This window comes from Cydia fagiglandana, chromosome 19, assembly GCF_963556715.1.
Source record: "Cydia fagiglandana chromosome 19, ilCydFagi1.1, whole genome shotgun sequence".
NCBI classification, from domain to species: domain Eukaryota; kingdom Metazoa; phylum Arthropoda; class Insecta; order Lepidoptera; family Tortricidae; genus Cydia; species Cydia fagiglandana.
This window is the reverse complement of record NC_085950.1, coordinates 11,559,766-11,694,848: the sequence shown is the minus strand read 5'-3', so window position 1 is coordinate 11,694,848 and position 135,083 is coordinate 11,559,766. Positions and strand designations below refer to the sequence as shown.

Here is a 135,083-nt window from a genome sequence, read left to right as displayed (position 1 = left end):
CTGCACCCCAGATGAACTGGGTTGCGGACAGGCTGGGTTTCCGGTCTGACGCACTGTCACAGGAACAGCTTGTCTCGCCTGTGTGGCTTCACCATTAGCGATGGACGCTGCTGGATCAGCTTGGGGGTTTTCGTTCGACCTGGTATCCATAGTGCGTAACGATTTGCTTCATCCTCATCGGCTCCCACCCTACAAGGGCCCACACCTTTGGGAACGCCTACTCACACATATAAAAGGTGCTTTCAGTCGTTAGGACACCGACTCGGGTATAGAAGTGAGAAGTTGGCTAGTTGCGCGACATCGGAAATGTGTGAAGGTGGGGCGTCGGGTCGTCCAGGTCAGACGCCCTCCGCCCGATTCACCTAAACGCACTTCGTCAGCATGGCCTTTCACCACCGCATCAGCAGCCGAAACTGCCTCTGCGGCCCTCTCACTTCTCGCCGTGAGCCCACCTACGGTTCCTCACTAGACCATTTCCCGGACTGTGGCTAGTAGCCCGGGCCACCGTTTTGCCCGAAATTAGGGCCGAAGCAGACGTGTTGCCACGCGGGTTGGCAATGGCTCAATCCCCAGGATCCCGTCATCCTTGCGTACGGCGCTCAACTGTGCAGGTCCTAGCACAGGCAGGTTATGTATAGGTCGTCAGTAGTAACCTACACCTACTGACAACACCAGTGTGGATGTTAGCCGCCACTAGAAAGAGGCACGAATGCCAGTCGCTAGTGACGTTGCCCAGGGTGGACCGGGGGTGACAGACGGACCTTTGGGCGGGCCGAAGCCCACCCAAACTTCCCCCTGTCTCCCGCTCGGGGAGGTCATCACACCACTCCACCCCACGGGGGGGATACTGGAAGACATGATAGAGGAACCGGCTTTATGGTATCGAGACAAATGGTGGGAAATGTTATTCGGTTCCAGGCAATCTCTGATAGGCTGTGTCTCCTGCGTATTAAAAGTACCTTTTACAATATCACAATCATCAATGCATATGCACCAACCGAACTCGCCGATGATGGTACCAAAGATAGCTTTTACGAAGAACTTGAGACAGCTTATGACCTGATCCCGGATTACGATGCCAGGGTTGTTTTAGGAGACCTTAATGCTCAAATAGGACGGGAGGACATATTTGTCCCCACTATCGGTAAGCACAGCAAACACGAGAAGTCCAATGATAATGGTATACGGTTAATAAGTTTTGCTGCTGCTAAAGCGATGGTTGTTACGAGCACCATGTTTCCACGTAAAGATATCCATAAGGGAACATGGAAACACCCTAATGGGATAACGGTCAACCAAATTGATCACGTCTTAATTGACAGTCGTCACAAAAGCATTATAGAAGACGTGAAAAGTTATCGGGGTGCTGATTGTGACAGTGACCACTACTTGCTGGGTGTGAAACTCAAAGCAAGAATAAAAATAATACGCAGAGAACGTCAAATGGAAAGTCAGGGCATCAATTTGGAGAGTCTTAAGGATAAGGACATGGTTCGACAGTTTCAACTCGAAATAAGTAATAGATTTAGAAATCTGGAATCACAAGAGGATGTTAATACAATGTGGGAAGAGACAAGAGAAATAGTAACAAAAGCAGGGTTAGAAATATTAGGCAAAAAGAAGCGAAAGAAAAGGAGGAAGTGGTGGAATGAGGAGTGTGATCTAGCTATGGCGGAAAGACGGAAATTTAAGGCTCTCGCGGAACAGGACAACAAATGGAACGACAATTATCGGGAAGCACGCTGTAGGTTTAGGAACTTGATTAGAAATCTGAAGAGGCGGCATCTGGAAAATCACCTAAGTGATATCGAAACTTTGATAAGAGCTAATAAGAGCAGAAAGTTCTATCAAGAGCTGGGCATGATTAAGAAAGGATACCAACCTGGCGCGCAGTTTCTGGAAGACGATAATGGAGACCTTGTGGTAGAGACGGAAGCAATAAAGTGTGAATGGCGTCAATATTTTATGAACTTGCTCAACTGTCAACCGGTGAACAGTCGTATTGAGGTGCAGGCAACGGAGGAGTGTGTGGATACTGTAGAAGAACCAACATTCGATGAAGTGAGGAAGGCTATCATGAGGCTGAAAAACAATAAATCCCCAGGGATGGACGGAATATATGCAGAGGTATGGAAGTATGGTGGGGGAGCAGTGCAATCTAGATTATATGAGATAATCATGAAGATCTGGAAAGAAGAACAACAACCCGAAGAGTGGAACACTGGAGTGATATGCCCCATCCACAAAAAAGGTTCCAGGAAAAAGTGTAACAACTACAGGGGTATCGCACTGCTGCCAACGGCATATAAAGTCCTCTTATATGTCCTATTGGGTCGACTTCAGCCTTATGCCGAAAACATACTCGGTGACTACCAGTGTGGCTTCCGCCAGAACCGCAGTACTGTGGATCAGATATTCCTGTTGAAACAGCTGATGGAGAAGAAATGGGAGTACGCACAAAATATCCATATGCTTTTTGTTGATTTTGCCAAAGCATACGACAGTGTCGACAGAGATACACTGTACAAGATTTTGCAGTACTTCAAAGTGCCAGAAAAATTGGTAATAATGATTGCTGTAGCTACCAAAGTGAGCAAGATGAGGGTAAGAGCTTGCGGAGAACTGACGGCCGAATTTGCAGTTGTCACTGGCCTGAAGCAGGGAGACGCCCTTTCGCCAATGCTGTTCAACTTGGCACTCGAATACGTCGTCCGAAAATTGCTTATGTATGATGGGGGTGTAGAGTTGAACGGCAGACATAAGATCATTGGCTATGCTGATGACCTGGGGCTATTGGCTCAAAACAAAAGGGACCTGGAGGCCATGGCTAGAATTGTGGAGCAGGAAGGGGAGAAGATATGTCTCAGAATCAACCACCAGAAAACCGAATATCTCCAAATGAAAAGGTACAAGAACACCAGAGTGAAAAGAGAAGACCTAGTAGTCGGAGCAACCACCTACAAAGGTGTAGATCATTTTAGGTATCTTGGTTGCACAGTAACTGATACCAACCGAAGGGAGGAAGAGATAGATATTCGAGTCCAAAACGCCCTAAGATGCTCGGCAGCGCTCCATCGAGTCTTAGTGTCCAAGCTGATCAGTAGACCAACCAAGATTCGAGTCTACAAGACCGTGATTAGACCAATTTTGATGTATGGGTGTGAAGCTTGGACGCTGACTCAGAAAGAAGAGAGCAAGCTCTTAGTGGCGGAGAGGAAAATCTGGCGGAAGATTCTGGGACCTATCAGAGAGGAGGATGGAACTTGGAGGCGAAGAAAAAATAGGGAGCTAGAGGAGCTGGTTGCGATGCCTAATATAATTGGCGAGATCAAAGCAACACGACTCCGCTGGCTTGGTCACCTGGAGAGAATGGGGGAGGATCGTGCGGTATCGTCTAGGGTCGTCTCATTCGTTTTTTGCCAAGTTCTTAAGTTAGTCCTATTCTGCTTTCGTCACCCATTCTACATTCGCCAAGTTCATCGGTGGTTGTTTTCATATTTGGTTTTATTTGGTTGTTTGCCTTTTTCTTATTTCGGCTTATTCCGGTATTCGTCATCATCTTCCTTGGGCATGTACGATGTTAGTCAATTTCTTTATTTTGTCTCATTCGTTTTTCGTCCTATCGTCTTTGGACTTATTCTAATTTCGTATTTTTCTTATTTAGGCTCTTTTGAAATTTGGACACATTCTCTATTTGTCCCGTTAAATATTCGTCCCGTTCGATATTCGTTCTATTCGATATTCGTCCCATTCACTATTTGTCTCGTTTTTTGTTTTGATTCCATAAACAATAATCCTTATACTTAAATATTAATTAAATGTTTCCTAAACAATACACATGTAGGGGAGATTAGTCCAAAACGGGGACACGGGGCTTACTCCGTCGTGCCGTGCCTGGTCTTAAACCAGGGCACAGTAGTATGGCTACTTAGATAGTTTCAGACTGATTAAAGCTTTGGTAACTGCTGTCAACCTTCTTCAGGGCGACTTCTATGACACTCACGGGAGGGAAGGGATGATGAAATTGATAACCACACTGGGAAAAAAACAGTTAACAAATATGGCCAAAGATAACAAAGACTACCAGTGAAAGTGACGAATGAAGAATATGACAGAATACAGAATAAGACAAATTAAGAACTTGTCAATAACCGAATGGGACCAACAACGAACGTGTCGATGAAAAAATGATGAATAATGAATGAGACTGAAAACGAGATAGACTAACATCGAACATGCCCAAATAAGATAATGACGAATACCGGAATGGGTCGGAATAAGAAAAAGGCAAACAACAAATATGACCAAAGATGATAAAGCCCACCGACGAACGTGACGAATGTAGAATGGGTGACGAAAGCAGAATAGGACTAATTTAAGAACTTGGCAAAAAACGAATGGGACGACCCTAGACGATACCGATCGTGCTGTGAGAAGAGCGTATGTGGGGCGCCCGGGCGGAAAACGTCCGTCTGGGCGTCCCAGATACCGCTGGAGTGACGAAGCCCAAAAAGACCTCTCTGCCCTCGGAATACCCAACTGGCGTGAAGTGGCGCAAAATAGGGCAGAATGGCGCTCTCTTGTGTCAGAGGCCAAGATCCTCTTTGGGTCACTGAGCCAGTGATGTATGTATGTGTAACTAACAGAACCTACAAATAAAGAAATATTTTATTAGAAAAAGTTTTATTCTTTGTAATCGAAGTCTGAATTAAAATATTCAATGTCACTTATGTTTGAGCTAGCTTCAAAACAACCAGGGACACTCATAGAACTATTTTCATCTGAACTGGATGTGCTTGAATCCGGCACGTAGATTACGAATTCTTGCATATCACCTACTTAGCGGTCTTTTATTCGAGATACCGTAGGTACTTTTACACAATCCTGAAAAAGAAATTACATATAAATATGCATAAAATGGCAAGTGTCAAGACTATTTGTCAGTTATTTTAAAGATCATGAATGACCTGCATATTTATGAAAATTAATATATTTTGAATGAATATACTTACCGATTATGTACCGGAGACAAGTTACTTAGGGGGCTTATTAAATAGGTAATTATTTAATATTAAATACAACATCAATACCCGCGAATAGCGGAAACACGTTCCGCGACTTTTTGTAAGTCGATAGTCGGCTTTTAGCCGTTTTCTTCCCGCTGACAAAACCGAACAATGTTAAATATAATTTTCCTTGTGGTTTTATGTACGGTTTTATCGTGTTTTGAAAATTTTTTATACATAAAACTTGCGGTTTTTGTTAATAAAAATATACATTGACAGAAGTTTGTTTACTTTTTACAAGACAGGTGTCAAAGGTTTGATTGCCATATAAAATTTAAAATGTTAGTTCCCGTTTCTGCCACGACTCTTCTCTTTCCGCACAGACTCTAGTAGTAGCAGTTGCACCGCTCACAATCTCTCTGCTTTGCCTTAAGGTTGACTGGTAGAGAATGCTTTTGGCATTAAGTCCGCCTTTTGTACGATAAGTTTTCTTTTGTGCAATAAAGTTTAAATAAATAAATAAATAAATTATGAAATTATCTGTGTCGGACCGTTTTGCTTTTTTGGCTAATTGATATCAGTTTTGAATACTACGCCTCTCATTGCCGCATAGTCAATGAGGCCATTTTGGCCATTTTTGAAGGGCTCTAGCGCCTTAAGAAACAAAAATATCAAAAAAAGCGAAACGGTCCGACACAGATATTGACAATATTAATCTGTGTTGAAAAAATCATTGCTCTAGCATCAAAACCCACGGAGGAAACAGTCGATTACGTTTGTATGGAGAAATTACCACTCCTGTTGGCTCTTTTTGACAACGAACGCTATAGCACTTATAAGCCTCCTTGGCGCCACGCGCCACGAGCACAATTTCCTACGATGCCTTTAAGGGTTCTTGGCGTTCACAGGGTTAAAGCTGATAATGACAGAAAAAAAGGTAGCCTTTAATATAGTAGCTTTTTAATGAACAACGTATCTTTGAGTTTTGATTTATTAAAATTCCGAAAATGAAAAGGATCCCGAAAAAAAGAAAGAATTTAGTTGTAAATGTTGAAATCCCTATTAGTTGAGACGTTTTTAACCTCTAGCCGCCCATACGTCAAACTTTGCCAAGCAAAATGAAATTTTATTTTGTCAACACAAAGTTCAAATTAGAATGGAACAAGAGACCTTTTTATAGGTCTCTGGGCGGCTAGAGGTTAAGTTTAAAACAAACTCGATATTAAACTTTCGTGAGACATATTTTAAATTGTTTATACGACAACGGTTTCACTCACTTGAATTTTTAGTCGCTATTGGCGACATGTTTCAAGTGAGTGAAACCGTTGTCGTATAAACAATTTAAAACAAACTCATTAACTGTTGAGCAGTACTAGGCATTCTATTTAAGTTGCAATGGGTTCTCGAAAGTCCATTAATAACGTCTGGAAACATTTACAAATTGCCCTTCGAACGTGGCCGTTTCTCGTAATGACTTCATGGAATAAAGGTTATAGGTAGAAAGTTAGCTGAAAACACGTTAAATGTATGACTAGACATTGATAACCTATTACTGGTTAATCTTTGAAAAAATTACTGGATTAATCAATTATACTCTTAAGGGGCCCACTGATTAACAGTCCGCCGGACGGTATCGGCCTGTCAGTTGTTCGGAACTGACAAAATTTTCTTCTAACTGACAGGCCGATACCGTCGGGCGGACTGTTAATGAGTCCTTAGCAAAGTTAACAATGTGATTGCATTTACATCAATTATTCTGGAGTGAAAACTTCTTTAGCGGCGCTGAGCACTTTTTGAGGTGGGGAAAAAATGATAAACTCGATACGGCGTAACGCGTAACGTAACGCTGACGTCATGTGTCACGGACAATGTTATTCAGCAAAGAACTTTAGTTATAACGTATCATAATCAGGTCAATTATTTAAGACTGGACTTTTATATGAAGCAATAAAGCTCAATGTTCTAATCTTGTATAGGCTGAAATACGAGGATCTCACAGTTACATTCTAACTTTATATCACTCAAATAAAATTCAATAAAGCTACATCTTGATGAAATCGCTAATAAAAGTGAACTCTAGTACTGGTGAATAAAACTCAATATATCATGACCAAAAATATATTTAGATGAGAGGTCTGCAAGGTAACTTTACAATTTCTATTCGAATTTTAAACAATTAACGCTACGAATTTAAGCTCACTGGCCAGCAATTTCGGAACTAAAGTTTTTCAATAGAAAGGAGGATGCAGGATGGGTCAATTATATATAGTGCTGCAGACATTTTGGACTAGTCATTGAGTTTTCACTTCTGTCGGCACTCCCGGAGTGCAACCCGTTGTTTTTTTTTATAAGGACACACTTCACACACACAAACAAACACACAGGCAAGTGGCTTTAGTCAAGTTTTTACCTTTAATGTTATTAAATTTTGTGACCGTAAGGAGTCCCTTGTGGTCGGGTAAGTAATATAAGACATAAGAACTTATACTATAATATTCATATTATATACGCTCATATTGTATAAGTTTGTTTTGTATACCATTCAAGGGGTATAACGAACGTTAGATATAACATCAAAATATCTATTTTTGTTAAGTATAACGTTATTTAAGTATAACATCATTGTATATAACGATCATTATGTATAACGTTCATAATATCTCAGATTTATAATGTATATTACTCAAAACATCTAACACCAAAATGCATAATGCTCATATTGTATAACCTAACCTACTTTTCTGGCAGCAGTTTGTTTTCTGTTGGAGTCGCAGTTCTAACCTAACCTAACCTACATTTCTGCCAGCAGTTTGGTTTCTGTAGAGGTCGCATTTCTAACCTAACCTAACCTACATTTCTGCCAGCAGTTTGGTTTCTGTAGAGGTCGCATTTCTAACCTAACCTAACCTAACCTACTTTTCTGGTAGCAGTTTGTTTTCGTTAGGGGTCGCAGTTCTAACCTAACCTACTTTTCTGGCAGCAGTTTGTTTTCTGTAGGGGTCGCAGTTCTAACCTAACCTAACCTACTTTTCTGGCAGCAGTTTGTTTTCTGTAGGGGTCGCAGTTCTAACCTAACCTACTTTTCTGGCAGCAGCTTGTTTTCTGTAGGGGTCACAGTTCTAACCTAACCTAACCTACCTTTCAGGCAGCAGTTTGTTTTCTGTAGAGGTTGCAGTTCGAACCTAACCTAACCAACATTTCTGGCAGCAGTTTGATTTCTGTAGAGGTCGCAGTTCTACCCTAACCTAACCTACTTTTCTGGTAGCAGTTTGTTTTCTGTAGGGGTCGCAGTTCTAACCTAACCTAACCTACTTTTCTGGCAGCAGTTTGTTTTCTGTAGGGGTCGCAGTTCTAACCTAACCTAACCTACTTTTCTGGCAACAGCTTGTTACAAATAGGGGTAGGAGTTATAACGTATTTAGTATATCATACGCTATTATATTTTATAATCATTATACTAAAAGATAGTATATACTATGATCGATATACGTTATGTATGTTATATAAACTGAATTTAGAGTATTTGAGTGTTATATAAAAAGTCATTATACAAAATGAGTATTATGTTAATTGACCGTTATTCCTGATAAAAATATTGATTTTGATGTTATAGCAAACGTTCATTATGTCTTGTGAATGTTATTAATATGAAATTATATATTATGTAATTATATCTCGTGGGACGCACCCCTTGTGGTCAGTCGGCCGACGTGTTTAATTGACGCTTTTAACTTTATGATGCCGTGGTATGTACCGCCAATCCATTTCTGTAAATGGATTTATGACAAATTCACACAGATGAAGATGCAAGTAAAAGATCTTGATGTACTTATATGAAATAGGGATTTAATCCGAAACTGATACAATGGTTTGAATGGTTGATTTAAATAGTATGTAAGACGCGTGCGGCGTTGTGGCTGCCGCTGGAGCTAATGCCGTGTGGTGGGGTCCGTACCCCGCGCGCCCGCGCCCCGCGCGGTCACTTGTTGTCGTAGACATGCTGGGGGGCCGTTGGAGGAAGCTGAGGGGTCGGTAGTACTGGCTGGCGCTGAAGCTTCTTCCAACATCTCATCATTGTCATCAGGGAGAGGGCACACCTTATTCAGTGCCCGTCGTTCGATCCCTCTGATGGTTCTAAAATCGCCTACCCTGGCGATTCCGTCCTTGCCATAGTATAGGCGATGGACACTTGCAAGTTTCCATCTCATAGGAGGTAGGTTATCCTCTTTGAACACTACCATAGCGCATTCAGTGTGAGAACTACCAAAATATCAGAACTGTTTATTTACATTGTGTTAAAATCGCAATAAAAAATTATATTCAAGTTAAACGTGATTAAGTCATTTTCACGCAAATATGAAATCAGCCCATCGACACCCCATACTTTGATAAATTATGAAAGCCCTTGTTACCAACATTGAGGCATAGAAATAATCTTATCGAATTAAAATGACTGCTGTTGCATTTTGGTGGCACATACCATACTTGCTTTTAACATAGACGTATTATACTTACTTTTCTTTAGGTTGGTATGATTGGTAGTAAAACGTCAAACGTCATTTGAATTGTCGTGAACGTGAAAATACGTGGTTATTTTTTATTGTAATTGGTAAAATAACTGTAGCTGTTATTTAAATGGGGGCCAAATCTTTAAGGAAATGTGAAGTTTGTAGTGGGTGTGTAAGAAGACTAACTACTGACGCATTTTTGGCCAAATTTCCAACTTGATCCGAACAGGTCGGTAAACTGATGTTTGTATGCAATATTTTCATTTTTTACTTTGAGTCGTTAACAGTTACTAATTTAATTAGTTTTAGTCGTGTACAATCCATGATTAAAACGAAAATATTTTGTGAATAAAGTATTTTTAAGTAAAAAACTAAGTAACCTATGACACGAATAGTGTACGACCAATTTTATCGATAATCTCTTTATTTCAGATGTCGATTATGGGCAAAGCTGAGGAAAAGGAAATGAGGATTTGGCGTATTTATTTACCTATTCAAAAGCTGAATGGAAACAAGTTCATTTGTGGAAATCATTCTCCATCCAGTGCCTTCAATAAAAAGGGACCAGATTAAAAAAGAATGCGCGCGAATTCAGCATATTGTAATATGCCTACTTGAATAATAAACTATGTTATTTTTATCATGTAAAATAAAATTGTTTATATATATATAATGTTCTTTTATTTTATTAATAGGTAGTACAGTAGGTAAATACAGCAGCACGTATCGCACATTTATCGATATCGATAAACAGTAGGTACTGAAAGTGTCGAGCCCTAGCGTTGTTTTTTTTGTGTTGGTAGTATTGTGTGGTTTTTCTTTTTTTAACAATTATGGCCTGGATGCGAGATCTTTAAGCCTGTATTTGGTGTGTTGGGATATGTACGTTCATAATTCGGTTCGAGGATTGTTCGAGAGTGCCGACTCTTAAAACGTAGTGATTATATGCTCTTTGTATGAAATTGTCTATAAGGCGATCTTCCTCGCAGAGACTGTGTCAGAATTTCATAAAATTTGACGTTTAAAATCACACTTGCACTGCGTGTGCTATCAAAATCATTGCAGACTTTTCGTGGTCTAACTCTAATAATAATGGTCCTCAGACTTTGTTGTTGATTTTTGACCGACTACCTTGGTTCTTGCCTTTCTCGAAGCTCTGGTGATAGAGTCTGGCTACTGAAATTTTACCTAAATTATTGGCGGGAAATTCAAAAAATCTTGGGCTGGTCACACTTTGTGTAGTAGGAATTATAGTTTTGATACTAGACAATATCTTTGATATTCTGTGCACAAATAAGGTACCTAAGGAAATAAGCTAAATAAACGTTTAAGTGCACTCAAAGTCAGCTCACATAATTTCTACCACTATTTAAAGTACAGTCAACGACAAACACACATGTTTACGTTCCAATATTTAGATTTTATAGATATTTTTCAGAACTTTTAATTTATCCGTTTCTTTATACAATTGTCCTATTTATGAGATTCAGGCATTAATAAATTCACGTACTTAATCAAAGTAATCGGCAAATGTTAGAACTAGTACTTAAAGTATCAAAATATTTATAGAGCACCAACCTCGTATTTTGTTTACATTTGGTTAGAAGTTATAAACATTGCACTTTTTCATTATACAACGCTACACGTCGACTTCGCACATTGTCGTAATTATTTACGAGCTTAAATAATAGTTTGTGAACCTCACTCAGCATAGAAATTATTAATATTATTTAAAATAAACCCCATAAAAACCGCAAACAATTTGAATGAATGACATAAATCGACAACTGACTTTTAGCTTTTTTTCAAATCATAGACAATTGGTGATACAACAACGAAATATCTGTCAACAATTTTTGGCTAGCCAGACTCTAGTGACGCCCACGATAAACCATGACTGTCGTCAATAACATATTTGGGGTCATCCATTAATTACATCACACGTTTAGGGGGAGGGAGGGGTCAAGAAAATGTGACATATTGTGACATGGGGGAGGGGGGAGACACAAACTTTGTGACGTCACTTTAACTTCATCAGTAACCGAAAATTTATTTGAATTATTTTATTCGCTGTACATTTAAATAACAAGTTTTTAAAACGATAATAGTTTTTATAAGTTTAATTTTCTTTCCTAAGCAGTTTTGGGTTATAAAATTACTAATATTTATATCGTCAAAAATATTTTGATAAAATATTAATAATACTTAGGTACTTACTTAATTCGATTTGGCGATTTCGTAAAAAAAATGTGACGTCACACTAGGGGGGAGGGGTTTGCCAAATGTGACCAAGTGTGACAAGGAGGGGGGAGGGGTCAAAAAACCTAGATATTCGTGTGACGTAATTAATGGATGACCCCTTTTTAGAAGTAATTTATTTACTCAAGTTACTCTATTACATACATATAAATAAATTGCTATTATATTCCACACTACTGTACATATTCACCTTAGAGTATGGCTATACTTTTAAAAGACACGCCCGCAGCCGTACAACTTGGCTATAACTCTACGATGCCATCTGTGACGTCAATCAAAGTGATAGAAACGCATTCAATATCATGTAGGTCAATCAAACACAGTTAAGTATACCACCTCTATCATCCTTATTACCCGCACTCTAAGGTCGAAATTCTTGTAAGCTAATCTAAATGGTAAGTCTGTAATTCAGCAGCATCCTAATGTAATGCTACCAAATATGAAGGGTGGTGCGGATTTGGAATATTTTTGACGCGCCGATCTTTTTTATTTGGTCGGATAGTAATCGTGTCTGGAAAATGTGTTGCTACATTTAAATTATTTGCTATATTTTAGAAGTTTTTAGTGTTATTTAACGGACTAAGAGAAAACTAAAAGGAAGATTCAAAATTATAGCACTCTATTTTTATGTTATATATTTTCCATCTTCTGATCGTGCGTCTCTGCGTCGGATGATGATGATTGTTAAAAATTATAATATCCTTTCTCGGGCTTTAAAATATCTCCATACTAATTTTCATCTAAATCGGTTCAGCGGTTTAAGCGTGAAGGGCTAATATGCAGACAGATAGAGTTATTCGCATTTATATTAGTAGAGATTGTAAGATTATTGGAGGAGGTTTTATACGAATACAATAAATACATAAATAGTTGTTAGGTTATGGGCCGATCTATGTTGTTGTATATTTTTTACGTCTGATTTCTATAAAATTTGGCGGATAGATAGAGTTATCTGATCTGTACAAATTGTACAATATAAGCGTATTTTCACCGTATGTACTAAAATTGTATAATCCACTGAGTTTCAAAAAAATGTGGTATTATTGTAATTCAACGAAAAATTCTATACTTTTTTTAGAATAAGTTGTGATATCGTATTTATCCCGCCCAGAATGAGGAGCACTTCAAACCAGCCAAATATTACCAAAAATAACGAAAAAAATCCAAAAACAAAACAAAATCGGCTCTTATAGCGGAATCATTCAATCAGAATTAATTTATTGATCGTAGAAAAGGGGTAATATATAACTGGAATAAATAACTAAACTGGCCAGCAACTATTAATTTCCCTAACCCACTTCAGGAGTAATTAGTACTTTTCCTCTGGCAACACAGTTAGCAACTGTTGCTGGGTTGCCGCTGAGCTGTCATTAATATAGAGCTGGTAACACCACCTTTGTACACCCCGGGCCAGGGCTATAACCGCGAAAATCTTTGTTCACAAATGGCGGGCATTTTTCTCTGTTACTCTAATTACGCCTTCATTGGAGTAAAAGAGAAAGATCCGAATATGCGAATTTCTGTTTTCGCGGTAGGCCCTCTGAGGGGCCTCCCTGTTGCCTCCCTGTCACACGTGTGAATTTACAAATGCGACAGAGAGGCAACGTGTCGAACGTGGTTCACGGTTGGCCCTCAGGTACGGTTAAGGAGTTTGAATTCTATGCCACTTCGTACGGTCAGCATCACAAGTATTAAAACTAGAGCGATTATTTCCGAATATATATATACTTTCAAAAAATGTTTTGTTGAAGACCCCGATTCGTTTTGAAATACCTATTCTACGATACCCCACGCTATAGGGTTGAAGCGAAAAAGATTTCATTCAGGTTTTACCTACGTGTAAGGGTAACATTCCATTTCCAACGACAGCAGCTGCACTACTTTCAATTTTACTATGGAAATTGACAATGACAGGGACGCGTTCAGTACCGGTAGTGCAGTTGCGGTTAGAAATGGAATGTTACCTTAAGGAAGGTACCTGCAGTCGATGCCAATAAAGATACCTATGTTCACATACTCGTATTTTACCTTATTACAAAGAAGTAAGATGCCAAAGAGTAAATACGAGTATATCTTTAACGACGCCTGTACCCTAAAATAGTACATTTCGATGCTAGTGCGGAAGGTATGTCATTACTTCACGAGTACCGAGATATCTTGCCACGAGCCGCAGGCGAGTGGCAAGACTCGGGACGAGTGAAGAATGACATTTCCGCACGTGTATCGAACGACGTTTTTTAATACAGTTGCGAAAAAATAAGAAAAACATTGTTAATCGTACACTAAACAAAAGTGGTAACAGTGACAGCTCGGTTAGACGTCGTCTTTAAGTATATTACATCTATGGGCGTTTGGCAGCTATTCCGTTCCATTCAGTCAACTTATTAAGAACGGAGTTTTCAATATTGAATATTAAAAAATAAACGTGTTATAATGATGAAGAGGTAAGTAATTAAATATGAAATATGTAATATTTTTCGTATTCTTACATTAACGATAGGTTTTTATGCTGATTACGACGTTTAAAGGAAACTAATATTAACACTCATCAATAAGTAGTCGTGAATTGGAACAAGTATAAATTTAAAAAAATTGGAAAAGTAAAAAGCACTAGTTCGAGATAACCAACTTTCCGCACGCTAAACAGCTACGTAAAGTAGCACTTTTTGAGCAACTGTATTAAAAAATATTTTTTTCACCACACCAGCTCGGAAAGGTTTACTTTGCACTTCGAAAACTGATAGCAAAGTTGCATTTTATTCACATGTGAGACAAAGTAATCAAATGCAAATTTTGAGTTAGTTTCTTATGTTTGCTGGTAGAATTGACTTTTAAATGATGATTTTGGATGACAAATATTTAAAACATTGATTTGGATTTGATTTGGTTTGATTTTGTTGGACGGACAGACGAACATGGCAAAACTTAAGGGTTCTTAGTAGACAATGGAGCCCTGAAAACAATAGCTAGTTAAATAGGCAATAAATATGATAATGGTAGAATGTGCATCATGCATCAACCATATTTATGTACGCCTGATGGTTTTTTTGCCGCAATGTTTAAACATTGTAAGCAAAAGTTACATTCAATGCAGGCTAAGTTCTGTTTTGCTGGGATAGCGGTGGCGTCAAGCGGCCGTATCCATACAAAATTATACGGCTAAATATGAATGGGTAGTACTATGATATTTATATGTGACGTTCCACGGCAAAAGGTACCTTATGGCGGCTGGCGCTTACGTCGCATAGCGCCGCAATAATATTGGAGCGGCGTTACCTAACAATAGCGTAAGCGCCAACCGACATAAGGTACCTTTACCCGTGGGACGTCACATATTTTATCATTTTACGCTAAACGTTAAAACAGGCGATTTGCTGTATCATAAACCTTAAACATAGATAAATATTAAATTGCAAATCTGATTCCTTAGGAACGTGAAAAATGTCGATCTACTTGACTCCCCATTTAAACCAACCCAATCTCAAGGTTACGTTGTTTTATTACAGTCCCAATTTGAGTCCATCTTGTTTTACAACTCTATGTACATCCAAAAACCGCCCCAAGACCAACAGGCTTCAGTTTTCCCCCGACCGGCCCGGCGACGTGACGCGTCGCCCTCGCACGCACGCGCCGATGCAAAGGTAGGATAAAGACAAAAAATACAATTATAACATACAAAAACATCCATTTTCATTGTGCAGCGCACCTAAAGTGGGATCGAGTACTAGGGTCCCAGGACGTTTAAGGAGGTTTTTAATTGACGGCTGAAAGTATTGACTTGTGTTAAATGCTTCATCTCGTTTAGCTTGTCTGTGTCCTTTGGCACAATTTTAGTGTCCTGTTACTCCTGTTCATGAAATCTTGGTATGTAGATATTTAAATTTTCACAATTTTTACACATTATGATTTAATTGATCGACTCAATCGCATGAAAATATGTAACTGTATATGTATTTGCAAACTTATTTATTTAAGTTAAATAACGTAATACCCGAGCAAGCGAAAGATTCCCTAACTTTTTCAAAAAAATTCAAAAAATGGAATCTTGTGCATTGCGAGGTTAAACAAAAATTGCCCCCGAGTGAAACACAAATTATTTTACCACACCAACCCGAAGCAAATATTAAATGTAAAATATCAAACAAAACCAAACCTAATCAAAGCCAAATTAAATATTTATCATCCAAAATCATAATTTAAAAGTCAATTCTACCAGCAAACATAAGTAAACAACTCAAAATTGGCATCTGATTACTTTGCCTCACATGTGAATAAAATGCAACTTTGCTATCAATTTTTGAAGTGCAAAGTAAGCTTTTCCAAGCTGGTGTGGTGAAAAGTGTTTTTTTATATAAAAAGTTACACTAAGTTACATAGGGTAAGTGGTTTAATAAGTGTTAAGTATAATTTTGCAGTTAAACTAAATCATAGTATAATTCAAATTTGCGCGATTTACATTTTTGTAGCAGCTATTTGATATGGTAATTTGATTGCAGCTATTTATTAGCTGCATAATTCGCAGTTTAATATATGGGCCCGATTCGGATTTTGAAATAGACATGTGTTGGACATCTTTTAGACAACATCAAGATACGATAACGATATGTTTAAGATCTAACCTGTCAAATTTGACATTTGCGCGATTCTGGGGAGACTCTTGAACGATTTCCACAGGATATGACTTAGAGATCCAATTCACATCTAATCTAATATAGATATCTTACTCTAAGTATCTAGCGTAAAAGTGACATTGGTTGCCCGAATTGCGCTGCAAAAGAGAACTAGTTTATATCTAAACTAACGAATCTAGAATGGATCTAGTACGTGTCGTCTCTTGCGAATATCTTGAAGTTCGAATACGGCAGTAGGTTTTTTCTTTTATAAAGTCAAGATCTGGATAAAAATAATTCACAATATGTTGTTTACTCGTATCATATCCTGTCCATAAATCCCTAAAATCCTATCCTGTGCCATAAATTTGTGTTTTGTACAATAAAGAGTTTATACATACATACATACATACATATAATTAAGTCTCAAAAAGATAGACTGTGAAGCCCGTTTTACTATTTTTGTATAACAATCATTATTTAGGTATAAACGTTAAATAATTAACAGTTCAATCTGACACAATCTTTCTTAGGGTTCCGCACCCAAAGGGTAAAACGGGACCCTATTACTAAGACTCTGCTGTCCGTTCGTCCGTCCGTCCGTCCGTCTGTCACCAGGCTGTATCTCACGAACCGTGATAGCTAGACAGTTGAAATTTTCACAGATGATGTATTTCTGTTGCCGCTATAACAACAAATACTAAAAATAGAATAAAATAAAGATTTAAGTGGGGCTCCCATACAACAAACGTGATTTTTGACCGAAGTTAAGCAACGTCGGGCGGGGTCAGTACTTGGATGGATGACCGTTTTTTTGCCGTTTTTGCATTATGGTACGGAACCCTTCGTGCGCGAGTCCGAGTCGCACTTGCCCGGTTTTTCTCTACTTGAATTCCTTAAGAGGGGGCTTAAAACTTTAGTTTGTATATTTAATTACACGTTTTAAAAAAGGCAATCGCCATTAAGACTACAAGAGCAGACTCCAACTAAATCTAGATTAAAGCTGGCTTGATAGACAAAAACTTAGAAACTCGTCTCAGTTTTATTTATTTTCAGCTGTATATCGTTCGTTACCTTGCATACCATAGTAGTATAAATTTAGTATAATTACAACAATAGGCATAAAATATAGGTCTGTTCAAAAATAGAAAATATAAAGTCAGATCTAATAAATTATTGCATGGTCTCTATTGTTTCCCATAAAGTTTTAAGTCATATAATGTATTGTTTTTCCGCATTTTCGTTAGTAATTTTTTGGTTGTTCAGGATTGAACAAACCTAACCTAACCTATTTATATTTAGGATAATTTTACGAAAATCCTGAAAGTTAACGGTTTCAGAATTATGACTAATGATAATCTGACAATAATTACATTATGACTTTCAATAAGTAATTTTGTCTAAGAAAGGGATTCGATTATGCTTTAATATTGTCTTTCTATAAAGCTAATTTTATAGGTATGGGGACCTACCCTATACGTATAAAATTAAAACCGCTTGTCTGTGGCCATGAGTAACCCCATTCATAATAAAAATAAATAAATTAAACCGTTTTATAAAATATTAAGACATTATTCAACTTCGGCCTTATACTAGTCAAACATAAGAGTAATAGTCGTCGGCCATCAGACCCTAAAAAGCAAACGATAAAATTGGGGTTTGACCGGAAAGTTTATACATTATGTAAAGTTCACGAAGCCCGGCTTCGGACACAAGGTGAGATACAATTTAAAATTTAAATACTCTCGATAAAACTTAGCACCAATTTTTTTTTTATCTTGTCACTAATTAGTTTTTTTTTATGATCACCAACAGACAATACATCAAGAAAAAAGAATCAGTAGCTTACATAACATTAAAAGTAGACGTTGGTCCAATTATAGGTAACCACAGCTTGCTCCAGTATCTTAGGACATACAATATAGGTACATAGGACATTTAGACTTAAGCTATTAATAAATAAAATTTAACAAATATATATATTTTTTTTAAATAGAAGAGAATTATGTATAAATAAATGAATTAATTAATTGAAATACATTCGCACTTTGCGACAGAAAAGCGACGAAATAAAACGAAATAGTTACGGTACAGAATGAGCTACATTGCCATAGATACATTAAATATTATTATATTATATGTACTCTTATTTTCTTATAAGGCCTGATTCGAAACAAATTTGACAAATTCAGAGTGATTTTTCTTGAATATTTTCTAGCTTACTTTATATATACACTACGACATTATAATTATCAGAATCACAAAATTATTATACCAAAAAATTTTTTTTTTATCAATTCTAAGATGATCAAAAAAATCAAATAAACGCCGCCGTCTTTTTAATTAGGCGCCAAATTGCTGTCAAAAACTTGATAAGTATGGAAGAAACTTGCACATAACTAATTTCCAACATAACCTGTTACCTAATATTATACCAATACTGAAAGGTAATTTCATTGCAATATCCATGAAACAATGAGGATCTAGACATATCTTCAAATATCTGGCGTATCAGGAATTTCGTCGATGTGGTGTCAGTTACCGGGCATTGGTTACTTTTCGACAGAGAAATCGACACCAACATCACTAAAAGAAACGGTTCGCAGCTTTAGTTTAATAATGCGGATTTCCAATATTACTTTGGTAATATTTGGAGATGATCCACGATGTTTATGAGGCAATCAGCATGCTTAAGCCAGTACCCTCGAAATCGGACCAAAAAACTTGATTCAACAAAGTCCCACAGTATTGACCTATTGAACGGTATGGAGTGGAGTGTCCAAGGAATTAGTTCGTTAAAACAACAAAAACTATATGCAATATAATATTTCAAAATAAACATTGTTCTTGATAGGACTCAAACTAAGAAACTGTCAAAAAACACTGTCGGATGTATGATGGAGGGCATACAACAAAACTAACGACAGGAGCGGGAAGAAATGGAAAATGATGAATTTACTTATAAATAACAATTTTTAAACAAATATTCAATAAATTATGGAAAAACAAATCTTGATTCAGCTAGCTTCAGTACCATTAATAGGGTTTTCAATTTGGCAGATTGAATTCGAATCAGGCCTTGAGACGAAATATCATTTGATATTTGTCAGTCGCTTTTCGGTGAAGGAAAACATCGTGAGGAAACCGGACTAATCCCAATGAGGCCTAGTTTCCCCTCTGGGTTGGAAGGTCAGATGGCAGTCGCTTTCGTAAAAACTAGTGCCTACGCCAAATCATGGGATTAGTTGTCAAGCGGACCCCAGGCTCCCATGAGCCGTGGCAAAAATGCCGGGATAACGCGAGGAAGAAGGATGTACTCTTATTTTCTTCCTTCAACCAACACCTCTACCTTCATTAATATTTTCAAACTGCTCTCAATTTAAATAGTATTACGGATTAGACTCACTTCCTTTTGTTAACTCGCGCGACATGTTTCGGAGAGCCTAGGTCTAGGAGGTAGGTCTAGGAGGTAGGTCTAGGAGCAGCGTTCACGACGGCCTAGCACTGTTGGTGCTTGAGAAACGAGACCTACACGCGTATTCGGGAAACGAGATAATCACAAGACCTAGAAACGATATAGAGATCAACTAGATTTACATAAGATATCGACTAGATGTGACTTGGATATCTAAGTCATAACTTGTCGAAATCGTTCAAGAGGACCTCCAGAATCGCGGAAACGTCAAATTTGACATATCTATCTTGTCGAAATCGTTGAAGAGGACCTCCGGAATCGCGGAAACGTCAAATTTGACATATCTTTCTTACAAATATCTTTAAATTATCCATATCGTAACTTGTTGAGGTTTAGTAGAGATCTAATTCATTTTCAGAATCGAGCCGATAGGCTCTCCGAAACATGTCGCACGAGTGACTAAAAACAAGTGAGTCTAAACCGTAAAATTATTTAATGCTATTAGTATGAGTTATGTCTCACAACAGTTTAAATTGCTATTTCTTCTCCTGCACACCACTATGCCCAATGCACACATATGCGCTGATATATGCTTCAGAGCCTCCAAATTTGATTTGTCTGCCCGTATGGCACAACGGAAATTGGAATGCAAATCGACTTTCATTGCAATCTGTACAGTAACGAGTAAGTACCAATTGATAGCTGCTGTGATGTGATCAAAATTCTTGGCGGAATTTGAGTTCTAATGCCATTTTATTGTTGCCTGAATATGGAATTGATATTTGTTCCAAGTGTTTAAAAAAAGTAAGTGTTTAAGAAAAGAATTGTAAAAAAAATTTAGGTGTATTCAGTAAAGATTCTCTACATGAAAATGTCTGCCGGAAAATTTAAAACTACCTATATGTTCTAATGGGTACACGATCTTAATTCATGATCAACCGAAAAACGTTTACAATCGGCCTAGCCAAGGTTACAATCGCTCTCGCTTCGACAACATAAAGCATTATGTCTCTCTATCAATCTTCAATATTAGTGCGACAGTGACAGATGCGTTTCGATCGCTACGGAGCGTAAGCGATCGGCATCTTGGCTACGCGGCCTGCTTCCGCTACCCAAAGGTTGTACGGAAGAGATCACTCTTTAGAGATAAGACCACCTGTTGTCTGCTTCTATCTTTATATATATTTTTACTGAGTTGTGCCAATAAAGATTATTCTATTTTTCTAAGTTACAAGTTACTTAAACACAACACGTAACAAAAAGGTACCTTTATATTTTTTTCCTAAAACAGTACAAAACGAGTTAGCCCCATCCCTAATTGATGTATGAACAAGCTCAATTAAGAAGAGTTGTTTACAGAGCTATTTTATTACGAGAATTACGGTTAATGGAGTTTTCAGGGGAAAAATACACACCGGCTGTCAAGGACTAATGGCGGGAAAATAGATGGAAACAAACTTCGTTTTCATTTGAATTATGTATTACTTTTAAATGCGTAAATACTCTAGTATTTTTGCCCGGTGATTCAACTTACTTTTGTTTACTGCATGGGGCCTTTTTTTGTAATTTTATTTAATATTTAATGTAAAAAAGTAAAAGTCACGATCATGTAGCATACGTATTTGAATTCCAGCAATTATTTGCACTTTTGAGGATAAGGGTAACATTCCAATTCCAACGACAGCTGCACTACTGGCCATTTTACTATGGAAATTGACAATGACAGAGACGCGTTCAGTATACCGGTAGTGCAGCTGCGGTTAGAAATGGAATGTTACCATAAGGGTAACATTCCATTTCCAACGACAGCTGCACTACTGTCAATTTTACTATGGAAATTGACAATGACAGCGGCGCGTTTAGTACCGGTAGTACAGCTGCAGTTAGAAATGGAATGTTACCATAAAACGTAATTTGGCTGACTGCAGTGGAGGATTTGCAGTCTTTGCCGCCCTAGGCCCCAGGCCTTGTAGTAATTAAGTAACTAGCCGCCCCTTTCTCAGGACCCACCATATAGACTGCCGCCCCAAATATCTGGCCGCCCTAGGCCCGGGCCTACTGGGGCTTAATGGAAATCCGCCACTGGCTGACTGTTTTTAAATAAAGGAACCTTTAATTTTTTTTGGTGAAAACTCATTGATAGGTATTAATCCTACAATTAATATAAAATATTTTGTACAAAAATTGCTGAATCAACACAATTGTTGTTGGCTAGTGTGAGTAGTGTGGACCACATTAGTCAACAACAGTTGTGTTGCAGTTTAAAAACTCACATAGAATACAATACATGGTGTAACATGAGTAAACCGAATAATTTTAACAGCGTATTCCTGATCATATTTAGACACAAAAATGTCCTATAAACTTTTTTGAAATTTGCCTAGTTTCAGAGATATTATTAATTAAAAAGAAAAAAATTGTTACATAGTGTAAAAGGCCTTTTTGATGGTGATGTTGCTGCTATGGGTCGTAGTCTAAATATCCTTATTGATAGATGTCAAAAATGATAAGTAACACTTTGCAAAAAGTAGGTTTTACGAAAAAAAAATGTAAAATTCGAGTTTAAGTGACCAGTTTACCAATAACATTTATTTTTTGTGTACAAAATACATTCAAAAAATTTAAAAAACAAAACAACAAAAAAATTTTTTTTTTGGCGAAGTTGACCTAAACTCATATTAATTGTTTTACTTCTTTTTATTCGGTTTCCTCATGTTACACCGTGTATAATATAAAATACTCTTTATTGCACACCTCATTACAGAAAACAATACAAATAATACAGGAAGAAGAGATACTGATTACCCTAGAAAAAACTTCCTGAAGGGTTCCTTCATGAACTATAATTAACCGAGCGTTACCAAAGGTTTCCGTTTTGAATCGGTAAAACGCTTTCGTAAGTCCGAATTTTCTCTGCATTTCTCAACCGATTCTAGAGAAATTTTGTGAACAGGAGGTCTAACAGCTCACAGACCCACTAGTTAGTTTTACTATTTGTTATTATTTACAATACGATAAGAAACGACCTTCACTTCGCCCCACATTACCTTTGCGTAAGAGCACCATTACACTGACACGTGACTCCCTAAGGACGTGTCGACACGGTCTACACTTACATGAGCTATTAATGCGATGTGACAACCCTACCTTTTTACTGAAACAAGTTTTTTCTTTTACTAAAGAGAAAGTAACGTTTTTGCGTCACTTTATAAAATCTGTGCCTACAGTTAAATTTAAAAAATTGAAAAAATAGTTATTGATAATAAGAGTGACATTCCATTTCCAACTGCAGCTGCAATTGTTCATTTTACTATGGAAACGCGTCGCTGTCAGTGTCAATTTCCATAGTAATATGAACAGTATTGCAGCTGCAGTTGGAAATGGAATGTCACTTTAACGGTATACCACTTGTTAAAATTGTAAGAAGGTACGTATAAATAAGTTTTTGGCAAACATTTTATTTTTGGTACAAGCTTTTATCGCTGACTGTACTTTTCTTTCCACAGGCAACTAATACTCATCGAGACAATTCTAAAAAACCCAAACACAATTAGGTTCTTTGTTTTATCACAAAGTTCCTATGTTCCTCTGGTCTCCATCATCAGATAAGCTCGATGACACCATAATATTGCATTGTCACCCGATTTAGTTACGTATTATGCAAAATTTCACCTCAATCTGAAACCAGGAAGTGGATCAAATTTAACTTGCAAGATTTGATTACAGTACAGACAACGGTCAGATGAAACTAAATAAAAGCTTGTAAAAATGTTTAGTTAATCGAAAACCAAAAATAAAATTACTTGAGATACTTTTAAATGCTCTGTTGACGATCTTGTTTCAAGACAACTTGTTACAAAATATCTAATTTCAGTGCTGAAGATGTTAAGAGCCAATTAATAGTTATTTTTCCCGACCTAAATTTCATTCCCTATTAATGCTGTTGATTCCATAAATGTACTTGTATTCAACCGTTTATATATAAGGTATACCGTATATACAGGGAGGTTGTTTCGGGGTTGGTCCCATATTAAAAGTTGCTCAGTAGAATCCCAAAACCTCCGTGGCAACAGGAATGAACTTATTTTTTGGCCACCCTGTGTATCAGGCCTGGTTCTAAACTATACACGTTATACATTTTCAGTTCTGTTTTCATCTTGTAATGGAATCAAGCGAATACGAAATGAAAAATGTATGGCGAAGTAAATTCTCGATCCAGACTAAAATATCAGACTGCCCGTATTATATACTGGGCGTCTATCGGCCTTGCATTTTATTACTTTATTTTATATATTTTCACATATCCGTTGTTGTATGTTATATATCTATCTATCTAATAACTTTAAACAAGCAATTCTTGTATATTCATTTATATACCTACATATATGTATATCAGGGATCTCGAAAACGTCTGTAACGATTTCGATGAAATTTGCTATATTTATGGGGGTTTTCGGTGGCGATAAATCGATCTAAGTAGCTAGGTCTTATCTCTGAGAAAACGCGCATTTTTAGTTTTTATAGCTGTATGTTTTTCGAGCAAAGCTCGTTCTCCCAGATATTTTGTAATCAAGTCACAAGGAAAATCGGACCTATTTTACAAGCTTTTATTTACTTTCTCCTGACCCGTTGTCCCTCGGTATGTCTGTATCTGTAATTAAATCTTGCAAGTTAAATTTGACCCACTTTCCAGTTGCCAATGAAGATGAAAATTTTCATAGAATTATGGTTAAGCTCTGCTGCACTACCGGTACTGAACGCGTCGCTGTTATTGTGAATTTCCGTATTAAAATGAGCAGTAGAGTAGTGCAGTTGTCGTTGGAAATGGACTGTCACGTTTAGACCAAGAAAATTCTGCAACGATTTTAGTAGAATACGCAGTGCAAGTGGTATTTATACGTCATAATTTTATAGAAGTTTGACGTCTAAAATGACACTTGCACTGCGTGTGCTATCGAAATTGTTGCAGACTTTTCGTGGTCTACCTCTACATATGTAAATTAGGTGACAATGCAATATTTATGGTAAGTACCTACTGTCGAACTGATCTGATGATGGAGACAGAACTCTGAGATATAATAATGTTACTTCGAAATAAATTATTTTTCACCACACCAGTTCTGAAAGGCTTACTTTGCACTTCAAAAACTGATAGCAAAGTTACATTTTATTCACATGTGAGGCAAAGTAATCAAATGCAAATTTTGAGTTGTTTTCTTATGTTTGCTGGTAGAATTGACTTTTAAATGATGATTTGGGATGATAAACATTTAATAACATTAATTTGGATTTTGTTTGATTTTGTTTGACATTTTATATTTAATATTTGCTTCAGGTTGGTGTTGTGAAAATTCTTTTTAAGCCCTTTGACTCAACAAATGTTATGTAAAATATACTTGCAATTTCTGAAAATGTAACCAGAGAGACGGAAACGGAATAAGTATTATAAAGTTAGATGTGTACTTACAAAATACGGCCAAGGAAAATGAGCGGACTAATGAACAGCCCACACTATCGTGTCTCCGTTCCATTGCAACTCTCGGCTTTTGTTCAAATCGTTGAATAGCTTGCTCGCAGATAACTCACTAGCCAGATGGGGTACATACCGGGTGTGGCCTGTAATATGAGCAAAAAATTTTACTGTAGGCTGTACTCCTCATAATGATCAGTATTTGTTCAGCGGCTTTTAAAAATAACTTGTGGTTTGATTTTTAATACACTTTAAAGTTTATTCTAAGACGCAATGTATTGCGAATTTTGTTATGTTTAAGGCGTGACAAGCAACGTCAATCACAATGATATGGCGTGGCGATGGCGTCCATTGAAGATAATATTTCTTTTGTATGAAAAATAGGAAGTCTAAATACTTCACAATTTTTAAAAGTTGTTGAACAAAAGTGTCACCTTTTGAGGAGTACAATCTATGTTTAAATTATTTGCTCGTGTTACAGGCCACACCCGGTATATAAATACTATATCATTCGCGAATGGCAGTCCCTTCACGCCTAGTTTGATTGGGCTTATTTAAAAAAAAAACAAATATGTTAGTGAAAATATTACTGTTACAGATGTGCAAGTGGTGGAAAGTATTAGAAAAGTTGGAAAAGCTGTTGAAAATTTCAAAGGAAAATAAGGCAACTTTCATTTTATAAACGAGAAATTTCGCCTCCATGCAAATATACCAATGAGAAATTTCCGTAAGTTTTCAATGTGGATATTTCGAAATTTTAGTAACTTTCCGACGTCACATCAGTAGTTAGGGGAAGTCGTGGTAATTACGAACACCTAAGAGTATTTTGAAATAGATCAAAAGATAGTATTTGTTGGTTTCTGATAAAATATAACGAAAGGAATCGTATATTTTCCAGCATATTCGAGATAGAAAATAGTACCTTCATTACGGCACGGGCCAAGGGAAGGCAAATTGGCACAAATTGACATTTCCGATGCGAGGAACTGAAGGAACAATTTTATTTCAATATCCATTTAGTACAAAATGTTCGTGTGAACAATATTATATTACTTTATTTAATTTGTCATCAGAAATTTAAAATGAAATCCGTGTAAAAGATATACACTTGAAGAATTTTTGAAGTAAAAACTTCTTTAGCGGCGCTGAGCACTTTTTGAGGTGGGGAAAAAATTATAAACTCGATTCAGCGTAACGCGTAACGTAACGCTGACGTCATGTGTGACGGACAATGTTATTCACCAAAGAACTTTGGTCATAACGTATCATAATCAGGTCAATTATTTTAAACTGGACTTTTATATTAAGCAATAAAGCTCAATGTTCTAATCTTATACGGGCTGAAATACGAGGATCTGACAGTTACATTCTAACTTTATATCACTCAAATATAATTCAATAAAGCTACTTCTTGATGAAATCGCTAATAAAAGTGAACTCTAGTGCTGGTGAATAAAACTCAAAATATCATGACCAAATATATTTAGATGCGAGGTCTATAAGGTAACTTTACAATTTCTATTCGAATTTTAAACAATTAACGTAACGCTAGAAATTTAAGCTTACTGGCCAGCAATTTCGGAACTAAAGTTTTTCAATAGAAAGGAGGATGGGTTAATTATAGGTACATAGTGCTGCATACATTTTGGACTAGTCATTGAGTTTTCACTTCTGTCGGCACTCCCGGAGTGCAACCCGTTGTTTTTTTTTTATAGATAAATATCTTTAAAAGAATAATCCCTGCTTCTTAATATTAAAAATATGAAAGTTACTGTGTGTCTGTCTGACAGATATATTAGACTGATTTTCACGGGACAGGCTTATGCCTAGTGTGACCACAAACTGTAGAGGCTCTTATGTTTTTTTTTGGAAATAAACTATTTAGTATTAAGTATTTGATAGACGGACTCGTATCTTCGAGGGCCTCCCTTCGTCACCCTCCAAACCTCCTCCATGTCACTTTCTAGCTTCTTCAACGTGTACCTCCTAAATACAGCCAACATCCCTATTGTCTCTTAAACAGGCAATAATACCAGGAGTACTAGGAGTACATAAAAGCGGGAGGCAATATCGCGTGCTACCTGCCTCGCTCAAGAGATTCGCTTCGCTAAGAGGTTTTATTGGGTCACTTTAGAACTTTAGGTTATTGGGCTCATTTATATAAGCTTGGAAACTAAACATCGGCGGGGGAAACTTACGGAGAAGAACCCGAAAGATTTCCTCGCATTTCTGAGGCCAAAAGAAGGAAGAAATGTTGTAAGTTTCAGAAAATAAAAAGAAGTTTTTTTTTGTGTTTGTATACATCTAAATTTTATGGGTTAATCTGGTACCTGCTTCTTTTCGTAATGATGGTAGCTTGAAGAGGATGAAACGGGGTCGTTCGAACGACCCCGTTTCATGATTTTTGGAGGATTTTAGGGAGGGGGGGAGGGGTCAAATATCGTTAAAAATCGATGACGTAATTTATGGACAGCCCCCTTTTGCAAAATGTTATTCGTCTCTTTTTCATATTTGTCAAGAAAAATATTTAAACATAGTCAGGTATACACTGTTAAAATCTTACGGGAAACTCGCGAGCTCATTGTATAACTTCAGATGGGATGGAAAAGCGGATAAAGAGAAAATTGTATGAAAATGCCATGTATTGAATTTTATCTTAATAGAGGTTTAATGGGTTTAAGCCTCAACGTTTCTTCTTTGAAGCGAAACGTTTGAAAAACTTTAATCGACTACGGTTTTTCTTGTAAATTCCTCTTTCTGATTAAAAGTAAGCGCTGCAATTTTAATTCAGTAACTTTTTTATCGTCACTCGCTTTATATATAAGAGTTCCGTAACAGCAAGTAACATAATAAAATTGCGGTTTAAGATTTATGACGTACTAGCTGTTGCCCGCGACTTCGTCCGCGTGGAATCTTATCTTCAACATTTTACATCTTTAGTACCTATAATTTTAATATCCAAGCAATGTTGAAATTAAGTACTTACTTTTCTTTTGTAGCAAGTTGTATGAAGTTTTAAGTCAAGTGGATTTTGATGTTGGTTGCTGAAATTACTTTTCTTGTATTCTCATAATAGGTACCTATGCCCTTATACAAAGATTCAAGTTCCGCGCTCGAAAAAATGTTTGATATCCATACAAACTTTCAACCCCTTTCTCACCACCTTAGGGGATGAATTTTCAAAAACGCTGAAATTAGTTTTCTTGATTTTAATTTAAAACGTTTTTACAAAGTTTGAAGTTCCTTGCTTAAAATAAAATTTGCACCAGCAGATGAACTTTCATCCCCTTTTTAACCCCCTTAGGGGTTGAAATTCCAAAAACGTTGCAATTACTTTTTTTGTAATCGACTATTCTGCCTTTCTAAGAAGTTTCAAAACCATTTGTAATGGATTCAAACTTTCAACCCCTTTTTAACCCTGTTAGGGGATGGATTTTATAAAACGCTGAAATTACTTTTCCCATCTTCTAATAATATCCCTAAATAGAAAGATTCAAGTCTCACACTCGAAAAAATGTTTGATATCCATACAAACTTTCAACCCTTTTTTCACCACCTTAGGGATGAATTTTCAAAAACGCTGAAATTAGTTTTCTTGTATTTTAATAATATATCTTTTAACGAAGTTTCAAATTCCTAGCTCAAAAGAAAACTTTAACCCCATACAAACTTTCATCCCCTTTTTAACCCTGTTAGGGGATGAATTTTACAAAACACTGAAATTACTTTTATTGTCTTCTAATAATATCCCCAAATACAAAGATTCAAGTCCTGTGCTCGAAAACATTTTTGATATCCATACAAAATTTCAACCCCTTTTTCACCACCTTGGGGGATAATTTTTCTAATACGCTGAAATTAGTTTTCTTGTATTTGAATTTGATACTTTTTTACAAAGTTTCAAGTTCCTAGCTTAAAATAAAATTTGCACCGGAAGACGAACTTTCATCCCCTTTTCAACCCCCTTAGGGGTGGAATTTCCAAAAACGTTGCAATCACTTTTTTTTTGTAATTGGCTATTATGCCTTTCCAAGATGTTTCAAAGCATTTGTAATGGATTAAAATTTTCAACCCCTTTTTAACCCTGTTAAGGGATGAATTTTACAAAACGCTGAAATTACTTTTCCTGTCTTCTAATAATATCCCTAAATACAAAGATTCAAGTCTACCACTCGAAAAAATTTTTGATATCCATACAAACTTTCAACCCCTTTTTCACCACTTTAGGGGATGAATTTTCAAAAATGCTGAAATTAGTTTTCTTGTATTTTAATAATATATCTTTTTACGAATTTTCAAATTCCTAGCTTAAAAGAAAACTTTAACCCCATACAAATTTTCATCCCCTTTTTAACCCCCTTAGGGGTTGAATTTCTCAAAATCGCTTCTTATCTCTTGTACACTTTATAAATGCAATCTGGTGTGCAAATTTCAACTTTCTGGCTTTTGTAGTTTCGGCTCTGCGTTGATGAATCAGTCAGTCAGTCAGTCAGTCAGTCAGTCAGTCAGGACACTTGCATTTATATATATAGATAGATAGATAGATAAAGGCGAAAGTGTGTCTGTCTGTCGGTCTGTCTGTCTGTTACCTCTTCACGCTTAAGCCGCTGAAGAGTTAATGAGTTGCCTGATCACTGATTGAAGCTTATGCTCAAATTGAATGATTGCTATTACACTTTATTCAGGTGCTTAGCTTACACTAGCTGCTGTTACTGATTCCACGCAGACGAAGTCGCGGGCAAAAGCTAGTAATATCATAAAAACCGGGCAAGTGCGAGTCGGACTCGCGCACGAAGGGTTCCGTACCATAATGCAAAACTCGCAAAAAAAAAACGGTCACCCATCCAAGTACTGACCCGGCCCGACGTTGCTTAACTTCGGTCAAAAATCACGTTGTATGGGAGCCCCACTTTAATCTTTATTTTATTCTGTTTTTAGTATTTGTTGTTATAGCGGCAACAGAAATACATCATCTGTGAAAATTTCAATTGTCTAGCTATTACGGTTCGTGAGATACAGCCTGGTGACAGACGGACGGACGGACGGACGGACAGCAGCAGAGTCTTAGTAATAGGGTCCCGTTTTACCCCTTGGGTACGGAACCCTAAAAAGTTAAAAAGCAAAAACCTTCCGTCCAATCAAAGACGCACCTACCTAATTTTCTCCCCAGTCAACCCCGATCCACATTTAATTTTAAGTCGTCTTCATGAGGTATTAAATTGGATAGCAAGGATATCATTCGGAAATCTCATTAACGTACGCCTCTTGCCATTTGTAAAGAAAACGTATTATTTTTAAAAGGGCACAGTCACCTGGCCCCTATTTCACCAACGTGACAGGCGCGACAATTCGACAAGTTTCATTGTTGCTGACGTCACAGGCATCCATGGGCTACGGTTATCGCTTACCATCGGGCGGGCCGTGTTCCTGTTTGTTACCATCATTGTATTATTTAAAAAAACTTTATTATATCGGCAAAAAACAGGTATTTCCCTTGTGGTGTTTATGATGATAATGATGACAAGTGTCACAAGATTTCAAAGAACTTTCGGTAATTCTTGACAGCAAATGAGTTCTGTGTCGGAATTTCGTGACAATTGTCGTATTTCTTGTGACAATTGTCATTAGCTTCGCAAAATAAGTACTTATTAACTGGCGATATAGTGGAGTTTTTTTTAAATTAACATGTTGGTGGCAAACAACCACACCGCCCGTCTGATGGTAAGCGGTTACCGTAGCCTATGGAGGCCTGTGACGTCAGTAACAGTGATGTCGACAAATGTCGCACCTGTCACGTTGGTGAAATAGGGCCCAGCAAGAGCCGAGGCCAGTGAAAACGGGTATCTTTGTTCATCAAAATGACATTAGAATTTTCATTTGATTAGGTCAATTTCTTGGTTGAATGAAAACAAGTTTCCAGAGTCAGAACGTGCTGAATTTTGGTGGAGATACAATGTTAAATGTTATGTTATATAATTCGTATAGATTAGTGTAAAATAATTTATATTGTAATTTAATATTATGAAATAAATAAATCTAAATCTAAATCTAAATCTAAATCTATGATACCATTTTTAAGCTGGTTTAATACTTAGGGCATAGGTACTGAAAATTCCTGGAACTGATTACTTAATTAGGTATACTTACAGTCTGGACTCGTTGAAATCGTCTTCATGATAGACTGTCTAAGAACATATAATTTTCAAAAATAAATAGAGTAATATTTCTATTTCCATTTTGTATGTCAATAACGAAATTAACTTTTAGTTGATAACGTTTTATAAACAATAAATTGGTGGTAGATTGAATATGATGGAACCGCTTATTAATATGTTTTTTGCAATTATTTCATTTGTGGTACAATCTTTTATCGCTGACTGTACTTTCTTACTTTCTTACTAATACTCATCGAGACAATTCTAAAAACCCCTAACACAATTAGGTTGCGTTGTTTCATCACAGAGTTCCTAAGGCCACCTCCTGTCTCCATCAGATTAGCTCGATGGTACTATAATATTGCATTGTCATCCGATTTATACATGCATGCAAAATTTGGAAGCGGAAACTGGGAAGTGGATCAAATTTAACTTGCTAGATTTGATTACAGACAGACAGACAACGGTCAGGTGAAACTAAATAAAAGCTTGTAAAATACCGTTATTCTAAAATAGCCAGATAGCCAGAGGTACACATACATTACAATATTTATAATATATATATGTATAAGGAAGGTTATAAACATTTCGTTGAAATTCGCTCAGGTCCACCCACCATTAGGGTTGCCAACTTTTTTTTTGGTGGAATATAGTATTTTCCAGAGTATGGCATCAAAAATATAGTACATTCCAAAAACCGGGCAAGTGCGAGTCGGACTCACGCACGAAGGGTTCCGTACCATAATGCAAAAAAAAAACAAAAAAAAGCAAAAAAAAAACGGTCACCCATCCAAGTACTGAAGTTTACTAACTTTAACAACGTACTTATTTAATTTATTTGATAGCGAAATAAGAAAAAATAATTGTGAGTTAACTTACACTTGGAAAAAAAAACCGGGCAAGTGCGAGTCGGACTCGCGCACGAAGGGTTCCGTACCATAAAGCAAAAAAAACCGGAAAATTGCAAAAAGAAAACGGTCACCCATCCAAGTACTGACCACGCCCGACGTTGCTTAACTTTGGTCAAAAATCACGTTTGCTGTATGGGAGCCCCACTTAAATCTTTATTTTATTCTGTTTTTAGTATTTGTTGTTATAGCGGCAACAGAAATACATCATCTGTGAAAATTTCAACTGTCTAGCTATCACGGTTCATGAGATACAGCCTGGTGACAGACAGACGGACGGACGGACGGACGGACAGCGAAGTGTTAGTAATAGGGTCCCGTTTTACCCTTTGGGTACGGAACCCTAAAAATAGTACTTTTAGATAAAATACTAACCATGAGTGACATACGTTTAATCGGAAATATAGTATTTTGGCGTACTATATATTTTTCCAAAAGTATATAGTACAGAGAGCCAAAATATAATACAATACTATATAATATAGTACGGTTGGCAACCCTAACCCACCATCATGAAGCACCGCCTTGGGCGCTCCTTTTAGACTTAGGTCCTTATTCCATTTGCGAAAACGTTCTCAATTTAAAATTTAACCGGAAGGAAACGGATTAAAGCTTATTCTTTGAAAGTGAATGCAAATAATCCTCGACTTTATTAATGAGCGAATTGAGTCTAAGTTTCATCAAATCGGAGAAGTGAAGATTACTGGTGACACGAAATACTCGAAATAGAACTGTTTTGTTAGAACTGTACTTAGCTTTTTAGGTCAGCTGTGATTTTCCGGATTAAGTAAGTTTTGTAGTGCAAAAGCAAGCGAAACTGATTATTACACTTAGAGAATATAACCAAACGGAGTGGTCATTAACAGACGTTCCCCTCTGTCGAAAATAGGCGGCCAATGGTCAACCACATGTCAACCACATGTATGGACTGGCGTTTATCTGACATGACGTTCCTATACATTTGATGTGCCCCTCCCCCGCAAAAAACGGCAGACTATTTTGTACCGAAAATTATAGCACACCCCGGACACTGGCGATCAAATGTATGAAACAAACGCGTTCCTACGCGTACAGCTAAGCTCGTGTAGGTGAACGCGTACTATGCTTGTGTGAGTGAGATAAGACGTGCGATGGTTCTCGCCATTTTGTTGTCAAGTTCGATGACCTCAGTGACTCAAAACTTATTGCACGAACTAGGAATAAATAAGAATCGTATTATGCTGTAAGGTGGGTATCTAAGCTCGATTTATACAATAGTTTCCTATTTTGAATCGGTATAAACGAAGTAACAAAATTTTTGTAAGGAAATCAGGTCACCAACATATTACGCAAGTTGAAAACATGATTTTTTGTTCATATAGATATTGTGTTGTTTTCAGTGTGATCTGATAGGTTTTGTAAATATTTGTTTAATATTTGAATACTTTACGTGGCCTCCGCTCTGCGCACCGCGTCGTCGCGTCCTTGCCAGCCGGTAACTGTGAGGTAACCGAAAGCGGGTGGGCGGCACTTTCAACGGGAGGCAGGGAGTGTCCATACTGTACGTTAGTACTCTTTATTATACTGTGATTATAGACATGGCGTCTCCGTTGGTTATATCCTCTAAGTTATTACACGTAGGTATTCGAGCATTTTTTAAGCAGCAGTAGTAAGAACGAGGTCCCAGGTTCGAATCCTGGTAAGTGCATTTATTTGTGTGTTAATCACATTTATTTGTGTTGTTTCCGAGTTGTCTAGTACGTACGAATAACACAGGACGTATTGAGCTTTCTGTGGGACTGAGTCGTTCTGTGTGAGATTGTCCTATAAAGTGAGGTGCATTGGTGCTAACGCCAGAGTTAAACCTTTTATTTAGTGTTCCGTACAAAACTTTGTTCTCGGAACACTTATTTAGTGTTCCGTACAAAACTTTGTTCTCGGATCACTTATGGGATCACTTCGGTCTTGCAAATCAGTTATTTACATTCAAACGATGATGTTTATTAAAATAAATTAAAAGATCTAAAATTTCTTTGCCAATGTGATAAAATTTGTGATATTACAAGCAGTAAAAAAATGCAAAATCGCGCCCCTGAAAATAAGCATACAATGTCACATGAGCCATTTCAAAGATGCCTTTGTGGCGCCAGTCTTTTGTTTCTCACATTCGAGTGGCGAACGAAAATGTACTGTGTTTTTAGGGCCCAGATAAGCTGGGTACACGATTATCAACTTTTTTCCATTGATATAAGGTTTTAATTAAATTGTACGCTCTCTACGCGTATTTGTAAGTTGGTCGGAAAGTAAATCTCAATGAGAAAAAGTGGATTTCAGTTTTGTCAGAGTCCAATCTAGCGACATTTCAATTAAACCCTCGGTAGCCTACAAATTATTTGTCCCTATCCGTAAAGTAGACATTTATGTTTGTATGAAAGAGAGAGAGGTTTAACAGTTTTATGAATAAGGGAGTTAATTGCGATCGATCGAATAGTTTGCTTGTTGGTTGGTAGGTACCTATCTACCTATACTAGTATGATGTATACCTATTGTATGCTGTACCTATTCCATAATTCAGGTTGACTGGTAGAGAATGTCGCGTGGCATTAAGTCCGCCTTTTGTATATATTTATATATTTTTACCGTGCATAAAAGTTTAAATATATAAACATTATGACTTGTAGTTGTTTTGAATTCATACAACAAATGTACCTTCAAGAAAAGTCTCCAATAATTACTAGGTTATTAATACTTACGCTATTTAAGGCTTCTAACACGTAGATGTTTACAAACTTGGCCCTCGATCTACCGTGCACCGAAGCCCCATGTGGCCAAAATATCGAGTTACTTAAGAGTCTTAAGAGACTTAAGACTCTTAGTAGAGCTTGTTAAATTTAAGTGGATTCTGTTGTATAATTAAGAAATGTAATCTGCGGTATATTTAAGATGTTTTCCAAACATTTTGTGACAATGCCTTAGGGGCCTATTTTATTTAGATTTAGGTTAGTTATAAATTTCGTTTAGTCGTACCACTGTGTATCTCTTGTATGAAAATATTTTCTTCTTTTGTGGCTTGAGTATCTAGTTGCTGTTATTTTTGTGTAAAAGATCAGAGGAATAATTGACAAAATTACCTACAATAATTTTTAAGAAAAAAAAACCGACTTCTATTTGGCCCGGTGAAAGATTATGGTAGATGGTGCACTATGTAGAAAAGGAGGTAAAACCAGTACCTACTTTCTAGTAGCATTTCGTTTCCGTAAGGGTCGTAGTTATCTAGCCTAACCTAACCCACTTCTCTGATAGCAGTTCGGTTCTGTGAGGATCGCAGTTCGAACCTAATCAAACCCACTTTTCTAGTAGCATTTCGTTTCTGTAAGACTCGCAGTTCTAACCAAACCTAACCCACTTTTGTTCGGTTCTGTGAGGATCGCAGTTCAAACCTAACCTAACCCACTTAACGGCGCATGCGGTGCGGTGTACGGGAGTTTGAGCGGGAGGGGTTTGGCATCATCATACCCACATTTTATGGTAGGTAATCATAGTGGTTTATTTAGTTTAGGTATCATAGTGGTTTTCCGGGTCAAGGTCCGGGTCTCTGAGTCAGAGTCCGGGTCCGAGTCCCGGTCCAAGTCCGGGTCCGGGTCCGGGTCCGAGTCCGGGTCCGAGTCCGGGTCCGAGTCCGGGTCCGAGTCCGGGTCCGAGTCCGGGTCCGAGTCCGAGTCCGAGTTCGGGTCCGAACCGGATCCGGGTATGAGTCCGGGTCCCAGTCCAAGTCAAAATCGAAATTCGAAATCACCAAACATGTACTATGCGTCGTTGAAGAGTTCTGTTCTGATCATCATCAGCAGTTCCACTTCATCAAATGCGACAGTTTTTAATGTAAATGCTTGGTTTTATGATGAAAATACAAAAAATTCTATACGTATGCCTTTAAGATTTGAGGAGTTCCCTCGATTCCTTATGGATCCCATCATCAGAACTCGAGCTTGACAGAAATGTGGCTTAAAAACAAAACTTGCTTAACAAACATAACGAAGAGGACAAATCGCCAAATGTGAACTATGCGTCGTTGAAGAGTTCCGTTCTGATCATCATCAGCAGTTCCACTTCATCAAATGCGACAGTTTTTAATGAAAATGCTTGATTTACTGATGAAAATACAAAAATCTCTATACGCATGCCTTTAAAATTTGAGGAGTTCCCTCGATTTCTCATGGATCCCTTCATCAGAACTCAAGCTTGATAAAATTGTGGCTTAAAAACTTAACTTGCTTAACAAACATAACCAAGAGGACAAATCGCCAAAGGTGAACTTTGCGTCGTTGAAGAGTTCCGTTCTGATCATCATCAGCAGTTCCACTTCATCAAATGTCACGTTTTTGAATGTATATGCTTGATTTGTTGATAAAAACACAAAAATCACCATATGTATGCCTTTAAGATTTGAGGAGTTCCGTCGATTCCTCATGGATCCCATCATCAGAACTGGATTTTGACAAAAACGGGACCAATCTGTATGCATATACATACAATCAAAAAAATATTTTTCAAAATCGGTCCAGTAATGACGGAGATATGGAGTAACAAACATAAAAAATAAAAAAAATAATAAAAAAAATAAAAAAAATAAAAATAAAAAACATACAACCGAATTGATAACCTCCTCCTTTGGGATTTGGAAGTCGGTTAAAAATAAAATAAATGTACTTAATAATAATCTTGCTTTTAGAGTAAACTGTCTTAAAGGGCCTCTGCGCTGTTGGCTTCGGCCCCACGCACGCCTCCCAAAGGTCCGGGACCCCATGGTCCCGATATATGGAAAGGACAAACAAATAATAATATTTATATTTACGACATACACAACATTTATTCAAACATGACACGTCCTTTAATTGCCTACATCAGTGCTGGCGTGCAAATAGACAATAAAACAAATGTTGAAATGTATGTAAGTAGTGTGTTTGTACCGGTTTTGGACCAGAACTTTTCCGCCAGAGGGCGCCAGTATGTATGCGTAAGGTAGTGACAATTTAGTTCACCCTACTCCCCGCTAGATGGCGCCACTGTCTATGCGCAACGTTAGTTCCAAAGGTCTCCGCTAGATGGCGCCACTGGTTAGTTCACTCTACTCCCCGCTAGAGGCGCCACTGTCTATGCGCAACGTTAGTTCCGAAAATATCCGCCAGCCCCGCCGGAGGGCGACAGTATGTATGCGCCGCTGGTTAGTTCACTCTACTCCCCGCTAGAGGCGCCACTGTGTATGCGCAACGTTAGTTCCAAAAATCCCCACCAGCCCTGCCTGGGGGCGACAGTATGTATGCGCAACGTTAGTTCTAAAAATCTCCACCAGCCCTGCCTGGGGGCGACAGTATGTATGCGCAACGTTAGTTCCTAAAATCCCCACCAGCCCTGCCTGGGGGCGACAGTATGTATGCGTAACGTTAGTTCCAAAATTATCCACCAGCCCTGCCTGGGGGCGACAGTATGTATGCGCAACGTTAGTTCTAAAAATCCCCACCAGCTCTGCGTGGGGGCGACAGTATGTATGCGCAACGTTAGTTCTAAAATTCTCCCGCCAGAGGGCGACAGTATGTATGCGCAACGTTAGTTCCGAAAATCCTCACCAGCCCTGCCTGGGGGCGACAGTATGTATGCACAACGTTAGTTCCAAAAATCCCCGCCAGCCCTGCCTGAGGACGACAGTATGTATGCGTAACGTTAGTTCCAAAATTATCCGCCAGCCCTGCCTGGGGGCGACAGTATGTATGCGCAACGTTAGTTCCAAAACCATCCGCTATGAAATGTTTAGATGTCTCCACTTTGTATGTGAGTTGTTGAATCGCTTAAATGAATAGATATCGCTAGTGGCGCCTTCGTCGGTGGACACCACTAGTTAATTCCAAAAATCCCCGCCAGCCCCGCCAGAGGGCGACAGTATGTATGCGCAATGTTAATTCCAAAAATCCCCGCCAGCCCCGCCCAAGGGCGACAGTATGTATGCGCGACGTTAGTTCCAAAAATCCCCGGCTGAGGGCGACAGTATGTATGCGCAACGTTAGTTCCAAAAATTTCCGCCAGCCCGGCCAGAGGGCGACAGTATGTATGCACAACGTTAGTTCCAAAAATTCCCGCTAGCCCCGCCTGAGGGCGACAGTATGAATGCGCAACGTTAGTTCACTCTACTCCCCGCTAGAGGCGCCACTGTGTATGCGCAACGTCAGTTCCAAAAATATCCGCCAGCCCCGCCGGAGGGCGACAGTATGTATGCGCAACGTTAGTTTCAAAACCATCCGCTATGAAATGAATAGATGTCTCCACTTTGTATGTGAGTTGTTGAATCGCTTAAATGAATAGATATCCCTAGTGGCGCCTTCGTCGGTGGACACCGCTAGTTAGTTCCAAAAATCCCCGCCAGGCCCGCCAGAGGGCGACAGTATGTATGCGCAACGTTAGTTCCAAAAATCCCCGCTAGCCCCGCCTGAGGGCGACAGTATGTATGCGCAACGTTAGTTCTAAACTTTCCCCGCCAGAGGGCGACTGTATGTATGCGCAACGTTAGTTCTAAAACCATCCGCTATGATATGTATAGATGAGCAGCCGTCTGAGTATTTCTAAAAAAGTCCGCAGAGTCAGAGGGGGTTCATGGTAAGTTAATTAATCTTGGTCAAGCAAATCTAGTCAGTAGAAAAAGGCGGCAATTTTTTTTTTTTATTATGAATGGGCTTACTCATGGCCACAGACTAATTTGAAAAATCGTGGGCTACCAACACTACGTTTGAATAGTTCGAAAATCGTGTGTCATTTATATCTTATCTGTGGAACTGTTTTGTTTACATTTCATCGCTGTTCGATGTACATTCCTGCCTTTTGTTCGTTTCCTAGGGTTACCATACTTTAGTTTGCTTTACATTGCTTCTGACATATCCGGCTTGACAGACTATCGATTCGCTTAACAATATAGATGTCGCTAGTGGCGCCTCGTCAGTGGACACCGCTAGTTAGTTCCAAAAACATCCGCTATGAAATTGCAAAAAGGCCCATCATGTTTGTTTTAAAATATGAGACATATATCGGCGTTTTTTGTTAATACCACGTCAGTGGCAAACAAGCAGACGACCCCGCCTGGCAGTAAGCAGTCACCGTAGCCTATGAACGCCTGCGAATTCTATAGTTTACACGGATGCACTTTTATTTGCGGTTGGTTTTGTCGCTTGTGCTTATCAAATGTATGGAGTTTGTAGTTTACCAACCGTAAAGGGGTTTTTCTTTTATTATACCACATTGGTGGCAAATAAGCATACAGTCCGTCTGATGGTAAGTTGTTACCTTAGCCTTTGGACGCCTGCAACTCCAGGGTGGATACAAGCGCGCTGCCGACTGCCCAAAGATTCAATAACTTTGTTTTAAAATATGAGGCTTATATCGGCGTTTTTTTTAATACCACGTCAGTGGCAAACAAGCAGACGACCCCACCTGACAGTAAGCAGTCACCGTAGCCCATGGACGCCTGCGAATTCAATAGTTTACACGGACGCACTTTTATTTGCGGTTGGTTTTGCCGCTTGTGCTTATCAAATGTATGGAGTTTGTAGTTTACCAACCGTAAAGGGGTTTTTCTTTTATTATACCACATTGGTGGCAAATAAGCATACAGTCCGTCTGATGGTAAGTTGTTACCGTAGCCTTTGGACGCCTGCAACTCCAGGGTGGATACAAGCGCGCTGCCGACTGCCCAAAGATTCAATAACTTTGTTTTAAAATATGAGGCTTATATCGGCGTTTTTTTTAATACCACGTCGGTGGCAAATAAGCAGACGACCTCGCCTGACAGTAAGCAGTCACCGTAGCCCATGGACGCCTGCGAATTCTATTGTTACCACGGATGCATTTTTATTTGCGGTTGGTTTTGTCGCTTGTGCTTATCAAATGTATGGAGTTTGTAGTTTACCGACCGCAAAAAGATCCAGATTTTTTTTTATATACTACGTCGGTGGCAAACAAGCATCCGGCTCACCTGATGGTAAGCAGCCACCGTAGCCTTTGGACGCTTGCAAGTTCAGACTTTTGAAACCTATACATCATCATCATCATCATTATTATCATTAGACCCTCAGGAAAACCTCGACAGGGGACACCTCCGGCCCCCCTGCTCATGTAGTATTTAGGGTTTCTAGCACACTTATTTACGGTTGATTTTGTCTCTTTTGGTTATCAAATGTAGTTTGTAGTTTGCAGACTGCAAAAAGGCCCGGACTTTTTTTTTTTTTAATAATACGTCGGTGGCAAACAAGCATCCGGCTCACATGATGGTAAGCAGTCAACGTAGCCTATGGATGCCTGCAACTTTAGAGTTGTTACATGCGCGTTGCCGACTGCAAAAAGGTTCAATAAGTTTTTTCTTTTTTATATACCACGTCGGTGGCAAACAAGCACACGGCCCGTCTGGTAGTGAGCAGTCACCGTAGCCTATGGACGCCTGCAATTTCGAGATGTTACATGCGCGTTGCCGATCGTTGAGATGTAGACCGTGACGTTCGAAAACAAAAAGTCGTATGTGACTGTAAACTTCCATTCACCGTAGAATTTGACAGATAGAGAGAGTTTGAATTAAGTATTGTAACCTTAGTCAGATAATGAAGCTTATTTGAAAGATTATTAACTCTAAGTACTAGAAATAAAGTAGATTTTACTAATGCTGTAATTCTGTAATGCGACATGGTCATGAAACTCATGCGATGTTGGGGGTATACTCTTCAATCTTTTCAATCGGAATGGTCAGAGGTCAGAGTTCAGAGGTCAGAAAGTCCGTGAGGGACAGAACATACGCAAAGTGAAGAAATTGAAAACACGTTTTAATATACCTGACAACATATCAAGCATAACCTACGTAACTTGGTCGGGTTATTTGTTACCTAACATAAACCATACTAAATTCACTGTGGGGAATTAAAAAAAAATGTGAGTGTGTGACAAGGACAAACAATAATAACGCTTTCTCTGCTACTCCTACTGAAAGATTACATAAGACTATCTCGTTTGGTCATTTCCCCCTCCCAGTCCCTCCCCCCACCAGTTCCAATTATAATATCATAAATGAGATCACAATACCTGCAACCTGTAACTGACGCATACGCTTTCTAAAATTAATTAAAAAATCAGAAAATAACAATGGAGTACGTCATTGAACTCGTTGCGAGGCTGTGGTTTAGTAACAAGGGGTTAGGGTACAATTATAAATGTGGAGATAGCGACGAAACAAATATTGCATTCATCTCATCAATCGAGGCGCTGGCACCTGACGTGGACATTTACAAGTGGGAGGCGGCCCGGATCGATCTCAAGAAGCTGATCAAAGAACTTCTGGAGGAGAGGAGCATCCTTCAGTTACACTCGGGATACCATGCGGAGGGGCTTTTGCTGGAGGTGCTAAGAAAACACAACATTAGATCATTCCTCTCCGTGCCTCTTAAACAGAAAACTTTAATCTGGAAAGACGCGGGGGTGTGGTTCGTAGAGGTGACCAACCCGAAAATCATCAAGAGAACTTATGTGTTTTTTGACTTCGAATAAGTGTACGTCTGTGTATGTCTGAAATAAAAAAATGTTTAAAAGTGAATGACTATTTATTTATTTACCAATCATTTAGGTATTTTATAATGTTCCCAATGCGAGTACAAAAAAAATGCAAAAGCTGGTTTTTCAAAATTCGTTGTTAAGGGGCTCCTTGGCGCTAATGACATTCGATCTGAATCCTTTAGTTTTCTAATGTTTTTAAAGTGAGAACTTCTTTAGCGGCGTTGGGCACTTTCTGAGACAGCGATCACGTGATCGTAACGTTTAGATGGCCACTCAAATCGATGGCAATTAAATCAATAAAGAAAAACTCAATGACATTACATGAAAAAGGTTCTAATCTTGTACGGGTTGAAATACGAGGATCTCACAGTTACATTCAAACTTTATATCACTCAAATATAATTCAATAAAGCTACATCTTGATGAAATCGCTAATAAAAGTGAACTCTAGTAATGGTGAATAAAACTCAAAATATCATGATCAAATATATTTAGATGCGAGATCTGCAAGGTAACTTTACAATTTCTATTCGAATTTTAAAGAATTAACTGTACAAATTTGAATTTTAAACAAGCTCACTGACCAGCAATTTCGGACTAAAGTTTTTCAATAGAAAGGAGGATACATAGTGCTGCAGACATTTTGGCCTAGTCATTGAGTTTTCACTTCTGTCGGCACTCCCGGAGTGCAATCCGTTGTTTTTTTGTAGCTATAATAGCAACGACTTTTAGCAATATAGTATGCCATATTTACTTCAAAGTTCATTGTCTTCGAGATATTCGACATCAAGTTGAACAATTTTAGGCCAACAACCTGGTTTTCAGGCCATAGCTTTTGTGTTAATTATTTTAAAATTTACATCTCTGACCAGTTTTTAGAGACGTCAAAGACAAACCCAAATATGCAGATTTCGTACATGTAAGATCCTTCACAGCAATCCAGCTACGAAAAAAGTGTTATTTTTAGACAATGTTTAAAAAAATCATAAAAAAATAAGTATTCATTAGTTTCAAAATCCGGTAGACAAGAATGGAGATTAAAGATTGAAGAATCGGTAGCCATTTGTCTTATAATTCTATCTGAAGTGTAAATGTAGAAGTAACGGCTCAAACCTTGTCAAATATCGATGAAAACCGCGGGGAGCCCCTTAAGGTGAGGTTGTGTAGAGCAATGTTTCAGAGTTACTAAGCGTGTGTCATCATCGTCGTTAAAAATATATCAAGTTCGATTTCAAACAAAAACAAGACCTAACCTAATCAAAGCAAGTGCTATACCATCTACATATTATGCATAGTAGGTTCTGCCATCTTGTGGGTCCCATTGGAGGTATAAACGTCACATTTACGTCTCGCGCCAAAAATCAGATGGCTCCTATGCTGTATAGTTCATGCATGCTCCCTATTGTCAGTTCAGTACGGTGGCGCTTAAGCAATGTCAATGTGAAAACAAATCCGTTTAAAATTACAAGGAGGGATTTCATATCATCGCTAAGTAGGCGAAAGTGTGTCTGTCTGTCTGTTTGTCTGTTACCTCTTCACGCTTAAGCCGCTGAACCGATTTAGTTGAAATTTGGTATAGAGATAGTTCGAGTCCTGGGGAAAATCAGGGATATCATTCCTGAAGAGAGTGCAAAGGCGGGTGGAATTGAAAGGGTTAATGGCATTGCCTAATAATTGAAGTAAGCAATGAGCATATTGAATGATTGCTATTAGCATTATCCAGGCGCTATACCTACTTTAGCTGCTGTCACTAATTCCACGCAGACGAAGTCGCGGGCAAAAGCTAGTATTTCAATATTTTCGCTAGGATTTTTTGATTGTTTAGTACAAAAATCAACTTTACTTAAATGTAATAAGGTTGACATCTGTTGCGGGGTAGCAGAACTTCTGTGATTGTAGCTCAACTATGCGACGCTAGATGGGCTACTCGTATCTTCAAAAATAAAAATCGTAGATGCAATTTCGACATAATTTCCTTTACTGTAAAGTTCAAATTATTGTAATGGGCTAGGGCTCATAGGATAATCTCTTTCGAAATAAGAAAATATGGTCAATCATCCTTTAGATAGCGTTGCGTTTGTAGTAGTGTGCATGTTGACGACATAGGTTTCCAGACCGCAGGGAAGCATCATATATTTGTTAATGCCTGGAAGATTGAGGCCTGTCTGCCCATGCTGATGCTAGCTCTGAGCTGATTGAATTGCCTTTCTTGGAACTCTTTAACGTACTTTCGGTCATTGGTTCATTTGTCTTAGAGTTTGGTAAAATGACATTCGGTGTATATGTTCAGTGGGCATGCTAAGGGTTATATTTGCAAAAACCCAGGTGTTGAGTTTGGTTAATGCTTGAGAGCTCCATGTGCATTTGGCCTGTTTAGTGTCCATATTATACAGACGCACTGCTTGCCACCATTTGAATATTGTCTTTAGAGCTCTTTGCATTAGGTTGGATATCGTGTGGAAGAAGAAGTTTTGGGTAGAAACGATGTTAGACTAATAATGGACTGACGGATATAGGCTGTCAGTAGTCCTTTTTCCCTGCTTTTGCTATGAAGTTTACCTTGACCCGAGTCCAATTATCTGGTACGATTCACCACGCGAAACTTGCTCTGAATATTATGGCCAGATGCAGATTGCTGTAAAAGCGCCGCTGATTTAAATCAAAAAGTTTGGTCTAAAGATGTTTCTTGCTATATTCCAGTCGATATTGCGTGCCACTGTGGATTCGAGGATTCCTATGGGCGCAAAGCTGTGTTTATTACTGGTTGAGTATGAACCGGGGAAGTGGGTGTCTCTGAGCAAGTTCCTCTTCCGTGTTCATAAATGTGCCATCTAGTGTTTAAGGAGACCGAGATAGTTGGTTGGTGTCTTGGAGAGTATTATGTAAGTTCATGCTCCTTTATGAGTTTGGGCAATATCAGGAGGCACCCCGTACGATTGCCCTGTCTAGACGGAACCACAGTATAAAAAGTAACAGTGAACCGACGCCTTTGATATATGCGTTAATGCAGACACCGCATAAGAACACAGTAGGGTTGTGACAGACTTTAACACAACTGCCCATAAGACAAAGAACATTTCAAATAAGACCCGCTAGCCCTGTAAGTGGTACCGAGCTACTAACAATGGCAATGTATGCAACTCGGGTGCGCGCGGCAACAGAACAAGTCACAACAGAACAGGTCACAACAGAACAGATCAGGTTAGAACAGAACAGATCACAACAGAACAGCTCTCAACAGAACAGGTTAGAACAGAAAAAGATAGAACAGAACAGAACAAGATAGAACAGAACAGAACACAACAGAACAGGTTTTGGAATTGATCTGTTTTAATTGTTAACAGAATGGGTATGGTACTACGCGTATCATAGAGCATTGACTGAATATAATAAACAAATATGGGAGGCAAAAATAAGATAATGGAGAAGGTTCCGTCTAGACAGGGCAATCGTACGGGGTGCCTCCTGATATTGCCCAAACTCATAAAGGAGCATGAACTTACATAATACTCTCCAAGACACCAACCAACTATCTCGGTCTCCTTAAACACTAGATGGCACATTTATGAACACGGAAGAGGAACTTGCTCAGAGACACCCACTTCCCCGGTTCATACTCAACCAGTAATAAACACAGCTTTGCGCCCATAGGAATCCTCGAATCCACAGTGGCACGCAATATCGACTGGAATATAGCAAGAAACATCTTTAGACCAAACTTTTTGATTTAAATCAGCGGCGCTTTTACAGCAATCTGCATCTGGCCATAATATTCAGAGCAAGTTTCGCGTGGTGAATCGTACCAGATAATTGGACTCGGGTCAAGGTAAACTTCATAGCAAAAGCAGGGAAAAAGGACTACTGACAGCCTATATCCGTCAGTCCATTATTAGTCTATCATCGTTTCTACCCAAAACTTCTTCTTCCACACGATATCCAACCTAATGCAAAGAGCTCTAAAGACAATATTCAAATGGTGGCAAGCAGTGCGTCTGCATAATATGGACACTAAACAGGCCAAATGCACATGGAGCTCTCAAGCATTAACCAAACTCAACGCCTGGGTTTTTGCAAATATAACCCTTAGCATGCCCACTGAACATATACACCGAATGTCATTTTACCAAACTCTAAGACAAATGAACCAATGACCGAAAGTACGTTGAAGAGTTCCAAGAAAGGCAATTCAATAAGCTCAGAGCTAGCATCAGCATGGGCAGACAGGCCTCAATCTTCCAGGCATTAACAAATATATGATGCTTCCCTGCGGTCTGGAAACCTATGTCGTCAACATGCACACTACTACAAACGCAACGCTATCTAAAGGATGATTGACCATATTTTCTTATTTCGAAAGAGATTATCCTATGAGCCCTAGCCCATTACAATAATTTGAACTTTACAGTAACGGAAATTATGTCGAAATTGCATCTACGATTTTTATTTTTGAAGATACGAGTAGCCCATCTAGCGTCGCATAGTTGAGCTACAATCACAGAAGTTCTGCTACCCCGCAACAGATGTCAACCTTATTACATTTAAGTAAAGTTGATTTTTGTACTAAACAATAAAAAAAATCCTAGCGAAAACATTGAAATACTAGCTTTTGTCCGCGACTTCGTCTGCGTGGAATTAGTGACAGCAGCTAAAGTAGGTATAGCGCCTGGATAATGCTAATAGCAATCATTCAATATGCTCATTGCTTACTTCAATCATTAGGCAATTCATTAACTCTTTCAATTCCACCCGCCTTTGCACTCTCTTCAGGAATGATTTCCCTGATTTTCTCCAGGACTCAAACTATCTCTATACCAAATTTCAACTAAATCGGTTCAGCGGCTTAAGCGTGAAGAGGTAACAGACAGACAGACAGACAGACAGACACACTTTCGCCTACTTAGCGATGATATGAAATCCCTCCTTGTAATTTTAAACGGATTTGTTTTCACATTGACATTGCTTAAGCGCCACCGTACTGAACTGACAATAGGGAGCATGCATGAACTATACAGCATAGGAGCCATCTGATTTTTGGCGTGAGACGTAAATGTGACGTTTATGCTTCCAATGGGACCCACAAGATGGCAGAACCTACTATGCATAATATGTAGATGGTATAGCACTTGCTTTGATTAGGTTAGGTCTTGTTTTTGTTTGAAATCGAGACTTGATATATTTTTAACGACGATGATGACACACGCTTAGTAACTCTGAGACATTGCTCTACATACTATTATCCACAGTAATCAGCTTTTACCAGTACACAACCTCACCTTAAGGGGCTCCCCGCGGTTTTCATCGATATTTGACAAGTTTTAAGCCTTTACTTCTACATTTACACTACAGATAGAATTATAAGACAAATGGCTATCTGTTCTTCAATCTTTAATCTCCATTCTTGTCTACCGGATTTTGAAACTAATGAATACTAATTTTTTATGATTTTTTTAAACATTGTCTAAAAATAACACTTTTTTCGTAACTGGATTGCTGTGAAGGATCTTACATGAACGAAATCTGCATATTTGGGTTCGTCTTTGACGTCTCTAAAAACTGGTCAGAAATGTCAATTTTAAAATAATTAACACAAAAGCTATGGCCAGAAAACCAGGTTATTGGCCTAAAATTGTTCAACTTGATGTCGAATATCTCGAAGACAATGAACTTTGAAGTAAATATGGCATACTATATTGCTAAAAGTCGTTGCTATTATAGCTACAAAAAAACAACGGATTGCACTCCGGGAGTGCCGACAGAAGTGAAAACTCAATGACTAGTCCAAAATGTCTGCAGCACTATGTATAATTGACCCATCCTCCTTTCTATTGAAACACTTTAGTCCGAAATTGCTGATCAGTGAGCTTGTTTAAAATTAGAAATTCAAATTTGTAGAGTTAATTGTTTAAAATTCGAATAGAAATTGTAAAGTTACCAGATCCTTGATACCTTGCAGATCTCGCATCTAAATATATTTGATCATGATATTTTGAGTTTTATTCACCATTACTAGAGTTCACTTTTATTAGCGATTTCATCAAGATGTAGCTTTATTGAATTATATTTGAGTGATATAAAGTTTGAATGTAGCTGTGAGATCCTCGTATTTCAACCCGTACAAGATTAGAACCTTTTTCATGTAATGTCATTGAGTTTTTCTTTATTGATTTAATTGCCATCTAATTGAGTGGTCATCTAAACGTTACGATCACGTGATCGCTGTCTCGAGTTTATATTTTTTTCCCCCCCTCAGAAAGTGCCCAGCGCCGCTAAAGAAGTTCTCACTTCAAAAACATTAGAAAACTAAGGGATTCAGATCGAATGTCATTAGCGCCAAGGAGCCCCTTAACAACGAATTTTGAAAAACCAGCTTTTGCATTTCTTTTTTGTACTCGCATTGGGAACATTATAAAATATCTAAATGATTGGTAAATAAATAAATAGTCATTCACTTTTAAACATTTTTTTTATTTCAGACTTACACAGACGTACACTTATTCGAAGTCAAAAAACACATAAGTTCTCTTGATGATTTTCGGGTTGGTCACCTCTACGAACCACACCCCCGCGTCTTTCCAGATTAAAGTTTTCTGTTTAAGAGGCACGGAGAGGAATGATCTAATGTTGTGTTTTCTTAGCACCTCCAGCAAAAGCCCCTCCGCATGGTATCCCGAGTGTAACTGAAGGATGCTCCTCTCCTCCAGAAGTTCTTTGATCAGCTTCTTGAGATCGATCCGGGCCGCCTCCCACTTGTAAATGTCCACGTCAGGTGCCAGCGCCTCGATTGATGAGATGAATGCAATATTTGTTTCGTCGCTATCTCCACATTTATAATTGTACCCTAACCCCTTGTTACTAAACCACAGCCTCGCAACGAGTTCAATGACGTACTCCATTGTTATTTTCTGATTTTTTAATTAATTTTAGAAAGCGTATGCGTCAGTTACAGGTTGCAGGTATTGTGATCTCATTTATGATATTATAATTGGAACTGGTGGGGGGAGGGACTGGGAGGGGGAAATGACCAAACGAGATAGTCTTATGTAATCTTTCAGTAGGAGTAGCAGAGAAAGCGTTATTATTGTTTGTCCTTGTCACACACTCACATTTTTTTTTAATTCCCCACAGTGAATTTAGTATGGTTTATGTTAGGTAACAAATAACCCGACCAAGTTACGTAGGTTATGCTTGATATGTTGTCAGGTATATTAAAACGTGTTTTCAATTTCTTCACTTTGCGTATGTTCTGTCCCTCACGGACTTTCTGACCTCTGAACTCTGACCTCTGACCATTCCGATTGAAAAGATTGAAGAGTATACCCCCAACATCGCACGAGTTTCATTACCATGTCGCATTACAGAATTACAGCATTAGTAAAATCTACTTTATTTCAAGTACTTACAGTTAATAATCTTTCAAATAAGCTTCATTATCTGACTAAGGTTACAATACTTAATTCAAACTCTCTCTATCTGTCAAATTCTACGGTGAATGGAAGTTTACAGTCACATACGACTTTTTGTTTTCGAACGTCACGGTCTACATCTCAACGATCGGCAACGCGCATGTAACATCTCGAAATTGCAGGCGTCCATAGGCTACGGTGACTGCTCACTACCAGACGGGCCGTGTGCTTGTTTGCCACCGACGTGGTATATAAAAAAAGAAAAAAACTTATTGAACCTTTTTGCAGTCGGCAACGCGCATGTAACAACTCTAAAGTTGCAGGCATCCATAGGCTACGTTGACTGCTTACCATCATGTGAGCCGGATGCTTGTTTGCCACCGACGTATTATTAAAAAAAAAAAAAAAAAATCTGGGCCTTTTTGCAGTCTGCAAACTACAAACTACATTTGATAACCAAAAGAGACAAAATCAACCGTAAATAAGTGTGCTAGAAACCCTAAATACTACATGAGCAGGGGGAGGTCGAGGTTTTCCTGAGGGTCTAATGATAATAATGATGATGATGATGATGATGATGATGTATAGGTTTCAAAAGTCTGAACTTGCAAGCGTCCAAAGGCTACGGTGGCTGCTTACCATCAGGTGAGCCGGATGCTTGTTTGCCACCGACGTAGTATATTAAAAAAAAATCTGGATCTTTTTGCGGTCGGTAAACTACAAACTCCATACATTTGATAAGCACAAGCGACAAAACCAACCGCAAATAAAAATGCATCCGTGGTAACAATAGAATTCGCAGGCGTCCATGGGCTACGGTGACTGCTTACTGTCAGGCGAGGTCGTCTGCTTATTTGCCACCGACGTGGTATTAAAAAAACGCCGATATAAGCCTCATATTTTAAAACAAAGTTATTGAATCTTTGGGCAGTCGGCAGCGCGCTTGTATCCACCCTGGAGTTGCAGGCGTCCAAAGGCTACGGTAACAACTTACCATCAGACGGACTGTATGCTTATTTGCCACCAATGTGGTATAATAAAAGAAAAACCCCTTTACGGTTGGTAAACTACAAACTCCATACATTTGATAAGCACAAGCGACAAAACCAACCGCAAATAAAAGTGCATCCGTGTAAACTATAGAATTCGCAGGCGTTCATAGGCTACGGTGACTGCTTACTGCCAGGCGGGGTCGTCTGCTTGTTTGCCACTGACGTGGTATTAACAAAAAACGCCGATATATGTCTCATATTTTAAAACAAACATGATGGGCCTTTTCGCAATTTCATAGCGGATGTTTTTGGAACTAACTAGCGGTGTCCACTGACGAGGCGCCACTAGCGACATCTATATTGTTAAGCGAATCGATAGTCTGTCAAGCCGGATATGTCAGAAGCAATGTAAAGCAAACTAAAGTATGGTAACCCTAGGAAACGAACAAAAGGCAGGAATGTACATCGAACAGCGATGAAATGTAAACAAAACAGTTCCACAGATAAGATATAAATGACACACGATTTTCGAACTATTCAAACGTAGTGTTGGTAGCCCACGATTTTTCAAATTTGCCGCCTTTTTCTACTGACTAGATTTGCTTGACCAAGATTAATTAACTTACCATGAACCCCCTCTGACTCTGCGGACTTTTTTAGAAATACTCAGACGGCTGCTCATCTATACATATCATAGCGGATGGTTTTAGAACTAACGTTGCGCATACATACAGTCGCCCTCTGGCGGGGAAAGTTTAGAACTAACGTTGCGCATACATACTGTCGCCCTCAGGCGGGGCTAGCGGGGATTTTTGGAACTAACGTTGCGCATACATACTGTCGCCCTCTGGCGGGCCTGGCGGGGATTTTTGGAACTAACTAGCGGTGTCCACCGACGAAGGCGCCACTAGGGATATCTATTCATTTAAGCGATTCAACAACTCACATACAAAGCGGAGACATCTATTCATTTCATAGCGGATGGTTTTGAAACTAACGTAGCGCATACATACTGTCGCCCTCCGGCGGGGCTGGCGGATATTTTTGGAACTAACGTTGCGCATACACAGTGGCGCCTCTAGCGGGGAGTAGAGTGAACTAACGTTGCGCATACATACTGTCGCCCTCAGGCGGGGCTAGCGGGAATTTTTGGAACTAACGTTGTGCATACATACTGTCGCCCTCTGGCCGGGCTGGCGGAAATTTTTGGAACTAACGTTGCGCATACATACTGTCGCCCTCAGGCAGGGCTGGCGGATAATTTTGGAACTAACGTCGCGCATACATACTGTCGCCCTTGGGCGGGGCTGGCGGGGATTTTTGGAACTAACGTTGCGCATACATACTGTCGCCCTCTGGCGGGGCTAGCGGGGATTTTTGGAATTAACTAGCGGTGTCCACCGACGAAGGCGCCACTAGGGATATCTATTCATTTAAGCGATTCAACAACTCACATACAAAGTGGAGACATCTATTCATTTCATAGCGGATGGTTTTGAAACTAACGTTGCGCATACATACTGTCGCCCTCTGGCAGGAGAATTTTAGAACTAACGTTGCGCATACATACTGTCGCCCTCAGGCAGGGCTGGTGGGGATTTTTGGAACTAACGTTGCGCATACATACTGTCGCCCTCTGGCGAGGGCTTTTTAGAACTAACCTTGCGCATACATACTGTCGCCCTCCAGCGGGGCTGGCGGAAATTTTAGGAACTAACGTTGCGCATACATACTGTCGCCCCCAGGCAGGGCTGGTGGGGATTTTAGGAACTAACGTTGCGCATACATACTGTCGCCCCCAGGCGGGGCTGGTGGGGATTTTTAGAATTAACGTTGCGCATACATACTGTCGCCCCCAGGCAGGGCTGGCGGGGATTTTTGGAACTAACGTTGCGCATACATACTGTCGCCCCCAGGCAGGGCTGGCGGATATTTTTGGAACTAACGTTGCGCATACATACTGTCGCCCCCAGGCAGGGCTGGTGGGGATTTTTAGAACTAACGTTGCGCATACATACTGTCGCCCCCAGGCAGGGCTGGTGGGGATTTTTAGAACTAACCTTGCGCATACATACTGTCGCCCCCAGGCAGGGCTGGTGGAGATTTTTAGAACTAACGTTGCGCATACATACTGTCGCCCTCTGGCGGGGGATTTTTAGAACTAACCTTGCGCATACATACTGTCGCCCCCAGGCAGGGCTGGCGGAAATTTTAGGAACTAACGTTGCGCATACATACTGTCGCCCCCACGCAGGGCTGGTGGTGATTTTTGGAACTAACGTTGCGCATACATACTGTCGCCTCCAGGCAGGGCTGGCGGGGATTTTTGGAACTAACGTTGCGCATACACAGTGGCGCCTCTAGCGGGGAGTAGAGTGAACTAACCAGCGGCGCATACATACTGTCGCCCTCCGGCGGGGCTGGCGGATATTTTCGGAACTAACGTTGCGCATACACAGTGGCGCCTCTAGCGGGGAGTAGAGTGAACTAACCAGTGGCGCCATCTAGCGGAGACCTTTGGAACTAACGTTGCGCATAGACAGTGGCGCCATCTAGCGGGGAGTAGGGTGAACTAAATTGTCACTACCTTACGCATACATACTGGCGCCCTCTGGCGGAAAAGTTCTGGTCCAAAACCGGTACAAACACACTACTTATGTACCTGCTGTTTTAAAGCAATAAAAACCAATGAAGCCTGATTCGGTTGCAAGAAATAAAAGTAAAAAGCTCTAAAAACACTCTGAAAAAAAAAACACGTAAGACACGTTCGTACGTTTCCGTGAAAATATAATGGAAAATTATTATGCACTACATCTGCACTCCAAATTTAAGGTAATAACTAACCCTCGTTACACGAGACCTAAATTATGATTAATAATTATGATTATTAATTTGTGTTTTGTGTTTTGTACAATAAAGAGTTTATACATACATACATGATTTGAGAGGCTTCCATAGCAAACAATGCAGCAATGATTTCAATGACTTTCAATAATTTTAATGTAGCTTTTAATCGAGAAAACATTCATGCCAACCGCGTTTCCCGCTAACATAGACTAGGAATCCTCTAGACCGAGTTTAGAGCAATTATTTCATGCAACCGATGATGCCAAAAATACGGGGGTGCGCGGGGCGAGGTGAGCGAAATCCCGTGCCGTGGTTGGTCCGTTCAAAGACACGGGACGTCACACAAAGACACTTTCGACTCGAACTTGGAGTAAAATTACCGTATGCGTGGCAGCTTAGAGGTGGCAGCCCGACTATGCTAAGTCTGGTGGATGTTTTGCCTGTGCACGAGACCTAAATTATGGTTTGAGAGGCTTCCATAGCAAGCAATGCAGCAATGATTTTAATGACTTTCAGTAATTTTAATGTAGCTTTTAATCGAGAAAAGATTCAGTGCCAATCGCGTTTCCCGCTAAGTATAAACCGTAGAAACACATGCGATAAACAAACTTTACTCCCATAATAACGTTACTCTCCGTAACGCGAACTAAAAGTAATAAACGTAGTCGTAAAACGGAATTTTCTGCTCGTCTTATTCCACACTAGCGACGGAATAATATTCATTTAAATGTACTAAGAGCATAATCTATAATATAGTATGATATAGATTCTATATCATATTATATTATAACAATCGCTTACTCGCTCGCTTAATCGTTTACTTCGAACAAGTGCGAGTAGGACTCGCGCACGAAGGGTTCCGTACCATAATGCAAAAAAAAACAAAAAAAAGCAAAAACAAAAACGGTCACCCATCCAAGTACTGACCACTCCCGACGTTGCTTAACTTTGGTCAAAAATCACGTCTGTTGTATGGGAGCCCCATTTAAATCTTTATTTTATTCTGTTTTTAGTATTTGTTGTTATAGCGGCAACAGAAATACATCATCTGTGAAAATTTCAACTGTCTAGCTATCACGGTTCGTGAGATACAGCCTGGTGACAGACGGAAGGACGGACAGCGAAGTCTTAGTAATAGGGTCCCGTTTTACCCTTTGGGTACGGAACCCTAAAAACGATTTACAGGACGTACATTTAGACAGTACACACTCGTATGATGACATAGGCTTGTGTCAGTCACGTTACCACGAAAAGACGGGAAGAGAGTACCAGGCGGAGTATATTATTATACCATGTACATACTTACGTCTGGTATCATCGATATGTTACTGAAATGCCCATGCCAAACGGACCTCAAGGCTATGTTATATCAGTTTTTCTTAGTGTTCGACTTCGTTTAGCAATGGTAACATATGAGTAAGGACTAACGTAACGACATCTTTTATAGGGGCCATTCAGGAGACATCACATAAGTATGCAATCCTTGTAGATTTTTAATTCGTCAATGGTTAGAGCGATTGTATCAACAACAAGTAGGTACTCGTAACGTAGTAGGTGTGTTGGTTGTTATCTCTACTTTAACTAATTATTATTATACTTTATTATCTCCTTTTGGATTTCACGGGCCTATAAATCCCGGTCTTTTGATAGGCTTGCGTGGGGATATAGATCCAACACGTAGAGGCCCCTTGGAGAGCTTTAATGTCATGTAGAACGCCTGCTGGAACCTGTTCACAGGCGCAACAATAGACACCCATGAACCGGTCGCAGCAGGCATTGGGACTATTGTAGAAAAAGTGAACAGTATTCCGGTCTATGGATTGATGTTTGGGTGGACAATGAGACTGGGATATTGTAAAAGAGGTCCGGACACCTGCCATAACAATGTTAACACCGTCATCGAGGCAGGCGGTGACTCGCCGCTGACTAGATGGGCCCCTGAAACTGCCGTCGCGAAGACGACCAGGAGCAACATCGGTGTGAGCGGCTCAGAGGTGTCGAGAGGTGTGCGCCGCTTTCTACCCAGTGACTGTTACCAGCCACTGTGCCAACTTGCGTCTTATGCATCTTTCACTTCCACCCCTGGAGCATATAGCTCTAGCGACTCCTCTCTGGACGGCCAATGAAGGCAAGCCAGAGCTGAGAGTCCTGCGGGTCCCCTTGGGGTCCACTCCGACCGACGAAGACACGCCGGAGACGGAGACCCTGACCGACTCTCGGGAGCACTCGGGTCCGTGGGGTCGTTACTCCCCAACAGCTCGCCAGAAGCTGCCCTGCGGGCTTATCTCCTTTATTATTTATTACTATATCTCGGCAGGCGTGACTCACTCCGCGATTCTGTCGCTTTGCTACAGGTAGCTAAAAGTACATCCGTTCGGCCCCAATTTTGGGGTTTGCCATAAGCCGCGCGTGGCGCTGCCGCCACCTAGCGGCCATATCTGTGCTGATCGTAACAGACGCGTTTTGTTAGAGAGTGAGTCTTCTGTACCTAGTACTATTATTTATTCTGTGGTCTCGGGACCATGAGGTCTCGGGCCCTTCAGTCTCAGAATCCTTATCCTTATCTCGCATTATGATATTGGGTCCAATTCGGATTGTGAAAAAGATATCTATTAGATATCTTTTAGACATCACCAAGATAACGATATGTTTAAGATCTAACCTGTCAAATTTGACATTTGCGCGATTCTGGAGATACTCTTGAACGATTTCCATAGGATATGACTTAGAGATACAATTCACATCTAATAAATATCTTACTCTATCTAACGTAAAAGTGACATTGGTTGCCCGAATTGCGCTGCAAAAGAGAACTAGTTGATATCTAAACTATAATGTATCTAGAATGGATCTAGTACGGGTCGTCTCTTATGAATATCTTGAAGTTCCAATACGGTAGATTGTTATATATTGGAGTCTCATTAAGATTTCCGGTTAAATCCCTGTAATATTAAAGTATAGTGGAATGTTGCCTCTCTTGTTATTACCGCTTTAGATTTGGCAGCAGCCCAGTTTGGAGGTGTAACTTACATAATATCACAGCCATAATAGCACTACTATATTTCAAAAAACTTTTCACGCGGGAATGTAAAAATTGACAGTAATTAAACTTTTATTTTGAAGTTGATTCAATATCAGTTCTTCGACTAACAATAGGTTTAAATATAATTATGAACCAGACTTCAATTTACCAACAGGCAAATTTAATCTTATATTTTGACATCAAATCATTAATATATCTACAGACAAGTACAGTCATCAGCAATAGTATCTTACACAAGGGTCAATTTCTGAACACGATTTTTTTTCTGTCCGTGATGAAAATCGCGGGTTGGCATCAAATAATACTTACCATTTTTTTTTTACATAAAGAAGCCACACTTTCACACCGGGTTCCGTATGAATTCACTGATTAATTGGTTTTTAGAGTACACTTAAAAATACCTAAAGGCTCAAATTACTACTCCCGTGCCCTGTCCGGAATCTACTTTTGAGCATAATGAAAAATCCTACGAAAAATTCTACATTAGTATCACTAATTTAGTGTCAAATACTTAAACTAGATGATATTTACTATCACTGAGCACATACACTATTAACTTCATTGTGGTAAATAACTCGTGATCGAAGTTTAAATTTTGTCCGAGCGCGCGAGTAAAATTTCGTCGGCAAAACTCAAAGGGCTCTCACAGCCGACGTCTGTATCTGAACCGCCTCGTGTCCCGCCTCACCTGTACTGGCAGTATTCGGCTGATTCTCAAAGCAAGCGGATGTACGTCAAGCCACGGCGTGTTCGAGCAAATCGCATAAGTATTTCGGAATCCGGGTGGGCGACAATTTTTTTCTAATTTCGATGCCCCTTATAAATTTTATTTCCCACACAGCTTTTCAAAATCAATTGTCATATTTAGGAGCCCTTTATGTATCTTTATGTAAGCGATAACATAACAGTTTGGTTAAACACGATTTAAATTTTTGGCGAATTTTTTTATTACGAATTCTAATTTCCGTGCCCTAATTCCCATAGAATATTTACCTAAAACTGCTGATTAAGTGGCACGGGAATTAGAAAGTATTACATTTATTGTCAATAAAATTTTAATTGGGGGCACTGTAAGTTAATTGGCAATGTTTACGTCATATTATTATTACATATATATATATTGGCATTGAATATATATTATATGTAATAATAATATGACGTATATCTTTCTATTTTACATTTAAGGAAATCTCAGAGAATGCAAAAAAATCTATGAACGGTTTTTTAGTATAAGTATAGTACAAACATACTTACAGGGTGGACCCGAATAACCCGGGCAATTTTAATACGTAAGGTAAGGTGGGGTAAGACGACACTGGGGTAAGACTATCACTTGTATGGAATCCTCGTACTGTTAGTCTTGCGCCACCTTACCTTATTCATTTATCATATTATAATATTAAAATATTATATAAACATAAAACTATTTTTGGAATTATTACATATTATAATACCTGTACCTAAGGTTACATGAAACAAAATGAATCAAATTTACAATGGTTTTATTTTGTAAATTTGACAGCTGACAGCGTAAGCCGTATAAAGTTTAAATATCTGGGAGACCGAGCTTTGCTCGGAAAACATATACCTGCCTAAAAACTCAAAAATGCGCGTTTTCCCAGAGACACCTAGCTAGATCGATTTTTCATCCCAGAAAACGCCCATATATGATCAAATTTCATCGAAATCGTTAGAGCTGTTTCCGAGATCCCCGAAATATATACAAGAATTGCTCGTTTAATAGATTAGTTGTTATAAATTAGCTTTTCAAATAGGTACAAGAAAAATTAAATATATCCTATTCTTACTATATTATAAATGCGACAGTATCTCTGTCTGTCTGCCTGTTATCTCGTCACGCTTAAGCCGCTGAAACAATATCATCTTGATAATACGTATTTGGCATGGAGATAGTTTGAGGCCTGAAGAAGGACAAAGGATCTGGGGGCACGGCAGTGCCGCCGCCAAGTCGAGCAAAACAAAGTGGCACGGCCGTACCATCAAATCTCAATAACATTCTATCTAAATAACATTTAATTTGAGCATGTAGTCTAAGAATTAATACACTTTAAAATCCCTTAGTTTTGTCACTGGCACAATCACTCTCAATCAATATTATTTTAAGTTACTTCTAGTATACCCACAAGTTCCAAATTTGAAACGTAATTAGGTTTTAGTTTTTTAAGCCAATAAAAATCTAATAATACTGCAATATTAGTCACGTTCTAAAGATAACTGCATAATTAAGTTTGTAATCCTATAGAAATATATGCGATAACAACGTTACCTTTTAGTTCTTACAATTAGTAGGGAAAGTAAAGGTACACTACGATGGACGATGTGAGTATGAATAAAGATGTATTATGATATGTATATACATAGTATCAGTATGGTATGGGTATGTTTACCCGAAAAGAAGGACAGCCTACAAAAAGAGATGGGATCATGTCAATTCATGTAAAAAGATGCAAATCTCGCAACGCAGTTCTTCTACACTACTACAAAAAAGTTTTGGGATGTAATGTGAAACCAAGTCGGTTATTTTAGTCAGTGCCAGGGGGTATTTTGTAAGCAAGTTTTGTTTAGGAAGATTATGATATTTTTGAGAAATTACTTAACCAACCTACACTTTGAAGATTTTCCCGCAGGGCAGGGACACCCCGTATACCTGTGTGTGTAAAGTAAGGCGGGGTAAGACTAACTTAGTTTATTTTGATCGGTGCAAGACTAACAGTATGAGGATTCCATCCAAGTGATAGTCTTACCCCGGTGATAGTCTTACCCCACCTTACCTCATATGTGTCCAAACAATTTTTTGGGTTATTAATTTATGAAGGCAGCATATTCGATTTCTTCAGATTAACTTACACAATAACTTTTTCTCACTGTGCCCCTATTTATTTCTTAGTATCATTTCCTATAAGGCCATATACCAGATCATACACCTTGTACCTATCTACATGCAGATACATAATGACACTTTTTAATGAATAGTTTTGTATGTAAAGGCGGACAAGTTTACGAAACTACTCAAAGTATTGTTTTGAAATATGTACATTTTACTAAGAAAGAGAGATTAGTTGCCATTAAAATAAAGGAAAGGATTAGTCAAATACGTAGTTTTTAGTGTAACATACTTTCGTAGATTTGTCGTTCGAAACTAAAATTAAAGAACGTAAATATGTCCGATGCCACTTCAGTATGGTTGCAGTATATTATTGTAGATTAAAATATACATAAATAATAGTTTTAAGTACCAAAATAAGTTAAGAAAACAATTCCCGTGCCGTGTTCTAATTTCCGTCCTAGTAAAATCTAATTTCCATGGACACACTAATTCCCGTGCCCTGACCAAAATTTTAAATTTAAATAACTTTTATAGTTTTATGAATATTTTTATCCCATAAGAAAATTAATATTTATTATATTTTTTATCAAATTCTCAGCATATTTTTTTTTGTGTAATGTTGGTATTTCAAAATTCCATGGAAATTAGACAAAAATGCTCGTTTGGTGAAATTGACCCACAACTAGGGCCGCAAAAATATGTGACACGTTCTTATTTGGAGCGCAATAAGAGCGCGTCATATATTTTTGCGGCCCTAGTTGTGTAAGATACTATTGCTGATGACTATACGAGCGAAATGCGCGCGCGACTGACATCATTTAAACATGATTTTGATGAATTGAACTCCAAGTTTCAGAGAATAATAACCTTATTAAAATTATATAAGTACCCCTAAACTGCTAACTGCAAGGACCAGAGACGCAAAAGTTAAGCTTTATAACTTTCTACTGTAAAGCCCCAGCATAGCCGTATTAAGAAACTTTACTTTTCCTCCAACCAGCTTGAAAAGATTTTCTTTAACCTCTAGCCGCCCATACGTCAAACCTTGCCAAGCAAAATTAAATTTTATTTTGTCAACACAAAGTTCAAATTAGAATGGAACAGGAGACCTTTTTATAGGTGTCTGGGCGGCTAGAGGTTAAATGTGATGTGACGGTCGGATGAAAACTGCAGCCTCCATTACAGATGTAGTGAGAAATTGTTTTCCATCGTATTTTCTCGGAAACGTTCGTACTTATCATGCTACTTCAGTCAACCTCAGTACTTTTTGTACTGAGACTGACTGAAATAGCAAGACACGTTCGTACGTTTATCTGAAAATACGATAGAAAATAATTATTTTGACACACGGCTCGATTCGGAAAATTAATTTGATTTCTACTAGACTTCAACAAGTTACGATATGGATAATTTAAAGATATTTGTAAGATAGATATGTAAAATTTGACGTTTCCGCGATTCTGGACGTCCTCTTGAACGATTTCGACAAGTTATGACTTAGGTATCCAAGTCACATTTAGTCGATATCTAATGTAGATCTAGTCGATCTCTAAATCGTCTCTAGATCTTGTGATTATCTCGAAATCCGAATAGGCCTGATAGGTCTTGTATCATTGGTGCTGTATCTGTTAAATTTCTTTATAAAAATAAAAATGTGTGACTGATTGAACGTCATGTCATAATCGTGGCGGTAATGTGGCGGCGAACGATATCGGATCGATCAAATGACTCGAAAGTTCAAATATGCATTCTAAATATTGATGGAAAGGAATTCAAACACTACAAAAAAGCTATAAACTTCCTTTAAAAAATAATTCGACTTCATAAAACAATATGACATAGTTTAATGGTTTTCATCAGCAGTTCCACGTCACCAAATATCGGTTTCCGAGTGCACGATTGTCGTATTATTATACTTACTTGTCTTATATTAGTACAATTGAAGAGTTCATTTGATTTCATCAGGATCCCATTGTCTGATCCTGACATAATTGAAATGGGTCCAACTGAGGAACCTTTAAAACAAATAATTTTTAAGAAAAAAAAACCGACTTCTATGGGGGCCGGTGAAAGATTATTGTAGATGGTACACTATGTAGAAAAGGAGGTAAAACCACCCACTTTTCTACTAGCATTTCGCTTCTGTAAGGGTCGTAGTTCTAGCCTAACCTAACCCACTTCTCTGATAGCAGTTCAGTTCTGTGAGGATCGCAGTTCAAACCTAACCTAACCCACTTAACGGCCCATGCGGTGCGGTGTACGGGGGTTTAAGCGGGAGGGGCTAGTAAGATTGGCATCATCATACTTATATACATACACATTTTATGGTAGGTAATCATAGTGGTTTATTTAGTTAAGGTATCCTAGTGGTTTTCCGGGTCAAGGTCCGGGCCTGAGTCCGGGTCCGAGTCCGGGTCCGAGCCCGGGTTCGAGTCCAGGTCCGGGTCCGGGTCCGAACCGGATCCGGGTATGAGTCCGGTTCTGGGTCCGAAGTCCGGGACCTAGTCCAAGTCAAAATCGAAATTCGTAATCACCAAATGTGTACTATGCGTTGTTGAAGAGTTCTATTCTGGTCATCATCAGCAGTTCCATTTCATCAAATGCGACAGTTTTTAATGTAAATGCTTGATTTTATGATGAAAATACAAAAAAATCTATGCGTATGCCTTTAATATTTGAGGAGTTCCCTCGATTCCTTATGGATCCCATCATCAGAACTCGAGCTTGACAAAAATGTGGCTTAAAAACTTAACTTGCTTAACAAACATAACGAAGAGGAAAAATCGCCAAACGTGAACTATGCGTCGTTGAAGAGTTCTGTTCTGATCATCATCAGCAGTTCCACTTTATCAAATGCGACAGTTTTTAATGAAAATGCTTAATTTTCTGATGTAAATACAAAAATCTCTATACGCATGCCTTTAATATTTGAGGAGTTCCATCGATTCCTTATGGATCCCATCATCAGAACTCGAGCTTGACAAAAATGTGCATTAAAAACTTAACTTGCTTAACAAACATAACGAAGAGGAAAAATCTCGAAACGTGAACTATGCGTCGTTGAAGAGTTCTGTTCTGATCATCATCAGCAGTTCCAATTCATCAAATGCGACAGTTTTTAATGAAAATGCTTAATTTTCTGATGTAAATACAAAAATCTCTATACGCATGCCTTTAAGATTTGAGTTCTCTCGATTCCTCATGGATCCCATCATCAGAACTCGAGCTTGACAAAATTATCAATTTATCAAAAACGAAGTGTATGCATATATATTCCCCATACAATCGTAAGGCGAAAACTGTTAATTACAATGAGTATGGAATTATAGGTCACGGGTACGAATGTCTGCACAACCGAATAAATAATATCTATAGCTGTAGCTGTGAACCTTTAGAATATGTTAGTACATACAAGTATTTAGGTATGCATGTAGATAACAATTTTAACTGGAAAACACATGTTACTGCAGTTTGTTCTAAACTCCGTTCAGTCCTAAGCAAGTTATATCACTTAAATAGATTAATTAATAAAAAAACAATGCTCGTTGTTTATTACGCGTTAGTGGACTCAATCATTAATTATGGTCTAAGTGTTTATGGTCGAACTTTCCATACTTATTTAGACGAAATTAAAAAAATACAGTTAAGATCTATGAAATACCTAGTTAATAAAAAAATTAAAAATAGGCTTAAAGGGAATTACGACAAATTGTACAAGATATGTAAAATACTTCCTATACATCAAAAGGTGCAATACTTGATAGCAGTAGAAAATTGTTTTGATGATAAATTTAAGGTGTTGAAACTAAGTAGATATAGAACAAAGAGCATAAGGCTTAAAAAAATTGTACAAAATACTGCTAAAAACTATTATGGCAAAATAACTGATTTGTTTTTGATACCAAAATTGTATAACGAAATTAACTACCTAAGGGAAGAAAATAAATGTAGTAGGGCTAAATTTAAAACTGAGTTAAAAAATACGTTATTGGATAATATACCCTAACATTTAAACTGTACTTAAAATATACCTGAATTTAGTTGTTAAGTTAAGTTTAGTATTTAGTGCATAGCATAATATGTATGTCTGTGAAGATGAGCGCGATCTCGCCAACATACTGCAATTGCAGTTTGGCGAGGAATATAATGTTTATAAAAGTGTTGTGTACTTTATGATAAATAAATTAAAAAAAAAAAAAATGTGCATTAAAAACTGAACTTGCTTAACAAACATAACGAAGAGGACAAATCGCCAACCGTGAACTATGCGTCGTTGAGGAGTTCCGTTCTGATCATCATCAGCAGTTCCACTTCATCAAATGTCACTCTTTTGGATGTATATGCTTGATTTGATGATAAAAACCCAAAAATCACTATATGTATGCCTTTAAGATTTGAGGAGTTCCCTCGATTCCTCATGGAACCCATCATCAGAACTGGGTTTTGACAGAAACGGGACCAATCTGTATGCATATACTATCAATCAAAAAAATAATTTTCAAAATCGGTCCAGTAATGACGGAGATATGAAGTAACAAACATAAAAAATAAAAAAAATAAAAAAAATAAAAATAAAAAACATACAACCGAATTGATAACCTCCTCCTTTGGGATTTGGAAGTCGGTTAAAAAGAAATTCCGAATCGGCCCAGTTGTCTTCCAATCGGAGAACATACCATATAAAACATAAATAGCCACGTCAAATTAAGCCGAATTTGGGCAAGCTGCGGAAATAATTCGTGTAGTTTTGAAAATTGGTACAGGCATACCTTGTGGCGTCTAGATAAACATACTAAAAGTTCTCGAGGGTAGGGGGTGTGCTGGGGGTGTAGAGGGGGGTTGAAGGTACCTTTTTTCATAATTTTGCTCATATCTCGAATATATGTACGAATAGCATTATACTTACTTCGAACAAAAATTTTAACATAAAATTTACTACAAATTTGGTTATATTTATTTTTACTCTGCGATCAATACTTTAGGAGCTACAGGTTGTTAAAGTTAAATAAGAGATAAAAAATAGACGGTTTAAGATAACGTCGTATTTTCATAATTGTTCATCATAAATAAAAAATTTAGTTGAGAATGAGCAAGCTAAGTGACCTGCTGATAAAATATAAGAAAACCGGCCGAGAGCCTGTCGGGCCATGCTCAGTGTAGAGTTCCGTAGTTACTCGTCCGTCAAAATAGACTATTTGCAAAAACTCAAAAACCGCTTAACCGATTAGGTTCGCTATATTCTTGTCTGAAAGTCTTTACTAAGCTTTACTTTCACGATTTTTTTCATATTTTTTGGACCCATAGTTCAAATGTTAGGGCAACTAAAGTGGAAAACATAACTTTTTTCTTTCAGATCGATTATTTCCGAAAATATTAAGTAGATCATAAAATGGTTCTCGAAGACCTGCATTCGTTTTAAAAGACCTATCCAACAACACCCCACACTAAAGGGTGGAAGCGAAAAAAAATTTCATCCCCTTTTTAATGTAGGGCAGCCACCCTAAAAAAATATTTTTTCTAATTTATATTTTACAACTTTGTCAGCGTAACTGATTTATATATTCGTGTCAAACTTAAACATGAAAACTAGAAAAAAAATTTTTTTATGGTGGTTGCCCTGCATTAAAGTGGGGATGATTTTTTTTTTGCTTCCACCCCATAGTGTGGGGTGTCGTTGGATAGGTCTTTTAAAACGAATAAAGGTCTTCAAGAACCAGTTTTTGATCAACTTAATATTTGCGGAAATAATCGATCTGAAAGAAAAAAAGTTGTGATTTACCCCTTAGTTCCCCTAACTTTTGAACCATGGGTCCAAAAACTATGAAAAAAATCGTGAAAACATAGCTTGGTAAATACTTTCAAGAGAAAATGTAGCGAACCTAATCTGTATAGCTGTTTTTGAGTTATGGCAAATAGTCTATCTTGACCGACGGGCAACTACGGAACCCAACACTGAGCATGGCCCGACATGCATATGGCCTATTTTTTTATATTTTATCAGCAGGTTGCTTAGCTTGCTTACTCTAAGCTAATTTTTTTATTTGTGATAAACAATTACAAAAAAACGACGTTTTCTTAAACCATCTATTTTTTATCACTTATTTAACTTTAACAGCCTGTAGCTCCTAAAGTATTGCTCGCAGAGTAAAAATAAATATAACCAAATTTGTAGTAAATTTTATGTTAAAACTTTTGTCCTAAGTAATTATAATGCTATTTGTACAGATATTCGAGATATGAGCAAAAATATGAAAAAAAGTACCTTCAACCCCCCTCTACACCCCCAGCACACCCCCTACCCTCGAGGACTTTTAGTATGTTTATCTGGACACCACAAGATATACCTGGACCAATTTTCAAAACTACACGAATTATTTCCGCAGATTTTTCTAATTTGCTTAGGCTAAAAGAAAACGACGATTCGAGAACCTCATCCTTCGAGACCTTACAAACCTTGAGGTCAATTAAAAATAGAAAACGTAAACATACGTACATTACGTATCAATGCGAGCGTTATGACTAGAGGCTTTGTATCGACTTGTACAAATATAGTGCGGGCGGCGTTACCTCAATAATTCAAGTACGGTTCGGTCGATATCGTATTCAATAGTATTCATACCATCCTAGTTACTTATCTCCCTTAAAAAAATTAGAGGTTCTGTGAGCTGTATATTTCAAAATTTCTAAAAGACTGAATCCACTTATTGAGCATTTGTATTATTTTATTATCAATTGGCTCACGAAATTTCACGAGATTCTGTTGGAAATAGCGACCTGTAAAGGGAAAACAGCGGGACTGAAATACAACAAGCGTAGATTTTCACTTGCTCTTCGGACAATTGTAGCTCTACTATGAGTTCCGTGAATGACAGTGAGAAGTGAAGATAGTGAGAAAGTTAAGGAAAATGTATGGAGTAATTGTACAGTGCCTCTACCGGTCACGTAAAGAACTAAAAATTTCAATTTGTACCATGAGTTACAAACGTTTTTACGCGAGTTTTCCATACTTGCCTAACTTCACACCTAAAACGCTCTCTTTCTAATTATATAATGAAATCTGAGCCAGAATTATTCTGCGTAAATACTTTACGCGAGTTAACGTGACAGATGTTATGGAAAAATACGTGCGTTTCCAACGTGACATTTCTGTCAACTTGTAAACACAACAAATACGCAGATTTTTCACGAATATCAATGCAATTTTCAACGTAATATGTATAAATTTATAACAGTATGTGAACTTCAAGCAAAACTTTAAGGGATAAATCAATTAATATTTCGATAAAAGGCTGATTTAGTACAAAGGTAATGAGTTATACTTGACATCATATTTTCCTATTTCTACTGCTACATTTGCGAAAATCACATTGCTTACGAGCAGTTTTTGGTTTTAGGCAAGAAGCTGATTGAAAACAACATTTCCATGAAAACCCGGATTGCATCATGTATGCATGTAGAAGTTACATATGTATTAAGAATTAAGGCTCAATACAAGGAGCGGTACATAGACATGTTGCCGTTTTTGTTGCTGGGTGCACATAACACATAGTAAGAATAAGACATACCGCAAGACCTATTATAATATTTACACAAGAATTGCTACGTATTTTATTAAGCATTATTATCTTAAATAAAATAAAACATACAAATGTTCTGTGGGTTTATTTATTTTTCTTTACTAAGTATTATTTTATTTTCCGTTGTTCGAATTATTGTGTTTGGTACCTAGGTAATCGTTTTTCATGTCAACTTGGTAACAGGAAATATAAAACTTTCTTCAAAAACTTTTGCTGGTGGTTCTGAATCTGAAAATTTAAATAAGATTTAAACACATTTATTGCCAAAAACCCGCTGCGTGGGTTCATTTTGTATTGGAAATGGGGCGCTTGGCACTGAAATATACTCGAGATCATATAGGTACTATAAAATTAAAATCGCTATTAAGGTCATACGTAGGGTCTGTGCGGAAAGAGAAGAGTCGTAGGTATAATGTATGGGCTCCCCTAAATTTCACGACTTTTCTCTTTCCGGACACTCTATTAGATAATGTTACTTAGCAGTAGGAGACGGCCGCTGTCATGATGCGGACTGAAGCGGACCATTATAATACATACCTATTTTAATATTTTAAGATTTCTTCTCATGTGTGTATTATTTTCATCATAGGTAATAAATATGTAGCCAAAAGTAGCCTGTATAATCGCGCCGTATACTTTGCTTCCTATTTTTAACACGCAATGTCATAATTTTAACTCGATTATTAATGATGTTTACGTAATTATCATATTTTGCAATTTTTGTCTTGAATACAATTATATTTTAATTTATACATTGTTTACTAACTTTGTTTACTAACATTGATGTGTTTATTATTTTCGTAACTATGGCAACGTCAAATCTTTAAAAAATTGTAGAATGAAGGTTGAGTCAGGAACAAAGTGACAAAACTGGTCTTAGAGCATTTAATAACTGGAGTGGCCATTGAGTGCTTACTGTTAGGATTTAGGATTAGGGTTCCAAGCAGGAAAGAAAAGCTTGTTTTAACACCATATTGGTAATGTTTATTAATCTCAAGCAAGACTACATAGTAATGGCGTCTCATACGAGAAGAAAGAACACCTACATTTGTTTTATATTGACAACCGAATAAATCAAATATCATAGTCGTAGTAGTCTCGTAGGTATACTCTTTATTTTTTTCCTGACATTATTACTTACCCCTCTGCTGAAAAACTTGCACAATTGTGCAAACTTTTGTATGGACTGACATGGCTATTTGTACGTTACGTACAAATCATGTAGAAATAGCAATACATTTGACGTCCCCTCCCCCGCAAAAATCGGCAGACTGTTTTGTAAACAAAATGACAGCGATGACATCTCCCTTCTAAATGCTCTTAGTGGATGGTAGAGGTAAGGAATACAATCTCCATGTAATTAATAATGAAAAAGTGTCCGTCAAAAACCTTAAGAGGGAAGTATACTACGTAATCGCCCATACAAAAAGAGAAAACGTTTTTCCACTTGTAAATACGAGTATCTTCCATTCCCCATGATTTTTAGTACGGTATTGATACAACGAAAAACTAGGTTTATGGGTTTTCTTTTTTTCGCTACTCTGGAGAGATTTAGAAAAATTATAATAGCTGACAGCGTGCCCAGTTTTTGCAAATATTCTGCCATAAAGGAGTTTTCTCATAAAGTCATAAAGGATTCTCCTTACCTCTACCCTCCATATTCACGGCTACCATCAGTATATGTTACTTTCTGTGCATCTCACTTGCACTAATATGCGAGAGCGAGATGCATAGATAGTAAATTACGTAGACGTGAGAAAATGTGTCAATTTTGTTATTTAGTTCTTTAGGTGAATCCTAGAGGCGCTGTATAAAACTCCGATAACTCTTGCTCTGTTTTTTAGTATACTTAGAAAGGGACAGCATCGTTTGGAGTGGAGTGAAGTTAGGTACATAAGACCGTAAAGAAACGTAAAACGTGACTCACGGCACGTTTATTCACTGAAAGTAAGTGAAAAATACTCTGCCAACTGATAGTAGAGCTATTGGACTGTTATTTTTCTGTAATTTTACTAAACTTCTAAAAAATCTCAACCAAAAGAAGAGATCCGTTTAAAAGCTCTAAAATGTATTTAACAAATTTTGTTGAATAATTTGAATAATGTTATATTCCTTAGAGGATATAACCAACGGAGACGCCATCTAAAATTTTCGGTACAAAATAGTCTGCCGTTTTTTGCGGGGGAGGGGCACATCAAATGTATAGGTACGTCATGTCAGATAAACGTCAGTCATACATATGGTTGACATGTGGTTGACCATTGGCCGCCTATTTTCGACAGAGGGGAACGCCTGTTAATGGCGGCTCCATTATTAATTACTCCGAGTTATATTCGGTCCGGGTAGCTACGAATTTAAAACAAAACTTGGTTAAAATAATAAAAAGTTTACATTTTGCAATTATTAGGGAGTTTTGTATACTTACTTAGCTTTTATTAACATACTACCTCGTCTTTGTTCTTAAACCTTTTTGCTTTTAAAAATTTACCGACGGCAAATAAAATAAAGTGATTTTTACCAGCAACGGACGAATTTTCATGCTCATATGCATAAAGTTATCTCTAGCTTTTTAGCATACGACTGTCCACATATGTCGTTTTGACTTTTAAGTGGGGTAGTATTTAACGATATTCGGTATGCCGTTCTGTTGATCAGCCGGCGTATTATGGATAGTTTTATCCATCTTTATCCACGTGATAAAATAACTGTCTCTTTTTAACACCGTAGGATAGAAAGTGTTGGGCACCGTTTTATCACGCTGTCACGTAGACAAGAACGACCATCATATCCGTACTGGTTAGTACAAAAATATTTTAGTTCAAGCAGGATTTTTATTACTAGCTTTTGCCCGCGACTTCGTAGGACTAGAGTTAGTACCTAAATAGATTCATAGTAGATTGCATCCCAAGAGGTATGCGTAAGTACCAAACTTTCGCGCGCATTCCTTGTCCAGTTTAATAACCTGTCGTAACTTAAGCTTGGCCCTACTATAAACCACACTGTGACCCAGACTCCTAAATCACGGCCAAACCATTAGAGGGGGTGAATCGGGGATGCCATTCATCTGAACAACTCTGTTACCAAGTCACGTAGCCGTAGCGGGGTTAGTAAAAGCACTAGATGTTCATAGTTCACAAGTTTCTAGCACTTATTATGACTAAAGCCGACCACTGACTAACAGTCCGCCGGACGATATCGGCCGGTCAGTTGTTAGGAACTGTCAAATTTTTGTTCTAACTGACAGGCCGATATCGTCCGGCGACCTATTAGTCAGTGGTCGGCTTTAGGTACTTTAGTTGAATTAGAAGTTTTGTTCTTCACAAGGCTGTCATAAAAATTAATGAGTAGGTATAATACAAAGAAATACTTATGTAACACTCTAACTCTAATACAATAAGTTAGTATAATATGATATGAATGTATACAGGGTGGAAAGATAAGTCGGGCCCTGTAGGGAAACTACCTTAAATCGTTAAGCTGGCTCATTTTACTTAAAGGAGACATTCCTTTATTTTTTAAAAGAAACAAAACAGCATTCAAAGTATTTTTCTTATTTTCTTCAATTTGGCTTGTCTAAAAAAATCTTAAGTACTAAATATTAAATTTTATGGACATATTGTACGACAGACGAGTTTAAGACCTAATGTTTCTTGGAGAAATGTTATCATTAACATTAACTGTATCGACTAGTAGTATAAAATTGCGAGTTACTATTTTTTGGAATTTTTAGTCGGTTCGAGTCCCGGGCGAGGCAAGCGAGTTTTAGAAAATCTTTTAATGCAGTTTTGTTTCCTTTTAAAAATAAAGGAATGTCTCCTTTAAGTAAAATGAGCCAGCTTAAGGATTTAAGGTAGTTTTCCCCCAGGTCCCGACTCTTTCCACCCTGTATATCGTTTGTTACCGAAAGTTAAAGATGTATGAGCTTAATAACTGTAACTTACTTTCTTATGTATCTATCGCCTTAAAACCTGTCTTGATTAATTTTGGGCTTTGGGTAAGTATAGTGGAAAAACCTAGTTTAATTATATACCAAATTTTTACTTACTTAACCTAATAATGGTTAACCGTCACATGTTGCCTTCAACTTTTCCGTTACTGACCATAATAATGTCTTACCAACCTAAGTTAAACAGTAGATTTATAGTAAAATTGGAATCATATTCTGTGTTAGACCATGTACACGTAACGCAAGTACTAAATCATAGACGTGACTACACAGCGATGACGTCATCACGTAAGTAGAGAGCAACACGCCGCCTCTGTAATTTGTGGTCTTGATAACATCGTACTCGTACAAAGCTGAATTACGGCTGAAATCATGACAGGAATAGAATGACTAACTGCCCTATTAGAACTTTAAGACACGTCAGCTAATAGATCTAGAAAGTAATGGATTAGATATGTCAGTGTCAAAAGTGACATTTTTGTTTGAAGAAACGTCACATTTGACACTGACATATCTAATCCATATCGTTTCTAGATCTATTAGCTGACGTATCTTAAAGTTCGAATAGGGCCGTGAGTGTTAGTTAATGTAGGCTGCACACTACCACCTCAAAATACCTATTTAGTCGCTGCAACTGTCATCAGCAAAGCTGCTGTAGCCGATGATGATGATGAGTATCAAACCTCGTTATCGATGTTGCAGTTCATTAAAAATACAGGACTAATCTAACCACTTTTACACAAATACCGTTTATAAAATGATAGCATGCATGGAGTCTCAAGAACTGATCTCGATGACGGAGTCGAACTAAGAAAGAAATACAAATAAGAGCTCCGTTTACAGTTTGGTGCGGAGCTCTAACAAACTAATTAATGCTTTCTCAATAAGTACTAAGGGATCCCACATGATTGTATAAATAAAAATAATAAGTAATTCTATAAATATTATTCAAATCGCATGATAGAGCCGTGGCAGCTAATAACTTTCGGACAGCCCTCTTATATATTTGAAGATAAAAGTACATAGTATTTGAGTACTTACGTAATACTTATACCTCTAGAACCTTTTAACCGCCAGCAATTTTTGATCGAGCGTGCTCGTGTCGCCACCGACAGTAATTGTACCACCCAGAGTAAGGTTGGCATAGTTACGGGAGTTATAAATGTGCTGTAAAAACCAAATCAGATCTTTGTCTTATTTATCAGACTGTGGCGGTTAAAGGGTTAATGCGTGTTATAAGTACTCTTACTACAAGTAGGTACAGGGTACAGGACCCCTATTCGACAAGCGACGTTTGACGTATCGTGTTGATCTCCCGTTGATGTGGGAAAAATCATAAGTTCTCGAATACGTACAATGTCAAAATTTGACATTAACAATCCACAGTTAGGGTGACAAGCAAACCAAACCGAACCACCCTTAGTTTAGAGTTGAGTTTTGGTTGTACCAAATGATATTATCCACTGTTGATGGAATCAACACTCAGTATGCAATAAAATCAACTGTTGATTTGACGTGGATGCGAAATCTGACAGTTGTACGTGTCGAATTTGGCCCCTTGGCAATGCGAGCTCAGAAAAAGGTCAGTAGGATTAGGATGATGACAATTTATTACACTTTCCTACGGCGGTGCCCGATATAGCTTTCGATGTGTGGTTCCTTTCGAAAGGATACATTAGGAACCTATTAGTAACCAATGTTGTCCATTTGTAGGTTTCTAATATGTTTTTATTTTCTATTATCATTGTCCTTGTGATAGCGTGATTTTTTATGCCAATTACCATCGCCCATCGCCAATTACAACACCAAGTGCGCTACCAGCGTTCAAAATTTACATTTTAAGCGGTATCATTTAAGAAACAAATTACCTAAAGAATTTAACCTTCGATGAAATTTTAACCGTGTATTCAAAATTTAATTAATCATCTATTTTAAATAGTTATAAGCATCAGGAATATCGCATATGTTTCATTAGAGCAAATAAATAGAATTTCAAAAATTCATTTAGACGGTTCAAATACTTGCATACAATTGAGGTATTTGACTCACTGACTTCATTCTACTCTGTAGTTAGTGAACTTGAACCGTCGTGGGCTTTTTAGTTCACCTTTCTCAACTGAACAAGTCTACCTGACTCCTTGTATCGTAGAGACAACAATAGATTGACAGACAAGAGATACCTTATCGATTGTATCTAACTCGCGTCTAACTTAGCAGATGCACTTCTAACTTGCACCAATAGATAGTAGCCTGAGCAAATTAGAAAAATCTGCGGAAATAATTCGTGTAGTTTTGAAAATTGGTACAGGTATACCTTGTGGTGTCCAGATAAAGATACTAAAAGTCCTCGAGGGTAGGGGGTGTGCTGGGGGTGTAGAGGGGGGTTGAAGGTACTTTTTTTCATATTTTTGCTCATATCTCGAATATCTGTACGAATAGCATTATAATTACTTAAGACAAAAGTTTTAACATAAAATTTACTACAAATTTGGTTATGTTTATTTTTACTCTGCGATCAATACTTTAGGGGCTACAGGCTGTTAAAGTTAAATAAGTAATAAAAAATAGACGGTTTAAGAAAACGTCGTTTTTTTGGAATTGTTCATCACAAATAAAAAAATTAGCTTAGAGTAAGCAAGCTAAGCAACCTGCTGATAAAATATAAAAAAATAGGCCATATGCATGTCGGGCCATGCTCAGTGTAGGGTTCCGTAGTTACCCGTCTGTCAAAATAGACTATTTGCCATAACGCAAAAACAGCTGTACCGATTAGGTTCGCTATATTTTTCCTTGAAAGTATTTACTAAGTTATGTTTTCACGATTTTTTTCATATTTTTTGGACCCATGGTTCAAAAGTTAGGGGAACTAAGGGGTAAATCACAACTTTTTTTCTTTCAGATCGATTATTTCCGAAACTATTAAGTTGTTCAAAAAATGGTTCTTGAAGACCCTTATTCGTTTTAAATGACCTATCCAACAACACCCCACACTATAGGGTGGAAGCGAAAAAAAAATTCATCCCCACTTTAATGTAGGGCAACCACCATAAATATTTTTTTTCTAGTTTTCATGTTTAAGTTTGACACGAATATATAAATCAGTTACGCTGACAAAGTTGTAAAATATAAATTAGAAAAAATATTTTTTTAGGGTGGCTGCCGTACATTAAAAAGGGGATGAAATTTTTTTTCGCTTCCACCCTATAGTGTGGGGTGTCGTTGGATAGGTCTTTTAAAACGAATACGGGTCTTTCAGAACCATTTTTTGATCTGCTTAATATTTTCGGAAATAATCGATCTGAAAGAAAAAAAGTTGTGTTTTCCACTTTAGTTCCCCTAACATTTGAACCATGGGTCCAAAAAATATGAAAAAAATCGTGAAAGTAAAACTTAGTAAAGACTTTCAGAGAAAAATATAGCGAACCTAATCGATTAACACGTTCGCGGACGCGGATTGCATAGCATCCGTTTTTGCACTACTCCTGGTGACGCGTATGCTATAGCATCCGTTATTCGTTTTAAATTTCTGCGTTGAAATGCTTATCAATCCGCTTTACCACAGTATAATATTATTCACCAACTTTTCCTCTACCAGTCACCAGAATCAAAGTTTGCATACTGCCATATTACATAGTTTTATCGAAGTTAAAAATTATCCTGTGACGTCTCCAATTGGGCCCCCCTTTCTGTGACGCACCTGCTATTGCATTCGTCTTTGTATGGGAGCTCCCTTAGTAGCCCGGCAGGTGCGTCTGGGAGTGGACACATGAAATTTGGGTGATTTTCGTGCGCGATAGCGATTTTGACGGATTTTTATAAAATCGTAACTAATGTTTTTCTTGCAATTTCTTTAAGTTTTTCAATGTGTTTTAATAAACGAACATGTTTACTAGTGGTTTATTGTGCTACAATCAAATTTTGATAACGGTGAATGTGAAAAAGTGAGGCATGAATGTGTATACCTATCATTCAAGTAATTACGTTACTAGTCATAGTTTTGATGGTATAATTGTGAATTATAAGCCTGCTGGCGCTCGATGATCACCTCTTACAAGGTAAGGACCTTTATGACAAGTATTGCATGTGGCATAATTCTTGTATATTTCACGCCTTATGTTTGGTGCAGATGCATTCGAAAAATAATATAAAGTTGGGTGAATCATCGCCTGACAGGAAAAGTGGTGGACGCTTTACGTCCAGAACAGAACTTAACGCGGCGGTGTGTTACAGGGAACTCTAAAAGTGTAATGCGGACGAGATTGACGCTTTTGAGAAGTGGTGTTGGCGTAAAATGCTGCGTATACCTTGAACAGCTAGAAAAACAAACCACTCTATTTTAGAGAGCTCAACATTGCCCTTTCGGCTCTCTGCAATATGCCATGAGTGGGCCTTAAGATTCTTCAGACATATGATGTGGTCTCCAACGCAGGATGTATCACATAATTTTAGGTCGAATGAATGGCGAACGTGCTTGGGATGGGGCATGTATGAGATGGACACAATATGACAATGATAAGCAATGAGGGAACAAAACAGAAGTAGAAAAATGTTTGAAGACGCCAGCAATGAGTCTTTAGAGCAAAGATCTTGACTCTAGGCAGTCAGAATTCTCAGCCATCATGTTCATCGACCACGATGAATGAATGCTATAACATGCGATGTCATATAAGATCACATCTTGACTACGTCATGTGACAGAGATGCTTATGCATCCGAATTGTAGAGCATTTGTTGTCATATAGCGTATACAAAATATACTTCATATTGACGCGGATTGCATAGCATTCGCCTTGCATAGCATTACGCGTCATATAAAAACCTAAAATATATATTTGCAGTGACAGGAATGCTATAACAGTCCCAAAATCTCCATACAAAATTTAGGTGTCCAAACGGTGTGACTGAGCGTCCGCGAACGTGTTAAGCAGTTTTTGAGTTTTTGCAAATAGTCTATTTTGACGGACGGGTAACTACGGAACCCTACACTGAGCATGACCCGACATGCTCTTGGCCGGCTTTTTTATATTTTATCAGCAGGTCATTTAGCTTGCTTATTCTCAATTAAAATTTTTATTTATAATGAACAATTATGAAAATACGACGTTTTTTTAAACCGTCTATTTTTTATCTCTTATTTAACTTTAACAGCCTGTAGCTCCTAAAGTATTGATCGCAGAGTAAAAATAAACATAACCAAATTTGTAGTAAATTTTATGTTAAAACTTTTGTTCGAAGTAATTATAATGCAATTCGTACACATTTTCGAGATATGAGCAAAAATATGAAAAAAGGTACCTTCAACCCCCCTCTACACCCCCAGCACACCCCCTACCCTCGAGGACTTTTAGTATGTTTATCTAGACACCACAAGGTATGCCTGTACCAATTTTCAAAACTACACGAATTATTTCCGCAGCTTGCCCAAATTCGGCTTAATTTGACGTGGCTATAGGTATATTAACACAAAGGCTACATAGGAGTTCTATTCTCACTTCATATGAAACCTAACCTAACCATAGAGAAAAAAATACATAGAGTGCTCACTAGTTTTAGTACCAAAACGACTATTCTTTTCGTAGTCGACATCTAGCATCGAGTAGCGGAATTATCAGTACTCATACTCATACTCATACTCATATATTTTATTGCGTTTCATGTGTACAGAGGATCTTATAATATAAATACAGTCTCAACATGAACCCTGCAAGGGTATAGCAACATAAAATAAAAAAAAACAAATTAAATATTAATAGCAGTAGGTATTTAGTATTTTTTCTAAATAACTAATACATCTAATTCTCACTTAAACAATCCTGTATACAATAATATGCTTTATTAATTAAAAAACGCTTTAATTGCAATTTAAATTTATGTATATTTGTTTCCACCTGAATTGTCTTAGGAATTTTGTTAAATATATTGACACACATGGCAAACGGACCAGAGTGGATCATTTTCATGTTGGAGTTAGGGCGGGCTAATCTAGTATTGGGTCGTAAGTTAGATGGACGAGAGTACTGTGGGAAAAGCGAAATGTTGTTTTTAACGAAAGTGCTACTTGACAATAGATGTTTCGACGACCGAAATCTCTAATGCTCAACAATTTTCAGCTATAACCGGATTAACCGGAACTCTATTTTCAACTCCTCCTGCTTTTAATATTAGTTGTAAATTGTTGTTCAATACAATTTTCATGAGTCACAACACTAGAAAATTCTAGTAGTTATTGGCAGTACTGATAATTCCGCTACACGATGCTAGATGTCGACTGCGAAAATAATACCTAGGTTTTGGTACCTAAACTGGTGTGTGGAATGAGCACTCCATTCTTACTATATTTCTCTACGACCTAACGTAACTCATAATTAATGAGTACATTCCAGAGATTTTGAGCGATTTTGAGTCTCGCCCAAAACAATGAATTTTTCCACCATTCATTTATTTCTAAGAATTGTTTAATGGGTACAGTTAGTTATGCATACGTTGTTTGAACATCATTTTTAAAATGATGTTACTAAGCAATTAAATTTATAGGAGATACAATTGAAACTTGAGTTTGCAGAATACGAAATTATCTCCATAGTATGAATACGAAATTTGCGACCAGAACCCACTCGGAATTGATTTCAAACAATTTCCACTGGAATCGTTGCTAGATTCCTATTGTTTGGCTATTGAGTGAAGTTCGGATAAGTGACTACCGTGAAGCGGAATTTAAAGGAATATTTTGTAAAGCCCAGTAGTATTACCTACGATGACTCGCTTTCGTAGCGTTTTCCTCAGTTTATACGCACTATGTAACTAGATAAATATCTAGCTAGATAAATAGCTAAATAACAGCAAAATGCTTATCGGGCCACGTATATAATGGAGGGTTCCGTACATCCAGCCAATATAAAAAGGTATACAAGCAAAAGGGCGTATCTTTCCGGTATTTACGTTCTTTATACAAGAGCATTGGTCATTGATGGGCCAAATGATAATGTTGAAAAAAAAAATCGTGGAAAGTATTTACGAGTATTAAGATTTCTTTTATTTTAATTTTTTTGTAGAGGGGGATTGGAAAGTCAAAAACAATGTGACCTTCCCCATGCGTCTTCTGTCTTGGATTGAATGGGGGGCTTTTTGGCGGCGGGTTATTAGTGTAACTCTTAATTTGCTAAATTTTGAATCACAAACTTTACATCTTTAAGAAAGCAAATCAAATACCAAAAAGATTAGCAATGTCACAATGTGTGCCTGAAAATACCGAACAAAGCTTCCTTTCATTCTTTTGATGACCACAAAATCCCATTGACGAGATATCCAGCCTCGTGCCTTGGAAAGCTACCAAGCACTCATAACGGCTATAGAGCTCAGTGGCTTCGCATTGCTTGACGACCTTTGGTTAATCTAACTGGCTATATAACCAGTGAACCTCTAATACAAATATTGCAGAAAGTGGCCGACGAAATGTATTACAGTGGAACCTGGATAATTGCAATCTCAAGGGACCGGCCAGTTTTTGTAAATTAACCAGGTTTTTCATTTAAGCAGGTCGTGTCAATTAACGAGGTTCAAAAAATCGTTGTGTCAATTATAGAGGTTTTCATTAATAGAGGTTGCGTTCTGACAAATTTCTTTTATGGAGGTGCAAATAACCCTTTAAAGTAGATTTACACGCTTACGTTCTGGGTTTCTGGTCTATATATTGCTTCTGTACTTCCACTTCTACTACTCTACTTGCACTTTTACACTACATTAATTACCACTTTATTTTCTCATCATTTGGGTTTAAAAAATTCCCTTGAATTGTAGAAGAAAGTTTTATTAGAATGTAAAAAGCCTACTTTGTTTTTTATTGATCAAAACTATTTCACCTACTACAGGCTGTGATAGATACCCAATAAATAAATTGAATTCTGGGTGGAGATATAAATAAAATGATCATTGCTATTAAAATATTGTTTCTGCTGTTTACAACTACATTATTTCAATTACAGAGGTAATAAGTAAGACTCGTTTCAATAATAGAGGTAAAAACAAGAGCAAAAATAACGGATTTTTTAGCACAGTGTCAATTATAGAGGTTTTAAGTTGCGATGTGGTCCATTACAGGCAAAATTACGAAAAGCACTAAAATCTAAATTGCAAATATATAGGTTCCAAAATTTCAATTATAGAGGCCTTTTGGTCTCAAGGGACCGGGACCGGACTTTTGGTTGCAATTATTAAGGTTTTCCATTTATCCAGGTGCCAATTAACCAGGTTTCACTGTAACTAGCAATACTCAAAATTTAGTAAATGTTTGGGAAGTTCCTGTTCAAATTAGGAATCATTATTTACTCAATGTTCTTAACTGTTGACGATTGTTCCATTAATTTAACATTTGCGTCACTCATTGTCATCTATTACACAATTATCACGAAACCTTAAAAGTATAAACACTAAAACATTACTCCCCCGCCGCGTCTGTCTGTGTGTGTGTTGTGTTCGCGATAAACTCAAAAGGAACATCAGTAGGATCAGATTTTCATGGGGTTTTTACCTATCAATAGAGTGATTCTTAAGAAAGGATTAGTTGTATTTAAGTTTTCTTGAAGAAGTCTGGGTGGGTCGCTAGTTTCATATAAATCGGTGTAACTGTATTGGAAAGTTTGGCAATAAACGAGCAGAAGAATATACTGAAAACATTTCTACCTTCATTCATACCGGGAACTGGGCATTTTTTTTTAAATTTTAGCACATTGCTAGTAATATACCCATTACTTTTAACTGGTTATTCTCAATTTTCGAGTCGCTCTCACTCGGCTAGACTTCTAGAATCATCTAGATGCCGTCAAAGGGTGCCTATTCAGTTCGATCTTGACTTACGAGGGTTGCTTGTATAGCATCGGCTCAGAGTTATGATGTTCTGGCGGGATTTAGTAGACCTTACGTATAATTGGTTCGATTGAAAACGACCATTGATAGGTAGACCTTTAAGAAATATAAGTACATACCTACGTTTCAATTAACAGTGTAATATTGGAATGACATGAAATAATATGATAAGTAATTGAAAATAAATAAAGGAATAGACATAATGAATTGTAATTAGGCTAATTAACATATTTATCAAAAAAACAAATGAACAATATTTACAACACAGGCCTTTTTGAGCTTAGGTACTGTAGGATTTAGGAGAGGTTCGTATCCTACTGACTGCGCCATGTAATATTGGAATTAAATATAAACAGCAACCATCATAGTAACTAGTTTGGACTCGGAATAATTTCGTTTATTCATCTGTTCAAACATGGCCTGTAACATCAAGATGATGGTTTAAATAGCGTCCATTAGAGTGCGGCACTCCCGCAAATGACTATTAAGTCCAATGCGAGAGCGGCAGCCGCGCGCATAGCTGGCAGGAGATTGCCGTGCCCGGTGACGAAGGAGAGAGAATAGCGCGCTTGTGTCTCAGTTCTCGCCTAGTGTGTGTGTGTGTGTGTGTGTTCAATCATGGACAGCCAACATAAAAGTCTAAGGCAAATTAAACATACCCTACAAACTTGACACAAGCTGCTAGCTAAACTGCTAGAAGGAGCTATTGGCTGTAAGCACCCAAAGCCACATTCGGGCTAGATTGTAAACTTATTTACATTTAAATGGAAATTGATGGCGCCGACGCTTGATCGGCGGCAGAGTAGAACAGCGGGTTCTATTCATTAACCGAGCGTTAGCGAAGGTCTTTGTTTAAGCTTGGACAAAAATACTTTCATATACCCGGATATTCTTCTTTGCAGGTCGCAATTCTCAACCGATTTTCTTTGAAATTTTCACTCGTATAATGATTGAAACAAATACGTGGGTTATACTGAAAGTTACCGGATTCTGATATATGAGACGACTTTTTTAGGGTTCCGTACCCAAAGGGTAAAACGGGACCCTATTACTAAGACTTCGCTGTCCGTCCGTCCGTCCGTCCGTCCGTCTGTCACCAGGCTGTATCTCACGAACCGTGATAGCTAGACAGTTTAAATTTTCACAGATGATGTATTTCTGTTGCCGCTATAACAACAAATACTAAAAACAGAATAAAATAAAGATTTAAATGGGGCTCCCATACAACAAACGTGATTTTTGACCAAAGTTAAGCAACGTCGGGAGGGGTCAGTACTTGGATGGGTGACCGTTTTCTTTTTGCTTTTATTGTTTTGTTTTTTTTTGCATTATGGTACGGAACCCTTCGTGCGCGAGTCTGACTCGCACTTGCCCGGTTTTTTTTAAGTGGCCAGTCCAAAATTTTCAGTATGTCCTAATTATACGCGATATTATTTCATTTATTTACTTTATCCGGCGTTTCAGCTTAAGTTGCGCCAGCTGTGCTCACGGATGACTGGTGTCCCAGCAAAATGTCAACTGTGATATGGGTAAACAACACTAAACTACCCGAAAAAGCCAAAAATAGTTTGTATACCTATGTATCACTAAAATTATGTACGTAACGCGAGAATTTCAAGTGTTTTAGCGGGAATCACTCCATGATTTATTTACTATTTGATTATGAAATAAAAATAATTGAGTTTAAAAACCGGGCAAGTGCGAGTCGGACTCGCGCACGAAGGGTTCCGTACCATAATGCAAAAAAAGAAACAAAAAAAAGCAAAAAGAAAACGGTCACCTATCCAAGTACTGACCCCTCCCGACGTTGCTTAACTTTGGTCAAAAATCACGTTTGTTGTATGGGAGCCCCATTTAAATCTTTATTTTATTCTGTTTTTAGTATTTGTTGTTATAGCGGCAACAGAAATACATCATCTGTGAAAATTTCAACTGTCTAGCTATCACGGTTCGTGAGATACAGCCTGGTGACAGACGGACGGACGGACGGACGGACGGACGGACGGACGGACGGACGGACAGCGAAGTCTTAGTAATAGGGTCCCGTTTTACCCTTTGGGTACGGAACCCTAAAAATTACTACAACCCTCTGTACCTATTTCCTCTAAGTCTGTATAGTCTGCGGCACCGGCTTCCTTTCCAAACTTTGCAATTGAAACTTTGAGCATCGTGTACCGGTTGTTCCTACATCGATTTAACTTTAAGTCCTTTAGATTGGTCCACTAACATTTTGTAATTAATCATTTGGTCATGCGCTGCCCTTGTCCAACAATTTTGCACAAGCTAAGCCTAATTTGGATATTTTCAAGGACCTTCTCTTGTCTTATATTCTGTTATGTAGTCGCTATTCGAAAACATTCTAGCTCCGGTTTCTTCTTCTTCCTGGCGTTATCCCGGCATTTTGCCACGGCTCATGGGAGCCTGGGGTCTGCTTGATAACTAGTCCCATGATTTGACCTAGGCACTAGTTTTTACGAAAGCGACTGCCATCTGACCTTCCAACCCAGAGGGGAAACTAGGCCTTATTGGGATTAGTCCGGTTTTCTCACGATGTTTTCCTTCACCGAAAAACGACTGGCAAATATCAAATGATATTTCGTAACTACTTACATTATTATTATTAATATTTATGTATCTCCTTTTGGATATCACGGGCCTATAATCCCGGTTTTTTGATAGGCTTGCGTGGGGACACAGATCCAACACGTAGAGGCCCCTTGGAGAGCTTTAATGTCATGTAGAACGCCTGCTGGAACCCGTTCACAGGTGCAACAATAGGCACCCATGAACCGGTCTCAGCAGGCATTGGGACTATTGTAGCAAAAGTGAATAGTATACCGGTCTATGGATTGAAGTTTGGGTGGACAATGAGACTGGGCTATTGTAAAGAGTTCGGACACCTGCCATAACAATGCTAACACACGTTATCGAGGCAGGTGGTGACTTGCCGCCGACTAGATGGGCCCCTGAAACTGCCGTCGCGAAGACGACCAGGAGCAACATCGGTGTGAGCGGCTCAGGGGTGTCGAGAGGTGTGCGCCGCTTTCTACCCAGTGGCTGTTAACAGCCACTGTGCCAACTCGCGTCTTATGCATCTTTCACTTCCACCCCTGGAGCATATAGCTCTAACGACTCCTCTCTGGACGGCCAATGAAGGCAAGCCAGAGCTGAGAGTCCTGCGGGTCCCCTTGGGGTCCACTCCGACCGATGAAGACACGCCGGAGACGGAGACCCTGACCGACTCTCGGGAGCACTCGGGTCCGTGGGGTCGTTACTCCCCAACAGCTCGCCACAAGCTGCCCTGCGGGCTTATTAATATTATTATTTGGAGCCTGTCGTGTCCCACTGCTGGGCAAAGGCCTCCCCCCAATTTCTCCACAAATCTCTGTCAAGTGCTATGTCTGGCCACTCCTTTAAGAAGGAGTCTAGTTCATCCCGCCATCGCCGGCATGGTCTGCCAGGTCCCCGATTTGAGTTTTCGGGCTCCCACTCTGAAGTGATTTTGCCCCACAACTCATTCGGCATTCGGCAGACGTGACCAGCCCAGTCCCATTTTAGCTTGGCCGCCTTCCGAGCTACATCGACGATTTGGGTTACTACTTACATAAGTTCCGAAAAACTCATTGGTACGAGCCGGGGTTTGAACCCGCGACCTCCGGATTGAAAGTCGCACGCTCTTACCGCTAGGCCACCAGCGCTTATTCTAGCTCCGGTCCTATCAGCTAAAACTTGCTGTGACGTTACCTAGGTAAGTAAAGTGTCAAGATAATCTTTTACATCGGAAAACAAACAGCCGTTTCTGTAGATTGGACAGAAACGGCTTCGGACAGAGAAACTTGACGGTCTTTGGTGTCGGAGGCCAAGGTCCACTTCGAGTCATCACGCCACAGCTGTGCGTAAAAAACTCTCAAATAACCACGCAAGTAGGTATCCTTTTTGAGTAAGGTAGGAGTTTCTTGAAATAAGTTCACCTTCGCTCTTACACCATTAATATTCGCGCCACGTGCAAACCGTGCCCTAATAAAGCACCCAATATACTTAATATAGGTACTTGTACGCGTGTCTACTGCTAAGTTAATAACGTATGATTCGCACGGAGAGCTCCAATCAACATAGTGTAAGATTTAATCAGTAAAACACCAACAAATGCAGCAAACACATATATTTTCTATCAGTTACAATCATAAACCTTTTTATCAATCAATTGTATGTTCCCTCTTCCCAATCTCCAAGCGATGTCCTTTTGTTTTTCTATTCCACATCTTTTTTTAATTTTATTTTTTTTAATTTTCAAGTTTCCCGCCAATGGGCAACGACCCGCCAATTTTCGAACCTATTCAGCCAACGCTGATATCAAATGTGTTCTCAATTGTCAAGTCGTTTAGACAATATTAATAAATGAGTTATATTTTAAATAAATTGCATATGCATGGAACTAAAGTGAACATAAACTTGATAACAATTTTGGAACCTTACAATAGTATATCTATTTAATACCTTTAAACGAGAAATTCTTGTTTATTTATATACAGGGTGTGTCTGACCATGGGGCTTTAAATCCAGGGCTCAGTTCTACTCGCTAAACTGACCTACTTTTGTTATGGCACCAACCCCGAAATCCCGAATGTTTTTTACTTTTTCATACATTTTGGCTGATCAGATGTCGACGTTTTCTATGGAAAAGCCAAAATTTTTTCCCCGATTTTAGGGTTGGTCCCATAGTAAAAGTAGCTCAGTTTAGCGAGTAAAATCAAGCCCTGGAATTAAAGCCCCATGGTCAGACACATACTGTATATATAATTATAATATATATAATATCTATCTCATCCCTTTAAACGAGCAATTCTTGTTTATTTATATATTTCTGGGATCTAACGAAGTCGATGAAATTTGCTATAACGGGGTTTTCAGGGGCGAAAAATCGGTCAAGCTAACGGCTCGATTCGGAAAATGAATTAGATTTCTACTAGACTTTAACAAGTTACGATATGGATAATTTTAAGATAATTGTAAGATAGATATGTCAAATTTGACGTTTCCGCGATTCTGGAGGTCCTCTTGAACAATTTCGACAAGTTATGACTTAGATATCCAAGTCACATCTAGTCGATATCTAATGTAGATATAGTTGATCTGTAAATCGTCTCTAGATCTTGTGATTATCTCGAAATCCGAATAGGGCTGTAAGTCTTATCTGTGGGACAACGCGTATTTTCTTAGTTTTTATATGTTTTCCGAGGCTAATCTCGGTCTCCGAGAGATTATTTAACAATATAAGTAGGTATATAAAGCATTGCCTATCTCAAAATAACTTGCGAAACTAACAGGCCAATTCTAACATATACTGAATTGATATCATTCCGTTATCGTTCATTTCACTCGTACTTGTCTAAATAAATAACATGATATCAGTAACATTCTGATGTGAGTGTACTTTTATGACAATTAACTTAACTTAACTCGTAATTATTTTTTAATTCACTGTCATATTACTCAAACTATGTACATATAAACTTTTAGACATGATTGTACTCCTTAAACACGGAAGCTTGATTAGAATTAAACTGCAAAACTACTATCTTGAAAAACGAGTGTACAAAATTTACAAAACGTCCTATTTTCCTACTGCAATCTAGGTATTTCAGCTATTTTGAATTTTAGGTTTCTAGAGATCGTTATGGCCTCAAGGCTAGCAATAACGCCCTAGGTCAGAACATTAGGAAATGCGAACATGCAATTTTAGCATGCAACATGTTACATGCGGTCACGCAATACACACACAGCTTGGTAAATACTAGTTTTGCAAGGCAATTTATAACACTCGTAAACTCGTATCTCGTTGAAACAGAACAATGAAAATTGGACTCTATTGTTTGGAGACACAATCAAAATTAGCTTTTGATTTAGGGAATGAGATTGAATAAAGTTCTCTCCGATTTCGCTCTGCGGTCGACAACGTTCCCAAACTCATATCTTGCTCAAATGTTGCGCTGGATATTAAACTCTATGATTTGGGAACAGAGTTGAAATTGCTACTGATATTATATTAGGTTAAAGTTTTCTATTTGTTTGTGGTTTTTGTTTGTTTTCTGTGACATAGGACGAATTAATCTGCACGTTGTGCACAATAGGGTTATCCCAGTGAATGTTTTTGTATAGGTATGTTATGTACTTCTATAAGTATTATCAGAATTGAAACCAAACAAACGAATAACTAGTGGCTCTGTGAGCTGTTTGGGGACCTCAGTAGCTTCGCCATTTTGAAAAACAATCCAAGAGTGACCTATAGAAGTCACTTACTAAATTCGACCTTTATAGGAGAAGAGACTGACAAACACCTTTGTGCTGATGGTAAGCAGTCTGCAACTCTGGCAACCCTACTCACCTGCAGAAACATAGCAGAGGCCGTGTGTTCCAGTCTCACCCAAGACAGTAATTTTTCCACTTTTAAATTTATTCTAAGCTTAGGAACATAACACTATAAGCTTCAACCGGTCAATTGTCACTGATTACTTCAGAATTTTTGTTTCTATCAGAGAAAAAACTACAAAAAACGGCCAAGTGCGAGTCGGACTCGCGCACGATGGGCTCCGTACCATTACGCAAAAAACGGTAAACCATCACGTTTGTTGTATGGGAGTCCCACTTAAATATTTATTTTGTTGTTATAGCGGCAGCAAAAATACATCATATGTGAAAATTTTAACTTTCTTGCTCTCACGGTTCATGAATTACAGCCTGATGACAGAAAGACGGACGGACGGAAGGACGGACGGAGAAACGGACACATGGACAGACGGACAGCAGAATCTTAGGAATAAGGTCCAGTTTTTACCCTCTGGGTACGGAACCTTAAAAACTGCTGGCAGGATATCAAAATAAACAAGCTATTAATAAACATCGAACACGCGTGAACCGTCTTTATTTATAAGACTAAAGGTGCCATCACACTATCGATCGCCGCGCGATATTACTAATTCAGCGGCACCTGGCGCGCCAGAACAGCGGTACTTAGCGGGAAATTACCATTATTACGACGATAACGCTAAGCTACATGGTTTTTGCGGCTAGGGTTGAAAGGCAATGGGGGCAATTTTACTTCCTGATTGGACAATGAGGTAAGGTCAATACTAAGGGACAACCGCAATACTAAGGGGGATTATTTCTATGTTGATCGATTGCAGGCAGGATATGTGTGGCTGGCCTTCAAAGAACAAAATACACGCATCAAAGGGAATTAAGGGAATGCGTTGTAGAGGCGATCATGTGGATGCTTGCACGATGATCTTGCCGATGATACTACACTGAGAGAAAAATCATCACCAGGAATTAAAAAACAGTTCTGTACTGGGGGAAAAAATGAAGTTTTAGTAATAATTATGGATGTTTCACTATTTCTGTAAAGTTTATTTATTTCTACAAACAGCTCAGCATCCCAAATATAATTTCAACAAACAGATAATAGAAATTGCAAGAACTAATAGAAATTGCAAAAGTCAATTTGTTCCTATTAGTTAACTCTCCTTGTCCCCAGATTAAGTTTATTTTTGTAATTCTAAGTGTAATTTTGTTGTACTTTTCTCTCAGTGTATCAACCGTTATCGCCGATAGTGTAGAGGACGCATAAAATCAGAAGTACACCATCTCAGAACTAAAACTTGGAACCGCGTCTGTTTTTTACGTGGTTGACCAAGGAAGTATAATGCTTTTTATGTACAAGCATTCATGTACATAAATCGAACTTTAACTAATCGGATGTTCAATAGCAAAAACCAGGCTATGTTTACCTTTACACTAACTAATATAGGTATTTAACTTAGGTAACAGCAATGGCGAACAACCCGGGACATAAATCCATAGCTCAAACGATCTAATATGGACATGGACCTAGTGAAATTGTCTGGACGTCAATGGGACGTCCATAGGACTTGTTAATGCTTGTCGAATAAGGCTCCTGAAATCTGAAGTAGAAGCTGAAAAAAGAATTCTACATTCTCAAAAGAAAACCCATTATAGGATATAAACTTCTCCGCTATTTGCTCAAATAAAACTCGACGCTTAATGTAAATAGCATTCCATCTATATAAAGTACGACTTCGCGTAAGCTCGCATTTTTGATAAACGGGATTGCGAAGAAGCTCAAATTTCATACCACTGAAATAGAACTAAACGCCAAATCAGGTTTTGCAAATTTCGATAAATATAATATACGTTAAGGCTTTAATTTGAATGGGGAGATTTAGTCTTATTGCGTTATAGTTTTGAAATTGCTGTGTATATTTTATTACTCAAAGAACTCAAAGTGAAGGAGAGATTATCGTCGACTGTTCAAATACGAATCCTCAAATACTTCGGGCACGTTACACGAAACCAAAACTCCATGGAACGTCTCGTTGTCCAGGGACGAGTTGAAGGCAAGCGGTCACGAGGTCGGTCACCTACGCGCTGGACAGACCTGATAAAATCTGCGACACAAACCACCATAGTCCAATGTTCCCGTAACGCCGAAGACCGTGGCAAATGGAGGCACATTGCGAGGGCTGCGTTATCCACAATAGATACGTCTCATCATACAACCACGACCACTCTGTCAAGAGTGAACGACTGAGGAGGAGGAGGAGGATTTTATTACTGTCCCTTGTGTCCTCATCGCTTGCCGAGCAATCGTTAATCTATAATCTATATAGAAATGTGAAAAACATGTCGGTATTATATTACAAATATAATTAATAATGCTTGAAAGATCAGTGCCTCAGAAGGCCACTGTTGTCCCACCTGTTGGCCAAGACGACCAGGAGGCTAAATACCCTTACTGGGATCCGATTTCCACGAGTTTAAGGACAACCAATTTCTTTTTCATTTTACGACCGTTACAGGGATACAAAATTTGTGATGCTAAACTCTTGTAAACAACTTCTTTTTTAAAGAAGATCCAAATAAAAAAAAGTGGGGTGAATAACTGCAAATATAGTTGCCCAAAGGGAATTAGTTTGCCTGCCCTGTCGGCTCGGCAAGCAAGTGATACCCCTGGTGTAGGCTATCTGTTTCAGTTCCAATCGGTTTGATCCGGCCCTCGGCACCCGAAGGGTTATCGTAAATAAGGCTCCTGTAATTTATGAGGTCCTAGTACGTGTTTAATAACCCAAAATAGAAGGTCATTTGTCAGCGGATGAAGTAGGCTTTGTGAGGCAACACGGCGAGTTATATGGGCACCTTTTCGACCATTAGCGTTTCTTTTTCGGATGGGTAATTTATATATACAGCTTTTTGTATTTTTTGTCGTTTGAGGTTTTGAAAATTTTCCAAAATGGCTGAGCCACAAGGGTTGAGAGTTCCTCTGTCCGTCCATAGAGCACTTAGGTACCTACCTTTAAATCATTAAAATCTATCATCCCTCTTAAAAATGGGCCATGGTTAACTGGTAAGGAATCCAGTAGGGCATTAACTTCTCCAATAGAAAATTTCAGCAACGTGCATTACAGCTTATAAATATTTAACAAGTGCGAGTCGGACTCGCGCACGAAGGGTTCCGTACCATAAAGCAAAAAAAAAACGGAAAAAAAATGCAATAAGAAAACGGTCACCCATCCAAGTACTGACCACGCCCGACGTTGCTTAACTTTGGTCAAAAATCACGTTTGCTGTATGGGAGCCCCACTTAGATCTTTATTTTATTCTGTTTTTAGTATTTGTTGTTATAGCGGCAACAGAAATACATCATCTGTGAAAATTTCAACTGTCTAGCTATCACGGTTCGTGAGAGACAGCCTGGTGACAGACAGACGGACGGACGGACGGACGGACGGACAGCGAAGTGTTAGCAATAGGGTCCCGTTTTACCCTTTGGGTACGGAACCCTAAAAACAGAACCCATTAAATGCTGAAAAAACCTTGTAAAATGCTTACACGTGCAGATAAAACACAACTCTAAAAGCAGTCAAAGCTGAATTTTATCTTATCCTTTCTTTTGTGCTCTTTGCCCGCTGAAATTTAGCTTAGCGGATACTCTCTGGTTAGTTATGTGCTCCTGGTGGCGTACCGAGTAAAGACAAGTATGGAATATAGAATATTCATCTCTCTCGACTGTAATATGTTGTCAACGGGCGTCATAAACATTAAGCTAATTTTTCCGTTTAAAGGTGACAGTCCATTTCCAACGACAGCTGCATTACTGTTCATTTTACTATGGAAATTGACAATGACAGCGACGCGTTCAGTACCGGTAGTGCAGCTGCGGTTAGAAATGGAATGTTACCATAACTCACGTATTTTTTTGTCACTAGCGCGACATGTTTCGGAAAGACAAGTGTGGCTAACACGTTTGGCACTGACATGAACGCCAGCGTGAATGTTACTTACTTTCTATGCATCTCGCTTGTACTGAGATATTAGTGCGAGCGAGATGTATAGAAAGTAATTTACGTAGACTTTGGCGTTAATGTCAGTGTTGACACTGTCAGTGACTCATGGTACAGGTATATAGGTCAACGATTGTCATCAACAACAGTGCAAGACCACCAACACCACCGGCGAGCGACAGTACGCAGCGCACAGCAATCGCGAACTCCACTCACTCACTCATACACTGTTAGTGCTCGAAAATGGAGACCTAGGGTCACCTAGGCTCCATAACATGTCACGAGTGACTAAAAAAAAAACCAACCATTGTAACAGTTTTTCGATCAGGTCACGTGTCCGTCTTACAAAGCGTTTTACGTCTTACGCTCTCGCGAGTTTAAATTTTTTTCCCATCACAAAAAGTGCACAGCGCCGCTAAAGAAGTTTTCACTTCAAAAAGTGAGATAAACCGTAAAATTAGCTTAACATTCTATGTGTATAGTTTGTCTATGTTGTGCGCTTTTAGTAGCGTGCCGAGTTAAGTGAGTGTTGGAAACTTATCACGCAACTAGTACTTCTCAACCCCACAGTGTTTTTGCACTGAATAATTAACGAACAAGGTTTCAGTAATTTCAGCGCACTTTACATGAAATGTTTTAAATTCAAAACATAAAATTTGTATCGTCTGTAGGTAGTCGGTCACATGCTAGTGTTTCATATAAGTAATTTTCATAGTAGCAAAACTGCTTTGACAGTTCGAAAAAAGAAACTGATCTGACTAGTGATCAAATACTCTATCCCCATTCCCATTTTATTAATTTTGTGTGTTTTTATGTTTTCATTTTAATATTAGCTGCATGTTTGTTTATTGTTGTTGTTCTTGTAGTTTTAAGTTATTTATAATATAATTCAAACACTATGTAAAATTGTTTTATGAATAAATAAATGAAAAAAAATGAAAATAGTAGAATAGGGTGACCACAATGTGAAGATTCCTTACCTATCGATACCGCGGTCAAATCTTTTAAATCCGCGGCACATCTAGGACGGCTAAAAATACTTAAAACTTATCCTTATGTTTACGCCGCGCGAGGCAAGTGACAACATACAATTTGGAAGGCAAATTTGCATCTGGTTCAAAGAATGTTAACTTTATGATTTTATTTGAAATATTATTTCATTGCACGAATTCTATTTGTTTCAATGGCAGCACGTACCATGTCCATAAGGGGATTTATGGGGATTTAGGCATTTCATTATAAAACTGCCAAATAATTATGCTTTTCAAAATGAGTACTCATTTTTTTAAGTGAAGTGAGAAAATTTAAATAGATATTAAATCGATCTGGGTGGTTATGGCTTATAGCGTCAGCAAAACTCTGTTGCCTGAACCAATTTCACCTAAAGCGTTAGTAACATAGGTATTATATAGGAAGTGCTCAACCAAGATTCTCAAGCTAAAGTTAATACGAGTCAAAACAGACTAAATGTATTCCATGTAAATGAGCGAAGCGGGGAAAATTCAGCGCATCCTGTATTTTCAACAACCCTCTCAATATTCCTCTCAAAATATGAGCTCTCTGCTATAGTCTGTATCTTTAGGTTTAATAACAGTAAACTAAATCTACCCTCAAATGGCTGCTTAAGCCACTTGAGGGTAGATGAAAATATTAAATGATCAAATAACTATTGTAGGTTAAAGTCGGTCGTTCAGTGACAGTTCAGGTTTTTAATTGGTTGGTTAACCAGTAAATGTTATAACTACCCGAAAATGTACAAATTCTTTGTTTATTTTTATTAAAATACCTAAAAATACAGAATTACAGAGGTTATACGTAGACCTCCCAGTGCTTTTTTTTCTACATTGGTTTACTTCTTAAAATTGTCATATAATAATTGTATTGTTTAAGTGGTCACACTACTACTATTTTTAGATTACAAACCACTATCACCTAAACTTTATGTAATCGTAGTTCACACTTAGTCTGGTTCCGTCTGAATTTCGCCGTATTGTAAGCGCTGCCGGATTTCCTTCATTGAATATGACCTCAGGTTTTGTGCAGCCAACACTGCAACTGATTTAGGCACCTAGTTAAGTTTTAAAAGTAAAAATGTGGTTTTAGAATGCAGAAATGTGTTTGATCCTTGTAACATTATTAAGGATTTTCAAACTTAAAACTATTTTGCAGGATTATTAGATTCCCTTGAAAAACTTATTAAATTCCATTTTTGGACCTTTTTTAAGATTGAACTTAAAGAAAAGTATGCATATTTTTTACTTTAATACAACGAAATAAGATTCAAAATTGACTGTTCAAAGTAAGCTAGGGTTGTGCCTCGCGTCAATTGAATAAAATGATCGGAAAAATTTATCTTCGAAACAATGTCGCTTCGCGCCTCTAGGGATTACCGAATAACATCTGAAGATCCGCGGTCCTTCAATAAATATCAACTTTATGTCATATATAGCAAAGTTTACTTTCCAATGACAAGGTCCGGAAAATTTTAGGTGAAAGCTAAGTGACATTGGTGTGGGCGGGTTTCGGGCAAGTTTGGGCTCTCGTGGGTTTATGTTGTCCTTGCTTGACGTAATACTAAAATAGCGAATGTTATTGAAAAGAATACGTGGTAGACTGATCGTAGAATTGCTTATTTCATGATTTCAAGATATTTTGGCGGATGTACTTGATATTGACAAAAAACTGTCCATAGTAATGTTATCTTTTTAAATCTCAAAAGATTTGTCTAATTATTCATTTGCATAATCTTCGTTTGCCCGTTTTTTTTTCAAAAAAATTTGAAAAAGAAATCTGTAGAACCTGTTATCACAAATCTGTAGGTTAGATTTGTGACCTTACTAAATATTTAGAGTTAGACCGTAAAAAGTCAGCAGCGGTGTTGATAGCCCACGCAGTGTCATTTTAAACGTTAAATTTCTATGAAATTATGACGTATAAATAACATAAACACTTACACTGCGTGGGCTATCAAAACCGCTGCAGACTTTTATTGGAGCGACTATAGAAAAAAATATGTTCGTAATTATTAATCGTAAAAAAATTAAACGTCAAACAATAAATGTTTTCTGAGCTTGCGATAGTTTCGCAACCGGTAATTATCGTTTAAATGTTTATTGATTTTTAGAATAGAATAGAATATAATAGAAATAATTTTATTCATGAGCACAAACACAAAATAAAAACTTATACTGAACAGAGAAACATAAAAAAGAGAAAGTGCTACGAAATGGTCTCACCTCAGCATGTTGCTGGCGACTTCCAGCGCAGATCTTATATTGATTTCTTCTTCTGATATGGTTTGCACATTTGGCGCAAAACAAAATAAAAAATCTATGAAGTACGAAGTCAATGATAAATGTACCTAGTGCAAGTGACAACCCTGCGTTTACAACTTGAGTGGCTGTCACCGCCGCAAGTCCCTTTCAGTAGCTTGTCATAGCAACTGCGGATACACTGCGATTCCCGTCGGAAGCGATTCAGAAATAATAGGTGATTGTGTAAATTATTTATGTATACGTAACAGTATACAGTATGTAACTGAACTAAAATCAATTACTCTAATCCGTTAATAATGTTTAGGTCATACTGAGCAACTTTTACTATGGGACCAACACCGAAAACGCGAAAAAAATTTACTCTCCCACAGGAAATTTCAACACAAGTCCGGCAACATTGAGCCACTTCTACTTCGTTGGCGACACTTGTCACGGATATTTGTCCCCTATGTGTATGGTTTTAAGCTAAAAAGCCGCAAAAGTGATAGACTTAGACTAAGAAAAGTCTGCAGCGATTTTGATAGTCCACGCAGAGCATTTTAGTGTTATTTATACGTAAAAATTTCATAGAAGTTTAACGTTTAAAATGACATCTGTACTGCGTGGGCTATCAAAATCGCTGCAGACTTTTCTCGGTCTGACTCTATAGCGTTAGACTTTGCGGTTTGAGGTTTCCAACGGGGCTTAGTTATGGACGACTTTTTTTCAGTTTCACCGAAGTTCTCGCCTCGAAGCGACGCAGTTTATTTCGAAACTGTCGCCATCTGTCGCTACAAAATACAAACAGTTTAATACGGATTTAACCCAAATTGATGAATGTCAATACAATGGACGTTATTACGTTCGTTTTCCTTGTTTATTTAATCACGGCACGAGTATTCCGGACGTAAATACTCTGCCATTAAAATTCGAATCATTTTCAGCGTACCGTTTGTAATATATTTCTCGTCACGTATCTTTAAATGAGATAAATTTATTCACAAAAGCGTAATTTTTACGCTTTGGCAATCGATACAGAGCACGACTGTACCTATAAGATTCCGGACTGACTACTTCGTCAAAAAATGTGAACGAAAGAGAAGTCAAACTAGAGGATTGCGTCTAGTTTCGAAACTACTATATCTGAATCCCTAAAGTCTTTTCTCCTATCTTTGCATTCCCTAATATTGTTTGTCATAATGATCAGTAGTCCTACCACTAAAAACCCTAATTTTGGTTTCCCTAATTATTGATTAATTATCCCAATGTTATTAAGCATATTTTCTTTTTTGCGAGGGTCGCAGTTCTAACCCTAACCTAACCTACTTTTGTGGCAGCAAGTTCTAAAACCTAACCATTTTTCAGAACCTTACATTATGGAAAATAATCGTTATGACAATTGATCGTTAGGGCATGTGCCCATTAGGACAAACCAGTTAGGACAAGTGAATTTAGGACAAACATTGTTAGGGATTCAGAATGACACCCAGTTTCGAATAAGGGAGCAATATCATTCTTTAGACAATAATGCCCAAGTCAATTCATGACAATACCATTAATGCGAGTAAAACGCAGTTCCCTAGTTTGATCCTCTCTTTCGGATTGTTAGCTTAGCTCTGGTCTCCCATGATCAACGTTTTTACTTGGTGATAAGGGTCAATTTTGAATAACAAAACAGTGCAGCATTCCGGCCGGATACAAACCGTGGGAAAAAGCTTACAGATGTAGTGCATAATTATAGGTATTTTCCATCGTAAATTTCACGGAAACGTACGAACGTGTCTTGCTATTTCAGTCAGTCTCGGCGAACGTTTCCGTGAAAATACGATGGAAAACAATTATGCGCTACATCTGTACATGTGGTGGTCGCTTATCACTGATGGCTCCTCTACACGATGGGCCAGCGCCGTCCACTCCAAGGGACGCAGCCATGCGGTAGAATGAGATAGAAATATCACTTGCTCCCTCTAACGCATAAATGCGTCCCTTCCATGTCATGAAATTAAGGTTCAGCACTGCAATGAAATGAAGCTAATTCAGAAATTTTGTTTCAGGAATCGCATCGAGAGGACCGCGTCAAAGCGATGGCGGGGGTCGGTGCGGCGGATTATATCGGCGGCTATTTGTAAGAACACCTTTACCCGTACTATAAGTCACTAAGGGCCATTTCCACCATGACACTAACCCGAGGTTAAGCGGTTAAACCGTTACCTTAGTGTCAAATAGTACTGGTAACTCCAGATTTAACCGGTTACTCCGAGGCGGGGTTAGTATTACATATATTAGAATGGTGCAAGTGGTGCTAACAGTGCTCAAACTGACATACGCGCTGACGTCTACGTAATTTACTTTATAAACATCTCTTTCGCACTAATATGCGAGTACGAGCGAGATGTATACAAAGTATGTTACATTCTCGATAGCGTTTATGTCAGTGCCAAACTGGTGGTAGCCACAGTTCAAAATAGTTCGTAGTAGCGTTTTAAACGCACGGGTTCATTGACGTTGCTAAAGGGTTACTGATTAACAGTCCGCCGGACGGTATCGGCCTGTCAGTTGTTCGGAATTGTCAAAATTTTGTTCTAACTGACAGGCCGATACCGTCCGGCGGACTGTTAATCAGTGGGCCCCGTTACGGCGCATAGTTTGACTTACTACTTCATACTACGTTTATATAGCGTTTGACCGCGCGGTATTTTAACGCACGGTATGGCGCATATTAACTTGACATAGACCATTTAACAATTTAAAAAAAACGAGTACGTCGCGATTCAGCTCCTACGAAACCGCTCTTAAAAAATGCCGGTGTGCTCAGGCGCTAAACTCATGACCTTCGGTTATTATTACTTCCTTCTGATTTATACTTCCCTGGTACTCGGATATGAGAGTTTTCATGACTTTGGTATTTATTATCTCGCGCACGCAGCGGCTGATTCAGCGAGTACAAAATGCCTGTGCGCGTTTCTGTTATAATATTCCGCCGCGAGCTCACGTGACGCCATATTTAAATCAAAATCGTGTGTTAAGAATGTCTACTCGTCAAAGACTCCATTTAGCAATCTTGCTCTTCGGTGTTGTCAACAAACAGATGCCATCCTACCTCTACAACGAGCTTTTATGGTCACGTAACTCCAGGTCCAACGAGGTTAGGTCTGCAAGGTTTCTTCAGCTTGTCTGTCCTCCTCACCAGACAGCAGCGTTTCGTGGTAGTTTTAGGTGTGCTGCCGCGAAGTGTTGGAATTTAATTCCGCCGCCTATCCGTGCACTGAAATCGCCTTACACTTTTAAATCTAAATATCGAGCATATTTGTTAAACGAACAAATCACTTAATTTTCTCTTTTCTGTTTGCCTGCTTGCTTAATCACGTTACCCAATAATCTCACGGTCCGCAACGTTAAGCTTGCTAAAAAATTATAAACTACCGTCTAATTTAAGTTTTTTTTTTTTGTTGTAGTTTCCCTCTTTTATTGTATGATTGTATTTTGTAATCTGTGTTGAAGTGCGTGTTGTCACTCGTCTAGTTTTAGTTTAGATGTAGATTAGTTTTAAGTCAGGTACCCACTGAAAATCAGCGTCATGGCTTGCCGTGGCATTATGCTGAGTGGGGATCCTGTTTAGCATCTAAGTAGTTTATGTAACTTGTTCTGTGTGTTATTCTATACCCAGATGTTAAATAAATGTATTTCTTCTTCTTCTTCTTCTATTTCTATTTTCTTAAAGAGTTGACTTATTAATGAAATGCAGCTTGGCTTAATTATTATTGACTTGTCTGATAAGTTTCTCCAACTTTAATTGCCTCTTGGATGTCGGCCAGAGGTCCACAAACAAAGTTTGTCGCATTCTGCATTTTCCACTTCTATTATTGCCTTGTGAGTTATGTCTGTCGCAGCTTATTTTTTGTTTATAGTCATAACGGGTCAAAAATGTTCGGGTAAACTGGCGGTTTTCTGTGGATAATACGAAAGTTAACCCAAACGTTAAGTTGGAATAACTGAGGATATTAGACAAAGAAATTATTTCCCAACTAGGTATATGACCGCAGTTGAGAGCATTTTAAAATTTTATCATTTACCAGTCTTAGAGTAATTTTTTACCTAGATTAGAACATAGTCAAAATTATCGTTGACTGTACTTTTCTTACCACAGGCAACTTATGAAGACTTAAAACACAATTAGATTGCGTTGTTTCACCACAGATTTCCTATGGCCACCTCCTGTCTCCATCGTCAGATCAGGGGGGCGATTTTTGAAATTCGATCGTTCGATTTCGTCATTCGGAAATCGGTGGAAAACGGCGAAATGCTAATTTTTGAAATACTAGCGATAGAAATTGGGAATCGAGTGGTATTGACCACTCGTTTTCAATTCTATTAGTAGAATTTAAATGCCTAGTAGTGGAGATATTATTGAACGAAATACACGAAATCGAGTAGTCGAATTTCAAAAATCGGCCCCCAGCTCGAATGTACCATAATACTCGTATTGCATTGTCACTCGACTTTACATGTTATGTATACAAATTTTCATCTCATTCGGAAATCTGGAAGTGGGTCAAATTTGGCTTTGAACCAGCAAAGCAAGTTAAATAAAAGTTTGTAAAAAAATATCCATCGCCATCTGTCCCTAGTTAAAGTTTTTGACCTTCTTACATAAAAAAGTTTTTAACCCTTACTTATTAGATAAATGTCTGTTTGCAGAAGTTCTATTCAGGGCACGGTCCTTTAGTAAATCATCCATATCGCTTTTAGTCCCTGCACACAACGACGTTCCGTTCGTATCTTTCCGTTTTAGCAAAACTTTTCTTAAACTCGGGACGTTTTGTTAAAGAGCCATTTAGAGAAGAAACAGGAGGAAAAATGTATCGCACATAAAAAGCATTTTGTTAAAGATTTTTTCACCACACCAGCTCGGAAAGGCTTACTTTGCACTTCAAACACTGATAGCAAAGTTGCATTTTATTCACATGTGAGGCAAAGTAATCAAATGCAAATTTTGAGTGGTTTTTTTATGTTTGCTGGTAGAATTGACTTTTAAATGATGATTTTGGATGATAAATATTTAATAACATTCATTTGGATTTGATTTGGTTTGATTTTGTTTCATATTTTACATTTAATATTTGGTGTGGTGAAAAATTTTGTGTTTCACTTGGGGGCAATTTTTGTTTAACCCTCGTGCTTTGAAACCCTCGCAACCCTCAAGATTCCATTTGTCGAACCACTCGCTACGCTCGTGGTTCAATTTTGGAATCTTTCGCTTGCTCAGTTATCAATATTAGCACGAGCGGTTAAACAACAACTTTGCCCCCGAGTGAAACAAATAACTATTTTCTAGCTGTAAGTATGCAATTATTTTAGTAGCCTGACGCAACACCACTAAACTTATTGTGCCCGATGGCCCGATTATATCTAAACACAATGTAAATCAAAAATATTTCTTGTTCCACAAAGTTTGCAGATCTAAATACCTCCTAATTTTTTGTGTGTGTCTGTCTGTATTTTGAAGTCATGCACACACACACACATGTCATGTCATGACGGGGGATTTCGGATTGAGTGTTCGTTTTGCACTTTATAATTGCTAGCGAAGCGCGCACCAAACGTCGGGTTTCGCGGAATACGATTTTTATATAAATGGCACCGATTAGGAGCTAGCGAAAGCGCTCTTGGCCCGACTTTCTACTGTGAGGGGTGCTGCAGGCGCTTAGAATGTACGAGCGTGGATTTTTTATACACAACCACAGAAGAAATAATAGTACTAGGTGCAGAAGACTCACTCTCTAACAAAACGCGTCTGTCACGATCAGGATAGAGGTGGCGACAGCGCAACGCGCGGCTTATGGCTACTTGGCTAGCCACCAAAATTGGTGTGGAACGGATGTACTTGTAGCTACCTGTAGTAAAGCGACGAAATCGCGGAGTGAGCCACCGAGCCACTCCTGACACAACTTTTATTTTTTGCAGACAACCTATCCTGCTTCACGCACGGTTGCAGCACGGGCTGGGTGTCGGGCGTGCTGGGGCGCGAGGCCCTGGCGGGAGGCGCGTGGCTGGCCGCGCTGCCGTGCCTCGTGGCGCTGCCCACCGCGCCCTTCTTCGCCTTCCTGGCTGACGCCCGCGGCAGGCGCGTGGGGGCGGGGGGCGTCGCCGCTACTTTTATTGTGAGTTAAGGCTCAATTAGGGCCGGTTGCACGAGAGTTCGCAAAATTTTTATGTATGGAAAGTTTCATAGTAAAGCGCCGGGGCGCGCCAGCTGATGTTGACCAGTCTGTCAAATGTGGTTGGTGCAACTGGCCCTTAGACGGCGCGAGCACTCGCATGCGAGTTTTATTACTTTGCCGTATTTGATTGGTCGGCTGAATTGGATGCAACCAATAGTCCTCAATGTAACTAAAATCGCATGCGAGTTCGCGCGCCATTTAATTCAATCCTTAGGCTAAGCGTTTGCTGAAACGGGGACGACGCAATTCACGCAGCACAGAGCAGATTTTGCACGACACGATTGACACGCTGCATCGTAAGGACGTTTCATACGTTACAAAATCTGCAATGCGCTGCGCTGGGTCGCCTGCGTCTCAGCATACGCTTAGCCATATTTTCGGACAAGCTATCTAGCACAGAATGAGTGTCGGGCGGGCTGGCTGGCGGCGCCTGCCACTGTCATGGCATAAGGGCTGGGGCGCCGCGGGTTCTTTTGTTGTAGATGTTCGTCTTACTCTATTACGTGCTATATACAAATATCCTGCTGCTTTTAATTAGGGCTTTTAAGTACAATTTTATTCATTCCAGTTAAGCTGGTCGCTTGCGGCGTGGTGCGGTCCCCGCGGCGTCTGGGCAGCCCGAGTAGCGGCGGGCGCAGGAGGTGCGGGGGCTTTAGCACTAGCCCCATTATACTGTGCTGAAATATCACCGAGGACTAAAGGGTTGGCTGCTATGCCTGCTCTGTCTATCAGGTAAACTTCCAATACGGTCGCTAGCGGTGTAGGATCCTTGCTACCTGCGGTAAAAGGTAATGGCGGATGAATGGGTTGCGAGTGCTTTAGCACTAGTCCCATTATACTGTGCTGAAATATCGCCGAGGACTAAAGGCTTGGCTGCTATGCCTGCTCTGTCTATCAGGTAGGAACTTCCAGCGCTAGCGGTGTAGGATCCTTGCTATCTGCGGTAAAAGGTAATGGCGGATGAATGGGGTGCGGGGATTTTAGCACTAGCGGCATTATACTGTGCCGAAATATCGTAAGGGGTTGGCCGCTATGCCTGCTCTGCCTATCAGGTAGGAACTTCCAATATGGTCGCTAGCGGTGTAGAATCCTTGCTATCTGCTGTAAAGAGTAATGGAGGGTGAATTTGGTGTCTATGCAAGCTCTGAAGCCCTCCTTATAGAAGCTAACGCACAGAGTATGTGTTCAAGTTACTTTAAAAAAATACCCAAATAATAGTAGGCGAATATACTTGGTATTTGAAGAGTAACAACGATTTTTGCAGGATAAATTCTGACCCGATGACATTGGCACCATTTGGGAAGTATAGGACCTTCTCTAACAAAAAGGTCCCAATTTTTCCAACCTGAACACTTCAAGAATATTTTACTTTTAATTTCAGCTGCGGCATCCTCTTCGCTTTCGTGGCAGGCGGCATACTGTCAGCACACGCACTCTCTCTGTCAATGGCTGCGCCTCCAACGGTACTCCTACTATCACTTATGTGGCTGCCAGAGACGCCTTCTTTTCTCATTAGCGTCGGACGGATGCAGGTACTTATACTATATCCTTACCTACTTTGTAGCAGTCTTTCGTGGCAGGGGCATACCGTCAGCACACGCGCTCTCTCTGTCTATGGCTGCGCCTCCAACGGTACTCCTACTGTCACTCGTGTGGCTGCCAGAGACGCCTTCTTTTCTCATCAGCGTCGGACGCATGCAGGTACTTATACTGTATCCTTACTTACTTTGTAGCAGTCTTTCGTGGAAGGCGGCATACTGTCAGCACACGCGCTCTCTCTGTCTATGGCTACACTTCCAACTGTATTTCTGCCGTCACTTGTGTGGCTGTTAGAGACACCTCCTTTTCTCATCAGCGTCGGACGGATGCAGGTATGTATACTGTATCTTTACCTACTTTATAGCAGTCTATCGTGGCATGCGACGGGCTATCAGCACACGCGCTCTCTCTGTCAATGGCTGCGCCTCCAACTGTTCTGCTGTTGCCACGCCTTCTTTTCTCATCAATACCTGCATTCGCATAGGCCGAATTTATCTTTCTACATTTACATAAACAATACAACAAGTATAATATTAAAATCGCCTAACGACGGTGAGATAGATATTATTAGGAATTTGAAATATCCACATCGAAATTTATTCTATAAAACACACCTTCAGCTCTATTCAAGAAGTGAATACAAAATGTAGCAAGATAAATTCGGCCTATGCGAATGCAGGTATTGATGAGAAAAGAAGGCGTGGCAACAGGAGAACAGTTGGAGGCGCAGCCATTGACAGAGAAAGCGCCTGTGCTGATAGCCCGTCGCCTGCCACGATAGACTGCTATAAAGTAGGTAAAGATACAGTATACATACCTGCATCCGTCCGACGCTGATGAGAAAAGGAGGTGTCTGTGAGTAGGTAATTGTTATCACCGTTGTTTTTCTAACGCTAACCATGTTCACGGGTCCCTAACTCCCTTTCCAAGTTCGTGTCAGCCAACACGTTATCCACTTGGTGACCTCAATGATCGGTTTACGGCAACGACTCATAAAATGAGCGTTTTAAGCGCCGACATTGATCGGATTTATCGTAAACGAGAATGCAATGTCAATGCTCTGTAGGTTTAGGGGACAAAAAAGTAAAACAGACAATACGTGGTGTTTTGTGAAGGCTATACGTGACTACTTGTAATATCAGGCTACATAATCGACTTTACTCCACCTATTGTATCAGTTGTACCTACATGATTTCAGAAAAAGCATTGGTATTTGACTTTGCTGCCAAAAAATTACTACTTGGTCTGATTTGAGCTTAAAAGATTCGTCTAAATGTGTCAAAGTTTGGGATTATATTTTTGATAAAATACAGTCGGTAAAAAAATTATGTACTAAACTTGAATTGTTGCCATAAACTAAACATAAAAAGATGAGACCATTTACATTCGTTCATTCATTCAGAGTTGGTTTTCTAAACATCTACACATTACATATGTGCTCAACGCGTTAGAGCTATGTAGTTACTAATCACTTCAATCAGTCGTTGTGATCTAAAATACAAGTGGTAGTAATACAAATATAGTAGGACTAGCTAAGCTAAATAATTTAAAGATACCTTTAGTATTGAAGGCACACCTAGCACTTAATTTAATTGATCTTCAAAATTCCAACACATGAGCTGACGTACGATGCCAGATGTTATTATTATAATTTTTTCATGTTTAATTGTTTCAAGTTTACAAACGAATATGTTCACCTGCTCTCTAATTGTTTAAGCACAGATACTGTTTTTGTCTATTAATAGTTTAAACTCACTTTCTCCCACATGTTAGATTGGTTTTATCCTGTTTTATTGTTTTAATTTTTATTGTGTTTCCTGGTTGCCCTGAAAACCAGCGCCATGACTAAGTATCTTAGTCATCGGCATATGCTGAGTGGCATCCATTTTGGTGTTAGAATATATTAGAATAAGTATTATAGGTTAAGTTTTTATGTTTTACACCAAATAAAGTATTTCTATTCTTCTATTCTTCTATTCTACTTACATAGCAACTTCCTGGTGACTACGACTGTATACCCAAGACAAAAAGGTTTCTGAATAAGATTAACGTCTTGTTCCATGCTTCCAGGACGCAGCCAGAGTAATCTGCTGGCTAGACGGCTCAGACTTCCGCGAAGACCTGACGGATGCCATCGAGCAGCAGGAAGTCATGATCAGAACGGAGCCAAGCCGTCGAGAGTCCGAAGCGCTACAGCCGATGCTCAGACGCAGCCGGAGTGAGGGCACTAGCGAGGGCAAGGAGCAGTCCGTGTGTCGGGATCTATGTGAGTGGATCTATATCTGAATCCCTAAAGTCTTTTCTTCTATCTTGCATTCCCTTATACTGTTTGTCATAATGATTAGTTGTCCTATCACCACTTTAGTGGCAGCAAGTTCTAAAACTTAACCATTTTTCAGAACCTTACATTATGGAAAATAATCGTTATGACAATTGATTGTTAGGGCATATGCCCATTAGGACAAACCAGTTAAGGCAAGTGTGAGGGACGTCTGTACTTCTGTGAGAAACTGACGGAAGAGCAAGAAGTCATGGTGAAAACGAATTTCCATCTGACCTTCCAATTCAGAGGGAAACTAGGCCTTATTGAGGTTAATCCGGTTTTCTCTCGATGTTTTCCTTCACCGACAAGCGACTAAGTATCAAATGATATATAGTACACGAGTTCCGAAAAACTCATTGGTAAAATCAAATGTTTCACCCTGCGACCTCTGGATTGAAAATTGCATTCTCTTCGCGATAGGCCACAAGCGCTTTTAATATGTACATGAACTTGTGTCAAAATATTTATATCCAGAGAGGAAAATGGGCACTAAATTTGTATGTAGAAGCGGCCTCATGACGTCATCCGCTAACCTCTTAACTTTGACAATTTCCAGTCCGCCATCGCCGTTCCCGACGTGCGCTGATCTCCTGCTGCCTTCTGCTGACCGCTGCGGCTGGCAGCGGCGCAGGCGCAGTCAACAGCTTTGCAGCAGCCGTGCTCACTCACTCCGGGCACTCGTTGCCAGCGCTGAACCTTACTGCTTATAACTTTACTGTGTATAATGGGTAAGGGAATGTCTAGTTACTAGTACGAGTATCTATGCTTGCTAACCTTTGCTAAGATCCATCTACTACCAGCGGCTTTGTCATTAGTAACCTCAAAATCCTTCTAAATAAAGCCACTTGAAAAACTCTGCACCTAAGTGGCACCAAAGCGACGTCCGAGAGACGAATCTTTAACATAGAATTTCCCGTTGCAGTAAAATAATATTGTCTGGTGTTTGCCGTGGAAGCATATGGTACCTGACGGATAAGACGGGACTATTTCACAGGACGCCAAATTTGCGCCATTTCAGCAAAATCATATTAATGGCACTGGTTTTTGGAGATTTTTTTGGTAGTGTTGTGATGTATAATTAAACTTTGCAAGCAGAGTATAAATCTATAAAGCGCGAAGTTGAAAACGGGTTCTAATTTTCCAGAACAGTGTCCCGTGGATGGAGACAGACGTCAGAAACTGGGTCCGTGCTCTGTGGCACGGCGCTCGTTCTTGGAGCCGCAGTCGCCACTGTGACCGTCGATAAAGTCGGACGGAAGGTACAGTGCGTAATGTTATCAGTACTACTAGAAGCACTGCGTGAGATATCTACGCGCATAACAGCCAAAACACCCATTGTAAAACCCATTTAGGTGACTCCAACTTAGTTGGCTAACCCTGGGATACGCAAGTGGCCCTTAGTTGTTTGCCATATTATTGTAACGCTGTAGATTCCATATTCAGACTGGTTTTCTACTAAGTATGCGTTAGTAATATCGTTATTGTGTTCCTCTAAATGAGAACAAGAATGACAAATTTCTATGTAATTACTTATATATCTGAAGATTGTTAATCATTTAAAGTTCTTGGCTTTTGCAATAAACCTTAATATTTCAGGTGCTACTTCTAACATCCTGTGTCGGCATAGCATTCTGCCTCGCCATCCTCGGTCTCTACTGCGACCCTCGAGCTCACATGTACTCCTGGTACCCGCACCGACTGTGGCCTTATCGAAAACCTATAGTCAAAGAAAAAACACACGGCAACTATACAATTGAAAATATGGCTAAAGATGCCTTAAGAAATATAACCGATTCAATGCCATTTCATTATTTAGGAAATGAAAGTATAGCAGAAATAAGTCTACAAAGAGTAGAAAAGGAGGTTAATAATAGCGTAGAAGAAGCATCATCAGTAAAAATAGATCCAAACCTAATGGAGAAGAATATTGAAGATTCTATATGGCCACCAGTGATACTGCTGTCAATGGTTTTGTTCCTGTACAACATTGGTTTGGGATCCGTGCCTTACGTATTGATCTCGGAATTATTTTCAATCAATGTGAGTATGACGTCTATATTTCTATAGCAGTCTTCGTTTTGCCCGCCATCGATTTTGATGTCTTCATTGTCACCTACATTCAGAACTTTTATTCAAGAATTTTACAAAAGTGCAGACTTCATCAATATTATTCAAGCAAAATGTGTCTAGGTAGAACAATCAATCTTAAGTTAAGCATTATTTTTCCTTTTTTTTTTCTTTGTCCGTCTCTGGTTCTATTAGCTGGGGTCTGGTCTCCTCACACTTCGGTGTCAGGCCTGTTAGTCCCTAGCTAAGCAATTTTTCTAACAAGAATATTAAAGACTTTAATATTCTTTTGCTTTACTTTACCAGGTACGCAGCGTCGCATCAAGCTTGCTCATATCCTGGATGTGGCTCAGCAGCTTCTTCACTCTTCGCTACTTCGGTTCTCTCGCTCTTACCCTCGGTCTCCACGGCATTTACTACATCGGTGCTTCTATCACACTCCTCGTCTCCGGGTTCATCTACTTCATGTTGCCTGAAACAAAAGGGATGAATCAAAAGCAAATTGATGATCTGTTGAATGGCCCACTCCTGGTTCATAAAAAAAGGAAACGCAAGACGAATGAGACTTGATCTTCGGATTTGACCGAGAGTCGAGTTTCTGTGTTTTAAAAGATACATTATGCTACACGAAGCAGAAGATATCATTGAATATTAAAATCAAAACGTCAAGTGTGTTGGATGGATTTGTATAAATGTGGCTAAAGAGTTATTTCAGTCAGACATCACAACAAACAAGCTATTGTATTTCGCATATCAGAATGGACAATTAAATATTTCCTATGAAAATAGTTTCTGTCTATCACTATATAAATCGGTTCTGTAAGATATTAATGTTTAGGAGTAACACTAATCCGCACAATTCAAGTGATTTAGGTATCAAGATAAAAGGCAAAGGTAGAAATTGTTTAGTATGTATTACACTAAGAATCCCTTTTGATGAACTTGAAAAATGACTCGATAAATAAGCAATTTGGAAGGCATGGAAAATATTCTAAAAGAGTAATATTTTGATCGGATAATGAACTAGAAAATTATGTTTTAGCCGATAGCAGAAAGATACATCTAAATAAGTTTCTTCAAAAGGATTCCTGGTCCAAAGTCTTAACTAATCTTAGCAACGTTACACATTATACTGATACAAATATTACAAAATTCATTTTCTCTATATTTTATTGTATTTGGGGTTCCTGAAGTTCCAAGGGTTTAGGAGTTTTGTTCGTAATTTAATCAATCATTTACATTAATACAATTATAAATATGATCGGTCTAGTCTTTGAAATTGATACGATATTTTCTTGATAACTGATAGCGAACTGAATAATTCTCAGGATGATGACATTTTTAAAAAAGTAATTTGTACATAATTGAAACTAGTATTATATAATGGGAAGTATTAAAATGAAAATATTTGTCTGTGTGATTGATTTGCTGAGATTAGTTAAGATAAACTTTAGTCTAGAATAAACTGAATTAGATGGCATATACTTACTAAAAGAAAAAGTGACAAATATAACACTTTAAACTCCCGCGTTTTATACACATAATTAATGTCATTAACGGGTTTAAAATAAAGAAATTTAATCACATTAATTATGTAAAATGTGACCAAGCCCTCCAGTGGCCGAGGCCAGTATATTTTATTTAGTATAATATGACTTCTATTTCAGTTTATAATTTTAGTAGTGTGACTACTTAAAAACACAAATCAAAATATTTAATAAAAATAGTTTGGTTTGTTGCCTAGTTTTTTAAAGATGTTAATATTTAGGATATTATACCAAATTAGTAGATACCAAAGGAGTAGATAATCGAGAGCCAAATTTTAATAATATTAATATAGATGTGATCGTTGTATATTTTTTAATGGAAATAATGCTTTCGGTGTAATATTGTTAATTAGATAGACATTTTAAATGTACAGAATAATAAATGTGTTTAAATTTACAGATGCACGGCTGAAGATTAAGCAAATAAAATGACAATAATAATTAAGTGCATTCTCTCAGTTTGAGAAGCCTCCACCTCACTGTCATATCATACTATCTCATTTTCTAAAGTATAGAAAAACGATTATTTACTTTTATTGACAGGTATCTTCTTACTAGTCTATAATATTATACTCGCTCCTTTATTTTTACTTTCGAAAGTTTCTTTTTGAGACGTACCTATTTAGGTACCATTCTAAACCATCTATAACCATTGTTGAAACTAGGCCATTTTGTATATCCGCAGTTTTTTTATTATTTCGGTTTTACAACTCAAAATTCATTTTACTTTGACCTTTTGAGGAACTCTGTCAATATTATATTCAAAGTTGAAAATAGTTTCAGTATATTTCATCTTTTGTCGATTTAAGAACATCGTCATATATCATTCTAACATTTCATTATTCGTCAATTACTTTGTACTGTTCTAACTTTAAATGAAATCATACTAGTTTATGTTCCTAGTCATATCTTACTAGCTTAGTATTCTTAGGATTAAAATCTGTGTTTATATTATCACGTCTTTTTAGTGCATCTGTAATTTAATTCTGTAAAGTAGTTAGAATATATTTTAATATTGCTCAGTGTTATAAAAATGGGTGTGATATGAATGGTATAGCTTTTTTTAAAATCTTTTGCTATCCGTGCCTCAGCAAATGTTTTGTATTGTTTTGACTCACCAAAATATATATAAGCACGCATACCTATTTTAATAAAAGTTCCGCGTTAGTTTTGAGAATCAAAACATTTGACTGTACCGAAAAAAGTTAGATTAACAGTAGGTTAAAACATTATGATATCAAACTTACCTATATTACGGAGTAAATTTTTTGGGTATTGTTGGTTATTTACTGCGAAAAAGGTATCGGAAAAAACATTGTACAAATTTACCTAGAATGCGGATAAAGCAGGTAAAAACGAGTGCGCTTAGATTACATGATGATTGCTATGAAGATGATGGAATCAAAACACACAGACGGCAGATAATGTTGTATAAAAGGAGGCCCCTAATCGTGGTTGTAGGTACAGATAGAGCACGGAGAACATAGGAATGTGTATATTTTTTGCATGTTTGTATGTCATGGATGGTTGTAACAAAAACATATTACAAAGTGTTCAAATAAATATTGTAACTTTTATTACCCTTTTAACTGAAACTCACGTATTTGAGAATACAAAGTAGTTTTACACATATATGACACGATATTAACCCGATCATAGCAAATTCAGAAATAATAAATAAATTAAACTTACTTTCATTCCTTGCATCCCACAAGAATTGATAATCTTATACTATTATCAATATATTGCCTGCTATAATATTTATTACCGATTCATTAAACCCCTACGTAGCTTATCTTCTAAGCCTATAGCTGCGTATGTAAACAACTGTTTATACACGTGATATTTTGATGATATGCACATGCATTTAGCAGCAAGTTGACAAGTCATCACGCGGCCAGGGATTTAAAATATTTAACTTAATAAGTACGCACAGACTACTTAATTTAAAGAGGGATTCCCAGAACTGGATTTTGACAAAAATGGGACCAGTCTGTATGGATAAACATAATCGGGTAAGAAATGGCTCACTTCTAAAAAAAACCATTTAATAAAGATGAATAAAAAACATTCACTTGAATCTCCTCATTTTGAAAAATTTAAGTCTGTTCAAAATTAATTGGGTCCCTCGCACAAGAAAAGTCTGTTTCCGTATACATTTGGCGAAAGTTTTCCCGTCTTGCGTATTCACTTGGCAAGTTTACATTTTAACAGTTATTTATTTACCCAATCGTCACGTTTTAGCATAATATAACTAGGTAGATACCTACTTTTTGCATTTCCTTATTTACCTCATTATCTTAAGTGTGCGTAACGTTTATCAAAAGGTTTCAGTAGAACCGACATTGAAACTAATATGGATTAATACAGGTTTTATTGGTCATATCTGATCTATAAAACATGTACAGTTATCGAATTATAATCTTAAGCCAGCCATATAAAGATAGCTTTCCAATATCTGATTATTTACTCATACTTTCCCGACTCTAGTAAATATCATTTGAAATTATACAAGGATAGAATATATCGTCAGATGACAAGCAAAAGTCACAAATTACTAAAAAAAATTAAACAAAAAATCGACCTTAATTTAGTACTAATATGGTTAACTATGGCTATGAACTTGTGGTAGTACTTAGTGACTTTTATTTGTCCCCCGACGATATCAGGTATACAGACGAAGCTCTTAGTACATTTTTCAAAATTTCAAAAAATGGTCCAAATGACTGACACTTATCAAACACATATCCTCACATATCACTGAAAGTTACCAATAGGTAACTATAGCAATACCTTAATATTACCTATGCAATATAGCTTTGAATAGTTACCTATTACACAATTTCCGATTGGTTACTAAAAGTTTTGATTGTTTAAAACAAAATTCTATAGTTGAAGCATCTACTTATGCTGCGCTAGATTACAATATTAGGGCATTGTCAAGCTGCGCGCAGAGCAGTTGAGTCAATCGCGGTATAAAATAATAAAGCTTACTCAAGCATGTCACACGCATGCACGACGCACGTGGGGTCAATTTTGAGCTCAGTCAGACTTTTATATGTACATAGGTATTCTACTTCGTTAATAGTATACGGGTAACTATTGAGTCATGGTCATAACGTTTAAATTTTCACCCTTATATAATGCTTAGCTCAATGACCGCTAGTATTAGAAAACTACAATAAAAGTTTGCAAATATCATTGTGAAGTTCTAAGGGTACTTTGAGAAAGTTATGTTGAATTGGCTTGGACACTAGGAAAGAATGAGTGAAAGAAGGCTAACAAAGAGAGTGTATACGGGAGAAGTAGAAGCAGGAGTTGAAAGGGGTAGACCTCGGCGGACTTTCAGATTGGGGAAATCATAAAGATAGACCAGGTCAAGAGAATCCTAAACCGGCGAGCGTGTATGAGGAATGTTATGAAAGTGAAGGAAGCGAAAGAGGTATGTTAGGATCGTAGCAAGTGGAAATCCGTGGTCTCTGCCTACCCCTTCGGGAAACAGGCGTGATTATATGTATCTGTAAATATTCATGATTATTGGAACAAGGTAGAAATATACAAACTGTCAAACACTAACTAAAGATAAGCACTAGAAATCCCTTTACGGTGGAATAAAAATGGATTGCGCATAAGGTCATTGCGTCAAAGATAGCAATAGTGCGAAAAGAAAGAGATGCGTAAGACTGAAGATAAATATCGAAGGCTATAATGATTAGTGATTACTGTAAGGGAAAAATTGGCAGTTCATGTCAGACGGAGCTATTCGGCGTGGTTGCGCATACGGAGACGCACGGCTGTCTCAGCTCCGTAACTTTTATGTGCCCCTGGTACTCGTTACGGTAGTTTAGTTTAATTTTAATTTACCTAATACCTAATTCTGTAAAAAACTAGCCAAGTCTCGATGGAGCTGCTTGTTTATCTCTAAAAAGTAATGAAATCTAGACAAAGTCGTGCCAAGTCTAAGGTTCCTTACTGCGATTTCTTTATTATTATAGTTAATGTTGTGTGACTTGGCCGTTGAAGGGTACACAAGGGTACAAAACCAGGTGCTCCATGACACCATTGCACCAATCTGTCGCCAGAACCGCTACCCATTGACGATGGAAAATTGCCACTTGGAAAACGTTGATTCAATAACCAGTCAATTGTAGGCTTGATAAAGCTGCGTATTTCAATAATACTTATGTATGGGCGAGCCTGAAACAAACACTTCTTTTTGGTGCAATGGCAGATTGGTGCAATGGTGTCATGGAGCACCTGGTTTTGTACCCTTGTGTACCCTTCAACGGCCAAGTCACACAACATTAACTATAATAATAAAGAAATCGCAGTAAGGAACCTTAGACTTGGCACGACTTTGTCTAGATTTCATTACTTTTTAGAGATAAACAAGCAGCTCCATCGAGACTTGGCTAGTTTTTTACAGAATGTTTTTGGTGGGATTTCACTTCTTTTTGTAGAAACGTGGGCATATTGATTTATTTTATTAGATTTTCTTATTTAACACATTTTTTTTCTTTTTAGGAGTAGTTTTTTTATTATTACAAATCTTTCTATTCTTTTTTTCCGGTTCTGATTATTGTACAGTAGCAACAGTTTTTCGTATTGCCCATTCATTAAATCTAATAATTAAATAATAATCAGTAATCCGTCACTAATCATCATATAATGACTTGGCAATCGCACATAATGCTTTACTCGTACCGTACTCGTAAATATGTGTAATGCTCAAACTGCAATTAGCGCTAGCGTTATGTTCAATTAGAATCATTTTTAATAGGTGACGATGATTCTTTTGTCATTATGCAGCCGTGCGATGGCCAAGTCATTATACGTATTACAAATTAAAGATATCTTATTGATACGGTTTTAACACCCCCTGGCACTGATTAAAATAACCGACTTGGTTTCACATTACATCTCAAAACTTTTTTGTAGTAAAAGCGTTGCGAGACTTGCACCTTTTTACATGTAATGTTTTTGATGGGATCTCATCTCTTTTTGTAGGCAGTCCTTCTTTTCGGGTACTCATACCCATACTATGTATACACATATCATAACTAAACACATCTTCATTCATACTCACATCGTACATCGTAGTGTACCTTTACTTTACCTACTATTTGTAGGAACTGCAACAGTAACTTTGTAATATCATATATTTATATGGGATTACAAACTTACTTATGCAGTTCTTAGATCTTTAAAACGTGACTGATATTGCAATATTTTTAGGTTTTCCCTTTATGTGGCCATTAAACCCTAACTCTGTACCAAATTTCAGCTCTCTGAGTTTATGGGAAGTACTAGTTCTATTCTGATGATCATGAGTGAGTTTCATAAATGCGAAACTTTGCTTTCGCTGAACTTCGGAACTAAATGACCTACAGACTTGAAATTTTGGATTTTAAGTATGTGATTATAGCTTACTGGATGACCAAAATTTCTGCGTTCTGGTCTTATCCAGAGGTTCTCAAATAGGGGCCTGAAAATGCGGCGAAATGGTTCCAGTAAAGGATGGTATGGTACGGCAGTGTTTGCTTCGCGCTCGACTTGGCGGGGGCACTGCCGTGCCCCCCGATTCAAAATGAGGATCCAGAGTTTTTTGCGTCAGTGTTTGGGGACAACGATAAGTAAGTGTTTTTGTATAAGAAAGCTCCACTATACCTAGAATCCATTTACTTTGTCGTTTTTTGTAACGGGGGTCGTTTGAGTCAAATCCGGTAGTTCGTTTGTGATGTGAGCCCAATAAATAATCCAAGTTTGAGACTTTAACGGCCGAACGCAACGTTGTCAAAAAACAAAAAAATCCCGAGAATTACGCTTGTTTTTAGATTTGGGCTACGACCGACTAAACGACTAGTTTATGACAGTATCTTCTCGGGACGCTTTTAAAGTAAACTTTCTAAGTACAATACGAGAATTAAAAGTTTCTCTGTAGATCTAATATTCTCCGAGATAAAACCTTTCAAAATTTATAATTCTTTTGAACTGGTATCCGTAGGCTAGGTGAGTGCCGTGAGTAAGCACGCACTTTTGGCTGAGGCAATGCCGCTTGGCAGGATTGTTCCTAAGGTCAAACAAAGCTGACTTGGCCCGGTAGCCACGCTCTGAGACAATTCGATGACGTTGAGCACCTGTCTCTAAAAACTTGTTTGTTAATTGCTACGAGTATTATGGTTTCAGTGGCCTTCCCGAAGTTCCTTCTCGGCTCCGGGACGGTATGGCCGTCCTACGCCCTGCTCATCCTCCAGAGCGCGTCCACGCCCCTCTCCGGACCCATCAGTCTCTTCGAAGAAGCCCTCATAGGCAGTCTACCCTACATCTCCAGCATTTTCATGTCGCCCTTCGGTGGAGTCATTGTAGATAAATTTGGGAGGAGATGGAGTGGCATTTTTACTAATGTTATAGTTGCGGTAAGTTTCTGGACCTATTATTATTTTTATACCTAGAGTTTATGTAGAGTCTCCACCAGATATATCAGACCGGCTAAGGTGCTCAAAAATATCTGACCACGACTCCGTTCCCAAGGCTTTAGAGCGCGTGTTCAGATATTTTTAGGCCGCTCTGATATATGAGATGGAGACTGTATAATGTATATATTATACCGGGTGTGGCCTGTAATACGAGCAAAAAATGTAACTGTAGGCTGTACTCTTCATACTGACCAACATTGGTTCAGCAACTTTCAAAAATAACTTGTGGTTTGATTTTTAATACACTTTAAAGTTTATTCTACGACGCAATGTATTGCGAATTTTGTTATGTTTAAGGCGTGACAAGCAACGTCAATCACAAATCATATGGCATGGCGACGGCGTCCATTGAAGATAATATTTATTTTGTATGAAAAATAGGAAGTCTAAATACTTCATAATTTTTAAAAGTTGTTGAACAAAAGTGTCACCGTTTAAGGAGTACAATCTATGTTTTAATTATTTGCTTTTGTTACAGGCCACACCCGGTATACAAAAAAAATAGTTTTGCATGTAAAATAATAGTATTTCCTGTGTAACAATTTTTGGCAACGAGAACTAGAATCTGACGTAGATATAATTATGTAACGCAAATGTTCATGCCAAGTTACAAGTCATTTCAGCATGTCGTTTTAAAATGAGAGCGGAGCGGCGGGTTCGTATGATTCTTAGGGCCACTTGCACCATCCCACTAACTCGGGGTTAAGCGGTTAAACCGTTAACCAAGTGTCAAATTGTACTGGTAACCATGGCAAATTCAGGTTTAACCGGTTAACCCCGGGTTAGTGGAATGGTGCAAGTGGGCCTTACAGACACATTCGAACGTAGATACACTGACATCAGAATGATATTTCAATCATATTATTTAGTTATTGTGCCTCTGACCGACGCCAATACATTCAAGGACAAGCACCTACGAGCGAAATGCGCGATTGATAACTATTTCATTCTCACATTCAAATATCATTCTGATACCAGTGTACTATGTCCGAGTTGGCCTGTTAAGACGAAAGTGGTGGATCTGTGCGAAATCGCTTTTTCACACAAACATAGTCAACATGGGCCAATAGTTGCCTGATAAATGTTTTCATTCATTCATTAGTCCTTGATTGCCTAGTCGACATCAAAAATATGCCTACATTTTCCGTCATCGACATCGACTGTACTTATATGTACAATCTAATTTACTCAAGTGTTTGTGCAAAAAGTTACTATAAAACAATACCTAATCTTACCTCCTGTCGAGATAATAATATTATTGCATGTTACGATAAAAAAGGCAATATAATATCCATTTATCTTGTTATTACTTAATATCACTATCAATAAAAATAGCGTAATAATTGTCGTGAACAATAGAATTTGGAAGGTAAAGTGGACCGTGGGAGTTGGATACTTAATTTTTTTGATTGGGAAGTTAATACTCATAAGAGGAAGCCTAAAACTTGCATCCATAGTAGAAAAAGTAAGAGCGTATCGCCTAGGGTAGTACGGGCATGTGATGCGGAGATTACGGAGGGATGAAAGTCGTGACGAGAAAGGTATTACGAATGAACGGGAGGGGAAAACCGAGGAAAAGGTGGATGGACTATGTGAGAGATGATATGAAACGAACGCAAGTGAATGATGAGATGACGGGCGAGAGAGGGGTATGGAAGAAAAAGACATGCTGAGCCGACTCTAAGTGAATGGTCTCAATATTAGTAAGGATACATGCTCCCATTTTAAACAAAAAGGGCAGAAGTAGATAGCTACTAGCGTTTTGGCACCGATCCACCGTTTTTGGGCAAATTTGACCCAACACCATATAATATTTAAAAAAAAAACCTGCCTAGTAGGAAAGAAAAAGCCCTTTCCCGAATACTTGATATGAAAAATTATATATTGACTCGTTAACAATTTTGATCATACCTCCCATATTGCACGTATTGTTTACCTTATTCTGCTTTCAGATATCGTGGGTATTTGTTATTTACGGGACAACATCTCCTATGTTATTAATTGGAAGGTGCTTATTTGGCGTCAGCGGTGGTCTACTTATGCAGGTATTTTTTTCTCTCTAAGGATTAATTGTTTTGAAATATACGATAATACTCGAACATGACTTAGAACTACATCAAGACATTAAACGGTAGCTAATAATTTATTTTCATCACGCAGAAACGTCTGCAAGCAATACTGTAAACTTTAATATTAAAGGAAAAATAAAAAAATTCACCAACTCCGACAAGACTCGAACTCGAGACCTTTTGGAACACCAATCGCTGCTACCAACGAGGGTTTCTGCGATCGAGATTTTCACTAGATGGCAACACCGTGATGAGAGGTCTGTTTGACAGCTGCTGTCAAAATCCACCAATAAAAAACAACATGGTTAAATAAACATGATTGGTGGATTATGACAGCTAGACCTCTCGCCACGGTGCTGTCATCTAGTGAAAAACTCGATCGCGGAAACCCTCACTGAACAACGCGGGCTTACCAGAAGCATGCGAAGCTTTCTATTCCTTCACTTAATGCTTACACGCCTAACCAGTTAATCCGTTTCGGGGATAAATGCGAACAGGAATATACAAGATTAGATTTTTAGAGATTAGATTAGATCCGTAACAAGCATATCAGAATACCATAACCAATTAGAACTATATTTACAGGTAGCCTGGGCATTCGCAGCAGAAGTATCCGAAGATGCCTGTCGAGGATTCATGTCTTCTATGCCATCAGTCATGTACGCTTTAGGTGCCCTGGTATCCATAATCCTCGGCTGGTTAACCACGTACCACAACACTGCTTATATAAACTTCGGCCTGGCAGTTGCGAATGCGATCACAATGTGGTTGCTTCCTGAGACCCCGGTGTATTTGTGCTTAATTGGAAAACATGTGAGGTAAGTGCAGATACACCCGCTAATGATTAGTAAGAAGCTTTAGCAGAATTCGTGGTCAATACGGACTGTAAAAAAACACCCATTTATGCTGTTGACTTAAGACATATCTGACATACCTAAGTACAAAGATGTTGGATACATGAGTTGTATCTTTTTCCGGTGGTTCGTTCCTCCATAAATTTCATTAAGTTAAGATAATTTAATGTAGTTACCTATTTATATTTCTAAAGGTACCAAGGATCATTTGGTGAAAGTGTAGTCAGGACAATTTTATGAATAGAATATTCCACAGTATAAGCAGATCAAGTTCAGTCTATTTTTTCTTGCAGGAAGCATTGAAATCGTTATCTTTCTACCGTGCGTCTACGACCAAAGACAAGGCTGTAATCGATGAGATGGCAGAAATAAAAGCCAACCAAGACAACAAGCAGAGGTCTGCGACACTAGTACCGACTGAAGGTAAGACAAACTGACTGCAAGTTCAAATATACTTCCTCGCGAATATGTCCAATGTCCAAAAATCTACAAAAGCCCCCTGTTAAGTCTGCTTATAAGCATACGGACAGGTAACTGCAAAACCCTATAAACTGCCTACAAAGATCATGGCATGACATGCTCTTGGGCGGTTTTATTATTGGGGGTATTAATAACGGGGGTTGCAAGGGAAAAAAATACTTATGCGGTAATAACGAAAAGCTAACAACATAGGATTTTATAATAACATTTATCTGTGATCCTTAAGCTTTTTATGTGGGATGTTGCCTTTTGTAAATACTAAAGCTATAGGTACCTAGTTTAATGACGGCTATTTTTTTTTTCCAGAACCCGTGACACAGGATCCCGAGAAGCAAAATCTAGCGAAAGAAGAATTTGTTCCGCCTGCAAAACTATCAGCTTTGCAATATTTCCGTAAGATACCTATTTGATTGCCTACGTTGTCCATCTTACATTTTTATCATTTTGTTTTGAAGACTCCTGCAATTTTGTGTCTTTCATTCCATGTCAGTTAAATATTTCTATTATAGCACCTATTAACTGTACCTAATGCAAAAGTACCCGGACCCGGACCCGGGTATGTCCTTAAACTACGTCCAAGACCACCGGTGGACGGGCAGCAGCGTCCCTCAAATTCGGTGTACTCGACTGCGATCGCCAACCCGCCTGCCAAGCGTGGCGATTATGGCATTCACCCCCCAAAGGGGGAGGCCTATGTTCAGCAGTGGACGTCTTATGGCTGAGATGATGATGATGATGAATGCAAAAGTTTTTAATTATGGGTCCAACCTATTAACTAGCAATTTGCTTGAACATAAGCAACATAACTTTCTACTGAAGTTAGAGGTTTTAGGTACTGTTCAGTAATTTGGAGGACAATCTTTCCCACTTGAGATTGGGCAGCTAAAAAAATATGTGTCTGTTATTTTAGACTAACCTCTAACACATATCATATTAAATCAAATCGAAACCGTGTTAGTCTTGAACCAACCCCCAGTTACAAATTACACATATTTTCCAGGCATTTCTCCTGGAGCGCGCTGGTCCTTTATCGTCGTCACTTTACTCATGACTCTCTCCATCTTCACGGGAGTTACCGCCATCCAAGTGTACGGTGGAACACTCTTCCTCAAGGCCACCCCCTCTCTATCGCCTGATGTGTGCGCCGTTCTTATGGCTTCGATCTTGATGGTGGGATCCATCGGTGGAGCTGCTTGCACGGATTTGTTTGGCAGAAGGGTATGATACAATTTAAAAAATTATTGGACTCCCTTGAATTTGTTGTTGCGTATGAAAATCCCTCCAAACAATGCAGAAATTGGAACTGCCGAAATGACACTTTGAAACTGGTCCGAGAATGCTTTGCTTAAAATCTATGCTACGTTCAGCTACGTCCCTGAGCGATCATGAACCCCATGCAACGACAAAGAGAAGTATACCTATAAATAACAATAAATACAGATCGAAAGAGAGAAAAAAAAAACTGATTTAAATAATATATTACACAAGACACTTAGGACAAAATTTCCCTAACGACCATTGAAATTTCTACTGTCGATAATACCTCTAAAATCCATGCAAATTTGTATATAGTTTCCAAACAGGTAATTGTTTTAACTACATCACATAAAATTCCCCAGGAATACGATTTTCAATTATATTTAGTATTAAAATTTTTGTCCCTAATTTTTCAGATTTTACTGACATCAGCATCTTTTATAAACGGGGTCTGTATGGTGCTGCTGGGTGTTATGGTGCGCTGGCCATTTGGCCCCGTGTGGCTGGTGCCTGCCGTTATACTGGTCTTCTGCTTCGTTTTCAACTTTGGCGGTGGCATGATACCGTATGTGCTGTTGGCCGAAGTATTCGTCCCTGAGGTGAGCTAAACTTTGTGAAGTTTAAATCAGTCATAAATTCGTAATAATACTAATTTATCACGCAGCATAAGAAAACGAGATATCCGAATAGGGATAACCTAAATAGGTTAATTATATAATAGAGTGCACGACTGAGAAGAAGAAATAGCTTATTGAATGAATGGACTATACACCTGAATTATCTCTTTCGTACGTGGCGCATTATTGTGAACCCTGCCGGTATGCACGAAGGTTGATATTGGTCTGTAGCCGCGCACGTCAGTTGACGTCCTTGGCAAAAGGGCCAAAGCCTTTAAAAAGTATTTAAACTGTAATAAGTACATTACGTACGTAAACGACTCGGAGCTAGACATCCTAATACCCGATATCTAGAAACATAATGCTTAGGAAGGTCACCCTGTCAGGGTTCTCCTTAAATCCTTATATTACCTCTGATTATATAACACTAGCTGTTGCCCGCGACTTCGTCCGCGTGGAATTTTATCTTCAACATTTTACATCTTTAGTACCTATAATTTTCATATCCAAGCAATATTGAAATTAAGTACTTTTCTTTTTTAGCAAGTTGTATGAAGTTTTAAGTCAAGTGGATTTTGATGTTGGTTGCTGAAATTACTTTTCTTGTATTCTCATAATGCCCTTATACAAAGATTCAAGTTCCGCACTCACAAATTATCTGATCTCCATACAAACTTTCAACCCCTTTCTCACCACCTTGGGGGATGATTTTCAAAAATACTTGAATTAGTTTTCATGTTTTTTTAATTTAATACATTTTTTTGCAAAAAGTTCAAGTTCCTAGCTTAAAATTTAATTTACACCCCAAGACGAACTTTCATCCCCTTTTTAACCCCCTTCGGGGTTGAATTTCCAAAAACGTTGCAATTACTTTTTTTTTGTAATCGGCTATTATGTCTTTCTAAGTAGTTTCAAAGCATTTGTAATGGATTCAAACTTTGAACCCCATTTTAACCCTGTTAGGGGATGAATTTTACGAATTGCTGAAATCACTTTTATTGTCTTCTAATAATATCCCCAAATACAAAGATTCAAATCCCGCGCTCGAAAAAATGTTTGATATCCATACAAACTTTCAACCCCTTTTTCACCACCTTAGGGGATGAATTTTCAAAAACGCTGAAATCAATTTTCTTGTATTTTAATAATATATCTTTTAACGAAGTTTCAAATTCCTAGCTTAAAAAACTTTAACCCCATACTAACTTTCATCCCCTTTTTAACCCTGTTAGGGGATGAATTTTACAAAACGCTGAAATTACTTTTATTGTCTTCTAATAATATTTCTAAATACAAAGATTCAAGTCCCACACTCGAAAAAATTTTTGATATCCATACAAACTTTCAACCCCTTTTTTACCACCTTAGGGGATGAATTTTCAAAAACTCTGAATTCAGTTTTCTTGTATTTTAATAATATATCTTTTAACGAAGTTTCAATATCCTAGCTTAAAAGAAAACTTTGACCCCATACTAACTTTCATCCCCTTTTTAACCCTGTTAGGAGATGAATTTTACAAAACGCTGAAATTACTTTTATTGTCTTCTAATAATATCCCCAAATACAAAGATTCAAGTCCCGCGCTCGAAAAAATGTTTGATATCCATACAAACTTTCAACCCCTTATTCACCACCTTAGGGGATGAATTTTCAAAAACGCTGAAATGAGCTTTCTTGTATTTTAATTTAAAACGTTTTTACAATGTTTCAATTTCCTTGCTTAAAATAAAATTTGCACCCGCAGACGAACTTCCATCCCCTTTTTAACCCCCTTAGGGGTTGAATTTCCAAGAATGTTGCAATAACTTTTTTTCTGTAATCGGCTATTATGCCTTTCTAAGAATTTTCAAAGCTTAAGTAATGGATTTAAACTTTGGATAAGTAATGGACTTGCTTAAAATAAAATTTGCACCCGCAGACGAACTTCCATCCCCTTTTTAACCCCCTTAGGGGTTGAAATTCCAAAAACGTTGCAATCACTTTTTTTTGTAATCGGCTATTATGACTTTCTAAGAAGTTTCAAAACCATTTGTAATGGATTCAAATTTCAACCCCTTTTTAACCCTGTTAGGGGATGCATTTTACAAAACGCTGAAATTACTTTTCCTGTGTTCTAATAATATCCCTAAATACAAAGATTCAAGTCCACCACTCGAAAAAATGTTTGATATCCATACAAACTTTCAACCCCTTTTTCACCACCTTAGGGGTTGAATTTTCAAGAACGCTGAAATTATTTTTCTTGTATTTTAATAATATATCTTTTAACGAAGTTTTCAAATTCGTAGCTCAAAAGAAAACTTTAACCCTATACAAACTTTCATCCCCTTTTTAACCCTGTTAGGGGATGAATTTTACAAAACGCTGAAATTACTTTTATTGTCTTCTAATAATATCCCCAAATACAAAGATTCAAGTCCCGCGCTCGAAAAATTTTTTGATATCCATACAAACTTTCAACCCCTTTTTCACCACCTTGGGGGATGAATTTTCTAAAACGCTGAAATTAGTTTTCTTGTATTTGAATTTGATACTTTTTACAAACTTTCAAGTTCCTAGCTTAAAATAAAATTTGCACCCGAAGACGAACTTTCATCCCCTTTTTAACCCCCTTAGGGGTTGAATTTCCAAAAACGTTGCAATCACTTTTTTTTGTAATCGGCTATTATGCCTTTCTACGAAGTTTCAAAGCATTTGTAATGGATTAAAATTTTCAACCCCTTTTTAACCCTGTTAGGGGATGAATTTTACAAAACGCTGAAATTACTTTTCCTGTCTTCTAATAATATCCCTAAATAGAAAGATTCAAGTCCACCACTTGAAAATTTTTTTGATATCCATACAAACTTTCAACCCCTTTTTCACCACCTTAGGGGATGAATTTTCAAAAACGCTGAAAATAGTTTTCTTGTATTTTAATAATATATTTTTTTACGAAGTTTCAAATTCCTAGCTTAAAACAAAACTTTAACCCCATACAAACTTTCATCCCCTTTTTAACCCCCTTAGGGGTTGAATTTCTCAAAATCGCTTCTTATCTCTTGTACACTTTATAAATGCAATCTGGTGTGCAAATTTCAACTTTCTGGCTTTTGTAGTTTCGGCTCTGCGTTGATGAATCAGTCAGTCAGTCAGTCAGTCAGTCAGGACACTTGCATTTATATATATAGATTTACAAAACTGAATACTTACTTTAATATAACTATCTTCTTACAGGTAAAAGGCTTCTCACAATCCATTATGATGCTATGGCTGTACATCGTCAACTTCATCTATCTTCTCGCCTTCGTGCCAGCAGTAGAATTCATAGGCCTGCAAGTTGTTTTCTTTGTGTTCGCGGGCTGTGCCTTCACCTGCACATTATGTACCTACCACATGATACCAGAGACCAAGGGCATGAACCCTTACGCCATCGAGGAATTGTTTTCGGCGAGAATAAAGGAAGGAAGGTGGTGGATGAGACCTACTTCTGAGAATAAGTGAGTCGTGTACAAAATGAGGTTGAAGAACAAAAATAATTTCAGTAACAAGTCTTATGTTAGTTAATATAGATCTGCGAAGATTTTGAAAGGTAGACGTGAAGTCTCTGATAGGCAATTGATGGCCAATAAATATGATTGGATCTTTAATAAAATCATATCATATCAAATGTTTTTGGCCTATCGTAGCTATAATAAAAAGCTTGTGGCCATCAGTGAGATGAAAAAGATTTATGATGATAATATAAGTATGATGAGGCTTGTATTAGACATGGACATGACAGTTTGGTCAATATGGCACTCCATACACAATGAAACCTTATATTTAAAGACTACTCAAGTTCCTGAAATGAGCCCTGAACAAAATGTGCTTTAGAAACAAAGACGTTTGTGATTTAATGTGGTAATATACAATTAATAACCAGTGATATCCTATGTAATTAATGCTTAATTTAATTAAATAATAATTAAGAATTCTCTGCTTGTTTTATATTAAAGTCAAGCCAGACGAGCGTAATTTTGTGAGTTGTGAGCTGCATAATTTTAACTGAAGAAATTCTGATATATGTCGGCAGACAACTGATTTTGCGTCGCCGTGTGAACCAAACAGGAGTTTTGTATGTTGTGAACAACCAAATTTGCGTACGTAGTTCAAACACAAAAAATCACGTCCGTCTGGTTTCACTCTGGTTTCACTCTTACCTGAATACGATGAGGTCCAAATAGATTTAGATTTTTAAACAAATGTATCTCTCGAAAAGTATAAGCTTAGATGAAATATTTACTTTAAATATTGGTCTCTGTAGTATTTAGGTCATTTTTAGCTAATACAGAATAGTTAGCTGGGTCAGTACAGATGATGGTATTATAAAATATGTGACAGTCATCATATTTATCACTTCATCATCTGTACTCTGTCTCTAAAGGAAGAATGTGTCAATGTATAGTAAACTAGGTACAGGAATGTGTCATCAATAGGGCGCCCTACGGTACGGAACCCTAAAACAGAAGAAAGAAGGGTTATGATATTGGCGGTCAGTGTATGTAAGTATGGATTCTCATTACCTACAGATGTGTAGATGATAAATCATAAAAGTTGGTCGAAGTCGGATAAAAATAGTTATCATTAATAGAAACAATTGAGAGATACCGGAAGCTTACCTACTTTCATTCCTTACCTTACATAACACCAGGCGGCGTAGCACGGTCGCGTTTTTATCCCTTATCACCATGCCTGTCACGTTCTAACAAGTATGTTAGTGCGAAAGGGACGCGCATAGTGATAGTCGATAAAAATGGAACCGTGCTGCGCCCGGGTTGACAATCTTAAATGATTATCAATATATTTATTGCCTGGTATTTAATGTTTATTACCGATTGTTTGAACCCTACGTAGCTTATCTTCTGAGCCGTTATCTGAGTATATAAACAACTGTTTGTACACGTGATATATTGATGATATGCACATGCATTTTTGCACACACAAGAAGTTGACAAGTCATCGGCGCGACCAGCGGCTGTAGAAATAACTTACCTACTACGCATAGCCTCGTGCCGCCCACCATACAAAATTATAGCCAAGGAAGTTAGAATCTTATTATATTTTCAATTAGGTTGAATTTCATTTGTTCGAAAATTTACGAGACAAATGAAATGCTACCTACTTTGCTTTAAATTAAGGTTGACATTCCATCGAAACTGAGTGTACATCCTATTGTACATTGGGCGGCACGAGGATAGACTACACAGACACCGTAATATTTATAACGGTCTAACGTCCAAGTTATCCTTAAAGCTTTTAAAGCTTCTAACGTGTTTCGGAATTGGTATAAACAATTTCAACCCTAAAGATTAATCAGCGTTGATTACGTTAATATTAAACTTAATTTACCATTTCAGTTGGATAGGGTTGCCAGATGGTCGGGATTTGGCGGGATTCTCCCGATTTTTAGCATGTGTTCCCGATTCCCGACAAAGTGTAAACTGTCCCGAAAAACGGCTTCACGTTATAAAACAATAATTTCAAGTTCCGAAATGTCGTCGAGCGAGCGAGCTGACGTAGTACCAATAATGTAAAATATCGTTGTTTTTAATACAATTAGTACTTTAATTTGAATGTATTTTTTTCCCGACTTAAGTCCCAAAATCCCGAAAAATTGATATTGTTTCCCGATAATAGCGCCTTCCAATCTGGCAACCCTTTGGAATCATCTATACCAATTCCGTTAACACCACTCCGCTGCACCGCAAATGCTATAAAATTTACGATGTTTGCTTATTCATTTACCCAACCGCCACGTTTTAGCATTACAAAACTATGGGGCCGATTCGGATTTTGAAATATATATCTTTTAGACATCGCCAAGCATATATACGATAACGATATGTGATCTAACCTGTCAAATTTGACATTTGCGCGATTCTGGAGATACTCTTGAACGATTTCCACAGGATATGACTTAGAGATCCAATTCACATCTAATAGATATCTTACTCTATCTAACGTAAAAGTGACATTGGTTGCCCGAATTGCGCTGCAAAACAGAACTAGTTGATATCTAAACTATAACGTATCTAGAATGGATCTAGTACGTGTCGTCTCTTGTGAATATCTTGAAGTTCGAATACGGCAGTAGGTATCTATTTCTATTCTAGGTATTCATTGCATTTACTTATTTACCTACCTCATTATCTCAAGTGTTTCTGACGTTCAACAAAATGTCTCAGTGGAAACAACCGACATTGAAACTAAATATGGATTATATAGGATTTATTGCCCATATCGGGTCTATAAAACGTGTATAGTTATCGGATTATATCTTAAGCCAGTCATATAAAGATAGTTCTCCAGTATAGAATAAGAATAAGAATAAGAAACCATTTATTGCAACACAAAAAGCACACTGGTTACATAATATAATAAGATTTACCAAAGAATTTGTGCGGCAAAAGGGACGGGCTCAGCATACGCCGCGTCAGTCATTTCATTAGAAATTGCCTGCGCAGCGCTGATTTTCAGTCCGTCCCCTTCACTGAACCACATTGTCATTTATACGGGTTAGTGGAAATTTACTTGTATGTACATCCAAAGCATAAAACAAAAAAAAGGAACTACGAAGATACATACATATCTAGTCAAAGTAGGTAACAATAGTTTTTAAGTCTTGTTATTTAAATACTTTTTTTAACGGTTACATAAAAACGACATTATTATTAGAAGTAAGGTACCTACCTATGTTAAAAATCGCTTTGCAGGACTATTTTTACTACAAATGAATATTACAATGTGTTATCTGATTATTTCGTCACACTAACCCGATGAAGTAAATTTCAATTGATACAATGACGTAATATAGGTATAAAGACGACCCTGTTATAATATTGTTGACTTTAAAAAACCGGTCAAGTGCGAGTCGGACTCGCGTTTCAAGGGTTCCGTACATAAGTCCAATTCACGCTTGACTGCACATTTCTAATAGGTTCTCCTGACATCTATAGGTAAAGTACTACTTTGTGTATTTTTGGTCATAATTGTAGGCCCAGTAGTTTCAGAGATAAATGGGAATGGTCGGACGGACAGACAGACGCACGAGTGATCCTATAAGGGTTCTGTTTTTTCCTTTTGAGGTACGGAACCCTAAAAACGATCCACATGATTGACACTTATCTAACACATGGTGACAACCAAAAGTCACTAATTAGTAGAAAATAATTAAACAAAAATCAACCGTGTTATGTTAATAATGGTTCACTATAACTATTAAATTAACTCGTGGTAGTAGTTAGTGAGTTTTATTTGTTCAGGCCTGCCGGGTTTTGAAAACTGTGATAGCTAACTAGCGTAAAACTGGTGAAAAGATGCATTTATTTACTAAGTAAAAAATATTTGCTGGACAAAAAAGGCACAAAATAAAAAGTATTTTGACAGTATGTACACAACCCTTGTTTAGAATTGTGTAGGTATAACTTGCCATAGAATTTGCTGCTTTACTGCCCTTAACCCTTATCTTGGCAAGGCTCAAAATATCTTAAATATAAACATTTTTTTAGTTTTTTGTCACCTATTGAGCATACTAAACTGTTAAAAAATAAGAAAAAAAATCCAGGATTCTCCAGTTTCGGAAAATCATATGTATCATATTTGATACAATGCCAATAACTCGACAAAATAGTTACCTACTTTTTAGAAGAAAAATGAAGATTTTAATAAAAATAAAACATGTAATGCAACAGAAATTAGCATTTACTGCTAATTAAACGCAATCTAAAGCATCATATGACTATTAAACCTGTAAAAATAAATTATATCTACGAATACCTGATCACATGGGCGGAAAATTAGATCCCGTAAAGTTTCAAAAAAGTCGTCAGCAAAAAGTTGAGTAAAATATGAAAAGTAAACAAATAATTAAAAGTAAAAAAAAAATTTTTTTTTTTCACTTTGGGGCCATTTTTTGCCATACACATATTTTTCAGTGCTACGGGCTACGGCGTAGCAATAATGCTACAGCGTACGAATATATAGTTAAATAACATCTAGTACTTAAAAAAATCAAAGTTTATTAACTAAATAATACGACAACTAATATTAAATAATTGAAGCATGTTTTGTAACCCCACAAAAATAAAAATAATAAAAAAATCATGTAAAAATATTTTGACGATAACTTGGTAATGTATTAAATGTAATACAATCCTTTCGATATGTACATTTCTGAGTTCTTGGCAGTGTATCAAATATAATACATAACAGTTTCATGTAAGATTCTGTGTATTAAATGTTTTTAAATTCGAAGGCATTGTAAATATGTATGCACTAAGAGACAGTAAAGATATCAAAATGTAGATTATGGAAAAATATATACTAACATAAGAAATAAATGCAAAACTTCCAGTACGAACCGAAATCTATTGTTTCCGTGGCGCCATGTTGATTATTACTAATTAATTTACAATGACACTCGTGTCAATTATTTTTTTCTATAAGTAAGGAGGGTAGCTCGACATGTTGATGGCAGAATTATTATGTTAGGTAATAAAGTGAACCTGCTAGATTTTTTGAAGTTCCATGTATCACGGGTGTTACGATGCCAAGATAAGGGTTAAGGGGCTACCCGAGGTTTTTATCGATTTTTGACAAGTTTTGAATCGTATCTTCTTTTTTTGCACTACAGATAGAATTATAAGACAAACGGTTATCGGTTCTTCAATCTTTTATCTCCGGTTTTGTCCAACGAATTTTGAAAAAAAATGAATACTTATTTTTTTATGAATTATTTAAACATTGTCTAAAAAAACACTTATTTCGTATCTAGTTTGCAGTGAAGGATCTTACACGTACGAAGTCTACATATTTGGGTTCGTCTTTGAAGTCTCGAAAATCGTGTCCAAGGTTTTAATTTTAAACTAATTAACACAAAAGTTATGGCCAGAAAACCAGTTTTTTAGCCTAAAATTGTTCAACTTTGATGCCAAATATCTCTAAGACAATGAACTTTAAAGTAAATATGGGGTACTATATTGCTTAAAGCCCCCATACAACCATTTCTAGTCGCCGTTACGACGCGGTGTTGACACATCTTGTGTCGACACCGTCTGTTTCGGTCACAATTCCAGTCGCAGAGTCGTCGCCGTGTCGACACAGTTACCAGAAATGGGGAAGGGTCGACACATGACACAAAGTGACATAAAGTGTGGTCGCCGTGTGCACAAATTGTTTCGGGTTTGCGACTACTTTATGCCAAAATCATTCGTTCATTCGTTCATTTCGTTCCTGTCAAATGGAAACTGTCAGATGGAAAAATGCTTAAATAAAAATAAGTGACATTAATACGCCATCTCTAAAACGGATTACAAGACGTAATTATATATTGTTTGCATTTATATTACAATAGGACTTAAATTATTATGGGGAATTAAACTGCTCGAGTGATTTGATAAACTAAGTGTAATATAATCAACGCGCCACCACATTGTTTTAGTTTAGCCGGAAATGAAATTGTTTACTTCTCAGTGCCTGTGTTCATAACTATATTATTTGATGCATTTTTAGTACTTCGATGCGTATACTATACTTAAATAACAGAAATAACGCTTTACATACTACGAAACTTGTTAGTTATGATGTATAAATATGGTTTAAGGCTGAGAAATATTGCAGTCACAAAGTAGTCGCAAATGTTTCGACTTTGTGTCGACTCTGTGTTGACACATGACACGCGCTGTCAAAAGTTATTTAACAAAGTTACTGGATTTGCAAAATGGCTCCTTGTGTTCATTCGTTTTCAGATATTCTCAAAGTGTAAGAGCCATGCCGTGGAATAAAAAAAAGTTAATCCTCATATTTTAATCGCGATTAATTTAGTCGACCTAACATAGATTGAAATTGCATTAATCTGAATATTAATCGAATAAATTATCGATTAAATCTCGATTGAAAGTTGACAGGGGGACATTTTTGTACGTAAATGGAATAGGATTTGCATGTAAATATTTCCCACCTTTTCGGGGCGGGGACAAATGGGAACACACAATTTTTGGATGTATTCCCATTTATTCCCGCAGGGAACAGATGGAATAGGATTTGAAAGTAAATATTTCCCATTTTTTCCCCCCTTATCGGGCTGGGGACAAATGGAAACACACAATTTTCGGATGTAATCCCATTTATCATTTATCCTCGCAGGGAACAGATGGAATAAGATTTGCATGTAAATATTTCCCATTTATTCCACCTTATCGGGGTGGGGACAAATGGGAACACACAATTTTCAGATGTATTCCCATTTATCCCCGTAGGGAACAGATGGAATAGGATTTGCATGTAAATATTTCCCAATTTTCCCACCTTTTCGGGGTGGGGACAAATGGGAACATACAATTTTCAGATGTAATCCCATTTATCCACACAGGGAACAAATGGAATAGTATTTGCATGTAAATATTTCCCATTTTTTCCCACCTTATCGGGGTGGGGACAAATGGGAACACACAATTTTCAGATGTAATCCCATTTATCCTCGCAGGGAACAGATGGAATAGGATTTGCATGTAAATATTTCCCATTTTTTCCACCTTATCAGGGTGGGGACAAATGGGAACACACAATTTTCGGATGTATTCCCATTTATCTCCGTAGGGAACAGATGGAATAGGATTTGCATGTAAATATTTCCCATTTTTCCACCTTATCGGGGTGGGGACAAATGGGAACACACAATTTACGGATGTATTCCCATTTATCCCCGTAGGGAACAGATGGAATAGGCTTTGCATGTAAATATTTCCCAATTTTCCCACCTTTTCGGGGTGGGGACAAATGGGAACACACAATTTTCAGATGTAATCCCATTTATCCCCGCAGGGAACAGATGGAATAGTATTTGCATGTAAATATTTCCCATTTTTTCCCACCTTATCGGGGTGGGGACAAATGGGAACACACAATTTTCGGATGTAATCCCATTTATCATCGCAGGGAACAGATGGAATAGGATTTGCATGTAAATATTTCCCATTTTTTCCACCTTATCAGGGTGGGGACAAATGGGAACACACAATTTTCGGATGTATTCCCATTTATCTCCGTAGGGAACAGATGGAATAGGATTTGCATGTAAATATTTCCCATTTTTTCCACCTTATCGGGGTGGGGACAAATGGGAACACACAATTTTCGGATGTATTCCCATTTATCCCCGTAGGGAACAGATGGAATAGGATTTGCATGTAAATATTTCCCAATTTTCCCACCTTTTCGGGGTGGGGACAAATGGGAACATACAATTTTCAGATGTAATCCCATTTATCCACACAGGGAACAAATGGAATAGTATTTGCATGTAAATATTTCCCATTTTTTCCCACCTTATCGGGGTGGGGACAAATGGGAACACACAATTTTCGGATGTAATCCCATTTATCCTCGCAGGGAACATATGGAATAGGATTTACATGTAAATATTTCCCATTTTTTCCACCTTATCAGGGTGGGGACAAATGGGAACACACAATTTTCGGATGTATTCCCATTTATCTCCGTAGGGAACAGATGGAATAGGATTTGCATGTAAATATTTCCCATTTTTCCACCTTATCGGGGTGGGGACAAATGGGAACACACAATTTACGGATGTATTCCCATTTATCCCCGTAGGGAACAGATGGAATAGGCTTTGCATGTAAATATTTCCCAATTTTCCCACCTTTTCGGGGTGGGGACAAATGGGAACACACAATTTTCAGATGTAATCCCATTTATCCCCGCAGGGAACAGATGGAATAGTATTTGCATGTAAATATTTCCCATTTTTCCCACCTTATCGGGGTGGGGACAAATGGGAACACACAATTTTCGGATGTAATCCCATTTATCATCGCAGGGAACAGATGGAATAGGATTTGCATGTAAATATTTCCCATTTTTTCCACCTTATCAGGGTGGGGACAAATGGGAACACACAATTTTTGGATGTATTCCCATTTATCTCCGTAGGGAACAGATGGAATAGGATTTGCATGTAAATATTTCCCATTTTTTCCACCTTATCGGGGTGGGGACAAATGGGAACACACAATTTTCGGATGTATTCCCATTTATCCCCGTAGGGAACAGATGGAATAGGATTTGCATGTAAATATTTCCCAATTTTCCCACCTTTTCGGGGTGGGGACAAATGGGAACACACAATTTTCAGATGTAATCCCATTTATCCCCGCAGGGAACAGATGGAATAGTATTTGCATGTAAATATTTCCCAATTTTTCCCCCTTTTCGGGGTGGGGACAAATGGGAACACACAATTTTCAGATGTATTCCCATTTATCTCCGTAGGGAACAGATGGAATAGGATTTGCATGTAAATATTTCCCAATTTTCCCACCTTTTCGGGGTGGGGACAAATGGGAACACACAATTTTCGGATGTAATCCCATTTATCATTTATCCTCGCAGGGAACAGATGGAATAGGATTTGCATGTAAATATTTCCCATTTTTTCCACCTTATCGGGGTGGGGACAAATGGGAACACACAATTTTCGGATGTATTCCCATTTATCTCCGTAGGGAACAGATGGAATAGGATTTGAATGTAAATATTTCCCATTTTTTCCCACCTTATCGGTATGGGGACAAATGGGAACACACAATTTTCAGATGTACTCCCTGGCGTGACAATGTGACGTAACGTGACAGGTGCGACATTTCGACAAGTCTCATTGTTGCTGACGTCACAGGCATCCATGGGCACGGTTATCGCTTACCATCGGGCGGGCCGTATTCCTGTTTGTCACCATCATTGTATTATTTTTAAAAACTTTATTATATCGGCAAAAACAGGTATTTCTTTTGCGATGTTTATGATGATAATGATGGAAATTGTCACAAGATTTCAAAGAACTTTCGGTAATTCTTGAGTTCTGTCGGAATTTCGTGACAATTGTCGTATTTCTTGTGACAAATGTCATTAGCTTCGCAAAATAAGTACTTATTAACTGGCGATATAGTGGAGTTTTTTTTTAATTAACATGTTGGTGTCAAACAACCACACCGCCCGTCTGATGGTAAGCGATTACCGTAGCCCATGGAGGCCTGTGACTTCAATTACAGTGATGTAGACAATAGGGAATATTAGGCAAAGCTCTGCGTAGGTGGCACTAGTAGTACACATACAGTAAACAAACATGCGTCACTACGTCACTCACATATCGCCTATCGTGAAACACGTTACAGTAGTGTGTTTATGCCGCTCCGAGACCAGAACTTTTCCGCCAGAGGGCGACAGTATGTATGCGCAAGGTAGTGACAATTTAGTTCACCCTACTCCCCGCTAGATGGCGCCACTGTGTATGCGCAACGTTAGTTCCAAAGGTCGCCGCTAGATGGCGCCACTGGTTAGTTCACCCTACTCCCCGCTAGAGGCGCCACTGTCTATGCGCAACGTTAGTTCCGAAAATATCCGCCAGCCCCGCCGGAGGGCGACAGTATGTATGCGCCGCTGGTTAGTTCACTCTACTCCCCGCTAGAGGCGCCACTGTGTATGCGTAACGTTAGTTCCAAAAATCCCCACCAGCCCTGCCTGGGGGCGACAGTATGTATGCGCAAGGTTAGTTCTAAAAATCCCCACCAGCCCTGCCTGGGGGCGACAGTATGTATGCGCAACGTTAGTTCCTAAAATCCCCACCAGCCCTGCCTGGGGGCGACAGTATGTATGCGCAACGTTAGTTCTAAAAATCCCCACCAGCCCTGCGTGGGGGCGACAGTATGTATGCGCAACGTTAGTTCCAAAAATATCCGCCAGCCCTGCCTGGGGGCGACAGTATGTATGCGCAACGTTAGTTCTAAAAATCCCCACCAGCCCTGCCTGGGGGCGACAGTATGTATGCGCAACGTTAGTTCCAAAAATCCCCACCAGCCCTGCCTGGGGGCGACAGTATGTATGCGTAACGTTAGTTCCAAAAATATCCGCCAGCCCTGCCTGGGGGCGACAGTATGTATGCGCAACGTTAGTTCCAAAAATCCTCACCAGCCCTGCCTGGGGGCGACAGTATGTATGCGCAACGTTAGTTCCAAAACTGCAGTATCAGAGGAGAAACGCAAAAAGTGACGGGGTGGTCTCCAGTGGCGAAGGTCGGATTCGAACCGGCGCATCTTTAGCTAACCGGGGATATCGTCACCACACACTGTATGAACCCTCTAGGCCACCCCGTCACGGTAGGACCAGCCTCAATTTCTCGACTACATTCTCATAATCACCTCGCCCCCTACACCCTGCCCCCTACGCCCCGCCCCCTACACCCTGCCCCCTACACCCCGCCCCCTTCCCCCTGCCCCGTACACCCCGCCCCCTACACCCTGCCCCCTACGCCCCGCCCCCTACACCCTGCCCCCTACACCCCGCCCCCTTCCCCCTGCCCCGTACACCCCGCCCCCTACACCCTGCCCCCCCTGCCCCTACACCCCGCTCTCCTATGCCGCGCTCCCTACACCCCGCTCTCCTATGCCGCGCTCCCTACACCCCGCACTCCTATGTCCCCGCTCCCCTCCACCGGGTTTATAAAAGAGCATGTTCAGCCATAGTAAACAGTCATTTTACCACATTCTCACTAGAGTGTCACTACAATTATCGTGTTGAAATAATATTCTACAACAATGGATCCACAAGCTTCATCACATACCAAATGTAAGTTTCTTTTCAAGTATAGTTGTATCATACTAATTTTTTGAGTATATGAACTCTGTTCTGTCTTTGTAATTAAAAACTTCTCAATTAGAAACACTTTTTGCTTACTTTTAATATAAACAATAACAATATTTTTATTACGTCTTCCCCAGCTGACATTAGCAGTACCATGACCGCTTGGTGCTGCCAGTGCTGGTTGTCCACGACTACAGGCGGCGGCGGCTGTGACGGTGGTTGCAGCAGCTCCACTTCACACTCACCACCCGCACAACCGATGGCAACAGCGAAAGCACAAGACGACGGGGGCCAGGAAAAACACACCAATCCCTTGTACTACGGCCACGAGAGCGATTCCAGCAATGAAGTGAAATCTTTTCATCAACAATGTAAAAACGAGTGGATGGAAGCGTTCCAAAAGAACACATTGATTAATAGATGGCGCGTCCCCATGCCATTACACTCATTTAGAGCAGAAGTGGCGAGATTGTTGAAAAGTTTATATGTCGAAGGTCACCGTGACGATTGTCATATTTATCGTTTAATTGTAATGTGGGACGATTTAAACGATGAAGCGGAAGAAATAGTGGGAGACGTCCAAATCAATTTTCAAGACTGGATTGACTTGTTACGTGGTGTTACAGCGGAACTTTTTTCACGCGCAGTGTGCAATTCGGAATCTTTTACATATTTAATTAATGTCATATTTTGTGTGGTAGGTCCAAACATAATAGATTCTGGTGATTATTAATTATGGTGTATTTTTGTTTCCTTTTCATTGTTTACTTTTAAATTGCTAGCTCACTGCACATGTATTATAACTGTACACGTATAGGTATACTAATAATAATTAATAACAATAAATATATATAATATTACTGAATATAGAGATGTTTTATTGAATGAAACCTCATTGATTTAGAGTAGATAAATGTTTATTGAACATAATAATAGTTAGACAATGTTATCTTTATCTATCCAACTTTTTTCATTTAAGCCGAGCCATTTTACATACACTTTATTTCCACGACGTTTCAACACTTTTTAACCGACTTCCATTTCATAGAAGGAGGAGGTTCTGTATTCGGTTGTGGCTATTTTATTTTTTTTTTTCTATGTACGTTCACCGATTACTCCGACATCCGTAGTCCGATTTGAGTAATTCTTTTTTTGTTTGAAAGGAGCTACCTCCGAGTTGGTCCCATTTTAATTTGGTTCTGTTCTGATGATGGGATCCATGAGGAATTGAGGGAACTCCTCAATTTTTAAAGGCACATGCATGGTGATTTGGGTGTTTTCTTAAGCAACTCGAGCATTTTCTCCCGAAAACCACCACTTTGATGAAGTAGACCTGATGATGATGATTGTTTTGATGATAATGATGATGATTTTTTAAATGTAGTATGTTCAGCGATTACTCCGGCACCTGTGATCCGATTTGAGTAATTCTTTTTTTGTTTGGAAGGAGTTACCTCCACGGTGTTTCCGTATTATTTTTGGTTCTGGTCTGAAGATGGAATCCATGAGGAATTGAGGGAACTCCTCAATTTTTAAAGGCACATGCATGGTGATTTGGGTGTTTTCTTAAGCAACTCGAGCATTTTCTCCCGAAAACCACCACTTTGATGAAGTAGACCTGATGATGATGATTGTTTTGATGATAATGATGATGATTTTTTAAATGTAGTATGTTCAGCGATTACTCCGGCACCTGTGATCCGATTTGAGTAATTCTTTTTTTGTTTGGAAGGAGTTACCTCCACGGTGTTTCCGTATTATTTTTGGTTCTGGTCTGAAGATGGAATCCATGAGGAATTGAGGGAACTCCTCAATTTTTAAAGGCACATGCATGGTGATTTGGGTGTTTTCTTAAGCAACTCGAGCATTTTCTCCCGAAAACCACCACTTTGATGAAGTAGACCTGATGATGATGATTGTTTTGATGGTAATAATGATGA

General features: G+C 38.3%; 2 protein-coding genes across 2 annotated transcripts; both read left to right on the top strand.

The window, feature by feature from the left end:
• The first annotated feature begins 15,366 nt into the window (after positions 1-15,366).
• Positions 15,367-108,278, top strand: LOC134673790 (solute carrier family 2, facilitated glucose transporter member 8-like). The gene is made up of 10 exons (XM_063531817.1): positions 15,367-15,414; positions 95,071-95,141; positions 98,981-99,177; positions 99,806-99,969; positions 100,619-100,769; positions 102,847-103,042; positions 103,656-103,827; positions 104,244-104,358; positions 104,696-105,139; positions 105,473-108,278. The coding sequence occupies exons 1-10, from the start codon at positions 15,407-15,409 to the stop codon at positions 105,734-105,736; spliced, it is 1,782 nt and encodes a 593-aa protein (XP_063387887.1). The 5' UTR covers positions 15,367-15,406; the 3' UTR covers positions 105,737-108,278.
• Positions 108,279-112,293: 4,015 nt separating this feature from the next.
• LOC134673702 (solute carrier family 2, facilitated glucose transporter member 2-like) lies at positions 112,294-122,385 on the top strand. The gene is made up of 9 exons (XM_063531702.1): positions 112,294-112,346; positions 112,900-113,129; positions 115,142-115,234; positions 115,844-116,076; positions 116,406-116,535; positions 116,899-116,985; positions 117,593-117,810; positions 118,266-118,448; positions 121,684-122,385. Exons 5-9 carry the CDS (start codon positions 116,472-116,474, stop codon positions 121,948-121,950), a joined length of 819 nt encoding a protein of 272 aa, XP_063387772.1. The 5' UTR covers positions 112,294-112,346; positions 112,900-113,129; positions 115,142-115,234; positions 115,844-116,076; positions 116,406-116,471; the 3' UTR covers positions 121,951-122,385.
• The last annotated feature ends 12,698 nt before the right edge of the window (positions 122,386-135,083 follow it).

Coding starts and splice junctions, on each gene's coding strand:
- LOC134673790 (XM_063531817.1), top strand. Junction 99,178..99,805: donor GCGTCGCCGCTACTTTTATT/GTGAGTTAAGGC, acceptor TATTCATTCCAG/TTAAGCTGGTCGCTTGCGGC. Junction 105,140..105,472: donor CGGAATTATTTTCAATCAAT/GTGAGTATGACG, acceptor TTACTTTACCAG/GTACGCAGCGTCGCATCAAG.
- LOC134673702 (XM_063531702.1), top strand. CDS start 116,472: ATGGCAGAAATAAAAGCCAACCAAGACAACAAGCAGAGGTCTGCGACA. Junction 116,986..117,592: donor ATCAGCTTTGCAATATTTCC/GTAAGATACCTA, acceptor CATATTTTCCAG/GCATTTCTCCTGGAGCGCGC. Junction 118,449..121,683: donor CCGAAGTATTCGTCCCTGAG/GTGAGCTAAACT, acceptor ATCTTCTTACAG/GTAAAAGGCTTCTCACAATC.